Consider the following 144,179-nt stretch of genomic DNA (forward strand, 5'->3'; position numbering starts at 1 on the left):
GATTTGTAGTATAAGAGTATCTTTAAAGAGTATGGATTAGTCAATTTAGAATGTCAGAACAAAAATAGAACATCTGGGCAGTTTAAATAACTGAGGAAGGAAATTAGGACATGGAAAAGTTGCTGGGCAACTGGGCACTGACCTGCCAATCACAGAGACCTGCCAATCACAGAGACCTGCCAATCATGGCCAGGACACCGGAGCACAACACTTTCCCATCCGTGCATGGGATGAGGATGACCTAGATCTGAGAGCAGAATGTGGGTATAAAAATGGCGGCCATCGGCCTTGTCACCACTGTTTTTGGTATTATACTTCTTTCTACTCCCTATTTTTACTTTAATGAATGTAAAATCTCTACATTATTCAGATGTCCTGTCCACTTATTTGTTCAGTAAACAAAAACCTAGGAAGAAGCCCAGTCCATCCCAAGGTCCTGTCATGTAATGAGCACTTACTTATCAAATATCTGAAGGCTGAGAAGTCCAAGGTGCAGCCACCTACAGATCTAGAATCTGATGTGAGCCTCCTTTCCTACTTGTAGATAGTTATCTTTCTATATCCTCACACAAATGAGAACAGACAGTATTTTTCAATCTCTCCTTATGAAGACACAACTTGTTCATGGGGGTTCCGCCTTGATCACTAAGTAGCTCCTAAGGTGCAAGGGCCAAATGGAACAATCCTGGGAATCAGCCTTCACTATATGAAATTAAGGGCTACAAAAGTTAAGTCCTTAGCAAAGAATAAATGCTCTTTGCTTTTGATAAAATTAATCTTTTTATTTAGAGAAAGTCTGTGTGTGTGTGTGTGTGCACACGCGTGTGCGCGTGGGCTTTTGTGTGTTTTTATTACAGAATTTGCTTGTACTACATATGTTCAAAAATGAAAATATCACTGGGCCTGTTTTGGAAATGCTTTATTTCTCCCAGAGGATTACTTTGTGAAAAACAAAAATGAACAAAATCAGGAGTGATTATGAGTATTTTATTTAGAATTATTCAAATATCTCTACCAATTCCAAACTCTTCATTAGAGTTGCTGCCACTATATGACAATATATTATCTGATCACTACTCACATTTTGTTCACTACTTGCTCCAGTTGTATAAACAAAATATAATATCCCAAAGCAGTCATTCTCTCTCTGACTTAAAGATATTTGTCTCTGATTTTGGGGACATATTTTTCAAAAAAACAGAGTCCAAATTTGGCATACAGTCTGAAATATAACATTGGTCTCTTCAGTTGCCTTTCCATTTCCTCAGGTACTATGTCTTCTAACATTGCACCCCATAATCTAGCCCAGTGTTTGGCACATATTTAGATTCTTAGTAAGTATTTTTGGAATAAGTGAAGGTATGAAAGGTTTATATTTTAATAATTATTTCTTAGGACTAAGCTTCTCTAAATATTTTCTTATCTTAAATTTTATTAAAGATTTCATGTAAAGTAATTCTAAATAAAAACAAAAGAAAACACTTTGTTCAAGAATTTTAATAGGATAGCTTGGAATATATAAGATTGCATTATGAAATGTTACATTTGCCAAGATTATATGACTATGACTCTTATTTTCCCATTTCATGTTCAGGGACCCAGTGGGCACAGTTGAAGATTATTGACACAATACATATCAGAGAAAGATACACGCTTAATTCAGATGACTCTGCAGAATGACATAGTCTAATCACCATGTAAGCCAAGAATACTTCTTTGGCATTGTGAACTAGGCTTCACCTGCTGTGTTACCAGTCTCTTGTTCCCAGTTCAACAGAGAGAGAGGATGAGAGATACGAGGCCAGACTATAACTGCATTCTACAAGGTAGCCTGCCCAGCTAAACTGTGCAGCTTTGCCAATTATTTTCTTGTCTTGAGCAAGTCAATAAATATTATCAAGTCTCAGTTTAGTCATTTCCAACATGAGGATAATAATTGTTCCTATTACAGGATTTCTATGAGAATTAGAGCAGATAATTCCTGTAAGTTATGTAGGACATTTGTTCTGTTAATAATTGTCAGCTTCTACACTGCCACCACCTCTCAAATGAGAGCATTTATTTATTAAGGGTTAAAATACAAAGTACATGCCAAAGTCTAATTAGAAATTCTATAAATTCTAAAAAAAAAGGTAATTCTAAAAAGATTGTACATAATTACATAAGAGAAAATAAATCAAAAGTAAGGTGTAATCTAGTATTATGCTACTGATTTTGGAAAATTAGAGCTTAAAATCTTAAACTCTGAAATGTAGTAAGTCAATAAAATAGCTTAGAATTTCTAAGCAACTGTTTTTATATATAAATTAAATTAAAGGATTAAAGTGAAATAAAATCTATATAAACAAATGTTAAATATCAGCACCATATTATAAATGTATAAGTAATCTAAATATTGCATAGCTCTATATTATACATTTTAAAGTATTTGTAGTTGAATTCCAAAGAGAATAGAATAAATATGAATATATTCAATGATGTTAATAATCCACAGTTCATTTTAAATTTTTTGTTCCCTTTACAAATGAACAACTATGTATATATCATCCATTTAGAAACTTGAATTTAATTTCTTGGTAAAAATTGGTGTAAGAAGTGAACAAAAATCTTTTTATTCTTAGTAACCTAAACCTTTGAACTTAGAAGCTGCTCATTAAACACTCCTAGAAATTCTTCAAAGTTTTTTCTTGGAAGATACTTTCATAATTTATATTTTTTTCACTAAGTTAATCTAACTTTTTAAGAAATTTTCTTTCTGTTTTTAATCCAGTCTTTCCATTCTATTGTGTTTAATCTACCAATATATGTAATGCCAGCCAAGTCTCAGGGACAGAAATTAACTAATTTACTGGAAATTTTCTATTTCCAAGGATATTTCCTTGGTTTTTCATTATTTCATGATAGCAGAGTGTGCCAGTAAGGAAAAACTGATAATGAATCAACATAAAATTTCAGGTCTTAAGTTGTCCTCAAGGACTTCAAATTAAGATTCAAATTAAGAATATCCATATATAATATTATATAATATACATATATATATATATATATATATAGGCACATTGTTTTACCTTTTCTCCTCTGAAAATGCTAGAACAAGAGATAGCTAATGGATTAAGCAAATAAATGAGATAAAAAAATGCATGTATACTATCAAATGAAAAAAAGTGGGCAGGAATCCAATACTGAGAGGCCAAAGGACATGCACGGTTATAACTGATTTTGCAAACTTGAAACACATAACCTTGAACAGAAGTGGAGGAAGCTGTGAAACAAGTTGTTTAGGTCACAGAACTCTGAAAGCTGCACATTGGATATATCAAATATCCCCAGACAGAGGAATATAGGTGGGGCTGGAAAAAGGGTAAAGTTGTTGTTGCTTTCTCTGAGGAGAAATTAGATACCAAAATCTCTTTTCCTTTTTTCCACAGTGTAGAAAGTGTTTAGCTTTCAAACTCAACCTAGGTATCAATTACTTCCCTACCTATACTTCCAGGGTTCAATTTTCCTTTTTTATTTCTGCATTGATAAGTTCCCTATGCTAAAAATAACAGTACATTTTACTGTAACTATAAATTCAAATGACTTACTTTCCCTTTAGATTTTTAATTCCTTTTAGGAAGGCAAACACATCTTATGCAAATTTCTGTTGCAAATAGAAAAAGCAATTCCAAGAAGACATTACATGGATGCTTCTTAAGTGAATTAATAATGATAATAACACCATTAGCTGAACAAAGAGACTAGTAGCTTTTGCTTTCAGTCTGTCATGGAGACAAGGCTCTCAAAGGAATTAAATAAAATACACGAGAATTTAAAAATGCAGATCTTACCTCTCTTGAGCAAGGAAACACTTTAGGTGATAATAGTTGAGGAAGAGTAGAAGAGCCTGAACTAGTAAACTACATTAATTTTAGTCCTGTGATTCTTAGCCACTTTCTAAAAGGGATAGAATTAGCACAAGTTTCAGATATTAATGGAGACTGAACATAATACAATATTGTATAAACCCCATGAAATGTGATGAGTCATTCAGAGCAGAGAAAATAAGTATGTAAAATTTGGATTCCTTTAAAAATTAAAACAAGTCAATGAAGCTTCTAAATTCCATACTATTTGGCAGAAAGAACAGTGAAAACAATAAAGAAGCAAAAAAATATATTTTGAAATAGCATATTCCATGGAAATTCTAAAATTTAAAAAATCAACATTTTCAGAAAAAAAAATCCATTTTGGTTAATGTAAGAGTAGGACACTGGTCCAATTCTTTTGCTGAAGACATCTGAAATCCAGACAAAAAGAATGGAAGTCTCGAGGAGTAAACATGGTAGTGAGAAATTACAGGGTCAAAACAAAGGAGGAGAAGAAAAGAGCAAGCTGAATGTGACTCTCGGTTTCCTTTCACTTTGAAGATTTTGGCTTCGGGAAGGAAAGAATAAGAGCTGAGAAGGACATGCTGGCAGCCTCTGGAGACTAAATGACAAAGGTTGCAATCTAGAATTCACAGAGCCCACACTTAGGAACCCGTAGAGTCCACATTCCAGATGGATGACAGGGACATCATAGGCGGCAGGCAGAGCTTTTGGAAATCTGCATAGCCAGCACCTAGATGGAGGTGATCCTGGATAGCTAGTATTTCACAGAGCTGGCAAAATATGTCCATCAACAGATAAATGGGTAAGAAAAATGTGGTAATTATAAATAAAAGAGTACCATGCCTCCATAAAGATGGTAACATTTGAGTCACTTGTAGGAAAGCAAATGCACCTTGAGACCATAATGTTAAATGAAGTAAGTCAGATGCACATGTTTAAATACCGCACAACTTCTTTTACATGAGAAACCTGAAGTATAAATAGGTAATTTAAAAAACAAAATGAAAGATAGACAAAAGGAAACAGGGAGACAGATATTTTGTAAATGGGATGAGGATCTATAGATGGAGGGAAGAGGAAGGATAAGGGAAGGAGAATAAACAGAATTAGTATACATTAAGTTCATGTACCTGTCCCTAAGAGGAATGTGAATATTACATACTGCAAACATGTACTAATAAAAATAAACAAATAAGCTGATTTTTTAAAAAAAGGAATGTTAAACAAAAGCAGACATAAGGCACTGTACAGGTTTATAGTGAGCTCTAAATTTTAGAGTTATAAGAAAAAATCTTTAAGATAATAATGGTTTCCTAAGTTAAGGACAAGAAAACAGTTCTTTCATTTGTACAGAATAAGAAAATATTAAAAAACTATAAAACCACTGTGAAAAAATAGCTGGACTTACTCATTCTGCCTTGCATAAATACACGAAATATTTTATGCAATTTAATACATGTGTGATTTATCAATTAAAATAATATCAATTAAAATCATTTAAATTCCAAAAAATATATATAAAAGTGTAAGTTAATTAGATTAATAGCTAACAAGTAGACACTGTTGGAAAGTGTGTGAATTGGAATAGATTTGGATAATGCCTCAATAATAAAGCAGAGGAGTTAAAAAGACCAAAATAAACTAACAAAGAAAATAATGAGTGCTGGAAATACAAGATGACTCGAAGTGTTCTAACATAAGAATAATTAAGTACCTGAAAAAGAAGAGTCATTTAGGAAAAAATCAGACTTGATATTTGATATAAGGTAACAATTTAAGTCAATTCTTATGAAAAATTCTAAGAAATAATAATAAGGTAGCAATCTTGGTGAAAATATTAATACTATTTCTTCAATTTAAAAAATATCCTGAAATTCATATAAAAGCAGATGAGACCCAGAGTAGCAAAAGCAACAGGGCAAAGCAGGAAGAATCGCAATCCAAATTTCAAGTTATGTTACAAAACTGCAGTGATAAAAACAGCAAGGCACTGGCACAGAAACAGTCATGTGGATCAATGAAACACAAAAGAGGATAGAGAAACAACCCCAGACACATTCAGCCATCTGATTTTTGTAAAGGTGCCAAAAATATATGCTGTAAAAAACACAGGCTCTTCAATAAATGGTACTGAAAATTGGCTATACACATGCAGAAGATTGAATCTAGAAACATATTTCTCACCATACACTAAAATAAAATGGGACAAAGACCAAGCTTTTACAATTGAAACAGTCTGCTAGAAGAAAAAAATAAAATAAAAAACAGGTAAAACTCTTGACATAGGCATAAGCAAGGACTTTCTGAAAAAAATCTCATTTGCACAAGAAATAATATCTAAAATAAATGAGATTATATGAAATTATGAACTCTTCTATACAGCCGAAAAAAACACAACAAAAAACAAAAACAAACCAACAGAGTGAAGAGACAACCTACAGAATGGGAAATAATTTTTGTCATCTACTCTGCATACAGAGGACTAATGTCTACAATACATAAAGAAATTTAAAACAACTGTACCACCCCCAAATAAAAGACCCATTAAAAAATGGACTACCTAAATGAACAGACAATTCTTAGAAGTACGTATGACCAAAAAAATATATGAAAAAATGTTCAACATCTCCAGCAGCTAGAAAAATAAAATCAAAACCACACATCCCATCTTACTCTAGAAGAATGTCTACTATTGTGAAATCTAAAGAGAGGAAATGCTGGTGAGTACGTTCAAGCAGATGATAGGGAGTGTAGGCACTGGTGGCTTTTGAGTCACTCACAAAGGAGTGAACACTGACCTTAATTTATATTTTCCCTTGTTCTGTGTAGGAATACAGATGGAGGAATGTGAAGTCATGGTGATGTGTGTGTGCAGAGGGACTCGTGTCAAATGAGAAATTCTCACCATTTATACCCTAACTTTGGAGAGATTAGCGAGAGGGTGCCAGGGATAAATGTTAAACACCCCGTACTGTAAAAATTTTTGTAACTGAAGATTTGTATGTTGTCTGAGAATGAGCTTCTTGATGCTGGGAACATTTTAAATGATGTTGATGCTGACATAGAACACAGATTTAAAACACAAAACAGCCCTCGTGGAGATTGCGTCATTGATGATAGGGTAAAGAACTCTAAATATTGATAAAATATGAAAGTAATAGATAATCTACTAGTGAACAATCAACTCATATGAAAGTTTTACGCATGAGTTTACCATTTTTGTTTCTATTTGTGTTTTTTTCTTTTACAGAATAACACTGCAGAATTACAAATAGCTTATTTTGCTTTATGGGATAATGGTTTAAAAAATGTATTCTAATATTTCATATTGATTACTTCAATTGTGCATACACCTTACACAAAACAGGGATTGTGATTTACAACTCTTTATGGAAATTTAACTTTAGCCTTATGCTAAGTCATTCCTTTAATTATGACTGGGCTAACCACGTGTTCAACTCCATAAATGACACGCTAATTTAAGGACAAGCAACACTGCTTGCTCTAGAGTCCTATGAGAAATGAGCACTAGAGGCTGAAGAAAAAGACCTCTATTAATACTTAGCAAATGCCAATGAGTCCTGAAAGTAATTTGGTCCATTTTTGCTTGTGGGTATAAGTGTCATGAATATAATTTTAATCTTCCCATTAAGCTTTTGAAATTTAAATTTGCCTGTATCCGTTCTAATTCCAAAATGTTCTTTGCCTCTTGCGCTTCTTCCTCAATTGTATGCTCAATCACTCTAGTTAATTATAACTAATGATATGCAAACCCTCATTTAAGATCTTTGAAAAAAATATAACTTCTTAGGTATTATCTTACATAATAGCTAGTGTGCAATAGATAGTTAGATATAGGAAATTTACCAGTTCTGGGACCTATATCTTCTGGGACAAAATCCAAATCATTCTATGGCCACATTGTTCTAATCTTGATGGAAGTTATTCCTCCATTAGCAGGGATCTTGTATAATGTTAGCCATTATGATCATTACCAACAATAAATACAGATTAGATGTAATATGAATAATAAATTGAGATATCTATTAACTCATACATCTTTATGTTTGCATAATTATAACTTTGACACTATACCCTTTTAGCTGCAAAAATACCTAAAACTTCATTATATTTTAGATTTCAGGATACCAGGCAGGTTCTGGAGCACCCACAGTCAATCACACTAATACTTCTACAAGAAAATATGTTCTTTATATATCTAAAATTTTCTTTCATGATTTTATATTTTGTATTTTACTCAGTTGGACATTTCCCGTTTCTTTATCTTTTATGTGTCTGATGATGAAAAAGCACACACAGAAAGTTCTATAATGGAAAAGAAAAACATAATAGTTTCTTTTTTAACGTAGTATCCATGTAACCAGCAGCCAGGCATGACATGACACATCACCAACACCCCTGCAGTCTGCAATTTGCATCTCCCAAATCACAACCATTTCCCATCTCCAAAAAGTAATTAGAGTTCTGCTTGTCTGTCGCTCCTTCATTTTTCTTCATAGTTTATATGAATGAAGGTTTGCAGAGTGAGGGCATTAGACGAATTCCTTCTGCATGAATTCACAGTTAACTGATAGTGTTCTGGGGAGCCAGGGTGGATGATTATCAAGACAAAGGATCTGAATTAATAGAGTAGTGCTATTGATATTTGCAAAGTAATAATGGTGTATTTTATTTATTCAAATATTTTCTTACTAATTTGCTTATCTTTCTGTCTACTCATTTATGCTACTACCTAGTTCCATTAGAAAATAAATGGATGGCAAGTGATATTTTCCAAAGTTAGTGTGAAAGCAGCATCTCAGTTTGGACTGTTGTTTTGCCTGTTGCTACTTATGCAATGTTGAACAGTTGCTATGACTTATGTATTGGTTTCCTAGTCTGTGAAAAACAAGTTAAAATGTTATAAAATTCAGAGGGTTGTTCTGAAAATCAAATGAGATGATATGTGTTGATATCTTTCCAAACCACTTCCCCCCCATATCACTAAAAAGTAAGAAGTAGAATCTTGTTTTGCTAAATCCTTAAGCAACTTAAAATAAAATATATTTTTAAAATTAAAAGCGTAAACAAATAAGTGCAATGAATGTATTATGATTTTTTTTGATAAAACATTTCCCTCTGGGCATAGGGCTAAAGTTTACCTTAGTGAAAATTTTGTATAGAGTAAGAGGAAACACCTGCTGTTTTTGAGGCAAGGCTTTAAGACAGGATGTGAGCTGCACCTTTTCCATCTCTGTCACATGGTGAATAATGATGCTCCAGTATTCTAAAAGCTCTAACAGACTGAGACTCACGATAGATTAGCAAAAGTGGTGAATAAGCCCTGGTTTTTTTTTTTAAGCCAATAGGGTTTTGGGTTGTTTATTTCTGAAGTATAAGATAATATGACATGGCTGGTTGTGTGAGTGTTGAACTGTGTTTCGTATCAAAAAGTTACATTGAAATCCTAACTTCTATTCCCTAGGCATGCGTCCTTGTCCAGAAATACTGTCTTTGCAGATGTAGCTCAGTAGAGATGAGGTTGTACTGGCGCAGCCTCAGCCTGGATCCAATAACAGATGCTTGAATTAGGAGAAAAATTGGGACAAGGGGGACACAGCCGGAGCTTACCTGTGACCAGAAAAGCAGAGACTAGAATGATACAAGTCGGAACCAGGAAATATCCAAGACTTCTGTTAACTATCAGAAAGATGTAAGATTAGAAGTAATTGAAACACATTTAAATCCCTGCAAGGTATCTATTTGCTAAACAACAGTGAATTTATCTCTGAATTGGTTATAAGGTTATAATTTTACTGTAGGTTATTATTCTGAGGCTTAAATATTGTACAATTAAATTTCTTAATTCAGTGGCTGGCAGGCAAGTGTTCACTGTTCAAAACATGATAAATATTTTCCCCTCCTGTGCTGTCATTTTTGTCTCCTTTGCCTCCATATACTAGCTATAGTTGAATTCTACAACATCACCTAGTAACAAAGGTACTTGCTAGTCAATTTGATCATCACTGTGTGAAAAACAGCTTATCAACAAACTCCATGGTATGATTTTTCTTTTTGATTTTCTACAAATATATGCTAATCAATGGAACAAATCAGTCATATTTCCAAATCACTTTAGTATTCAATTTGATTTTGAACTCCATTGATTTAATAATATTCTCTTTTGCAAAGAGATTGCGTCTCTGTAAAGCTAGTATGGAGCTTCATTCTGTTCATGTCTTCTTGCCCTAGACTAATTATTTTTTCCTTTCCAAGTCCATTACATTGGGCCTATAAGACTCATTGTAAATGTGAGAACATCATGTTTAATTGATTGCTAAGTTTGGACATATAAATATTGAATGTAATATTTCCATAGAAATATTTTTAAATCATTCTTACAATTATTAATTTCTGGATATTTTTGGAGTTCCCTTTAAAGAAATTCAATTCAGTCATGATATTTCAATATTTTAAAATATGAGTTCACTGACTAATATTTTAGTAGAGGTTGCAGTTTCCACTTGCCTGCTCTGGGGCATGAAACTTGCCACGCCAATCTATCAAAATCCGCTTGTCATGGGCAAGGTTTGCTTAAATCCCCAAGGTGTGATTTTTAAAAACCTGTTCTCATTGTCCCTTTGCCCTTTAAAGGTTGTATCCCACATTGCTTGAGCCAGAGCTTTTACAATTGCCCACAATCCTTCTGCATCAGTAGAAGGATACATTTAGTGCACGCAGCTAAGATCCTATAAATTCTGTCTCAGAAGACAGTTCTGCAGGGTTCATTTTCAGAAAGATGGGTGTAACTTGCCGGCTGAAGCTGACAATTCTCTGCCTAATTGAGCATGCAGTTACACTTGAACACACTAGCATTTCCTTCGAATATCTTAAGGACAGTGTAAAGCCCCAGGGCTCTAAGCAGGATAGGAGCCATGCTGAAAAAAAAAAAATTGACAAAGATCCTTGAGTCTGCATTGAACTTCCCCTCCAGTTATTACCTCCATTCTGCAAGTGCTGCAGTTTTTATATCTGTATATTTTAAGTCAGAAGCAAGAAAATGATGAAAAATATGGCAAAATAATATCTTCTATTTGTATAACAAATATTGAGATTCACATCTGCCTGTGTATTTTCTTAATGCTTGAGTTTATAAAATGGAACTTTTCACCACATTTAAAATTTGATAAAATCTTCAGACTTTTGAAATTTAGGTAGCATTGACAAAATCATATCAAGTTGTAAAATAAGGAGAAGTTGCAATGCATTTTTATTTCAGGATAGTCAATAATAAACCTATATAAATCATTTAATATCTAGGGTCATTTTTTAGTATTAGCAGCAAAAACACAAAACATTTAATTATTCTGTGAAACCACTTTAGTACAATGTTTTAACACAGTGAAAGAAAGTTACAATGGCTAGCATAGTCTGTCCTATATTCAGGTATTTCACAATTAAAGAAAACTTCCCATAAAACTTGAAAATAATTGCAAAATGTTTACCTACTTTGTCATGAAATTTTACTAAAATGTGGTTTAAAAAAGAAAAAAATTATAAATTGTCATGAACAGAGAAAGAGGATAGTGATAGTAGATATGAGTTATCAATACATTCCCAGAAGATGAGAAGCAGTAGCTCATTCCTGGCTTCTCAGGGTGAAAAACCCTAGCACCATGGTGCTGACTGATGACAGAATCACAGAGAGATAGGCTGAGTCTTCTAGCTTAATCCCTGAAATCTCAACATCGAATGTTGCTAAGACTCTTAAAAGTGAGGGTGAAGTGTGATTTTGAGTGGATTCCTACATGGGAATCTGTAAAAGAAGATTCTGAAGCACTCTGTCATCAACACCTCTGCTACAAATTCATTGAGCTATGTTTGAGAACAAGCCGTCTCAACACTCTCAAATGGTCAGGGAATTATTTTTAATAATAAATGATCAAAATAATCTAAAGACTCAGTGAAACCAGGGGAAAAATGGAAGCTCCTGAGAAGAAATTTTATTATTTTATCCAAATTCTGTGTCTCTGTGTATTTCTTTCCAAGATTTCCATAACAATTATTACTTATTTACCAAGAGAGAAAACTCCCACATCAAGTTCTAGTGGATGAAATTTAAAATATAATAATAATAATGATGATAATAATAATAGCTTCTTTTGTTTTTCTTTTTTTGTCATATGGGTATTGATCCCAGGGTCTTTTCATTGAGATATATCCCCACCCTTTTTTTTCAGTTTTTCTTTTAAGACAGGATTTCACTAAGTCTCTGAGTTGCTCAGGCTGGACCCAAACTTGAGTTTCACTTGTTTCATCTTCTCAGTACCTTGGGAATACAGGCATCCACCACTACACTTATAGTGATAATTTGTAGAGTTGTATATATACAGGTCTATTAGTGATAAGAATAGAATTTTCTGAGATAAATATCACATTGAACTGGAGTTCAAAATCTATCTTCTATCATTAAAATTCATAGCAAGTTTATTTTGACACTAATCTTTAATGGGATTTTAAGTATTTCATTTTTCAAAATGGTATTTTATACGGGTAAGAACTGATAAGTAATTAGACCAATCTACCAGCATATGAACTTTTAAACTTTTGTTCTGAAATAATTATAGATTCCCCAGATACTGGAAAATTTACACTGGTTTCTTGTGAATCTTCTATCAATTTTCTTCCAATAGTAACATTTTGTTTAATTCGTACACTTTCAGAACCAGGAGACTATCCTTGGGATATTGTACAGATGAGCATGACACCAGTTGTACATTCACTCATTTCTGTTCATATGTCTGTGTTTTGTTCTATGCAAATTTACCATATGTGTAGATTTTTGTAAGCGTCATATAAACAAGTCACACATGACATAGTCACATCCATTTCCCTTCATCTCTTGCTGGTTATTAATTTATGATAATCCTTAAACTTCCCAACCTTTATAATATCAGCCCCTCAAGAATGCTGTATAAATCCAATCACACAGCAGGCAACTTTTCAATATTAGCTCTTTATATTAAGAATAAGTCCTTTGACATTCATGTTATATGCATCAATGGTATATTGCTTTTTATTGCCCAATGGCATTGTAGGTTAATGAATCACTTCTTGGATCTGAATCTTATTTTTCCTGGGGATCAAACTCAGAACCTTGTGCTTGTGAGGCAGATGTGGTGCTACTGAGCTAAATCCCCAGCCCCATGAGTCACTTCTTAAAAGATACTTGGTTTGAATATTGTTACACCAGTCTACGTGTGGACATAAGTATGCTGTCATAGAGAAAAATATATATGTCCTAAAAATTGTGTCTGCAGGTCTACAGTCTTCCAATCAAGTTTACTGGGACCTAGGTCACAGAAGAACCTTTGGAACTTACTGCCATATTTAATTCTGTAAAGGTAAACATTTACATTTATAAGCAGGTGACAGTGGGGCTTTGGATAAACTTAATGAGAGGTTGAGTTAGGGGACCCATTTTGTGTTCTCCCCAGAAACACAATCCAAAGGGAAAAAAGCACATATCTGACATATAACACAGTCTGATATATATCTTACTCCCTTTACCTGGCCAAGAATGTGTTCTAACTGGAGGAAAAGGCAAAAGATAATAAGTAATGAATCCTGACCCTATCTTATTCCAATATAAATCAATATGGATATTAAAATTTGTTATAAACTTTTCAGTTTGCTGAAATAAAGGCCCTAGAATTAAGGATACTAGGCTGTAGAGTAAGCGTATATTTAGATTTTGAAGAAACTACTCACTATGTTCCAAAGTAAACGAACCCTCTCAGAGCACCAGAGATAGCAATATCTGAGTTTCAGCTTTTCTGCATTCTCATCAGCATTTTATATTCCTTCTTAAAATATTTCTTCTAGACTATCTTTTTTTTTTTTTTTTGGTAGTGGGGATCGAACTCAGGACCTTGCACTTGCGAGGTTAAAGGTGGAAACACGGAGCTAAATCCCAGCCCTAAACTATCTTAATGTATGTAGTATAATGATATCTCAATGTGGTTTATATTTGCATTTTCATAATGGCTTAAAATGTTGAATTTATTTTCATGTGCTTAATACTAATAAATTATTTTTTGTAAAACTATGAGCTCTGATAAAAAATGGTATTTTGATTTTAAGAATTAATTCTTAATTATTATTACAATTAAAAACACAGTACCATTAATCCTATCCTCACTTCGAATACACTTTTCACTTTGTTCTTGACATTTTCTTCAGTATTTGTAGTCTGTAAGTATTAAATTTTTTAGTTCCTCATATTTTCTAAATAACAACTCCTTGCCAGAAGTATACATCACAGATATTTTCTCACATTCTTTATGTTGGCCCTGTTCCCTTTTGGGAATTTCCTTTGCTATTCAGATGCTTTTTAATTTAATATAATTCCATTTGTCTGTATTTACTTTTGTTTTCTGTGCTTTTAGAGTCTTGTCCAAAAAATTCTTGTGTATTTGCATGTTCTACCTAAAACATTTTCTTTCTTTCTTTTAATAGTTCCTGGATTTCTTTCTGTCTTTAATTCATTTTGAGTTAATCTTTATAACTGGTGAGAGATAAAATCCTAGCATCATTCTTCTGTATGTGGATATCCAATTTTCCTATCAACGTTTATTGAAAAAGTCTGTTTTATCTCCAATGACTGGTCTGGTATTTTGGGGAAAAATCACTTGGCAGGAGATGTGTGGATCTCTGTTTTTCTTTCCTGTACGTTTATACAGTAACATTGTGCGGTTTTCATAACTAAGCTTTGTAGAATGGTTTGAGGTCAAGCAGCACAATGGCATGTGTGTGGTTCTTTTGGTTGAAAATGAATTTTCCCATTTTGTTTGTGTGTGTGCCTGTGTGTTTGTGGTTCCATATATATTTTGGAATGTTTTATACTACTGTGAAAATGCCATCAGTACTTTAGTAGATAAGGCTAATCCATAAATCACTATGACCAATACAGACATTTAAACAATATTAATTCTTCCAATCCACGATGTCTTCCCATTGTTTTGGTTACATTTTCAATTTCTTACATAAGTATTTGATAATTTTAATTGTAGTGCTCATTCACTCCTTGTTAAATCTATCACTAGGTATTTTTTTTGTAGCTAATGAGATTGCTTTCTTGATTTCTATTTCAAATAATTTGCTATGGGCATATAGCAATACTATCAATTTTTATGTTGATTGTAAAAATTTGTCAAGTTAACCTATTCTAATAGTTATTTGGTAGAATTTATTATCTGGAAGTACAGACAATTTGACAAGAAGTTAATAAGCAGTTTTTTAAAAAAAAACTGTTTATGCCTTGAACTGAAATAAGTTAAGAATTATGATAACAAGGAATACTTTTTAAACTTTGTTTTGCTAGATCTTTTGAAAATTTCCTTGTATTACTGCTTTAAAAATTGGATAATGGCTACAAATGTCTAGTTTATTTTTTCCATATTTAGAAGAGATATTATTCTATAAGTAGACTTGCCATTTATAAAATGAAAGGTTTCAGAAAGAAAGAAAGGAAGAAAACACTGAGAATGTTGGAGAATGTCCACTGTGCTTTGTTCTTGACTTTCTTATTTTTTAAAATGATATACTATAGAGGGGAATAACTGAGAAAGGATATTTAACAAGCGGAAGTAGAATGTAATACAGTCTTTTAAAACACCATGCTAAGATAGTTTGCCTTTATTAAGAAAACATTTAAAATGCTTTTAAGCAAAGGTTTCAACTGTTTAGGATTATGACTGAAAGGTATATTAAAGATGAAAAGTAGGAAGAGAGAGAGAGACTGAAGGTGAAAATACTGAGTGTTAGGAGTTTATGGTTACATTTGTTAAACTGAATATACAGTACTCTAGAATAATTGTAGCTGATGACAATTTAAAGCAGATTTATAAATTAGTTTATTTTTGATTTTCAGTGGAGACTCTGCTCAATAACACATAGATAACTACAGTCAAAGTGACTATTCATAGGCACTGTTCTAAGGACACTGACATGTATCATCTCATTTTGAACTTCCCCAAAGCCCTTTGAGGTAGTCACGAGCATCATCTACAAATCAGACGTCCGGGAAACTTAGGAGTTAGGTAAGCTTAGATCCAGGACTCAAACTTGGGCTCCAAAGCTTGGCTTTTTTTAAACCACTGGCTCATGAGTAAAGCATAGAATCAAAAATTGAAATTAATGCAAGACCTGATATTACATGTGGCTGCCACTGTTTTTCTGCCAAAAACATAATTAGTCTCAAAGGAACATGCCCCTCCTCCCCAAGAAGGAGCAACATTTTTGACTTAACCTGTAGGTAGAAAATGTATTATACCTACTGAGCATCAAATAAATACTGGATACTTGAGCCAGTACTTGGCTATTTACTTAGTCACTGTTACTGGCTAAAGACTGGGACAAAGAGTTTTGTTTTTGTTTTTTATAACAGATATTAAAATATTGCAATATCAAGGTGCTGATAGTATTGTTATTCCTCTTCTAAAAATGATTAAACCCAGAGCCAGAGTTTAATCATACTATGAATAATAGACACAATTTATAAATATAAATATGCATTAAAACTCTCCTTTTTTGATAGGGGCGGTCAATTTCTAAAATGCTATTGTGAATTTTAAAGATGTACTGAGGCAATGGTCCGAGAGTTCGAGGCCAGCCTGGGCTACATAGTGAGTTCAAGGCCAGCCTGAACTACATAGTGAGACTGTATCTCAAAAAGAACAAAATAAACAGATATATAAATAAATAAATAAATAAATATAACTATGTACACTGAGAACAGAGATCCTGGATTAAAATAATTTTCACAGGATTAAAATAATTTTCATAGTAACAAAAATAGCTATAGGCATATTTATAGAAATAGTTAATTAAGCTTACTTAGATAGATTTTATTTCTAAAGCAAAAATTCATCTCTCCAAGAGACTTTTCCAAAGAATTCAATTTTCAAAGCCAGATAGCTAAAATTCCTTTTTTCTTTTCCATCATTTTTCTTTTGTTCTGCATAATTAGATGATAAAGATCTGAAGTAGAGCATGTTAGTGAAAATAAATGTTAAAATGAAGTTCATGCAAGCATTTTCTTCAGAGAATTTTAAAAGGTGGACATATTCTTAGGCTCTAAGAGAAAGGCTCTCTTTAGCATAAATGCAGCAAGTTGAGATTAGAGCACATTAGAGAAACATAGGTCAGTCCTCTCACAGAATCTTAGGGCATTTTTACTGATGTTATGTTACTTTGCAGGGTTGACAGAGCAATAGTAAGGACCTTCCCAATCAAGATTCAAAGGATGATTTGAATCAATTCATTTCTAGCTCCATCTCCAGGCCTTCTCCATCACATATCATTAACATAAAATGATTTCCATTTAAAATAAAAGTGGGGCATTATCCAGACTGATGAGAATTCCAGGATTTCCAAGTTAGTTTCCTTCACAATTTGACACCTGAGTTATTACATTTTCTGACACTAGAAGAGCAGCAATATTAGATAACTGGTGAAGCTTTGATCTACTTGTGAAGCATTTTTTGGAAACAAAGCATTAAACTATTTAGAAGAGAAAGATTACAATAAAAATGAGAAGGAATCACTTATGGATCAAATTTCTGGGTTGAAGAGATGAAGGGATGGGATGAAGATCATTGCTAGTATTTCCAGTTTTGGAAACGGAGCTTTTCTTTCTGTATTTTAGAAGAAGAAAGGACATGTGAAAAAATGGGAGCAAGTTATGAGAAAGAGGATAAGAATCTGAGAACTCAGTTTTAGTATTGATCACATATGTGGCTCTCAATGTATGTTAACTTAATTCAAAAGCCAGTGCTATGCATTGTAAGAAAAGAGTGAAGTTATTATTATTATTTTTTATTAAATTCTTTTATTGGTACATTGTAGGTATACAGCACAATTACATTTCTCATTGGGAATTGTACCTTTACATAATGCATCTTGGTTCTTATTTTTTTCCCCATTCCCAGCCCTCCCTTCACGCCTTCCACCCTTCCCTATTTACAAACACTTTATTTCCATTTTTTCCATTTCTCATCATTTTTCCTTTCCCTTCTTTCTTTTCCCCTGCCCCTCCCAATACCCCTACCCCTTTGGACCTTTTCTTCCTATTTTGCATTATCGATTATTCATTCTAACCATTGGTACATTTTAGGTATACAATATAATGACATTCATCATTTTAAATTTGCACCTTTATTTAATAATTACAGAATATAGATTTCAAATTGACCTATGCATATACGGCCGTTTGATCTCCCATGAAGGTATCTGGCTATACAGCGGTGAAAGGAGAGCCTTTGCAACAAATGGATTTAAGAAAACTGCATATTTGCTTGCAAAAGAATGAAATTGGACCCCTGTTTTACACCAAAAATCAACTTAAAATAGATTTAAATACTTAAATATGAAACTTGAAATTTTAAATTCCCTACAAAGAAATAGGAGCAAATTTTCTTGAAATTGCAACAATATCTGACATAAACACAGATTCTAACAGCAACAAATAGGCAACTGAAACTATTTAAATAACTTCACCTCAAAGGAAATAATCAAAAATGAAAGAACTAACTACAAAATCGGAAATGTATTTGCGAACCATTTGTATGGCAAAGTGTTAGTATCCAAAATATATAAGAAATTTCTATAATTTAATTGCCAAAATTAACAAAAAGAAGTATTAAAAATTAACAAAGAGTTTAAATATGCAGTTTTTCCAAACAAGACATTCAAATGACCAAGAAGATTATGAACAGATGATTAACCGTATCCTTAAAATGCACATGGATACCACAATGAGGTATCAACACACACTTGTTAGTATGACCATTATAAAAAAATAATTGCTAAGTATTGGTGAAAATATACAAAAATTAGAATCCTTATGATATGGTTGGTGGAAATGTGCAACCACTGTAGACCATAGAGCTTTGTCAAAAAATTGCAGTGAGAATTACCATATGTTCTAGCAATCTAGCATTAGGGTGTACATAATAAGTACTGAAGCTAGGATCTCAGATAAATGTATGCATTCTCATGTCCATTATACAATTATTTACCATAGCCAAGATGTGGAAACAACCTGTATATTGATATATGACTAAATAAAATGTGGTACACACAGGATTATTAGTCTTAAAAAACAAGAAAATCCTGCAATTTTTAAAAATATAGATAAACCTGAAGAACAGTATGCTGTATGAAATGAGCTTGTCAGAGAAGGGCACATGTGTGATACTCTTATAGGGCATATTGTAAATTACATCGTCAACTTTTTAGAAATAGACAGTAGAATGGAGTGGCCAGGACCAAGGGAAATGGGAAGTGGGGAGCTGTTGCCTAGTAGCTTTGAAGTGAAGTGAAAACAATACCAGAGATATACTGTCCAACATAAGGCCTATATTTAAAAATATGGCATTGCACACTTCAAAAAATAAAAGAGAAGACTATTGAACATGACTAGTACACGCACTGGCTTCCCTTAGGTGATCTAAAAGATACATGTACACATTCAGACTCATCAAATCGCACTGTTGATTTGATAGGGTTTCATATATCAATTATTTTTCATTAAAGTTGCTAAATAGATGAATATTATTTTAGTACTTTTGTTTGAGACAAATTAATTTGAACATGCATACATATTCTTTTGGGTATGTTTTAATAATTTAATTATTAAAGTATTTACAGTCCTTAGGCTTTGGTTGATGATACCAGGCCTGTTTGCCACTTAGCACTACATAAATTTTGCTTTGCAACTAAGACAAGAGGAACAGCACATATGTAGCTTGAAAAACTATTAGATGTTTAACATAGGAACTAGAGAACAAAAAACTGAAGGGATGTGAGAAGAAAATGAAATGAAACATAATGACTAAGTTCTTAATAAACAGAAAACTTTTCTGAATTTGTGAGTTATATTCTTTGGGAAGGAGTAAAATATACCTCTATATTATATAAAATTCTAAACCCCTAAATAACAATGAACATGTCAATCATGAAGATACATTCATAACTATCATGTAATACATAGTTTCATGATGTCACTAATTTTAACTGTTTCATGTGTAAAATTTTTTTTAAATCCTCTACATCCACAATAGTGGATTATTATTATCTATTACTATATTGTCTATATTATCTATTACTTCCTTTGAAAGCATATGTATTGGATTGCAATTGTTTTCCTATAATTATAAACTGCCATAGTCACACCACCCTTCTCTGCTTGTAAAGTATAGAACTGGATTCTCTAATATTAAAAATAAATTTTATTGACCTAATGTAGTGAATATTAATCACTTGTGAGCTGCTCTTGGAATCTTAAAATGAAGCTCCCGTGAAATGACTTACATTGTCTTGCCGATATTAAATAGCACATTTGCTCACTCATTATTCATCATGGCCCAAAGTTTTAATCCCCAACTATTTTTCCACAGCTGAATAGTTTTGCTAACTGGGGCATGAACAAAACTCCTTAAAATGTTTTACATTTGTTTCTAAAATAGGCCAGATTTGACTTCAGTAAATTTTTCCCAAGTGGTCCCAAATTAAAGGACACTGTCTGATTTATGCCTTGCTCTTATTCTGTGAGTAAAATTTAGAGCTGTTTTAAAGATAGAAGAAATATATTTTATGTGATTATATCTGTATGTGCTCCTTTTATTTTCTGTCTAGCAGATGAAAGTGTGAGGTGGATGATATTTAAGATATGTTTTTTTTTAATTCTTAATTTCTTTTATTGGTACATTTTAGGTATACAATACATTTACATTTATCATTGGGTGTTTGTACCTGTACATGGTGTACCTTGGTTCTTATTTTTTCCCTATTACCTGTGCACCCTTCATCCCCCCACCCTTCTCTATTTACATAGACATCATTTCCATTTTTTTATTTTCTCATATTTAAAGTGTTTTGACCCTCCAACGTTCTATGATTCCAGAAGTCTCAACGTATCTACTTACTATTGTTATACTAGTCTATCAATAATTAAATATTATTAATAACTAAATAAAAATATGAAGTGGATTGTTATTTAATATTATTATAGAAAGAACCACAAAACTCTTTACAATATGTCTACTCACAAAAATATATTTTGCCTAATTTGTGACCAAACAGCTAAACTGTTTTATTCATATCTTCTTTAATTCATATTCTTTGAAAGATGTGCTACTTAAAAATCAAATATCTTAGGATGAATAAAAACATCAACAGATATAAAGGTATCTATTAGTTAATAGTTATGTAACATTATGAACTGGCTTTTATCTTCTGAAGGGATTGTTGTTATTTCATAGAAAATTACGTTGGGATTTGCAACTGGACCTTAGGGATGAGTGCAATGCGGTAAATTAAATATATTTTTTCTCTTTCTGAGAAATGAAGAAAAGAGGATCTGAGAATGAATAGTTTATATTAATTATCTCAGGCTCTGTGAGATACAATGAAATATTCTGCTGCAATACACTTTGCAATTATAGCTTTCCTGTGACTAAGAGGTGACAACGATCCAAGCCATAGGCTACCATAGTACAACATACATATAGCTATTCCTTGTGTGTGAAGAGGTCTTAGAGATACAGTAAGTTATAATTTGACTCATTTAAGAACTGTCTTTTTAAGAATTAACCAATTTTCTTAATTTCAACCTTCTCATAAAACACTAACCTGTGTTTTATACAAAGGAAGGAAGGAAAGAATATTATGACATAAAGTGGGCTCCAAAACTTCTTTGGAACATATGCCTCTCATTTTCTTCCTTCAGCTGTTAGCATAGTTATACACAAAACACATTAGGACTGTTTAATGTTCTTGGCTTCACTAGAAATATTATTACTTAGTTTCCTTTAGTATACACCATCAACAGATTGGAGAACAAATACCAAAAAGAATTTTGACTTTTTATATAACCTTGGACAAGACTTCTCACACCTGACTGCATTTTTAGAATTACCTAAATAGAGTTAAGAAACAAAATACTCATGTATATTAATACTCAAACTATAATAGAAGCTCTGGGAGTGAGAGTTATGTATTCCAATAAGATGTTCACCTTTAGAAGGTTTAAACTAGAATGAAGATGCAAAATATTCTAATACAGTTTAAATAATTTTACAGTACGTTAAAATAGCTAACGAAATACATTTAGGTAGGCTGTAATATGACAAAGTCTTGGAACTACAGAATTACAACCTAAATACACACACAAACACACACACACACACACACACACACAAACCTAAAATGAATAGCACCGAAATATAGGTTTCACAGTAAAAGCTTAAAATGTCAACCCAAAAAGGCAGTATCTGTAATTAATTTATTAAATGTGTTTGAATCAACTGATTTTTTTATTGCTAAATTTGGGTTATGACTCACAAAATGGAAGCCTCTCAAAATAAATGAAGATGTAAATTATGATATTTTAATCAATTACTTCTTAAGAACCAATTGACTTTGTCTCTGTGAGCCCATTCTTTGCTTTTTCCTCATTTTTTGACATTGATCTGATGATGATATTTAGACTGTACCATTATTAAACTGACATGATATGACTAACGTCACATGATATAGCTAAACCATATTATTCTCTTGAGGACATTATATCTCTTATAGAGGACAAAAAATATCACACTGTTCACACATAACCATTGTGCAACCCATAAAATACTAAACATTCCTCTATTTCACTAAATGTGTAACTGCAATTTTACCCAATTACAGCATTATACTTCTAATTTGTTCTTACTGATTACTTGAGATACCCACTAAACGTTTGTCCAGCTTTCTGTCAACAGTGTAGAGGGAAGTTCTGCTTTCTTAGACATGTCCAAAAATTTTCAGGCCAAATCTCAAATCCTTAGCAATTCCCTTCAAATATAAGTAGAACATCTCTAATCCAAAAATCAACACTCAAAACTTTTTGAAAAACCATGAAGTGCCAAAATGGAAAATCTCACCAACTGATCTCATCAGACTGGTTACATTCAAAATATAGGCACATTAAAAATATTTTACAAAATTAACTTCCACTGAAGTGTTTACAGTTTATATGACACTTCAATAAACTTTGTATTTAGACATATATTTAAGGGCTGGGGATTTAGCTCAGTGGTGCCGCCACCTGCCTCACAAGGGCAAGGTTCAGAGTTCAATCCCCAGTACCAAAAAAAGAAAAATAGACTTAAATATTTAGGATAAGGGACCTGCTCTTGCTTACTAAGACTCCTTGGTTTCTCTTTTTTTTTTTCCCTTTTCTTGCAATAATTAACAAATCCACTTTGCTTAATTACAGGCCTGTCTCCAGTAGTCCTTTGATGAAGAATATTGAAAATTTTTGCCAGAAGTGGACTGATGACTCCATGCTAGCTCTAGAAGGTGGGACCACGTGTTAAATACATTTTTCATCTTGGAGGCTCAGAAACTACCAAGTTGCATTCACAACCAGTTTGTTATAATTTACATCTGATGGGAGGATGATTCGTGATACTAGCAAGATTTTCAAAAGCTCAGGCCCTCTACTTGTTTTACTTTTCAGCAAGCAAAGCTATGTGGAAAACGAAATTACCACATTTCATCCAGTATGTATTTTGAAAAAGCGTGAGTCATAGCCAATAGAGATGGTTAAATAATGAAAAAATTCACATGAGCAAGGATATGAAGTCATTTGGATGGAGAATACTTGCTTCAAAGTGAAGTGCCCCTCTTTTAGGCTGAAGGTACTTTACTGACACTTGCTTTCTTTCTTTTTTTTTCTGGTACCAGAGATGGAACACAGGACCTCGCGCTTGTGAGACAGGCATGCATGGTGTCACTGAGTTAAATCCCCAGTTCCCATTTCTGAATGTATATTCTTTCTTTAAGGAGTTAACCTATCAAATTAGGTTAATTCAAGTATCTCTTGCTTTGAGCTATTTTACTTTTAGAAGATCTACTTCTATCTTTTGACAGTTATTATGTACTGATTCACAGGCTGTCTCTCAAGGAACATTAGTTCTTTTCAGACATTTAACTTTTACCACCTACACCCTTATTCTCTATAGTCAGAAAGGATTTTATACATGTAGTAATGGAGTATAGCTTAGTTTATGATGGTCGGTCTTTTATTAGCTTAATATTTTACAAAGCTATTTATATAATTCAGTTCTTATAGTGTCTATGTTTCAAATATGTGCAAGCCTAAGGCACACAGTTGATTTTTTCAGTATTTTTTAATCAGGGTATACATGACTACATGATTTCACAAAACGTGCCGTATTTTTCATTTTCTTTTTGTGGTTACCTTTCTTTACATTCACATACAATAAACTTATAAACCTTCTAATATGAATACAACCTCTACTGATTTATTTTGTCTCTGAGTGCTGACATTCCCTAGTTATGAACCTAGTTCCCTAAGTTTTACTCCCTGTTGTTCTTTGAAGCTTCACTCTATTATCCATAGCAATTTTCTCATAGCCTTTCCTTGCAAATCTTATTATAAAATTGTTCTCAAGTGTAAACATAATCACCAGACTTCATTTCCTAGAGGAAGACTAAAACAAGGATTGTATGTATTATACACTTAGTGTATAATATTAATATACTTAGTGTATTATACACCAAGTGTATAATATACTTAGGAACTGAGATTGTACATTGCTAGAGTTAAGAAAATAAATGATAGATTTAAAAACTGTTAGTGTCCTTTAGTTATATAGTTATATCCACTATGACAATGACTATTTTTTTTTAGTCTATGTCTAATTTCAGGATAATTTACATCTTGGTTCTAAATATCACAATGCTTTATTCCTTTTATAACTATTGCCCCCTTTTCCTATGATTTCCAAATATAAATTATATTACCTTTGAGGTTGAATTATAAGCTGTCAAGATTATATATATATATATATATATATATATATATATAGAGAGAGAGAGAGAGAGAGAGAGAGAGAGAGAATATATGTAAATTCTAGTGGCATGCTCTCAGTGAAACAGGCTTTTACTCTCTAAAACATTTTAGTTGAATAATTTGTCTAAATTAATGGATAGAATTGATATACCATACTAAATAAGTACTGATTTAACTACGTCTAAAGTTTGTCCCCAAATAATTCCTCCAGAGGGATAAAAAATCTGTAATTTTAACTGAAAATTATCCTTTGTAATGGTACCACAAGTAAGCTTCCTACACTTACTATCAAATATTCAGAAATATTCAAGTCTAACCTACTAGATAATGAAAGAAATATATGCTATGAGGTTGACTTGCTTTTTAATAACTGAGATCTGTTGATTGCTATTCTTTAGAAATACTTTTGGAGAGGAGTTGAATTTCGGTGATGAAAACATTACATCAAATATTAGGTATGCAACCAGAAAGAGGCTTCTTCGATTTTTGAGGGGTTATATTCCATAGCTGTAGGCATTCTAGAACTTGTAGTATATAAAACTTAAAGACAAAGCAGAACAGATCTTGAACCATGAATGTGACAGACTTCTGACAGATGTGCAGTGGATATCCAAGAATTGCAAGGTCCAGCATTCCACTTGCTAGGTGTAATCTCTCTTAATACATCCATATAGCAATTGTAGGATGTGCCTTCTCAGAGTGGGACACTGTAAAGATAGTTGACTAGAATTCCACTAAAAAATTTAAATGATTCTTCAAAATATTTCTCATGTTGAATGATGGCAATATATAGGCAAGACGAGAAAAATCAGAGAATCTAGGTGAGAGAGACCCTCATGAAAGGGCATATAAAGTCGGCTGAAACCTCACATGGTTTGAGGGGTTCCATGTCACTGCAGTTCTTGTTTTCTTTCTCCTTGAGGACTGATCATACTTTCCACTGATCTCTTGGATTAAACTTAAAACCATATAATAATTACTTAAAATACCTTTTGAACACATTAGTTTGAATTAGATATCAACCAAGTACAAACTAGGAAAAACATATGGCTCCTTCCCGGTGCTGGGACCAGCTGAGCTTTCTGCCCTAGGAACCTGGGATGGAGGCAGGGAGCTTCCTTCCGGGTGCTGGGACCGGCTGAGCTTCTCTCACAAAAATATAACGCTCTGGGCCTGGAGCGGCGGGACTCAGCACCGTGGTGTGGTGGTCCGGTGTCCTCTGCGTCTTTGTAGTGTGGAACCAGGTGGCTGCCTGTCTGCAGCGGGCTGATTCAGCATGCTCCGCGCGACTCGCGACCTCGGTAGGGCGGGTGCAGACCTGCCTGTCTGCAGCCGGTTTATAGTCTTGATGATTTTCTGCATTCTATTTGCCAGCATCTTATTAAGGATTTTTGCATCTATGTTCACTAGTGAGATTGGCTTGTAGTTCTCTTTTTCAATTGGGCCTTTCTGTGCTTTGGGGATCAAGGTGATGCTTGCTTCCAGGAATGAATCTGGGAGTATTGCTTCCCTTTCAATTTCATTGAAGAGTTTAAACAGTAGTGGCAGTAGTTCCTCTCTAAATGTCTTGTAGAATTCAGCAGTGAAGCCATCAGGACCTGGCTTTTCTTACTTGAAAGAAGCGGCCTGGGGAGCTGTCAACTTTGGCTAAGAAGTACTTAAGTTTAGATTCCAAACACACTTTTCAGAGTGGTTCTGCAGTTTGAACTTCAGTTTTCATTCAAACATTCTCCTGGCACCTGGTCTCTCAAAAAGACAGTGAATGCAACAATGTAAAGAGCAGTTAATTCTTAGAAGAAGAATTAGAACTGTTGTGTTATGGCAGTCAATTGCACTGAAATAATGCTGTGAACAAAATGTTCATTTCAATGGCTTCCTCTCTGCTCGGTGGATTTGTGCAACACATCTCTAAGAGGCCTGTATTGTAAATGGCACTCTGGTCTAGAAAGTGCCATCCATGTCCGCTTCAAAAGGGAGGAATGGAGGGGTTGAAGGGAGGGCTGGGCAAGGGTGAAAAAATAAGAACCAAGATGCATTATGTAAAGGTACAGTTCCCAATGAGAAATGTAATTGTGTTGTATACCTACAATGTACCAATAAAAGAATTTAAAAAAAAAGTTTCCTGAAGAGTTGTCATATTTGTCATGAGAAGAACTTGAGGTGAGAAGTCAAACAATTTTCAAAATGGTTTTGCAGTTTGAACTGCAGATTTCATTCAAATATTGTCCTGGTTCCAGGTCTCCCATACAAGACAATTAAAAGGCTTCAACATAAAGTGCAGTTACTTATAGAAAGCAGCTAGAACACTTGTGTTTTTTCATTTAACTCCACTTCAGCAGTTCTGTGAAGCAATCGGCATTTCAATGTTTGCCTCTCCACATTGCAGGTATGTGCATCGCAAAACTATGAGGGCTGTACTGTTAATGACACTTTTGCCTACAAATTGCCATCTAATATTGCTTACAGAAAATTGTCCTGGAGAGCTGTTAACATTGTCATAAGAAGAACTTGAGATGAGAAATCTAGCATAATTTTCAGAATGGTTTTGCAGTTTGAACTGTATTTTTCATTCTAACATGCTCCTGTTGCCAGCTCTCCCAAACAAGACAATGGAAGGGTATAACATAAAGTGGAGTTACTTATCAGAGAAAGAAACTTGAATACTTGTGCCATGGCAATCAACTCAACTGAAGTATTCCTGTGAAATACTATGCATTTCAATGTCTACCTGTCTGCACGGAATATTTGTGCAGCACATCTCTGTGAGACCTCTATTGGTACTGGCAATTTGGTCTAGAAATTCTCATCCTGTTCTGCTGCAGAGAAAGGGCCTAGAGAGCTGTCAACACTTTCCTAAGATGAACTTGAGGTGAGAAACCAAACACACTTTCCAGAATGGTTCCGCAGTTTGAACTGTGGTTTTTTTTCAAACATACTCCCAGCTCCAGTTCTCCCATACCAGAAAATCAAGTGTATGATATAAAGTGAGGTTACTTCTCAGAGAAAGCAACTGGAATGCTTGTGTTATGGCACTGAATTCCACTGGAGGAAAGCTGTGATACAGTCTCTGCAGTGGAGATTTGTGCCACACATTTCTTTGAAGCCTGTATTGAGAAGAGCACTTTGGCTAGCATTGCCATCCAGTTCTGCGGCAAAGAAAGGGCCTGCAAAGATGTCAACTTTGTCCAATGGAGAACTTGAAGTATGAAGCAAAATGCAGTTTTCAGAATGCTTCTGAAATTTGAATTGCAGTTTTCATTCAAACATTCTCCTGCAGGCAGCTTTCCCATGCAAGACAATCAAGTGTATGATATAAAGTGCAGTTACTTCTCAGAGAAAGCAACTGGAATGCTTGTGTTAAGGCTCTGAATTCCACTGAAGGCGACCTGTGATACAGTCAGTATATCAATGTGTGTGTCTCTGCCTTGGAGATTTGTGCCCCAGATATCTGAGGCATGTACTCAGAAGGTCACTTTGGCCTAGAAATTCCAATCCAGTTGTGCAGCAAAGAGCCTGGAGAGCTGTCAAATTTGTCCTAAGAAGAACTTTACATAAGAAGCCAAACACAGTTTTCAGAATCCTTCTGGTGTTTCAGCAGCAGTTTTCATTCGAACATGGTCCTGATGCCTATTTTCCCATAAAAGACAATCAAGGGTATGATATAAAGGGCATTTACTTCTTAGAGAAAGCAATTAGAACTCTTATGTTACGGCAATCCACTCCACTGAAGTAGTGTTGTGAATAGTAGGCATTTCAATGTCTGACTCTCCGTACTGCAGATTTTTGCAGTATATTTCTATGAGGCATGTATTGTGAATAGCACATGGGCCTAGAAATTGTCATCCAGTTCTGCTGAAAAAAAAGGACCTGGAGAGCTGTCAACTTTCTCCTAAGAAGGACAGGAAGTGAGAAACCATACGCATTTTTCAAAGTTCTGCAGTTTGTATTGCCATTTTCATTCAAATATAAACTTGGCGTAGCCTCTCCCATATAAGACAATGAAGGGTATGATATACAGTTCAGTTACTTCGCAGAGAAAACAACTGGAATGTTTGTGGTATGGCAGTGAATTCCACTGAAGGAAAGCTGTGATGAAGTAGGAGGTCCACCGTGTGCCTTTCCACATTGGAGATTTGTGTCCCACATTTCTGTGAGGCCTGTATTCAGAATGGCACTTTGTTGTGGAAACTGCCATCCAATTCTGCTGCAGAGAAAGGGCCTGGAGAGCTGTCAACTGTACTAAGAAGAACATGAGGCAAGAAGCAAAACACAGCTTTCAGAATGCTTCTGAAGTTTGAGCTGCAGTTTTCATTCAAACATTCTCCTGCAGCCAGCTTTCCCATGAAAGACAATCAAGGGTATGATATAAAAGGCAATCACTGGTCATCAACAGCAAATATAAATCTTATTTTATGGCAATTAACTCCACTGAAGTAATGCTGTGAAACACTAGGCATTTCAGTGCTTGCCTCTCTGCACTGCACATTTGTGCAGCACATCTCTATGAGCCCTGTATTGTCAATGGCACATTGGCCTAAAAATTGCCATTATGTTTTTTAAAAAAATTCTTTTATTGGTACATTTTAGGTGTAAAATACGTTTACATTAAAAAAAATAAAAACGTATGGCAAATGATTTACAATAATTATTTTTTCACCATAAAACAATAATAGTCTCTGTTTTGCATATATAGAAACTAATATTTAGAGATATTAAGTACTTAATCACATGTCAACTATAAAATAGAAAATTTGAAATTTGTTATATTTCTAATTCTTTAACCTAAGAACTGGACCAAAATTACTTAAAGAAAACAAAGTAAACATCCCTGGATGCAGTATAAGAGGGAATAACTGAGAAGTCATAACAGCAGATGCAAACATATAAGCTATTTAAATGTAGCAGGTTTATATTAGTAGGCAGTATATTAAATACCTTAAATTCATATCCCAATTCTCAGAAGTTTCCTATTTTGTATTATATATAGGAGTATTGGGAACATAGTCTTACAGATTATGAAAACTTGCTCAGGATTGCATATATCTTGTGGAAGAATGTACATTTGAAGTCAGGATTTCAGATTTTGGAAATTATCTGATGTGTATAAGAAAAATGCTGGCACGGATCGCGCCAAATCAGCCTGCTGCAGACAGGCAGGTCTTCCCACACCCTACCGAGGACCCCAGTCCCGCGGGAACACACCAAATCAGCCTGCTGTAGACAGGCAGGTCTATGCAACCCCCCCCCCCCATTTTCATTATCCAGTCTCCAGTTGATGGGCAATTGGGCTGTTTCCATGTTTTAGCTATTACAAAGTGTGCTGCTATGAACATAAGTGCACATATACTGCTGTGATATGATTCTTTTAATTCTTTTGGGAAGATACCCAGCAGAGGAATAGCTGGGCCAAATGGGAGCACTGATCATAGTTTTTGAGGTATCTCCATACTGACTTCCACAGTGATTGCATCAGTCTAAACTCCCACCAACAGTGGAGAATGGTTCCTTTTCCCCCACAACCCCATCAGCATTTATTATTGCTTGATTTCTTGACAGCAGCCATTCTTTCTGGAGTGAGGTGGAATCTCACTCAGCATTGTTTTTGCTTACATCTCTTGAATGACCAATGATGTTGAACACTTCTTCATATGTTTATTTGCTATTTCTACTTTGTTGTCTGAGAAATATCTGTTTATTTCAGATGCCCATTGTTGGAATGGGTCTTTACATTTAGGAAATCTGATTTTTTAAAGTTCTTTATATATTCTAGATAGTAGACTTTTGTCTGAGGGACAGGTCATGAAAATTTTTTCCCACATTGTGGATTGTCTCTTCCTGGTGTTGGTGGTTTTTCTTGCTGTACACAAGCTTTTTAATAAGAAGAGATCCCATTTGTTGATTCTTTCTGTTCACATGTGACACAAAGAATATTCAAGAAATCTTTTCCTACACCAATGTCTTCAAGAGTTCTACCTAAACTGTCTTCCACCTTGTTTGGTGTTTGTGTTTTAATTTTTAGATCTTCAATCCATTTGTATTTTAGTTTAGTTCATGGTGAGAGATATAGGTTTAATTTTAATCTTTGGCAAGTTGAAACCCAATTTCTCCAGCACCATTTATTAAAGAGGCTATCTTTTGTCCATTGAGGGTGTTTGGCTCCTTTGTCAAAGATGAGGTGGCTGAGTGTGTCTGGATTTGTTTCTGCATTTTCTAATCTGTTCCACTGGTCTTCATGTCTGTTTCTTTGCCAGTACCATGCTGTCTTTATCACAGTAGCTTTGTAGTGCAGTTTAAAGTTGGGGATTGTGATACCCCTGCCATATCTCTGTTTCTTAGAATTGCTTTTGCTATTCTAGGTATCTTCTTGTTCCAAATGAATGTTTGGGTATTTTCTCAAGTTCTGTGAAGTATGCTGCTGGAATTTCAATTGGGATTATGTTGAATCTATAATAGCTATTTTGGATATATGACCATTTTCGCTATATTGGTTCTCCTTCCCAGAAGCAAATGATGTCTTTCCATTTTCTGATATCCTCTTCAATCTCTTTTTTCAGAGTGCTATATTTTTTAGAGTAGAGAAGTCTTTTATTTCTTTCATTAATTTGATTCCTAGGTATTTCATTTTCTTGGGATGCTATTGTGAAAGGAGTTGTTTCTCCAGTTCCTCTCTCAGTGAGTTTGTTGTTCGTGTACAAAACATCTATTTATTTTTGTGTGTTGACCTTGTGTCCAGCTACTCTACTGATTTTAGTATTAAGTCTAGAAGACTTTTGGTGGAGTTCTTGAGGTGTTCTATATAGAGTAATATGTCATCTGTAAATAATGACAATTTAACTTCTTCATTTCCTATTTTTATCCCTTTTGTCTCTTTCTCCTGTTTAATTGCTATGGCTAACCTTTCCAAAACTATATTGAAGAGGAGTGGTGATAATGGATATCTTTGTCTTGTTCCTGATTTTAGTGTGAAGGATTTGTTTTTGACCATTTAGTATGCTATTGGCTGTTGGTTTTTCATAGATTACTTTATCAGGTTGAGATAGACTGTCTATTCCAATTTTCTATAGGGTTTTTATCATGAATGTTGTTGAATTTTGTCAAATGCTTTTTCTGGATCTATTGAAAGGATCATATTTTTTTTGTCCTTGGCTCTATTAATTTGCATATGTTGAACCACTCTTGTATCCCTGGAATGAATCCCACTTGGTCAAGGTGTATGACCTTCTTGATGATCTACATTCTGTTTTACAGTATCTTATTTAGAATTTTTGTGTCTGTGTTCATTAGTGAGATTGACCTATAGTTTTCTTTTTCTGTTGGGTCTTTCTCTGCTTTTGGGATCAAGGTGATGCTTGCTTCCAGGAATGAGTTTGGGAGTATTGATTCCCTTTCAATTTCATTGAAGAGTTTAAACAGTAGTGACAGTAGTTCTTTTCTAAATGTCTTGTAGAATTTAGCAGTGAAGCCATCAGGACCTAGGCTTTTCTTCATTGATAAGTTTTTAATTATGGTTTCAATTTCATTGATTGATATGGGGTTGTATAGACTTTTTAGGTCTTCTTTGCTGAAGTTTGGTTATTCATATGTATCTAGAAATCTGTCCATTTTTCTGTGTTTTCCATCTTATTAGTATATGGGTTCTCAAAGTAGGTATTGATGATCCTCTGAATTTCTTATGGGTCAACTGTAATTTCACTCTTTCTTAATTTCATGGATTTGGGCCTTTTCTTTCCTTTTTTTGATAAGGTTGGCTAAGGGTTTGTCAATTTTGTTTATTCTTCTGAAGAACCAACTGTTTCATTGATGTTTTTGTATCATTAACTTAGTCTCTGTTGCATTGATTTCTGCTCTGATCTTTATAATTTCCTCCTCCTTGGATGAGCTTTGAATTTGTCCTGGTCTTGTATTTCTAGAAGCTTGAGTTTCAGAATTAGGTTGTCTATTTGAGCTTGCTCTGTTTTCCTAATATGAGTATCCACTGCTATGAATTTCCCTAAGACTGCTTCCATTGTGACCCATAGATTCAAATATGTTGTATTGATATTGTCATTTAATTGTAGAAACTGTCTGATTTCTTCTTAAATCAATTTGTGATGGGGGTATTGTGGTCCCCCACTACTACTGTATTAGTGCTTATTTGATTTTTCATGTCTGTTAATATTTGTTTTATATAGTTTTGTGTGTTAATATTTCTTTTTAAAATAAGTGTGTTTCTTGTATGCAGCATATTTTTGGATCTTGCTTCCTAACCCATTCTTCCAGTCTATTTGTTTTTATTGGTAAATTGAGACCATTAACATTGGTCATTATAATTGATATGTATTGACTTATCCTTGCCACAACCTTTTCTTTTTGTTGGATTCTCCCCCTTTAAATTTAACTTTTTGCCTTACCTGATGGATTCATTCTGCTGGGCTTCCTGGGGTTTTGATCCTCATTTTCTTTTCCTACTATATTGTTTAAATTTTTTGGGGTACTGGTTTTGTATTCATGAAATTCCTCAGGTGCTCTTTGTCATGAAAGTATCTTATTTCTCCATTAATTTTGAAAGATAGTTTTGCAGGGTACCTCAATCTGGGTTGGAGGCTGTTTTCCTTCAGGGCTTGAAATACATCACTCCAACCTCTTCTTGCCTTGATGGTTTGTGTTGAGAAGTCTGCTGTGATTCTGATGGGCTTTCCTTTGTATGTTATTTGTTTTTTTTTTCTAACTGCTTGTAGGATTTTGTTCTTATGTTGGGTTTCTGGAATTTTAACTACTATATACCTATGTGCAGGTTTTTTTGTTTGTTTGTTTGATCACAGCTAGTTGGACTCCTATATGCCTCACTTATCTGTATGTCAAATTGTTTTTCCCCTGCTTGTGAAGTTTTCTGCTATTACTTCTGTAGACAGTGTTTTTATGTCATTTGCACTATCTCCTATTTCTTCATTGACTCTGATCAGTCTTATGTTATTCTTTGCATGATCTAGCAGGTGCTGGATTGATTTCTCATGGCCCCTTACTATTTTTAAGAAATTTTTCTTTTCGGGCCGGGATTTAGCTCAGTGGTTTCTTTGCCTGCTGCACAAGTGCAAGGACCCGAGTTTGATCCCCAGTACCAAAAAACAAAACAAACAAACAAAAAAAGAAATATTTCTTTTCCTGGTCATTAATTGCCATCCTGTCTTCTATATCTGATATTCTCTTCTCACATTGGTTCATTCTGCTGCATAAACTTTGAATGGAGTTTTTAATCTCCTGGAAATCTGTTTTATGGATTCCATTTATTTCCTATTTTGGGATTCCATCATGTTCCTCAGCTCCTCTATTTTGTTTTTTAATCTGTGTTTGCTCTAGATTTATTAATCATGTCTTGCATGTATGGGCAAAATCTCTGTTGTCATCTGAGAAATTATTTTGGATTTCATTTTTTCCAGATCCTTTTTCATTGCCAGTTCAGGGAGTCCAAGTGGTTGAGTATCAGATTGTTCCATCTTGTTGCCCTTTAGGGTTACCTTAGGTGATCTGGAAGCCTGGTTTTGAGACTTGTCTATGTGTCTTCTCACTTCAAGAAATGCAGCCTGCTGTGCCTTTGTTGAGGTGACTTTTTGCTCACCCAATGGTCTTCAATTTTCAGCAAGCCACTCAGAGGCCTTTTCTCTGCTGCTCACCACTGTTCCAATTCCTGTGTTCAGAATGGTGGTCTTCTGGATCCCTGTGCTGGGCTGTTGTTCAAGCAGGGTTCTGACTGGGGCCTATACACAGTTGGGATGATAACTGGGCATGCCTCTGGCTGGGGCCTGCCCACCTGCATAACTGTTGTCTGGGAGGGCCTTTGGTTGGGAGCTGTGCCCCTGAATGGCTGGTATCTTAGTGGCCTTCTGGCTAGGGTCTATGTGCACTTACCAATGGTGTCTGGGTGGGCCTCTGGCTGTTTTCTGCACTCCTGCATAGCTGTTTTCTAGGTGGGCTCAAGCTGCTGTTGTCACCATCTTAATGTTGCCCAAAATTCAAATAGTAGACATTTACAGAAAATGAAAATTCATAATATAAATTTTAAAGAAAATGGAGTATTCTAACCAAATTATTACTCTCTAAATATTTTGAAAGAAATTTGGTAGTGTAGTTTATATTTCATCACAATTGAAAACAAATAGATTGCTGTAGGAAATAAACTGAACATAGAAATATTAAATGGTGGGATAATTTGTTTGCTACAATTTTATTTAGCACAAGTGTCTAATTATTAGATATGAGCAGTCACAGCATTCAGTATATTTCAGTATCATTTTTGAATGAGTTAGGATATTCATTAAAGATTATTAGGATAACAAGATGAATGTTTTCTCAGTGATTTAATGCTTCTATGTGATACTTATTTATAGGTATATTATTTGTCTACTTGAGGCCTATTCTTTCAAAGTAGCATATAAATGAAAAAAAAAAAGTAAATGTGCGAAAAAGTACACTTCAGTGTAAAGGGGGAAAAAAGCAAAAATGCTTCATCTAATTTATTCTAAAACACTTTATCCCTCTAAGTGGGGAAGCCTGTTACAATTGCAGTTGGCCAGGCAACAGACCATAGCTTTCAATGTCTAAATGCTTACATTTTGGCTTGATATTAGTTGTCTGCCATTCTTTGTAAAACAATCCTGGAGATAAAAGTAGAGTAATTTTAAAGAAATGCTGCATCATTAACACTACCGATGATATTGAAGAAAGGGAAACATCCATTACTTGAAATAAAAGCTGACACTGAAGATTTGTACTTTATATATGGAGAAGGCTTACAAATGCTTACATTTCTCTTTACTTACATGTGGGAAAGTACCATATATGTTATTGTAACACACAATAACATTTATTTTTTTGAGCTTTTAGTTTTATTAGTATATAATTGGAATAGATATTGATTACTGCATCTTGAGGGGTTGGTCCATATGCATAACTCATCTTAATTCTTTTTACTTTTGTGCCCTTCCTCATATCTTGACCCACTTCTCTTTAAAACAAATCTGAAAAGTTCTCTCAGTAAGTGTAAAATAAAAATTTAAGTGATAAGAAAACTGTGTTGTTTCTAAAAGACAATGTTTTAAAATTTATTTAGTGTTATATATTCTCATGGTGTGTATTATGACTGCTGTAGATGCAAAGCAATATTTTATTTAATGAAATAAATTTTATTCTCTTTCTTTCTTCCTCTTTCTCCATCTGAAAAACTATGATGCCCTATAAACATAAACTTTAGCATTTGAATTAAAACATCTAGAAAATTATATCAATGTTTATTTCTTGCTTTATTTCATTACATCTACTCCATCACAATATTTTAGTTTTATTAAAAAGCTATGACATGTACAAAAAACTTCGTTCAGTTTTAAAACATTTAAAAATGAATCAGATAAATATAAAAATCTTTGAAACATTTTAGTTTTCAGTGTTCACATTTGTGTTTAATTATAATTTCTATAATTTAAGAAAAATTAATTTCCGAGGTAACAATTAGACTCAATTTAAAATTTTGAAGATGACATTTTCTACGTTTCAGTAATTTGCTTTTTTCCCTTGCTATTTACTTTTATGTGACTAGATATTTACAATTTTTTTTAAAACAACTGGAAAGACAAAGGCAATAAAAGTACTGGTATTATGAACTATTGAATTATAAAAGGTAATGTACATTATGGTGTTATGCTTATGAAAAGAAACTCTCAGTGATGTCAAAAGCTATTGCTCAAAATTCATATTTGTTCAGTGTTATTGAATCTAAACTTTCTAACTGAGTGAAGTAATGGAACTTTGTGGCTTTTGTCATTTTCTTATCATATTTTGAAACTCTTCTAGGGTAAGGTCTTATTCTCATCCATCATTCATGTAAATGCCCCCCTCCACCACCAGGTACCTCCCATAGAGAAGCAAATAAATATGACAACTAGCAATCACTATATTGAACAAGCAAGAAAATTAAACCAAACCTTTAAAAAAAGATTATTTTCTCTCATGCATTTTGGAGTAACACTTTTACATCTTCATCAGCATGTAATAGAAATTCATTGTGCATTTTAAGTAATTACATGGATCAATATTTTTCCAATTGGGCTCTTAGAAAAACCCCATGATGATTACCTCCTGACTGACTTCTTAGGTATAGTAATTTCAGAGAGGGCTCAGCCTCTTCTGGCTGCTTCACATGATTTTACAAAGCACATTTGTTGAGGTGTGTGAATCTAATTACATCTTGTTTGTGTTTTAGGTAAACCAGACAATGTGAAACTTAATCCAATTTCCAATCTAAAACTAGGAACTGATTTAGAGGAAAACTGCTAGAAATTTTCAATATATCAAATAAAAAACTGATGGAAATCCTAAGTTCCTTCATATCTTGTCAAGTTAGACAATGGGAAAAATATGTAAACAGGCCAATATTGAAGTACTATACAGCTGTTACTTTATAGTTTAGTTACTTTATTTTGAGAACATAATAAGTAAGGCCTTAAGGTGAAGTAACTGGCTAAGGATTTGTGAATACTGGCATGACATCACTAAATGTAAATATGAAGTTAATGAAAGCACTAAGAGGACAAAAAAACATCAAGAAAGTTTCTTCTGTGAAATTATTCCCCAAAATAGGGCATTATTTTATAAACAATACTCTGTAACAGTTAAAACACATTTTCAAAATTCTGAGGAATGGTTAAGTAAATGTTGGCAGACATTTACTAAGATCCATAGAGGGTAGATATCTACTACTGTCTAGTTAGATACACTCATAACAAAAAATAATTTCTTGAAAATTAGCCCATTCCTTTTAACAAAGTTGAAACTATAAGTGACAAATTCTTTGATTTCATCATCTGTTCTTTTCCATGTACTATGATTCCAGATATTTAAATTTTAAACACTAAATTCCCTATATCCATGTTCTTTTAATCACAAATATTCAACAATTTTTACATAGTCATTTCAGTTCCTATGTAAGTCATTAGTGGAAGAGTGCATGTAGACTATTTATACCAAGAAAACTATTCTCTAATGAAAAAGCAAGAGAATGCTTCAAACAGCAGTTTTCAAAATTTTTACTCTTAAGAATATTACATTCTCTTAACACTTTATTGAGGATGACAAGAAGTTTTTAGCTATTTATGTGGATTGCATATATTTATAATTGCAATTTGGAAGAAAGGGGATTAGGCATTAAGTAACAAAATACAGTTAGATGAAGGAAGTAGCTTTAATCTTCAATAGCACAGTAGGGTAACAGTTTAAAATAATTTATTGTGTATTTCAAAGTAACTAAAGAAGAGTGAAAATTCCAAACACATAGAATGATACTATTTGAATAAATAGAAATTTTAACCACCCTAATTTGAACATTACACATTATACACATATATCTAATTAGACTACTGTACATTATAAATAAGAACAAATATTACATGCCATAAACTAAAAAACATAAAAAAAGTTTGAAAAGAAACCAAACCTGAAATAATGCCTTAATAAAATAGACTCACTACCTAGTGAGATTAATATCTTATAGCCTCTAGGAAATAAATATATTTTCCCAAATCAAAGAGAAAGGTGACATGCTTTGAAATGTTTGCATCTCTTTAGTGTCTGTTAGATGAATATTAAAGAAAAGATTGTTGGATTCTTATATTTGGCTCTGCATTAGATATGAAGTGATACTGCATTTCATGTAGCCTCTTTCAAGCTTCACTGTACTGTAGATAATGAGTGAAAGTGAGAAAAACAAATGAACTTTATTTATTATTAAAAGAATAGTTGTGGGTTCATGTAACTCTTAAGATGCACAAGAGTCAAGAAACTACACCTTGAGCAATGTTGCTTAAAACTTATATTGCAAACAAATTCTATCCTCTGAATAGGTTTATCTTAAGAAAAAAATTAGACACTCAGATATTCTCTCTATTTTCATTCAAACTGTAAAGAAATAATAAAACTTGAACCAACAGTGCTGGGAGCAAAAGCTGTAACAAGAAATGGTATAATAACAGGATGGGGTCGGAAAAATCATCTCTACATTGAGAAAGAAACAGAGAACAAAACAATTTCCAGTAACATGGGGATTGTGAAAGAAATTATTAGAAAAAAATTGACTGCAGATAACCAGGCCAGGGCCTAACATAAAAAGTAGGGAAATTATATGAAGAGGAAATAGAAGTCAGAGAAAAGTAGCATGATCAAAAGAATATGGATGAAAACATTCCTGTTCTAATTAAACACATCAATTATCTAACTAAGAAAGCACATAATCATATTAGCTCAGACCTGGAAAAATCCTAGGAGAATTTTGAAATTATTTATTTAACATGTTCAAAAAGTATTTATCAAAGAGAAATCTCGATCTAGCTCTAAGTGATACACTGAAAGCATGGTGACTCTCTAGTTTAAGATCTTCTACCACCTCCTAGAACCAGATAATAACCAAATGCTGGAAACAGTTCTTAACTAAACAACTACTTTCAAATAAATGCAGAATTACAAATATGAAAACTACTACAAGGAGAAAACCTAACTACCAAGGGAAAAATACCCATGATACTGACAATGTAACAAATATATGATTAAATGTCTGCCTACGTGAGTTAAAAATAACTTTGTAATACTCATATTCCATATAATTGACAATTCATAACAACATGTGATGTCAATAATTTTAACAATAGGACTTTAAAATAAAATGGTATGCAAAGACTTTCAACACATACATGTATTTATTATATACCTTCCAGAATAAACTTTAATTTCGCTAACATTCCAATATAGAGCATTAGAACTAGCTAATAAATCAATTAGTGAGAGAGAAATTAGGAAAGATATAGATAATATATATATATATATTTAAAAATCAAATAAAGAAACATTCTTATCCAAAAAGTTCTTTCCCATATGAATATTAACAGCATTTCCTCTATATTCCTCCTACTCATTTTATGGATTTGTGTCTTCATTTAAGTCTTTAATCTAGTCTAAGTTGATTTTTGTTGGTGGTGAGGAATGGATGTCTAATTTCGTTCTCCCACATGTGAATATCCAGTTTCTCCAGAATCATGTATTTAAGCCACTGTCCTTTATCCAGTGTGCTTTCTTCCTCCTTTATTAAATGTCAACTATGAGTAGTCATGGAGATTTATTTCCATGTTGTTTATTCCATTCCACTGATGCGTCTACTTTATGTCAATACCATACTGTTTTAGTTATTGTAGCTTTATAGTATATTTTGAAATTAGGTAGCATGATGCTTTGAAAATGGCCATACCTTGAGAGAATTACTGGAAGATCTCACATGTAAAAGTAGTAGTTTTTTCCTTACTGTTATCTTTTGTAAATTTTTAAAGACTGTGTCAAATGTAGCACTGTAAAAGCAATTGCAAAATATAATGAGATGGAATGTGTAAGGTCAATCATGAGCTTCTTAAAATTGAAATAAAAATTAAGTCTTACAATGACCATTGAGTGAGTGAAATGCTCAGGAAATAAAATTAATTTATCAGCTGAGACATTTTTCCTAAAAGGAAACAATAAATAAAACAAAATTCTTAACAATTATTTTCTTTTTAAAAATTATTCCTCAATGAAGATTGAGAGAAAACATGCCAATATTGCTGAGTATATCAGAGGATGAGGCTTCTATAACTTTTAAAAATAACTCTGTAAGAAGGTAATACCAATAATGAGAAACAGTCGATTTATAACGCCAATGAAATTTTCTTGAAGAAATTTTGATAACTTTGCTAAAGGTGACATTATATATCCATTAAAATTGAGATTTTTGAATACTACTACTAATGGTTATATTATGTACTAGTTAGTGTATTTAAATTAATCTCGGACAGGTAGCTATGATGTAATCTGAAGTGAAAAAGATGACTACAAAAGTTTAATACTAGAAGTCAAATTTTATTATTTTTTAATAAAATAAATTGATTAAACTAAAAACTTGCTAAAATACAAGATTCAATAGATTACAGCACATTGACAGAGTTGTACAACTATAATCATGATCAAAGTTATGTCATCTTTGTTATCTCAGATAAGAACACTTTACACACTATCATCCTCCTCCAAACTCTCCCCCGCAAACTTAGGCCACACTGAGACACTCTCCATCCCCATAGATTTTCCCACTCTGAAATTTTCTTTTCATTTCTATGAAATAGACCATGCTCATAACAACAAAAGATCCAACGAAATGTGAATCCTGAAAAGTGAGCTCTCATACCACATTAGAGTAAAACTAGAGACCAACAACAGAAACAGTCTTAGAAAATAATTACTCTTTTTTCTTTCTCTTTTCTTTCCTATTAATTTTTTGTAAAAGCAATCACACAATATACAGGCTCGTGTGTCTGATTTACCTCACTTGTCATTAAGGTCTCAAGGGGCATCTATTTTTCTAAAAATTCCTCAAGTTTATCCTTCTAATGGCACAGTAATACTCCTTTATGTATAGGTACTATATCTTTATCCATTCATTAATGGGCATATAGGCTGATTCCAAGATTATTTAAATATCAACAAAGTATAGATATATTCTCATAGAAGAAAATACCACAAAACTCTAAAACTATTTATTGATAATTCTGGTTGGTACCTACTCAAAAGTTTTTCTTCTATATTTAAAAATTCCCTATTCTTTGTACTATGGGATGCCATTATGTAAGTATAGCATTATTAAGTTCTATAAAGTTTCTAGTTATTTGTATTCATATTGGGAATTTAAAATATTGCAACCATTTGGAAAATTTCTTAACTGCCCCCCCATAGAAAACAAAGAAAAGAAAGACAGAAAAAGAGAAAAGAAAAAGTAAGAAAAAAGGAGAAATAAAACCCTCTACAAGAGATTAATTCATAACAGAACCAAACTAGAAATGACCCAGGAGTTCATCAAAAGCGAATGACTTATTGTTTTTTGTCAAGTAGACACAATCAGCCATCAATAAGAAGAAGTGAAACACACAAAAACATAGCTGTTCTTAATGGATATTCCTGACATCTAATGATTATTGTCATTCTACAAGGAGGGCAGAATCCAAATAGAGGTTACCACCATGTGGAGATGAAGGTGGGGACTAGACTGATGCATTTACAAGCCAAAGTTGGCCAAGGTGGCCAAGAGCCAGCAGAAGTTTAAAGAGGGAAGAAAGGACGTTTCCTTTGAGCCTTCAGAAGGGGCCGTATCTTTCTGACAGCTCACTTTGAAACCTCTAGTCTCCAGCTCTACAAAAGAATAAATTTCTCTTATTTTAAGCCCTTCAATATTTTAGCAGACCTAACTAACTAATACACCAAGTTAGAGCAAGTTAGTGTTATATAATAGTATACAACTTGGACAGATTGACAACTTTGACTCCATTACTCATGTATTTTATTTTATTTTTTTTCTTAAATTCTTTTATTGGTACATTTTAGGTATACATCACAATTACAATCCTCATTGGGAACTTGTAGCTTTACATGATGCATCTTGGTTCTTATTTTTTCCCCATTCCTAGCCCTCCATTCACCCCCTCCACCCTTCCCTATTTACAAAGACTTTATTTCCATTTCTCAGCATTTTTCCTTTCCCTTCCTTCCTTTCCCCTGTGCCTCCCACTATCCGTACCCCTTTGGACCTTTTCTTCCTATTTTTCCTTATCGATTATTCATTCTAATCATTGGTACATTTTAGGTATACAATATAATGACATTCAACATTGGAAATTTGCACCTTTACATAGTCTCTCTTGGTTCTTATTTTTCACCCTTGCCCAGCCCTCCCTTCAACCCCTCCATTCCTCCCTATTTACAAAGATTTTGTTCCTATTTTTCCATTTTCTCATATTAATTCCATTCCCTTCTATCCTTTCCCCTAGCCCTCTCACTTCCTTCCCCTTTGCCCCTTTTCTTCCTATTTCACATTACCTATTATATATTTTAATCCTTATGTACACTTTCAGTTTCTCACACCAGAGAAATTATTCGGTATTTATATATGTGTGTCCTATTTATTTCACTTAAGAGTATTGCCTCAATGTGCATCCACTTAGCTATAAATGTCTCTAATTTCTCATTTTTTATGGCTGAGTAGTACTCCATTTTATTAAAAAATCCCACATTTTCATTATCCAGTCTCCAGTTGATGGACATTTGGGCTGTTTCCAAGTTTTAGCTATCACAAACTGTGCTTCTATGAACATGGGAGCACATATATCACTGTGGTATAATACTTTTTATTCTTTGGGGAAGATCCCCAGCAGTGGAATAGCAGGGTCAAATGGGACCTCTACTCCTAGTTCTTTGAGGTATCTCCATACTGATTTCCACAGTGGTTGCACCAGTCTGAACTCCCACCAGCAGTGGAGCAGGGTTCCTCTTTCCCCACAGCCCCGACAACATTTGTTATTGGTTGATTTCATGATAGCAGCCATTCTTTCTGGTGTGAGGTGGAATCTCAGTGTTGTTTTCATTTGCATCTCTCAAATGACCAGTGATGTTGAACATTTTTTCATGTATTTATTTGCTACTTCTACTTCCTTGTCTGAGAAATGTCTGTTCATTTCAGATGCCCATTTTCCGATTGGGTCTTTAAATTTGGGAGGTCTGATCTTTTCAAGTTCTTTATAGATTCGAGATAGTAGACCTTTGTCTGAGGAAGAGCAGGTGAAGATTTTTTCCCACATTGTGGGTTGTCTCTTCACATTGCTGGTGGTTTCTCTCGTTGTCCAGAAGCTTTTTAATAAGAAGAGACCCCCCCCCCAAAAAAAGAAGAGATCTCACTTGTTGATTGTTTGTGCTAGTTCACGGGCAACTGAGGTTTTGTTCATAAAATCTTTTCCTACACCAGTCTTTAAGAGTTCTACCTAACTTCTGTTCCAACTGGTTCAGTGTTTCTATTTTAATATTTAGATCTTTAATCCATTTCAATTTTAGTTTAGTACATGGCGACAGATATAGGTCTAGTTTTAATCTTTGGCAAGTTGAAACCCAATTTTTCCAGCACCATTTATTACAGAAGCTATCTTTCCTCCAGTGAGGGTGTTTGGCTCCTTTATCAAAGATGAGATGGCTGAGTGTGTCTGGATTTGTTTCTGCATCTTCTATTCTGTTCCACTGGTCCTCAGGTCTGTTTCTTTGCCAGTACCATGCTGTTTTTTTTTTTTTTTTTTGTTTTTTTTTGGTACAGGGGATTGAACTCAGGTCCTTGCACTTGTTCAGCAGGCGACAAAACCACTGAGCTAAATCTCTGGCAGTACCATGCTGTTTTTATCACAGTAGCTTTGTAGTATAGCTGCAGGTTGGGGATTGTGATACCCCCTGCCATGACTCTGTTACCTGGAATTGCTTTTGCTATTCTGGGTCTCTTCTTGTTCCAAATGAATTTTTCGATTGTTTTCTCAAGGTCCGTGAAGTATGCTGATGGGATCTCAACTGGAATTGCATTGAACCTATATAGCAGTTTTGGAAGTATGGCCATTTTCACTATAGTAATCCTTCCTACCCAGGAGCAGGGGATGTTTGTCCATTTTCCGATATCATCTTCAATCTCTCTTTTCAGAGTGCTATAGTTTTCAGAGAAGAGGTCTTTGATTTCTTTTGTTAGGTTGATTCCTAGGTATTTGAGTTTTTTGGATGCTATTGTGAAAGGAATTATTTGCCCTATTTCTCTCTCAGTGAGTCTGTCATTCATGTAGAGGAAAACTATTGATTTTTGTGTGTTGACCTTGTAACCAGCTACTTGACTGAATTTGGTTATTAAGTCTAGAAGACTTTTGGTGGAGTTCTTGGGGTCTTCTATATAGAGTATCATGTCATCTGCAAGTAATGACAATTTGACTTCTTCATTTCCTATCTTTATTCCTTTTATTTCTTTCTCTTGTCTAATTGCTGTGGCTAATGTTTCCAAAACTATATTGAACAAGAGTGATGATAGTGGACATCCTTGTCTTGTTCTTGATTTTAGCGTGAAGGATTTCAGTTTTTGACCATTTAGTATGATACTGGCTGTTGGTTTTTCATAGATGGATTTTATCAGATTGAGGTAGAGACCATCTATTCCAATTCTTTGTAGGGTTTTTATCATAAATACATGTTGGATTTTGTCAAATGCTTTTTCTGCATCTATGGAGATAATCATATGGTTTTTGTCCTTGGCTCTATTGATATAGTGCATTACATTGATTGATTTGTGTATGTTGAACCATCCCTGCATCCCTGGGATGAATCTCACTTGATCAGGGTGTATGATCTTCTTGATGATCTTCTGCATTTTATTTGCCAGTATTTTATGAAGGATTTTTGCATCTATGTTCATTAGTGAGATTGGCCTATAGTTGTCCTTCTCAGTTGGGTCTTTCTCTGCTTTGGGGATCAAGGTGATGCTTGCTTCCAGGAATGAATTTGGGAGTATTGCTTCCCTTTCAATTTCATTGAAGAGTTTAAACAGTAGTGGCAGTAGTTCCTCTCTAAATGTCTTGTAGAATTCAGCAGTGAAGCCATCAGGGCCCAGGCTTTTCTTAGTTGATAAGATTTTAATTACATTTTCAATTTCATTGGTTGATATTGGGTTGTTTAGAATTTTAAGGTCTTCTTCATTCAACTTTGGTAATTCATATGTATCTAGGAATCTGTCCATTTCTTTTGTGTTTTCCATCTTATTGGCATATAGGTTCTGGAAGTAGGTATTGATCCTCTGGTTTTCTGCTGGGTCTGTTGTAATTTCACCCTTTTCATTCCTAATTGCATGGATTTGGGCCTTTTTTTTTCCTTTTTCTGATAAGGTTGGCTAAGGGTTTGTCAACTTTGTTGATTCTTTTAAAGAACCAACTCTTGGCTTCATGGATTTTTTTGTATCATTCTCTTAGTCTCCATTGCATTGATTTCTCCTCTGATCTTTATAATTTCCTCCCTTGTATGAGCTTTGGGTTTGTCCCGCTCTTCTTTTTTCTAGAAGCTTGGGGTTCAGCATGAGGTTGTTTAATTGGGCTCATTCTGTTTTCCTAATATGCATATTCACTGCTATGAACTTCCCTTGTAAGACTGCTTTCATTGTGTCCCATAGATTCTGATATGTTGTATTGTCATTTGTTGTCATCCACAAGCCCACTCGCAGACCTAGGTTAGGGAGCCTGGACTGAGAGGGTAAGGCGCAGAGTCACCAGCCGACTCCGGGGAGGTTTCCGGAATGCTTCTGCTTTATTGAGGAACTACACAAGCTTATATGGTGAAATAAAAGGGCAATTACATAGGCTGGGTTATAACAGCTTTAGTCATGGCATAATTTAATTGGATGGAAAGGGATATAATTTTACACAATGGAGAACATAGTTAAATTTATTTTAAACCGTATGGGGTGATCATCTGGGTGAGGCGAAAGAGTCATGACCCAAAGAGTGAGAAGGTATGGTCGACTTGATCTAGCTTCTACACACTGGAGTGAGCTTGCTCAACTCTGTTTTTTGTCTCTGAGCATGCTCAAGAGACTGGAGTGTGGCGTACTTGACCCAGCCAGACCTGAACTTCTTCTTCAGTCATTGTCATTTAATTGAAGGAACTGTCTGATTTCTTCTTTAATTTCCTCTATGACTCTTCGGTTATTCAGAAGTGTGTTGTTCAATTTCCTTGTGTTTATGGAATTTTTCCTGTTTCTTTTGCTATAGAGCTCCAATTTCATCTCACTATGGTCTGATAATATACAAGGGATAATGTCAATTCCTTTGCACTTACTTAAACATGTTCTGTGTGTGAGTATGTAGTCTATTTTTGAGAATGACCCATGTGCAGCTGAGAAGAATATGTATTCTGATTTTGTGGGGTGGAACACTCTGTAAACATCTGTTAAGTTCGTTTGTTCAAGAGTTCGATTGAGTTCTAGTATTTCATTACTTATTTTTTGTCTAGTTTATCTATTTGTGAAAGTGGTGTGTTGAGGTCCCCCACTACAATTGTATTAGTGCATTTATGTCTTTTCATGTCCATTAGTGTTTGTTTTATATAGTTGGGCGCACTAGTTTTGGTGCATAGATATTTATGATTGTCATCTCTTCCTCTTGGATTCTTCCCTTTACAAGGATGTAGTGTCCTTCTTCATCTCTCTTAATCAGTGTTGGTTTGAAATCTACTTGATCTGCAAAGAGGACAGCTACTCCTGCTTTTTTGGGGGTTCCTGTCACATGGAGTATTGTTTTCCACTCTTTAACTTTCAGTCTATGAGTTTCCTTTTGAATGAAGTGGGTTTCTTATATGCAGCATATTGTTGGATTTTGCTTCTTGACCCATTCTGCCAGTCTATTTCTTTTGATTCATGAATTGAGACCATTAACATTGATGTTTATAACTGAAACATATTGACTTGTCATTGCCATGACTTTTTCTTTTTGTTGGGTTCTCCCCCTTTACATGTAATTTCTTGTCATGCCAGATGGGTTCATTCTGCTTTGCTTCCTGGGGTTGTGATCCTCAATGTCTCTTCCTAGGATATTGTGTAAAATTCTTTGGAGTGCTGGTTTGGTGTTCACAAAGTTCCTAAGATACTCTTTGTCATGAAAGTATCTTATTTCTCCATCAATTTTGAAAGATAGTTTTGGAGGGTACATCAATCTGGGTTGGAGGCTATTTCCTTTTAGGGCTTGGAATACATCACTCCAAGCACTTCCTGCCTTGATGGTTTGTGTTGAGAAGTCTGCTGTGATTCTGATGGGCTCCTTTGTATGTGATTTGTTTCTTTTCTCTAACTGCTTGTAGAACTTTTTCCTTCTGTTGAGTTTCTGGAATCTTAACAATTATATGCCTATGTGTAGATTTATTTTGGTCAAGGCTATTTGGAGTTCTATATGCCTCACTTATCTCTATGTCAATATCTTTTCCCCTGCTTGGGAAATTTTCTGCCATTACTTCTGTGAAAAGCTTTTTTTTATGTCATCTCCACTCTCTCCTGTTTCTTCATTGATTCCAATCAGTCTTATGTTATTCTTCTTTGCATCATCTAGCAGCTGCTGGATTGATTTCTTGTGTTCCCTTATAATTTTGAAACAAGTTTTCTTTTCCTGGTCATTAATTGGAATCTTATCTTCTATATCTGAAATTCTGTCCTCACATTGGCTCATTCTGCTGTGTAGACTCTCAATGGAGTTTTCATCTCCTGGGAATCTATTTGGATCTGTTTTATGGATTCCATTTGTTTCCTATGTTGGGATTCCATCAGGTTCCTCAGCTCCTCTCTAGATTTATTAATCATGTCTTGCACTAGGAGCACAATTTCTCCTGTTATCTGAGAAATTATTTCTGATTTCATTTTTTCGAGATCCCCTTTTGTTGCCAGTTCAGTGGGTCCAGGTAGTTGAGTATCAGAGTTTTCCATGTCATTTCCCTTTGGAATTGCTGTAGATGATCTGGAAGTCTGGTTTTGAGACTTTTTTACTTGCTTTCTCATTTCGACTGGGGGGACAGGGGGGTGCTATTGACATCCATGCAGCTCACCTCCTCTGAGCTGGGAGAGGTGGGCCAAGGTCCAGGAGCGGTGGTAGCGATGGTGGCCCAAAAGCCCCTTCCTCTGGGCTTAGAGTGGCCGGACATTTGGCAGCCCAGAAGCCCCTTCCAGTGGACCAGGAGCAGTGGGACTGTGGCTCAGAAATCCCTACCTCTGGGCCAGGAGTGGCAGGATGGATGGCAGCCCAAAAGCCCTTTCCCCTGGGCTGGGAGGAGCAGGAGGGATGGTGGCCAGGCAGCCCCTTCCTCTGGACCTGGAGCAGTAGGACAGCAGCTCAGAAGCCCCTACCTCTGGGCAGGAATTCTTTAAATGCTGAGAACTTGATTAGCTCCAGTACAGTGATCTGGTGGTCCGGTGTCCTCTGTGTCTTTGTAGTGTGGAACCAGGTGGCTGTGCAGAGAAGAGGTCAAAGGAGTGGGGGGAGGGTCCAGGGGATTGCTGCCTGGGTGCTGGCTGATTCTGTGTTTTCAGCGTGACTGGCAGCCTCAGGACCCATTACTCATATATTTTAAATGAATACAAATCCATGTACTCATAAAACTGCCAAGGTAATGCTAACTTTCCTCATGAGAATCACATAAATTTGAAATTGCAAAATTTAAAGCACTTCACCACCATTCTCTATTATGTATGCAAAACACCAGATTTTTTGGACAAAATGTGAAATATTTGAAATGCAATTCAGTCACTACACTCCTCCCCATAGATTTTTTTCAGTTATCAATTTAGAGTGAAGAAACTGCTTTAGTTCTAAAAAATTATGGTAATTTATTCATATACATGAATATATTTTATAGTTTATGGAAGAAAAGGCAAGTTTTACCTGCCATAAATTAGCATGTAAAATTTACATAGCTAATGAACAGTAAATAGAAATTAAAATAATAATGATTAATGTATAAATTTTATGATTTACAAATTCAGTACTAATCTGTGCCATGAAGATACATTTTTTTATAGTCTGCATGAAAAGACTCTTTCAGAAAACCTTATTTTATTTTGCTTAGTAACTGAATTTACAGGATTTGAAAAATTACCTCTTGTCTAAATGTTGTCACCCAGATTTATGACCTATTCAAGGAAGAGCTACATGCTCTATAGATTTAGAAATTCTTAAGAAATATATTAATACTAATAAAGTATTGATGAAAAATAATCACATAAATGTTTGCAAATACTGCAGATTCATAATAAATCATAATATTAATAAAGCTTAAAATATAACAATTTTTACTTATAAATTATTGCTCAACAAAAAGCAAAAAGCTTTAGAGCACTCTTACTTGCTAACAACATTCTTAGAAGTGTAGATTTTCTTCTCCCACATACTTTTCTGAACTCAAAACATAAATTCTAAACATAGATTCTTATGCAAATTAAAAGAACACAAACAGTCCATGGTCAAAACCAATCATCAGCTCTAATAGAGAAGTACTCCAACTGTTATTTCTCATTAGATTCAATTTTTAGGATCATGAATTTGTTCTACTATTTAATCAAAGTCTTTAAAAAAGTTTCTTTCTTATTAAATTATTCATTGCTGTAGTTTTAGTCCTTTTTCTTCAGGAAGACAAAATAGATTTCCTGCAAGTTAATTGTAGCCTCTTGTCTTCTCAAAGTTTTATTAAAGAATGATGAAATTTAGCAAATTCATCACTTACCTGTAACAGAGAATGATTTTAAATTAAAATTAAAAAGTCAAAAGAGCCCCTCCTCATTGCACTCATATATTTCTAATTGAGGTATTCACCTCTAAAAATCAAAGTAAAAAAGGAGTTCCAGTGGGAAACACTTATGTTTCACCTATAACATGATTTTTAATTTAATTCCTATGTTTACCTATAGAAAAGGAAGCCAATGATTTCAATTTTTATAAAGTCATTGATTCCAAAGTATAACTCTATCATTCCATTGTACATGAATTAAGATGAAAAAACCTCTTGAGTTGAGAGGTTATGCAAAATGGGAATTAGGAGATCAAGGTAAGTGCTACATGTCTGAAATGCAAATCTTGTTTCCCTAGAATACAAGAGGCTGTGTGATCTTGTCAGCATTGCCTAAACTCATTGTTCAGCAGCTTGCCCTCTTGTAAATAAGGAACTGTGAATCATTAACACTCTCTCAGTGGATTGTGGCAAAAATCAAACAATTTGGTAGCTGTAAAACTTCCCAAGCAAAGTCTGATACTTAGATAGTTGGGGAGAAGTACTGCTAAAGAAATGTAAAGTGTTAAAGTTAAAATCACTTAGCATTACCTGATGAAGAAATGGAGGCTCAGAGTGATAAAGTGACCAGCCATTTGTGATAAAAATAAACACTTGAAATGTGATTTCAATCTCAGTCCCTTGATTTTTGAATGGGTCTGAATTACCCCAATCTTTTCTCTAGCACATTGAAAATCCTATCATTACAGTATAATATTGCTTCCATTTACTTTTCTTTTTTCATTTGTTTATTTTTATTACTATTGTTGTTGTTCTTAATATCATCGTAATGTTCATAATAATTATTCATGTGTCTTCTGCAAACCATGTGTTTTTCATTTAAAATAGTTTTATGCAGGTTTGCAAAAATGCATATTTATCTAACATTACTTTAATTTTCTGGTTTTCTAATGCATGCTTATCCAGCAAACCTATTTCTTTTTTTCATATTTAAGCCTGTTCTTCTTCAGAAGGTTTTCCTTTATTGGGAAGATAGCAACTATCGAAGTGCATTCTACAGTAGTTGAAAAGAGGGTGATAAAACTGTTTTTGAATAGATATTTATTTCAAAACTTCATATATTTTTAAAAATGAGCTTAAATTTTGGCCTAAAGCCATCTCATAGCACTTTAAATTTATTTTTCTACAATACTGTAGCATTCTATATGATCATTATTCTTTTCTGTCCATTATTACTGTGCTACAGTTTGTATATGGTTCGAGTGTGTTCCTTCAAGGATTGATGTGCTAAAATATAATCTTTATTGTGAGGTAGTAAGAGACTGGAAACTTAATCTGACTATGGTGTTAGAAGTGGGGCCTTTTGGAAGTTACTAGGAGTAGCTAAAATTTCCAGGGTGGTGCCCCCAGCTCTGAATGTTGGTGGCTTTATAAGAAGTTGAAGAGACTGGGAGATATAGATACACATGTGCTTCTTCTCAGTAGCTATGTGATACCTTGCTACACTGGGGAAGAAAGCCATCCTCATATGTAGACCTAAAATCTAGGACCAGAATCATGTATCAGAAAGTTACTCAGCTTCTGGTATTTCATTATTGTAACAAAACACAGGCTAATACATTGATATAAACTAATACTTTGAAAATTTTATCAAGCAATGACTTCAAAATGGCTGCCAATTATAATTTCTTTTAGTCTATGATTATTATTTTACACATATTTTAACATTTTGTATAAATATATTATGAGAGTTTTAATTTTGTGGCATTTAATCTAGATAATTCTTGAATAATTGCAAATAGTCAAAATGGTTCAAATATTGTTTAACGTATTTTATTCTTATTGGGTGAAGGATCAGTTCATGAAGAATTATAGAATCTAATTATAAACATGCTCATGTAGACTACAAAGAATATCATCATTAGTCTTTTGACCAAAGTTCTATTATTAAAAAAAATATATAAATATATGCAATGAAGTGGAATGATTCATTTTAGTCTTCAAAGATCATCAATTTAATTTGAAAAATGGCTTCTAGTGATCGTTTGACAAGCAGAAATATTCCTTTTAATGCTGAAATTCTCAGACACAGTAGAAAGTCTAAGAATATTGTTCAGGTAAAATCATGCAAAAAGTCAATCTAATTATAGATCTTACAGTAAAAGTCCAATTTGCATTTATTTGTCTTAATAGTTTCTTAATAAAATTAATTATATTTTACATGAAATCAAATTATTCTTGAAGATATTTCAAGACAAAATTATTAGGAATAAGAAGTGTATTTTAATAACATTTCAATCATATCTAAATTACTAGTTTTATATTGAAAACCAAATATACATATTGTCTATCTGGAAATTGTTAGTCTCTTTATGAATTCACATTGCTTTTTATTTCCTTGTGTTCCTCTTTTTATTTAGTCAAAAATATTATTAGTCTTCATCTTAATAGTAAAATAAAACAGGAATTAAAATATTGCAGACAATTATGCTATGGCAACTACAGAAACATTTTTATATTTTTGTAGTATTAGCAAAGGTTTATGATATTTAATGCTTCCAACAAAAATAACCAGGTACAACTTAATTACTATTGCTAACTTTTTTACAGTTAAGACTAATATTCAAAGTGCGGTCCAAGTAAAGTTTGTCCTTAAAAAACGATATAGCAGTCATCAGAAAATTGTATACTTGTCAAGAATAAATGGCGCCAGAAGGAGTTCTTCCTGAGTTTAATAAATTTTGTTAAGTTTGACATTCACAAATTCACGATGTACAAGAGTAAGCTGCAAATGAGTCTTGTAACTCGGTCCAAAATGCCATGATATTTTAAAGCTGTGGAAAATGATCTCTGACAGGAGATAGTTGACAAATGACAAGACGCACGTGGAGCTCATCACGGGTCCTCTCCAACTCCAGCTCTGGGTTCCAGGCTGCTCCTGCAGCCGGCAGTGCCACCTCTTGGCCGTTTGCTTAGCAGATTCAATACTTCTACACAGGCAGAGTAACTTTTTATCTTTCAGTACTTTTGATCATGACCTTCAAGTTCCCCACTGATTATGAGCCTACAATAGGAGATAAAAGCATTGCCTGATCTTCAATGTTTAAGAATAATCTTAGAATATCTAAAATCTTCTTACTAGTCATAGTAATTGAGTGACACAAATGGAAATGCTTAGCAAAAACAGAGATAGGATCCAAATAAGCTTTCCTAATCAATCTTTCTTTTTAGTTTTATTAATGTTCAGGTGTATACAACATCTAATATGATTTGAATTTTAGGTCGTAGTTTTGGACTGAATTGTGTGCTACTCCAAATTTATATGTTGAAACTCTAATCTTTCATGTGGGTTTATTTGGAGACATGGCGTTGCTGGAGGGAAATAGGTTAAATGAGATCATAAGAGTGGGTTCTAATCCCAAAATACCTGTCATTTTCCTCAGAAGAGGAAGAGATATCAGCACCCTCTCTCCTTAAGGGCACACAGAGGAAAATAAGAGAAGAGGTGATCATGTAGTTCTTCAAAATGTTTTCCAGCAATATATGCTAAGGATACTGGACAATGATCTAATAATCCATCTGCAATTAGTTCTGATTCATGGCCTTAAATTATAAGTTAATGTAAAAGAGAAATCGGGAAAAGGTCTGAGAGCCCTGCCGCGCTACTGTCCATCCAGGGTAATTACCTCCACCCATGTCTACTTGTCCCAGGAAGGACTCCAGAGGGGTCACAGCTCACTGAGCAGGCGCCACTAATGTAGCCAACTCATAAAACAAAAAATCAAGGGAGAATAACAACAGCAATAACAAATTCCTGGGGAGGAATCAGTATGTACAATTGCTGCTGCATACTAGTTAATGCATCCAGTTTTCCACAACAAATAATAAATTATGGGACTTGAAAAGACAGAATGAGTGTTCCATAAGGAAAAAAACCAAAAATCAGACAACAGAAACTCCCTGAGAACAGGATCAAATATCAGACTTAACAAAGACTTCAAAGTGGCCACCATGAATGTGTTCAAAACATTAAATAAAATCATGATGAGAAAAGAAAGTATGATGAGACTGTCACATATCTAGAGAATATAAAATAAGATTTAGAAAGTATAAGGAGAACAAAACGGAAATTCTAAAATATAAATGAAAGTATACGTGGAGGTCTCATTAGCTTTGTTACAATAGCAAAAGAATGCTTCAGGTACACTTACGGCTAATAGAGAGTGGATATCCTGAAGAAAAGAGGAAAAAGTGAAAAACTGATACTGTGTCTCGGAGAAATGTGGAACAACTTTAATTTATTTCACCAATATATAAGTGAGGGGGATACCAGAAAGACAGGAGATAGATTTGGAAGAAGTTTGATGATTAATAGTTGAAGAAAATTTTGAAAAACCTTGATTTACATATCAAAGGAGTTGAACTAATTTAAAGTCAAAGCAGTTCTAAAAAACAGATACGTCCTAGAAAAAACTGATACAAATCAAAGAAAAGAGAAAATCCTGAAGCCACAGGAAAAAGCCTTTTACTTTACAAGGGATTTTTCTGTAAGTTTAACAGCTGATGTCTCCTCAGAATCCTGGAAGATTACCAGGCAGCAGGAAGACATGCAAAGGAAAGAAAAGAATCACCAATTGAAAAGTCTCATGTACAGCATAGCTATTTTTGTTATATGAAGGAAAAATAAAGACATTTCAATATAAAGAAAAATGGAATAAAATTGTTGCTAAATAACTTATTTCACCACCAATATTTAGGAAGTTCTTTAGGCTATAAGTAAATCCATATAGAAATTCAAGTCAAACCAACAGCAACAACAAGAAACACCCATAAAGATAATTATATAATTAAAATAGAGGGTGCATATTCTTGTTTTTCTTTTCCCTTGACTGACTTAATAGACAATTACATAAAACAATTTGTATATATTAGTATCTTTGGGATTATAACATACAATTATATTATAAATTGAAGTTGAGAAGGTTAACATGACAAATTATATATATTATATTGGTTCTTTTACTACACATCTATTTAATATACATAAAACTTAACAATTATAACACTGAACTTTTTGGTTTGTAAATAAATTTTAACTTTTTCTGAATGATCTTTTTGACTAGTGGTCCCATACTCTGTCACTTATTATTTATAGAGATAAATGTAAAACAATGTAATGGATTAACACTGTTTCATACTATAAAAAATACTGCAGTATATGAAAAAGGAAAGATCAGAATTAGAAACAAAGGAAAACTTTATTAAATAAATGTATGTATAAATTTATCAATTGGAAAAAACAAAACAGTAATAATTTTGATGTAAACAAAGAATTAAAATGTATACTAAATGGAAATTTCCTTTCAATTATATCACCCTTTTCACCACTCTTGCTCATAATATGAGCAATATAATTAGCATGTTCCTATAGAAAGCTAAATATAAGCACATCAAGCATTTATGGATCAATGAAAAATGAGAAATACTGGCCAGCTTATATGACCATTTGTACAATTATAATTTTTCCCTGATGGCCATTTTACTGGAACAAAAGTTTTGGAATCAATTGTGTTGACATCTATAGTAATCTAATATATCACCTTATTTACAAGACTTTAAGTTGAGAAATATATGAATACTTTCATAAAATCTATTCTACAAGTACTCTAGGTAGGAAAAACTAAGGTGATGATATATCTATTATAGTTATAATACAGTATAAGTCAATATTGCAAGAGAATAAGAAATTATACTAATTTCCAGAAATAAAACTAATTGTATTTATTTTCATGATATACACTATACTAATTCCTATTCAATAAGTGATGAATGTTCAGGTTAAAATTCTGCATTTCTATGTTACCTCTACACACTCAACTTTTGGGTGAGAATAAAAAACCTGGCAATTATATAAAGCATACTTTAAGAACCATACCCATTACCCCCTGAATCCATAATTTTAATGAGTATTAATATATCTTTTGTTGTCTGAAGAAGAAAAAAGGGAAACTTTTCATATATCCTAGAAGTGGAGCAGGGAAATATTGGGTAAGGTGATTCATTTACTTTTAAAAAATTGATAGTATAGATAATTCTAAAATCAATTTCTTCTTTTCAGTACTGGGGATTGAATGCAAGGTCCCCTTGCATTAGTTTTTATCTTATGACAAGTCTCACTAAGTTGTCAAGTTGCTCAGGCTAGGCTTGAAATTGTAATCCTTGTGCCTCAGCCTCCCAGAAGTGCTGGGATCACAGTCACGCACCATCATACTGTGCTCCAAACTCATCTTCTTCAGATTCTAGGAGGCTCTCCTTCTATTTGAAATGTAGTTTTGCTTATTTCACTGTAACTTTGAACTGCTTTATAATATTAAACTTCACAACCAAAGAATTTAGAATTTAGCCTGCTAAATATTTTTCTATGTCAAATTATTGAATACAAGTAAATTACAAATAAAACTTGAGGATCGATCACATTTATTTTTACAATTTAGAATGTACATAGAAAAAGCAAAATGTACATCTGCATTCCCAAAGGGTTCAGATTTTAAGACCCCCCCCCATACACATAGGGCAAGGGTAATAATTTTTATAACCATTGCATACTTGAAATATGGGTTGAGCCCAGGATATTTTTAGATTTTTTTTAGTAGTATGTGTTTGGAGTAATGATAACATATTTATCACATCTTAATTCTCTTTACATCCTCTTCTCCTATCCCCCTTCTCCATATCCCAGTCCCCTTCTAAAACTTGCTGTTATTATTTTTTATATATATTTGTATCGATTATAGTGACTCTGATATTTGCCGAAATATCTTCATTCTAGTAAATTAAACTTTCCTTGAGTTGCTTTAATTACTCTTCATTACTTGTTTATACTAACAATTACGTGTCTATACTGATAAAAAACTGAGTATCAATAAGGAAAACTTAGACAATAACTATTTTGGTTACTTGTGAGTGTGAGGCTTCTCAGCTCTTGGCCGGGCTGGGCTGGCCTCGGCTGTCTGCCAATGTACCTGTCATCTTCACTTGGACAGTTTACCTGACCTGCCCCAGACCCCAGGTCTCCTGCAGGAGACAAGCTGGAGCGTATTCTCACTGTGGAGACGGTTCAAGAACAGTAATGCAAGCATGCGACGACTTGCGAGTAGTAGGCTTCAGGCCAGTGCACTCACTTCCGCCGTATTCTACTGATCAAGACAAGTTGTAAAATTATTCACAATTTGAAGGATAGGGAAATAGACTCCAACTGTTAATAACTGTTGTCTCAAGGTCACATTGCAAAGGCTATGCAAATTGAGAAAATGTGGAAATATGGGTCCTTTTCTCTTATCATTTTGTTACACATCAGGTATGATAACATAGATGCCTGGGATTTTGCCCCAGAAGAATTACAGATAATTTCACTTATCAATACTTATTTTTAAATTGTTAAATAAAAATTTATTTTGTCCAGTATTATTTTTACTGGACGTAAGATACATAATACAGACTATAAAACTTGATCGGTTCTCCATCTTTGGATTTAAAATGTTTCATAGAGAGGGATAAAGAGAGATAGTGGGAAGGGAACTAGGGTCTTGATGGTGGGAATAAAATACCACTAGGTGGAGGAAATGAATACGAACGTTGTATAGACAGAATGGTGATTATAGATCACAGCTATTTATTACCTATTTTATAAAGAAAAAGAAGAGTCCAAAGCCTCTCATCACAAAGAAATGATAAACGTTTATGAGGGAAATGTGAATTATCCTAATTTAACTGTTACATCCTGTATCTATGTATTAAATTATCACAAAGTAGCCCATTAATATGTATGAATATCATGTTTCAAATTAAAAAATCACAGCATAACAATGTGCTAGAAAGAAGAGAAAGAGGTGAAACACAAAATTCACTCTCATTAGTCTGCTAGTCTTGTTTTGAGTGCTGATGGTGACAACATAAAGACATTTTCATCTACAAAGACAAGAAAAAGGGAGTAACGGTTAATGGGGGAACCTAAAGCTACTTTTAAAAGGAGCACGTTTAGAAAAACGCTTATAATAGGAAAAAAACGCACACCAAAGAAATGTATTTGAAGTGGAATATATAAGTAATGATGTGTGATCAGAGAAAAAAGTCAAACAAAGTTCTGCAGCCCTGAATTTGCATTCCAAACGTTTTTATGCCTGAGTCTTTCTTCAAGTCAATCACAATTTGATTTTTGAGTATGATCACAACCATCAATTTGTCCGGCTGTTTTAACATAGATCAAGCAACACAGGAATAAATCTTCAAGAAATACTTTGTATAAAATAAATGAAATCAGTATAATGTGATTTTTCAGTCTTATAAATTTCCCCAATGTGAAAAGAAATATATCAATTTCAATTTTGCCTTGTGTTTATCCAAAGTTTTCTCTGAGCACAGGAAGTTATTACCCTAGAACACAAACTAAATAACTGGTGATCTTTCTTTTTAATTTTTCACTGTCATGTCAGAAGTTCATAATTTAAATACTATTTTCCTGGAGGTAAGCAAACTCTATACAAATAAATAGTACCAGGATCCAAGATATAATGCAATTTCTAAAGGAAATATTCTGCCTCTATAAATCAGGAATTGATTTAATATTTTCTTAACTCATTTTGGAAGTATTTTTTTTTGAGGAAGGCAATAATAAATGTATCATTACTTTGGGTTACTGTCTCATAATACCTTTTATTAACATAATTTCCCTCACCTAAAACTGCTGGAGTGTCACAAAAATTTAACTTTATGTATGAGCAGAATTAATCTTTGTAAGTTATTACATGCAAAATAAAGAAAAATCTGTTTTGCTTATCCACTCACTAGTTAAAGAATTTTTGGATCATTTCCAACTTTAGCAATTATGAATAAAGCTACTATAAACATTCACCTGCATATTTTTGTGTAAATATGCATTTTCTTTGTCCTGGAATAACTGCTTAGTAACTGGAAGTAAGTACATGATACATTAAATAAAAATGATAGATGTTTTCCAAAATGGCAGAATGATTTTGCAACCTAAAAATTATAGATAGGGATTGCAGATGCTCTTTCCCCTCCTCACCACAGCATTCATTATTTTTAAGCATTAAAATAGTTTGTAATGACTTAGTAGTCATTAAAAATAAATTCAAGGAATGTAAAATCATATTTTGACCTAACTCCTAAAACAATCACAATGAGTTAATGTGGACATAGGCTGTTTTTTGGACACTGCACAGCTTCTGAAATCATAGACTCAGATTAGACACTGGCCCTCTCTATGTTTCACATGGTAGATTTAGACCTGGCCCGATCCTCGTTTGCATTATGTCTTAAGCATTTTGCTTTCTGCAGTTTGCCCTGCACAATGCTTAAGACCAGGTACCTGTAGCTGGTTTGTTTCATACCTGACTGGCTTCTTTCTCTGCTTCTGCTGGGTGTGTCATTACTGAAAACAGGAATGGTTCCACCATTGCAGTCTACCACTTTTTTTCCTAAATTCTTTACCTAAAAAAACTACAATGCATTGCCTGGGGAGTATAAGATGGAAAATTAAAACATTAACATTTAATTGACAAACCCATTGAAGATCGTCAATTCCTTTGTAGCAAGCAACAAGAAAACAACCTCTTTCCATTAGTAAGGAGCCCAGAGAAATTCTACATAAATACTTCATGCCCAGTATCATGTAGTTGCAGAAATAATTTAATATTTAACACTTATTTTCAAAACTTTACTCAAGACAATCAGTATTCTGGGTATATTAATATACACATATCAATGTGTATTCTATGATAAATATCAGCTGTTGTGTATTGCTATATCATGAACACTTTAATCACAAGTTGTGAAATTGATACATGCAATTTTAAACTACTTTACCACCATATAAAATTGTTTTAAATTGATTAATATTAGAAAATTAAAATGGAAACCTTTATTTTTGTTCTTTTGAACAAAAGTTATTTCAGGTCTGTGAAATACCATCCTGGAAAAGTTCCATATACTGTTCATGATCTCTACAATGACTTCATAATGATCAAATATGGACTACATTTAAATGCTTAAAGAATATCTAGTACATGGCAACTATTAACTACTTCATATATTAATATTAATAACATTTTCAATGTTTAGTTATCTACAATACAAACACCAAACATTATTAGAAGTAATATTTTTTCATGATCTGATATCAACTTTTTCAAACTTCTTTCTGAAGTATACTCTAAGCTAAATTATTTCTAGTGGTTTTCAAAACTTCTTTATTTGCCTTACCCTTTCTTTTGAATCTTTGAAAATTTAAATATCGAAGCCATGGGTCAAATGTCATTTCCTAAAAATGTGTATCTTAATATTTTATTTACTTTGCAATTAGTCTATCAATCTTGTAAACCAAGCATTTTTCTGTATCTTTTGTGCAGTCATACAAAAGTGAGCACCTTTTATAACTTAGTGTTATTTTGTGCTTTGAAATCTATATGATAGATTTAAAAACATGTCTCTTTTGAGTACAGATGTATTTACTAAAATAGAACAGCAAATATCATTTTTAGTATGTTTATCAACTGGCATGTGAATGTAAGTTAAGGAGCAGCTAGCCAACTGCATACACATATTCATTCATAACTTTCTGCACCTGGCCAGGAGAGAACTCGGGTGACTTCTATCTATACTCCACTGCCTTCAATCTGACAATGTGTAAGCTATTATCTTCCAACTTTCCATTAACATATGCGTAAATAAGAATAGAAGCACCTAGAAGTAAAATACAAAAAAATCAAGAAGGTAAATAATATTAAAATAAAAAGTTTCTCAAGTAAATCATGTTTTGTGGCAGAAATTAATTTAAAAAAAAGGAAAGGTGAATGGAAGAGGACATTATTGGAACTCAAACAGAGCATTAGTCTTTAAATCAGAAAGAGCCCAGAAAACTATGAGAGGTGAAGAGGATGATGGGGTCCCCCACATCAAACACATTTAATGGCTTGTGTCGATGGTCACAGCACCAGGCAGTCAGACCAGCCTTAGAAGATCTCTGAGGCAGCTGCCGCTTATCCTTATTATGTAACTTCCATGCAGAACCTTCTAGCCATAAAGTTTCCCTTTTCATATATATTCTAAAACAAAGAATTCTTGGTAGTATTCTGTAACTGATAAATTGAAGGGAAGCTCCACAGTTTATTGAGTCATTTTATATGAAACCATCAACATATATAGGCAAATATTGCAAAGCAGCAATTTCACCTATGTGTGCCAGTATGTATAAATATCAAGGACCAAGATTAGGTGAATTCTAGCTCCAGTGAGCACAGCCATATACTCTTAGGTTTCTACTTTTGAGTAAAAAAAAATCACACATATAGTAATTTAAGATAATGCAACTTTATTATCTTAAAATGCATTTGCTCACAAGTCTGACACAAGTTTAACTGGGCTAAATTAAGTGATGTGGAGAGCAGTATTTCTTAATGGAAGCTTGGTGAAAAGTGTTTCCTTGCTGATTTCAATTATTGGTAGAAATTAACTCCTTTGTTTGGTACTTTTTAAATAGATTTATAATTATACATATTTATGGGATACAGTGCAAGAATTCAACGTATGTATGAAATGTGTAATAATTATGTCTAAGATTTAACTAGCATTCTTATCTCTTTAAGCACTTAACATTTTGTGTTGGAAACTTTTGGACAATTTTCTAGTTCATATGAAACGTACTGTACATTGTTGTCTACCACAGTCACTTTCCTATGCTGCAGAACTTTAGAACTTAGTCTTTTTATGAGACTGTATTTTTGCAGCCATTATTCGTGCTTTACCCCTGTCACTCCTATCCTTTTCAAACTCTAGTGACCACCATCTTCTCTACTTCTAAGAAATCAATGTTTTTAATTTACACACATGAGTAAAAAGATACTACCTTTGTCTTTCTGTATCTGCTTAGTTCAATTTCTGTAGTGTCTTTCAATTTCATCATGTTCCAGTGAATAATATAACTTCATTAGGTTTATACTGGGATAATATTTCATTGTGTAGGTTCCACATATTTTCACTTTTCTCCAAGCATCTATGTGTGTCAAGCCTTTTGCTAGGTGTTTTCACATACCCTATTTTAATATATACTTCACTCTGTATTATCTGTGTTCCATCGCCTTCACACATTGCATGTTAAAAACAAGGCAGCATGCTTTAGTGAGTTCAGTCCATTGACTGTTACAGAAAATAAAGCACCTGCATTTGTGGCACCAAGATCTTGGAAAAAAGAGTGTATTTCTATTCGTTGCTTAAGTGACTAGTTCATGTTTAATGGGAACACTAGAAAAGCTAGAAATGTTATAACTGAAAGAGATAAAAAAATAATAAAAACTTGAATAACGAGAAACCAGAAAGTTAATAAGACTTGGTTTATTGCTTATATTTTATAAAAGGTAGTCAATATATACTATAAATTTAATATATCAAGAAAGAGATGTATATGTAACTACTAAGAGCTAAAGCAATAACTGCTTCTTATAAATTATGACTCCACAAGTGTATTTTAAAAAATACAATATAATAAAAATATATAATATAACAGTCTTTTAAAATACCAATATTTTAATTCTGGCCTTAAATCAAGATACCTATGTCATAAGACAGTGCTTCTTGTCTTTTCCTTCAACTTATTTCTCATTCCACATCACTCCCTCTGATTTTAGAACATTAGCCTTACATAACTATGGATTTACCATGTAGCTGTTAAGAGAACTGTGAGAACTTGAACTTCCACTCTGAATTTTCAATAGGGTTACAGTCAGGAAGTATGTTACTATCTAGCTGATCGGTTCATATAGGTGATAGTGCTTCAGTTTTTTCTTGGTAAGGAGGGGTTGATGGTGATGATCCAGTTTGGAAATACCTACCACCCTGTGTTGTTTCTGCCCTACAAGTGCAAAACCTAAACTGGCAATTGTATAAAAAGTGATCCTATAGACATTTCCGTACACATTGATCCTATCCTCTAATTCCCACAGCCTTAAAACCTGTCTAAAGTCTTCAGGTGGATTTAAATTTCTTTTCCTTTATATTTATTCTCATTGGGGAGATTAGTCTGACGAAGCTCAGTCTGGCATGTCAGAAAAATACTGTGAGTCGTAGTTATTAAAGTACTGTTTGCAAAATTCATCTAACATTCTGAATTTCCACTTCTGACATGAACTCCCCTCAAAGGTGTTTCCTTTAATCACATCTGACCTGTCCTTGGTATGGTCATCACTTTGTGTACTTCCTCTAAAAAATTAAACAGCGATCCTGTGATCTCTGACCATCCCATAATATCTTCCTCAACAGAAACCCGCAATCCAATAAAACTACTGATTGGTCTCTCCCCATGCCCTGCTCCAATGTCCTCCTTTCATTCTTCACTAATTCAGTTCCTAAGATCTAGCCCTCTAATAGCTCCTATGTACACATTTCACTCCCTCAGAACCCCCTTTCTATAATTTTTTTTCTGGGATGTGTGTAGAGCAGGCTTCTGCTACTTTCATTTCTCTGCATAGCCTGTAACAACTACATATGAGCAAGACCATGTGGCTGGGAAGAGACACAAACTCTGATAATCCTAATTACTCTGCAAAGTCCCTCTATGACTGATCACTTTCAAAACTTCATCCACAGCCGGGTGTGGTGTTACACACCTGTAATCCCAGCACTCTGGGAGGGAAAGGAAGAAAGATTGAAAGTCAACTCAGTAAGACTATGTCTGGAAACAAACAAAACAAAGCACAATAACAAAAAAATAAGAATGAATATGGAGATCAGTGGAAAGGCTCCGGGTTTAATTCCAGTATTACAAAAGCAAAACACAATAACAACAACAAAATCCCAGCAAATTGAAAAAGCTTTCTACTCCTTTCTCAAGATTCAAACTTATAAAAAACAACAAACAACCCTTCTACTCCTACTCCCTACTAACACATAGTTAATTGAGTTCTTATTTTCCTGAGAAAATAAAACAATCAAAGGAAATATTTATATATATATATCTGTCACAAATCTACGAAAACATTCAGATAATTGATTGTATCTGTAGTTGGGCGGAACAGTCCTTCTTGCTAGTAAATCCAAATTCATCTGTGTGACATATTTCATCATTTTCCCCAGTCAAATAGTCAACTGCTGGAATCATTTCTTTTTTTTTATTCATTAAGTTTACTGGTACATTTTGGGTATACAATAGGATGACATTCATCATTGGAAATTTGTATCTTTACATAATCCATCTTGGCTCTTATTTTTTCTCCGTTCTCCTGCCCTCCCTTTAACCCCTCCACCCCTCCCTATTTACAAAGACTTTGTTTCCATATTTTCCTTTTCTCGTATTAATTCCGTTCTCTTCTTTCCTGTCCCCTACCTCTCCCACTTCACCTTCCCCTTTGGACCTTTTCTTCCTATTTCACATGATCTGTTATACATTTTGATCCTTATTTATGCTTTCAGTTTCCTACACCAGAGAAACTACTCAGTATTTAAACATGTGTGTCCTATTTATTTCACTTAAGAGTATCACCTCAATGTACATCCATTTAGCTATAAATGTCTCTAGTTTCTCATTCTTTATGGCTGAGTAGTACTGCATTTCATTAAAAAAAAATACTACGTCTTCTTTATTCCATCTCCAGTTGATGGGCATTTGGGCTGTTTCCAAGTTTTAACTATTAGAAACTGTGTCGCTATAAACATGGGTGCACATATATCGCTGTGGTATGATTTTTAAAATTCTTTTGGAAAGATACCCAGCAGGGGAATAGCTGGATCAAATGGGACTTCCAGTCCTAATTCTTTGAGGTATCTCCATACTGATTTCCACAGTGGTTGGACCAGTCTACACTCCCATCAGCAGTGGAGCAGTGTTCTTTTTTCTCCACAGCCTGGCTAGCCTTTGTTATCGATTGATTTCTTGATAGCAGCCATTCTTTCTGGTGGTGAGGTGAAAGAAATCTCAGCATTGTTTTCATTTGCATTTCTTGAATGATCAGTGATATTAATCATTTTTTCATATGTTTATTTGGTATTTCTACTTCTTTGTGTGAGGAATGTCTGTTCATTTCAGATACTCATTGTTGGAACGTGCCTTTAAATTTGGGAGGTCTGAGGAACAGCTGGTAAAATTTTTTTCCTATCTCTTCATGCTGTTGGTGGTTTCTCTTGCTGTGCAGAACCTTCTTAATGAGATCCCAGTTGTTGATTCTATGTGCTAGTTCACTTGTGACTGAGGTTTTGTTCATGAAACTCTTCAAGAGTTCTACCTAACCCTTCTTCCAGACAGTACAGTGTTTCTGTTTTAATATTTAGATGTTTAATGCACTGTGCTTTCTTTTGCCCTGTTCCTCACTCACTGAATCCTTGCTATGCTAAAACATACATTCTGGTGTCTTTATATGACAAATGCAATCATTAACTTTATATCCCACTGTAAATCAATAATTGCAATTTTTTGAAAATAGTAGTATAAAGGTAATACCTAGTTCTTTAGATATTTTTAGATGCATTCCAAATAAACATTCCTGCTTCCCTCTTCACACAAATTCAGTTTTTTAGAGTCACAAGCCACCCATGACCTATGTTGCTCCCTCTTTCCTTTCCAAAATACTTTCTGCCCTTGGTTTTCTACAGATTTACTTCTTCCTATTATGCCAATAGTATCTATTATCTTTTTCTGGATGCTGCTCTTGTTCCTAATTATTAAAGTTGGAATGCTTAGAGCTCAATTTGCCACATCCCATTTGTCCCCTTTTATGCTCACTCCTCTGTGATCTCTAGATACTCAACATGGCCAAAGCCTTCAAAGTTAATATCTTCAAAATGACTGCTGCCCAAATCTCCAGGTTCCCAGTGAGTGGTTTATGTGATATATACAATTTTGCTTCTAACATATGTACTAATTTTAAAAAACTAAAACAGATTTTAATACTTTTCACCCCAAATCTATTCATTTCAAGTTTTCCCCTCCTTAGAAAGGAGTAACACAATTTAGCTCCATTGGACATAAGGTCCAAACTGAGTCTTGATTTACTTTCATACCTCAAATTTAGTACAAATAAATACCCAGTTTTAACCTGAAATTATTTCCTAAACTCAATTACTTTCTGTAGTCTGTATAGCAGTTACTTAATACCTGATACCACCTTCTGGCTGAACTTATACCAGCTATCTTCAAAGTTGACTTCCTCACTGTACTTTTGCCTTCTTTTAGTCTATCTATTAACTCTTCTCCATATCAGTGTGGATGATACTCTACAATAAAGTAGATAGTATCCCATTACACTATGGATAATGTCCAGCCCAATAACTCAGCATCAAAAATCATCATTCTCTGACTATTTTGAATTCTTCATTATAATGCTCTTATAACAACAAGGTTGATATTTTTTCTTTTCTTTTTTAAAAATATACCCACCATTTTCCCTCTTAATCTCTTTCCTTGGGGTGTTAGTTTAGACTAGTCTGAATTTCACAATATCAACTGTGTTTAATTCACATTTTATTCCTCTCATACTTAAATGCCATTACCTTGAAAAGCTTTTCATAATCTCTATATATTCTTTGCCAACTTTCTTCTATCTATCTATCTAAAATTTTAATTGGCATTGAACAGCGATTCCATTCTAACCCAAGAAAGAGAGCAGAGGCAGGATGCACTGTGTAAAATAGGATTCAATGCTTAGGATATGATAAACCTCTTTGCTACCCTCATAGGATTTGGTTTTTGGAGCAAGACGATAAAATGCACACCATGAAGGCAGCAGGTTCAGTGGTATCGTGTGAAATGTTCTGAGGAGAGCAAGATGATTCTCCGAAGATGAATTTAAATAAAAGAAAGAAAATAGGAAACAGGGAGATAAATCTTTTGCAAAAGAGAAGAAGATCCAGAGATGGAGAAAGTTGGGGTTGGGAGGCTGGGGAGGAGGAGATGAGAAAGAGTTAAGATATGTGTACATGCCCTAACTGCACAAGGAATGTAATCATTATGCACTGAAAACGTGTACTAATAAAAAATAAAATTTAAAAACATAACTTCAAAAGAGTAAGCAAATAAGACATGCGTATGTGTGTGTGTGTGTGTGTGTGTGTGTGTGTGTGTGTGTGTGACCAGAGGCAGTGTAAGGATGAATGCTGAAGGGGGAAATGTGCAGTTGAGGTTTCCTACAAATAGGCTGGTGCTTGTATCATCTAATCCCCCACTAGTGCCAAATGTTGCACGTTTAAATTTTTTTATATTAGCTTTTCCAGATGTGAGAAATAAAAACAGTGAATCACCTAAAACTGTGGACACTTATTGAAATAAAAAAGGAAGTGACTAAAACAAAATCAGTATACCTCCTCTCATGGTTTCTATCGTTTCTGTTGGGGGACAGGGAACCAAATACTTCTGATTATTTCAGAGGAGTTTTTATACCATGTTTTTAGAAGGATAGTGTGTTGCAATTCCACTAGAAAAGGAAAGATAAGCTGACTGGGAAAAATAATTTGTGAAATTGGCAAGGAAAGTAGAAGTATCCATGGGCTTTTTTGAAGAGAATTTACAGTTTATACAAATGAAATAAGGTGGCAATTCTAAATTGCAAGACACGTCTTTGAAAGAAAACTTGTTAGTAGTCTAAACTTCTTGAAGCCTGGCCCCCTGAAATGATAATATTTAATTCAAAATTTTCATAGGTCCTAAAATCTGTTAGCCGAGACTGTCAGCAACCAGACAGAGGCATTTAATTATACAGGAGGCAAATCTCTTACAGTATTGCTAACATGTTTTATTATATTAAATGTTGAATAATTGAGGGACTAAAAAATGAGTCTACAGAGATCTCTTATTTTTCTATCAGCCAAAATGTAATGGTAAGATGTCCTTGAATGGTAAAATGATTGGAGAAAAGAACATTAAATCATGTCCCAAATATAATGAGCTGTATGGATTTCCCATGAAAAGATAATGCTTTAATAAAGCAACTTTATCTCTGCCTGGAGGAAAAATAAATGAACCATATTTAGATTTAAATGTAAATAGTAGGCTATCTCATGGGCAATGGAGATGCTCATGTCACCCTGAATTGGTGTGAAAATGTGCAAGTATATGTTTATTTCATTTCTCTTCTTCTATGACAATGTTTTTATTATCTAATTTTCAAAAAAGATCTATGTAGTGATTCATAGTCGCATTTGGGGACAGACATTTAACCCGCTGTGGAAATGGCTTGAACGTGGTTAGAGGTGTTTTATTACAAATTCTATTTAAATAATATTCTCAAAAACTGGTCCAAAATAAGCCTGACATAATGGTACATGCCTGTAATCTCAATACCTAGGAGGCTGAGGCAGGAAGAGTGTGAATTTTATGCCAGTTTTGGCAACATAGCAAGTTTGAGTTTAGCCTGGACTACATAGTAAGAGCCTATATCAAAATACAAATAGTCTATCATATGTATGTATAATTTCACTGCCTTTAATGTAAACTTGAAGTGTTTACATCATTAAAGATAAAATACTATGGATAAAGTAAAATGTTCAAGTCTACCATTACCTATTTGCACGTGCCAGTATTAATAGTTAATACAAGAAATATAGTTTGTGGGTCTGTTTTTATGAGTTCAGGGACAGATAATTAAAAGACTACGCAATTGATCTCCATTATTTAATTTAACCATAACTCATATAACCAATTATTGCAGTTTTAATTGCAATTAGAAATCTAGATGGACTTGGTATTGTTGAAAAATAATGTATTCCTTGAACCCATGGAAGAATATTATTTTTTTCTAGTTTGTAAATCTCCTTTGTTTTAATAGGGTCTGGGCAGGTAGAGAAGAGGTAAGTTACGTATCATGTTCCTTTTCAAGATTGTTTTTATCTATTTAGTCTTCCTTGCATTTTCATATTATTTTAAGGTAAGCTATTCAATTACTACAAAAACACAACTTGGATTTTGGTAAGGATCATGTACACTTCTAGATCAGGTTGACATTATTACTGTCTTAATAAAGTTACACTGATCGATCCATGTAGATGTCCTCTTTATTCAATTTTTTGGTAAATTCTTTCAAAGTTATTTTGCAATATTCAGAATAAAATTTTATCATACTTTTATAAATATTTACTCCTATCACTTTATTATTTATTGTGATATTATTTTGCCTCATAAATTCTATTCTTTGGGTGAATTTTCCATGGCTTTTTCCATATATCCCCATGCCATTCAGCATTTTCCTGAATGTCTTTATTGGCCTTATTTGTTAGACAGCCACATTAAATTGAAAATTAAATGAAAACAGTTTCTGTATTATTTTCTCACAATTGTTATCAACAGAAAACACCACCAGGGCTGGTAGCTAATGAGTATTTAATAAGTTGAAGAAAGTAATTAACATTCCATCTTTAGCTCAGTTTATTCGTCCAAGAGGTATAGAACAATATTCTAAATATGACATACAGTATCTGTGTACTCAATTAGGATTTTTGTCTATCTAACCTTATGAATAAATTTTCATTGACAAATAACCTATAATTCTGGGTAACATCTAATTAACGAATGACTTCTATTTAATATAATTTTGTATTCTAAGGAGAAAAAGACCACATAATCCTGACTACAGTCAGGATTTCAGAGAACTATATAAATAGGAAGATATAAAAAGGGCAAAACACTGTAATCGAATAGCTGTTCATTATACACTTAGCCTCCTTTTATAGCTATTCAGTCTTATTTTTCTGTCCTTGAGATATGTGGACCTCTCAAGTCAGAAGATCTCTACTACACTAGTGTAAAGCATATTATACTGTCTGCCCTGTGCATTTGCCTAAAGCTAGATTTGATCCAGGATACTGGATTAATTTCATTTTATCCCTTAAGTTCCTTTTAATATATATGATGAATATAAATTATATCTGTGTAAGATGGTATTTGGAGGTATATAAACCTTTGAAATGATGAAAAGTAGCAAAGTAATGCAATTGTATGAACATTATCTCACTTAGCATTTTTGTGGTGAAAACACTTTACATCATTGTCCTAGCACTTTTAATATGTGTATACAAATAAAGAAGAAAATAGAACAGATTTAAATAGGAAGTAGGAATAAGTTCAAATACTTCCCCAAATTACCTATTCTGTTGTTTCAGAAATATTTTAACACATGTACAAAATTTTTTTCATTTATATTATTAGTTTATCAGTTCATTGAAAAGAAAGTTGTGTGTTATTATCTTTCTTTTTTGTAAGAATCTTTTTGGTTTATGTCTTATACTCTGAGTACTTTGAAGATAATGATACACAGTGTATTAACTATTGTTATTGTATTGTTTTGTTTTATTTTTTCATGAAATAAAGGATACATTGTTAACTACAGTCACAATGTTGTATAGAAATCTCTTGAAATTTTCCTCCTAGCCAACTGTAATTTTATATCATTTGGCCTACATTGTTCTGTTTCTCCAACACCTCAGACCCTGGTAAGCACCATTCTATTTTCTGCATCTATGAGATCATCTTTTTTAGATTCCATGAATGAGAATATAATTTTGATTTTTAGGAAGAAATAAAAAATCTGCATTATTGAGAATTGAGTAACTTGCAGAAATATTTATGGATGAACTAGTGATTAAATAAAATACAGGAAAATAGAGCTGTAGTTGCAAAAAAGACTAGCAACTTATATTAATTGACTGAATATATAAAATTATTATAAGATCAGATATGTGAAGTAATTAATAGCATTCTATAAAACGTATCAGATTTGTTTTATGCGATTTTAGCTTAACTACAAATTACTAGAAGCTAGGAAAGGTAAAGTATGAATGGTAGGTGGAAGTTGTATAATAGTTACCAAAAAAATTATATATGAATGAGTTTCAATGTTCCACTGGACAGCGCATATGATGCCTTTGTTGCTCACAATAACCTAACACATATATAATAAAAATATATTATATATATTGTACAATCATTAGAAAAAAGGACCTCAAAGACCTCAAAAACCAATTAAAAAAAGGTAAAAAGATAAAAATTTTAGTTACTCTGATTTAATCAGTGCATATTTTATAGATGCATCAAATAGTCGTACTGTAGCTCATTAGACGTGCAATTATTTTGCATTAGTCAAAATTTTAAAAAATGGTTTAGATAGAAATACTAACTATCCTGATATGATCATTACACTTCATACACATGTATTAAGTCATTACACTGTACTCCATGCATTAGTACATTTAAAATAAGAATTAATTTTGAAACTCTGAAAAAAATAAAATAAATTGTTTCTACATTTGATGCAACAAAACATTGATGTGGGCAATGGTCTCTGTTAACTGACAGTCTCTTGTATTTCAGATATTGCACTAGAATTTTCTAGGCAGAATATGTCAATCATTGTTCAAATAATTTGACAAGTATTTATTGCTATTATTGTTTTAAAGTGAAACAAAAGGCTGGCTCAGAATACTGAAAGTTATTTTGGCAAAACACTGAGAGCAATAGGTTCCACAAAAATTCTTTGGGAGTAGTTGCTATGGTTTAGGAGATATTTGAGTTTGTCCCCCAAGGGTTCACATGCCAGAAGCCCCATGCACAGTGGCAGGGTTAGATGAGGGCTCTTTCTGAGTTAGAACTTGGTGGGAGATCATCTGGTCATGGAGGCACCACACTCACAGGGATGAGGTGGTGTGGAAGGGACTGGGTGAGTTTCCTCCAGAAAGACTTGTTACAGGGAGCTGGGGCCCTCCCTGCTTCCCTCATCTGCACCTGCTGCTGGCCACTCTGGCAGGACTCCCAGCACTGCGATGCCAGCTCCACGAGGCCCACAACACAGCCCAGCAAATGCTGTTGCCATGCTCTTGTACTTACAGAACTGGGAGCTAAATAAACCTCTTTTCTCCTCAGGTACTTTGTTAGAGTAGCAGAAAATGTCAGGCACAGTGGCACATAGCTGTAACCCCAGCACTCGGGAAACTAAGGCAGAAAGATCATTGCAAGTTGGAGGGCAGCCTGGGGTATTACTGTGAGTCAAAGGCAGGCCTGAACTACATAGCGTGATTCTGTATTAAAAAAAAAGAAAAGGAAAGAAAAGAAAAACAACCCAAAATGTACTAAGACAATAATCAAGTTATTCAATGTAATTTTATTGAGATTAGAAAACAAAACAAAGAAGTTACTTCAATTAATTTACTATAAATTATACAAGTGCCTCTCCTTGGATATATAACATGGTAAAATAAGTTTTAGAGTGGTATAAACAAAAACAATGTTGTCATACACTAGAGTTAATTTTACTTAACTCTCCCAGGCAATATTTTATATCTCTTGTCTCTAATCTTATGAACAACTTGAGCAACAAGATCATATGGGAATACTATTCTGTATTAATAATAACTTCTAATTCAAAATGCTGAATGTAGTTACTGCTATTAAAGAAGTTTAGAGCTCTTTGCTTTAATTAAACACTAGCGTTTTTGTTTAATAAAACAACAGTTGTTTTATAGTACTGGGGGAAATGGTTTATCTAAATTATGTGGTTCCACTTAAGGTTTAAAGACACTCTAAACATTCATCTACTGCAGGAAGATGAAGCGAGACAAATGTAAAATAGATCAAAGTAAAAAATGTACACAGTGGTGTAAAGTATACATAGCAAAATGCAATGCAGCAAAGTTTACAAGGAAACCAGATTATTTCCTTCATTAGTATAAAGATAAACACGCATGCAGTAGTTAGCTGTACTAGAAAGTGGTTTCTGTGACTTGCGATGGTGGAGTACATCTCCCTGAAGTTCTGTGTGCTGGAGGATGGGGCTGAACGTGGCACCACCTTCAGAAGAGATGAACTCGGTGCTCCTGGAACCTGAGTTATTCCTTGGGAGAGTGGAGGGTTATAAGGCCAGGCTACCCCATGGACTTTCGCCCTTACAACCATTTCCATTTTCAGACTTCCACCATGATATGATGCGACAAACAGGCCAAACGCATGAAGGTATTCGCTCTCAGACATCACCCTGCAAAACTGCCAGCTAAATGAAGCTCTTTTATTTGTGAAGCACCAATCCTCCATTACAAGGTATTTTGTTATTGCAACAAAAACTGGATTAAGACATAATTGTTATGTACTGGATGGATACATTTCTCAAGTAATCTTTAGAGCTAGGCCTTATTCTCATTTTTCAAGTGAAGACATTGAGAGAATATGTCATTTTGTCTTGAAAATATTCATAAACAAGTATAAATGTGGGCACCCAGCTTTCCACAAGCAGTTTATCTCAGAGTAGGGTCTTAACTGCTTCAGACCTCCTTTATCATACATCATTTTAAATGCTCCTCTTTATGAACAAGATAAACTTTTCATACATCTTCTACTCAACTCATCAATATGTAAGTATAACCTATTCTTCAAGGATTTATTTTAATGATACAAATATATTTTATTGTTTCCTTTGTATAAATTAAGTGTGAAATTTTAAATAATGTCAGTTGTCTCTACAAGAATTATAAATGCTTAGAAGTTAGTTTCAATCAGACTTTCAAAAGTAGTCAAAACTGGTCAGTTGACTCCTGCACTACTCTTTTTAACAATGAAATCTCCTAAAGGTAAATATATCAAAATAATTGAGAAAAATGATTTGCAATGTATTTCACAGTTAGAAAGAAATCATAATCATAGGGAAAACAAAAAAATTCTAATCAATAGAAATTGCAAAAATGACAAAGGAACAGACAGATACAGCACTGTGTTTAGCTTTCTAAAACTTTTACCAAAATAAAACCCTTTGTAATCTTTTTTTTTTTTGATACTGGGGATTGAACTCGGGACCTTGTGCTTGTGAGGCAGGCACTGGAATCACTGAGCTAAATCTCCAGCCCTGTAATCTTAATAAGTAAAATTTGTGATGTTCCTTTCACATATAGTGTAATAGAAGTGAGCATTAACTCATTACTTTGAAAATTAATCTCTCAAACTATTATTGTATTGAGAAATCTTACATAATTAATGAGCTTTTTTCTAATGTTATACTGAATTAGTGAAATATGTAATTGTTATTTTATCCCACACTCATTTACTTCTGGGAATTTCAAAAGTATTAAATAGAACACTGAAACATTGGAAATAATTACTATTCTGTATTATTTATATTTTAAATATGTTTTACATTATTTTAATGTTTTATGAAATATTAGTGAAAAGAAACCCCTGAAGCAGCTTCCAATCTCCTGCTCGGTGTTATGACACATGGCAAGAAGAAAGACTTAGAGACAGCGTTAAAAAGACAAGAGATTCAGGGAGCCAGGATGATCAATGCTCATGCAAGCAAGACTGAAGAAGCAAAGGCCTTGAACACCCAGAGCTGCTGATATTTATTGGTGACATCAAAGTTAGACTGAGGTAAAGGGCTTCGTGAGAGGAGGTGCAGTTGCTGTGGACATATTACTGATACAAGCAAGGCTTGTAAAGGAAAAGACAAAGCATTCTTGAATTAGGAACAGAACAGATAAAATACAGGTTGTGTTTAATATTTAACCTTGTCTTTTTAGTAAAGAAGGTTTTAACTCTGGGAACAGAATTTATGTGCAAGTCACTCTGACCTTGGCACATAGGCTTTGGCCAGACTTGTTTCTATAAACAAGCCAGTTGCTGAGTTAACTCTTTATAGCCTGAACTGCTCACAGCCTGCTTTGGGGATAATCAATAGGGCAGTCCCCCAGACATAACAAAAAAATCTAAATTCTATTTTATATACATTAAAATACTTTTACACTCAGGAAAATTCCCCTTACATTATATTTTCAATGTACCAAATTATTTGCCAATGAATACTTAGCATGCTTTAATGCTACTCATTTAAGTTTATTGTAATTTTGCAAATGCAGATTAGCATTCTAGAAACCCAAAGCCATAGCAAGGAGTATGGAAGATAATATACCACTTTTCATCAGTTTAAACCAAGTTCAATGAATAAGAAACATAATGCAATTTATATTGTAAAATTTCCATCTCAGATTTGTACCTCCAAAGGCTACTTTGCAATGACTTTTATCAGTGTATTAATTTCTGGTCAAGACAAAAGGCCACAGCTGCATTAGTTGAAATATCATTCTGGCCTTAATAATTACGTAGTGTCAATTTGCAAAACTGTGATTTTCATTAACCTTTATGAGTGTGACATTTTTCTAAGTGACATAAAGCTAAAAGCTGAGCAAAACTGTCACACCTACGTAAGGTGGTGTACTTATAACCCAAATTATAGTAACATATCAAAAGAATATCTTTTGTAAAAATCTTGGGTCAGAATAGTGCACCCTTCTGATTTATTTTTGTGTAATTGATCTGCTTTCCTTAGGAGGAGCTTAAATTTAAAAACAGAAATTAAAACTTTTAAATTTAAATTTTTTACCAATTTTATGTCTACTTATAATTCATAAACAAGAGTGGAAAGCTAACATAAGTTAAAGAAAAGATGACACTTCAATGCAGTTAAAAGATTAAAAATATAAATAGTACTCCTATTCACATAGGTGATAAGGTATATGTGTGTTTGGGGGGATTACATTATAAGCATTTTCATGCCACCTGGGGGAAACAATTCCTGGGTAAAAATGGTATATTGGTATGAAAACAAGAGAGACAGATAAAATTATCAAGAAGATAGTAATATGAAGTTCACTGTTAGAGAACAGCAATCTCAGAAACAAATGTACTTTTAACAGACCTAGAAATGTGTCAGTGTCCAAAAATCTAAAAAGCTCTAAAGTAGTAAAAGTCAGACAGTAGTACAGAGACTGCATTAAAAAATGCATCATAATTTTTTCTTTAGCAACTCAGATGTAGTTCAAGTAACTCACGCCTCATCATATTCACTAAAATCCTCTGGTGAAATGACAGTTGAAACCATAAGTGCCTTTACTGATATATGCACCTTTCCTATTCATTGTATTTTTCTTCTCTGCACAGTCTGCTGAACTTCCTGATCTTTACTGTTTGTACTCTGTCAATGATTATCACATGACTGGAGCAAACTGATGTTGAAAAATACTTAAGAAAATTTTATAGATAAATGTTATATCCTACCACCCAATAAAATTAACCAATTATCTCAAAAATAATTGTTGATTACTTTTTATTTGCCTGGTAATTGAGAGTGTAGGAATACACACTCAAATAAGAAAGCTACCTCTTCTGGAGTACAGTGGTGGCACCCAGCTACATATGTCACATTTATAAATCTACAGTTTATTTCAGATAATGTGCTATTGCATAACAGAATCCCTTTTGGGATGAGTTTCCTGGAATCTTCACAAGGCAAATTACTGGTTGGCAACTGGTAATTGTGTGCTAGGTACAGATGCTCAAAAGAATGTGCTGAGGTCAAAAAGGGTGCAGAGGGTTAAAGTATAGTTTACCTTGGTTCTTACTTCTGTACTTTTACCACTAAAGTGTACTTCAGAGATTCTTGAAGCAATTTTCATTAGTCTGTGTGATTTTCATTTCTACTTGCAAAAAATTTTAATACCAGTGTTCACATATAAGCATGTCCCTAGCTAATTATTTGTAATAGCTCAGATTGGAAAACAATATCACAAGCAACAAGAAAAAAATGAAAAATAAATATTTCACAGACATAAAATAAATGCCAGATAAGAAGGAAAAGAAGTATAAATATAAACAGGGAAAATGCATTTAAAAATATATGCAGCAAATGAGCCAATTACGACCACATACTTCTGCCAAGATATCCCTGGCTTGGAGGCACCTTACATGGACTGAAACCTCTGAAACCATGAGCCTAAGTAAACTCTCTTCTTCAAACTGTGCATGTCAAGTACTTTGGCACAGGAATGGAAATGTAACATGCAGAAAACTGGTACCAAGAGTGGGAACCTCATTAAGACTATACCAGATCATATGGTGTAGAAGCCTCTGGAACTCATTTATAGGAGGAGCATGGAAAGGTGAAAGTTGCAGAGAAAGTATTAAATGCTGCTAGCAGAGCTGGATTATAATTGCAGATGTGGCCTAGAAGACCAGAAAGTTGATAGCAATGCACATGGTACAGATTGCTCACCACATGGGAATGAGGACTCTGTTATGAACTGGACTGGAGGCCATTCTGTCCAGGAACTTGAATACACTTACTCCATTCCCTAAGTCTTTGCTGGAGACTGGATTTAAAACTGATGAAAAAATTTGATGGATGAAATTTCAAGGCAGCCAAACATTCAGATGATGATATAGAGATTTTTTGCAGCCAGATTTACAGTAAAAATCAGAGGCAAAATATGGAAAGAAAATTCTTTTAATCTTGCAGTTTGGCCAAAAAAGAAGAGCATTTAATTTGCGGCCAAGAAGATTATGGTTGCTGATGACATTAGTGTGATTGCAGAGTAGCCATATGCTTTGCAATGGGACAAGAAGAAAAATATCTTGAGGGCCTTTCAGAGAGGCAGGAGTGTAAACCTGTCATCCGAATTGACCCTTGGAACCCTGCTTGGGGAGGGCTGCCTAGGGTGTTTGTTCCTGTCATTCACTTCACCATGCTCAGCCCCCCGTGTGCTTGGAGGCCACCACAGCCACAGTCCCAGGGGCCCCCAGCTACTGCTTAGCAGGTGTCAGACCTAGGCTTTCTCAATATGATGCTAGTTTGTCAGGAATGCAAAAGTTTGGGGGTCAGTGAAGACTTTTACCCAGATTTAGGTCTGGAGGTCAAGTAATGTGGGACAGTGTCAGAACCCCCAACTGGAGCATCTGAGAGGATGATGTGTGGAGCTGTAGGGGTGAGTCTAGAGCTTCATTAGAGACCCCAGGGAGCTGGAACTAACAGAATCCTGGACCCTTTGCCAAGGAAAGCTGCAGGTAAAATGCAAATCCAGATGAAGAGCAGGACTATAAGCACATGGCTGCCTAAGCCCATTAGAGCTTACATCTCACCACTAAATCCCCAGAAAATGGACACAAAGCTACAGGATTTAATGTTTCCCCAGCTAGGATTTTGTCTTTCTTTGATCCTATTTATATTTCCTTATTCTTCCCCTTTGGAATGAGAATGTTTCTCTTTTGGGATTGTATCTTCTCCCATTTTTTTCACCCATTCAGAGAAATGTATTCTCATACCTCTTCCTTGTGCTTCTTTATCACCAAATTTCCAATTGTATTCTCAGAATTTAGCCACATCATTGATAGCACCCCTGTAAGTATGTAATCACACCTCTGGACAAGTTGGAAAGTCAACTAGGGTTTCCATGTTATAATGTTGACATAGAATTCCTACTCCAGGAAACATCTGCATTATTTAAACTGAACACATGAGGCACAATCACTTTATGAGGTATAATCACCTTTACTAAAATCAACTGATTGTAGGTATCAACAAACGTAAAAGGGTGTCTTTATATCAATATCTATAGTAGTGTTTGATAAACAACTAGGTAACCAGTCTCACGAAGTTGTCACATATAATTTAACCACCATGGCCCTAAGCAAAGCACCATGCTTCAGCCATCTCAAATTCTTGGTAGGATACTTTCAGAATCTATCCAATATCTTAGTCTTGTTCTTTGGCTTTCATTGTCTATTCAGGTTATACTTTTTCTTACCTTGTACTTTTTTTGTTGTTGAAAGCGAAACATTATATCGGGTGATAGCAATTACGTATGAGTGTTTATGCATATGAGACCAGGAACCTTGCTGTGTTTACAGTGTGTAGGTGCAAGTGTATGAGACTCCAGTTCCCTCTAGCTTCCTTCTTTTTTGTGTCCCCTGATATCTTTAGGTTTCCTGAGAAACTCCTGAGGTTCTAACTTTGCAATTTTATCAGTTGTAATTTCCTGCTGACATACAGGAGCCCTAGTGATATGCAGGTGAGGTGTAGGTTGATGGGAAGTTTTGGGAAATCCTATGATGAAATATTAAATATTAGTCACTAGTAGGTCTGTGTCATGGTAGTGGGGCTGTGACCTTCTCCTATGCTTTGCAAACCACCCACCTACCTCCTCGGTCAGCACACAAAGCCTACAAGGGGATGGAGAACAGTATTTTCCTACCTTTAATGGGATCAATTTTACCAAAATGATTTTCTTTATGAGAAGAGAAAGAAAAAATTCCTCTGATCATATTTCCAATGATTTCTTTCCCATGAGCTAATTCCACAATTGTAGGTTCCCTGCTTCTTGTTTGAAGAATGGGGGGATTTTCTCAGAGCATCACTCTTGAAATTGGAAGAGTCCCTGGGAGTAAAATTCAGTAGAGTGACCAGAAGTCTGAATTCTCAGGACATTTTGACTCTCAAGTTACTACACAAAATGCAATGGACAGTTTGTCAACACGATTCCTCTTGTTTCTACTCTAGCATCTTTGATTCCTAGTAAGCTTGATTCTCTGTTGCAACCTCTTCAGTGTCAGAATATCATTTGTCACAGAAGCTCAATTCTCCCATATTTCTAGAAGTCTTATTTTCAGTATCTTTGACTTTTTATCTTGATGTAAGAATAGAAGCAATGCTTTGTAAACTCCTTACATATCCCAGGAGAGGCAGGACATCCTAAATGTGTATTTAAAAACAGGCTTCAGAATCAACAAATGGTTTGAACACTGTAATATATTTCTAAGAATCAATATCTAACCTAAATTTGCAACTGGAAGTAATTTTGATAGTTTATACCACTTCTTACATTACTATATTAAGAAAACATTTTACAGTATGAGTACAGCACTAATATAATAGCTTTTATAATAAAAATTAAGTTCAAAGCTATGAGACAATAATTTTTAATTTTCTTCAGCCTAAACTCCATTTTCACCACAGCAGGTATCATATAGAAGATGATTTTTTTCCTGCAGCTCTGTTTTGGATGTGATGAGGTATAAAAATCCAGTTAATGTGAATCTGGCTCCCATTAGCAAAACTAGAACCAGTGTCTTACTTCTTGCATTCAGGCAGCAGTATTTGAAAGCCTTGAACCTGAAAATATATGATGGTGTGTATTATACAGTAATGTACATTGTACAATATGTAGAATGAACTTAAAACTACTGAAAGCAAAAGAAAATGTGTATCATATGAATTCATAAGAACATATCAATGTATAATATTCATGTTATACTAGAAAAACTAAGATAAATGTATAAATTACATGATGGCATAGAGCTGTGAAAGAGGAAAAAACATAAGCCAGTCACTATAATTCATGGAGTTTCAGTTAAGGGGAAGCATATATATGATATGGCAAATTTGGAGGAGATAGCATTGAAGAATGTAAGAGATAGAACGACAATAGAAACACCTAAATACACTTTGCTTTGGATCCTGTGTCCCAGAAATGTAGTAGATAACTCTCCTTATGCTGCTAAAATTGTCATCTTTCATCTCCCCAAATGTCAATAATTCTATTAATTTGAGTTTTACTTTAGCTTATAATCTAATACCTTATATATAAACTTAAGTGTGCTCATCAGATAATGAAACCTCAAGGTGAAGAAATAATATTTGATTAAAGTAATTTATTTTGAGAAAATTGGATTTTTAGTTTAGAGGATGGTAATTTTCCAAATGAGATATCTTCATCTATTCTGCATTGAACAATTATTTTATTATGTTATATTTTCTAATGAAACATTAGCACTTGAAGAAATCCAATAAAATTCACAAAGTTTAATCAGTATCATAAATAGTAAATGTCTCCATGTTACTACTTACATTTACCCAGTGGGTCACAATATTAAGAAAGTGAAGTAAATTTAAGGTTCTTCATAAAAATGAATGCTATGTCGCTACTTATCACACAGTTAAGAAACTATGGTAGAATGAAAATGAATGAAAGTTACATTATTACCTAGTAATGCATATTGATTATTTCATTACAACGTAAATGCTATCAATGGAGAATGCCAGCAATTTGGCAAGCAGGGAGCCCTAGAATTCCCTTCTATGTAGAACCAATGACAGAGCAAAACCATGTTGTTATAAAATCCTTTCAAAGAACTCCAGAAAAAAGTTGTGAAATAACAGTAACCCAAGAAAGTTCAAAGTCTCATTTAGAGTGGTAAGAAAAAGCATTGCCTTTCATTCCTCCTCTCAACCAACCATCTTGCCAACAGAAGAAAAGGCAAAATTTGTGGCTATTCCCTTAGGAGGGAAAGAGAAGAGGGACACAAGCACACAATATGTTAGCATCTCACGAGCTGGTGCCTCAGAGTCAGCTCTTGTGCTCACCTGGCTCAGAGCAGTGACGGAAGTACACTGTATATGGATAACTGGCTAAGCTGAGAACACAGGGAGCTCAAAGGGCTGACAGACTAGAGAACCCAAGCACTGCAATCATCCACCACAGGGAGAAAGAGGCTGCAAGATGCCAGAGCAAACCTGTAATCCTAATTCAGAAATTACAATCCATGGGGGGGAGAAAAAGAATTTCCATGAAAGATTTGAGAGACTTGCAGTTTTTCTAGCCAGCTGATTTGTGGAGGTTTTCCCCTGTAGCAACCTAGTCCAAAAAGCCTTGGAGAGGCGGATTTTTTTAAATGCAAAAATTACAACGATGACAAAAAAGGTACATGAAGAAATAGAGAAACATGAGACAACCAAAAAAAAAAAAACCTCTAAAGAAAGTCTAAAAGACTTATGGGAGAGTGTGAAGTAGACCAATTCCGGCATTAAGAGTATTTTCAAAGGAAAAGAGAAAGAATGGGGAATAGGGAATATTTGAAGAAATAATTAAAAACTTTTCAAAATCTGAGAAGGAAACATATACCTAAATTCAAGAAGCTCAGAAAGCTGTAACTAATGTGAATGTAAGATGGCTCTCTCTGAGACAAAGTATAATTACAGGATCAAATTTCAGAGACAAAAAAATTTAAATGCAGAAATAATTAAGTGTCTCCTCATATATAATGGATTTTCTATAAGACTGTCAGCAGAATTTTCAGAAGAAACATTCAGGTCAGGTGGGGATTAAGTGGTAATATTGAAAGTGCTAAAAGGAAAATACAAAGTAGGCAAACAAATAGTCAAAAGCTGTTTAAAAAACACATTACAAATATGTTGTTTTACAACCCACTTCTTCAAAAATCGCTACTATTGTATCATAAGAAAGCCCAAAAGGTGCCCTCAACCAGGAGTAACTTACATTTCTTGTTTTATGATATGTAAGTACCAATGACACAAATTTAAAACAATTAATAATACACATTAAATATTCTCCAATTCTTTAATGTAGAGTACAATAACAGTACATTCATCCATGTCATTTTATTAAACTATAACTTTAGGCAAGATTTCTAGAAGAGGAAATGAGTGAATAGTAAGAAGAGTTTTCACTTTCTAAAATTGAAATACCAGACTCATTTCCGAAAGGGTTAGAATGTTTTCTTGTCCTTCACTGTTATGCCTGCATAATGAATCTTAGTGTCCATAACACAGAACTTTACTATTCTATCATTATGATATAACTAAATATTTGATAAAATTACTCATGTTGTTAACCATGTACTGTTCAACTGTCCTTGTTTTATTTAGTTATGCATGCTCATGCTCTCATTTATATCATCTCACTAAATTATAGCTATTTTAATATTAGTACATTTTAATCCTAAAATTATTTTATAATTTAACACATGCTAAGGATTTGCTTTACCTCAAAGAGGAATAGAACAGAATTATGCATCTGAGTAAAATTTCCCAGGTTTCTTCAACCACACCACATCCTTTTATATTTTATATTAGCTCCTAATATTTTGAAGTAGATACTAAAGTCAGTTATGCACTTTATGTAAGGCTTCTTGTACTTGGCATTTTTTATTGTGCTGCCTTCTTATTGAACACGTTACTTCCAATAATTCTTTTATTTTTAATATTTACTTTAAGTTCATAAAAGCATGTTGGCTGTCAGTTGGAAGAGACAGAACAGCTCTGATGAGTTCCTCATAGAACTCTCAATAAAGGAGAGGGATGATGCTACTGGAAAAACATGGTTCCTCTTAATTCTCAGTTTTCTCAGCAGTTGAGAAGGGAAAATCAATTACCTCAACTGGAGAACTGTTAGAAAGATTAAATTAGATAACTTGTATAACATGTTTTGCACATTGTCTGAGAAAAAGGAGTCCTTACATTTATGTTAGATCCTTTTCCATTCCTGTCCTAAAGGTAACTGAAAATCAAAGTAACAATAGTAAATTTATTGTTACAAAGAAATTTCTGGCAGAAGTGAAAAAGATAAGGAAAGTTGTCAAAGATAGGTGTCATGAAGATGATTTAGGACATTGTTAGTAGTGATGTTAACATAGCTACAATTGCCTGTGTGCCAAGTATGTCACTGAACAATTTACAAATAGTACAGAAAACTGTTCAAACAGCTGTGCAAGAAAGGCACTATCTATTACCAACTGAATCATGACAGCCAAAGTATAGCCATACTTAATAGCGAATCTATGATAACATCAGAGATTAAAATTAAATCAGTCTAATTCTACAGTGTTTCTGTAATATAATGAAAAAGACTGTGATAATAACATGGTACTAATATTGCTAATTTTGTTGAATACCTCCTATGTATGTAAGCTATTTTCACACACTATTTTAAAGATGGCATAAATGCTTTAATGTAGGGGTATTGCTACTTTTTACATGGGTAAATACAAAGAGTGAGAAAATAAATAAATTGCTTCAGCAATGTATTGGTTCAAACCTAGACAATTTCATGCAACAGTCCTCACTTCCTTTTTTTTCCCTTTTGAAACACAATATGCTGTTTTCTCCTCTATTATATATAGAGTTTTAATATTAAGCTGTTTTTTTCTTACTAAGCTATTCCTATTTCTAGATAAATTCATAGGTGTATAGGTGACATATCCATAGATATCTTTTCTAAAGTCCTTGTTGTTATCTTTATTATTATATCATTGCTATTTTCCAACTCACAGTCTCAGTAACCTTCTTGATTACGTTTGATAAACCATATTTTTAATGAAACTAATCACATTAAAGAATGGTGACTGAATCATGCTCACTGTTTACTACGTATAAATAACTGATAGGTAGTTATCCACACAGATAAATACTATTAAAGTAATATTCAGATTTTTTTCATTAATCTGAGAACTGCATCAAAATAGGCAAAGTGTGATAATTAGGATAAAAATCACATATTTTTTATTTATTCTAGTTGCTAAAATTGAACATTAATAGCTTAGGTAGTTTTAGAAAATATGTGTTTATTACATAAAGGAATTTTCATTTAATGTGTTAGGTTGATAAATATTATTTTTATTATAAAATTCTTAATGAAAAAGCAATTTTCATTCTTATTTAAAAGAAACTAAGAAATTAGGCATTTGATTTCTGACTTGAACTAAGTAAGTTTTAAAAATATTCCAAGAAGATAGTAGAGAATGAGTATTAGCCAATAAACATGGCACTTACAGATCTTGCATTCTTGACTTCTAGTAACAAGGGTATATGTTTATAAAGAAAACCAATACTATCTTAACATCAAGCAGTAAATTATTAGCTAAAGGAATTATAGGGTATATACAAAATCTATTGTGTTTTAAGTAGATCAAAATATTAACAGAGATGAAAATTGCTCTCATAGTGCATAAAGATTATAAAACAATATTTTCTACTCCCATTATTATGAAAAATTAACTCACATAAGCAGAATTCCATCAAAGTTTTAAAATAAATAAAAACAATTGATATTAATATCATTTATCTGGTTGATGGAAGTTCTTTCAGTTCAAATGTTATTTTTTTTACCTTCTATTCTATGCTCTTGATTTTTTTCTATTTTCTGAAATGTACAGTTATTTCTTTTTTTCCATCTGAAACATCATTTATTTATTTATTTATTTATCCATTAAAGCTATTATTCCATAATTGCATTTCTACTGTTAAAGTGGGCATCTAATTCTTGTATAGAGATAGAGAGATAGATACTTTTTCTTTGTATAAAGAAAGGGATAATATTCAGAAACTGACAGTGTTTGGTTGAAAACAAAAATCAATCATACAATGAGAAGACAGGAGAAAAACCTCCTTGTAGTCTTGTTTTGTTTGTTTGTTTTTTCTTTTGTTTTCAGCATATTAGGCTAACCTTTCTAATTCATGCAAAAATCCTACAATTCTTCGAGGGACCTTCCTTTTAGTGTTTCATTACCTTTTAGGATTTCAAATCCATTCTGTATGCTAATAAGTAGCTGTGCAGCTGTAAGCAGCTCCCTTGAGACCAGGAACATAGCACAGAAAGTTGGCAGGATGGCCCCCTGCTGAAATCTTTCTTACTGATAATTGACTTAAGAATTTTATTTCCTGATAACCATGAAAGCATTTATAAGCCAGGATTCCTTGTTAATATAAAACTAACACTAAAACGTGGAGAAATAACAAGGAGCTACCTGGGGAAAAGAGATTAGTGTTACAAGGAAATAATAAGCATACCATGTTAGACTTTGAACAGCAATGGATGAGCTCTCTTTCCAAGACATCCATGCCAATGTTTACTATTTGAATTTTTAAAAAAATATCAGCTGGAACAATAGCACACATCTGTGATCCCAGCACTTAGGGAGGCTGAGGTAGGAATATTACAAGTTCACATCTCACCTGGTCAACTTTGCAGGACCCTATCTCAAAATACGATATAAAAAGGACTGAGGATATAGCTCAGCAGTAGAGTGCCACTGGATTCACTCCCCACTACTACAGAATATACTATACATAAAATATAAATTATTTATAGAATGATCAACCTAGGATTGTACTATATGGATAACAGAGTTGAGTAACAATCGATAGTTCTCTACTATGAGAATGTAAGTACTATTAACACTGAGTATGCATTTCTTTTTTTGTTTAAGACATAAATACAATTTTTTGTAGTCTTTCACATTTTTAGCAGCATATGTAAAAATCTGAGGTCATTTTTATTTTGGACATTCCATTTCCCTCTACATCATGGCTGATTCTGTTCAAATGTAAATATTTATTTGAAAAGCCAATGATGAACAATGTAATCATTCAATATGTGAGAAGAAAAGTAAAATATATGTATGATTTGAAATAATAATTATATTTTCTGCCCTGTAAAAATTTTGGTATTTATAACTTTTGATATTTTAAAGAGTATTTTTTCAAGTATATACCAGAAATGAAATAAAAAATTAGATTATTTTTCTTCTTGTAAAAAATGTGTTGAATATATAAAACAGTTAGAACCAGAGTTCCAGTATTTTGCAGATACTCTCTATGCAAATTATATGATTATTTTACAAATGTCATATTTATGAAGAATTTTACTTTCAGGGATGGCATAATAGTCTGCATATTCCTTTATGCCTTATCTTAGAATTCTTAAATTATCAAATAAATCATTAGTGGTTGACAATGTTTGAAAATTTTCATTTATTTAAATGAAAATGTAAACCTTAATAACTACCTATTTAGGTCATATTATGTCACAATGCTTCATCTTTTCAAAATAATGTTATTCTCTGTATTTATAGGAACTGTTTAAAGCAAGTATTGTGATTATGATCTTTACAATATGTTATACACCAAGTTGTAAAAACATACCTTTATTTACATCTGTTTTAATTTAAATATATGAAGAAAGTCACAGAAATGTTTAAAAATGTGCAAAAAATTAAACGTTCATATCAAATTCTTAAAATGATGTAACATTTTGTATAAATAATTATGAATCTGATACATTATTTCATTAATTTAGATAACTATTCTAGATGACAGGAAAAGAGATCCAGATAGATTTCATACTTTGCTAAGAGCAGGGAAAATAATAAAGAAAGAGAAAGAGAAAAAAAGAGAAACACAGCTGACATTTTGAACTTGCTTCATTGGCTTGTCAAATATATTTGTGGTGAAGATCTTGGCCTAAACAGCTTCACTGTGCTGCTGATATTATTACTTAGGCGATGTCTGTTGCTTTCAAAACATACTACAGAAAAATGATCATGCTTACTAAGACTTCATTTTTAAGGTCAAATTTTCAATAAACTTTATATGAAATAAAATACAAACTACTATATAGAAAATTATAAATATCTTTACCTACGTGCAAATAGAAGTATATAAATTAGGCAAATATAATTTAAATTATTATTGTACCAACTAAGAAGAGTCCAGGGTCTGATGGATTTACTGAAACACTAGATGAGATCTTTAGGCAAGAGCTAAAGATGATAATCTTCAAACCCTTGCATGAAATTGAAAGGGAAGGAACACAGCTAAACTCAGTCTTTGCACCTAGCATTATCCTTATACCAATATTGGACAAAGGCTCAACAAAAAAGAAAACTCCAAGCCAATTTCATTAAAGAACATATGGTAGAAGAAAAAACCCTTAAAAAAATATTGCAGACAGAATTTACCAATCAGTAAAAAGAACATACATCATGATTAATCACCTTCATCCAAGGGGTGCAAGAATTGTTCACTATACATAAATCAGTATATGCAATTCCCACATAAACAGAAATAACAATACATTCACGTGATCCTCCCAATAAATGCAAAAAAAGCCTGTGAGAAAATCTAACAGATACTCATGGTTTAAACCCCGATGAAAATACATATAGAAGGGTCTTACCTCACAGTAATAAAAGGTATGTATGAGAAACTTCACTGCTGACATCATACAAAGTGGAGAAAAACTGAAAGAATTCTTTTTAAAGTCAGGAACAAGACTAGGGTGCTCTTCCTTTTCACCCTGTTCAATAGAACATTTCAAATGTTAGCCAGAGCAGTCAGGATAGAGAAAGAAATAAGAGAGGTATTGATAGGAAAAAAAAGTCAAAATATCCTTATTCTCAGATGACTTGATCTTTTACATCAACAGCCCAAACAGAAGAAGTTTAGAATAAATAAATTTACCAAAGTGGCAGATTAAAATAACAACAGACAAAATCTATAGTGCTCCTGCACATCAAGGATAAATCCATCAACAAAGCAATCAAGAAAATAATTGCATTCACAGTAGTTTCAAAAAAATTACTTTGGAATTAATCTAATCAAGGAAGTTAAAGAGACATATAATAAAAATACAGTACTCTGAAAATAAAGAGATTGAAGGGGACACTAGAAGATGTTAAAGCATTTCCTGTTTCTTCATAGTAAAAATTAATGTAATTAAAATAGGCATATTCCTAAAAATTATGTATATTTAATCCTTGATAAAGGGGCCAAAAACATATGCTAGAGAAAAAAATGACCACTTGAATAAATGGTACTGGGAAAATTGACTATCCATATGCCGAAGGATGAATGAGACCATATCATTTACTTTGTATTAAAATCAAATCAGAATGGATCAAAGACAGACATAAAAACAGAAATACTGAACATGCATAAAGATAAAATAGGTAAAACTCTTAAAATAAAAACAGAGGCAAAGACTTCCTGCTGTGAATCAACTAATGGTTTGGGATTAAATCAAACTGAACATTTTCTGCACAGCAATGAAACAACAGAGTAAAGAGACAACCTACAGAAAGGGTAAAAATTTTGTCAGGAACAACTTGAACAATAAACTAAGATCAAATAAACAAAGAGTTCAGAACACCCAAAATGAAAGTTTTAATCAAACAGTGGGTAGCTGATGCAATTAGACACTTCTCAAAAGAAGTACAAATAGTTCATAAGTACATGAAAAATGCTGAACATCTTTGCTCATTAGAGAATGAAAATATAAGCAACAATGAGATTTCAACTTAGTGTAGTAAATAGCTATCATCAAGAACTCAAAAAACAGCAAATGCTGCTGAAGTTGTGGGGGAATAGGAATGTTTCTACCTTGGTGGTGGGAATAGTACAAATCCTATGGAAATGAGTATGGAGATGTCTTAAAAAAACCTAAAAAATAGAAATTCCACTTTACTCAGCTATAACCATTTTAGGTATCTTCTCAAAAGATTTAAAATCATCCCACTATACTGATACATGGATAAGTATGTTTATAATAGCACAATTCATAATCACTAAATTCTAGAAGTGGCCTAATTGCCCATCAACAGGTGAATGGGTAAAGAAATTCTGATGACTATATACACAATAAAGTACTACTCAATCAAAAGAGAAATAAATTTGAGTTATTGTAGGAAAATAGATTAATCTTGAGCCCATACGGCTAAGTGACATAAAGTAAACACACATGGATAAATATTTCATAATTTCTCATATATGAAAATCCAAAATATAAAAAATATGAATAGTAAAATAACAGAAAGATGGCAGGAATCAGGGAGGTAGAATTTGTGGAGATGGGAAGGAGATTTGGGGAAAAGGAATGGAGCAGCACCACAGGAGGTGGGGAGAAGAAGTAAAAATAATTAAAATGTGATATGTAGGTACATTAATTGCCCTACAAGAATACAAATATTGGAGGAGTTTTCTGGGCAACTGTACTAGTGCCCCCAGTGCCGAGGAAGTGAGCCACACAGGAACCAGCAGCAGCCTCCACCCCCCTGCCTTGAAATGAGAAGACACATAAACAAATCTCAAAATCAGACTTACAGATCACCTAGAGCAACCCCAAAGGGAAAGGAGATGGAAAAATCTGAATTCAACCACCTGGGCTGACTGAACTGGCAACAAAAGAGGATCTGGAAAAAATGAAATCAGAAATAATTTCTCAGATAACAGCAGAAATTGTGCCCATAGATGCAAGACATGATTAATAAACCTAGAGAAAAAATAAATTAAAAAATAGAGGAGCTGAGGAACATGAAGGAATCCCAGGATAGGAAACAAATGGAATCCATACAACAGATGCAAACAGATTTCCAGGAGATTAAAAACTCCATCAAAAGTTTATGCAGCAGAATGAGCCAATGTGAGGACAGAATTTCAGATATAGAATATAAGATTATAATTAGTGACCAGGAAAATAAAAATTTCTTTAAAATTGTAAGAGACCATGAGAAATCAGTCCAGCAACTGCTAGATGATGCAAAGAAGAATAACATAAGACGGATCTCAGTCAATGAAGAAACAGGGGAGAGTGCAGATGACATAAAAAAAACTTTTCACATAGTGATGGCAGAAAACTTCCCAAGGAGGGCAAAAGAACTTGACACACAGATAAGTGAAGCATATAGGACTCCAGCTAGCCTTGCGCAAAAAAAAAAATCTACACATAGGCATATAATAGTTATGATTCCAGAAGCCCAACAGAAGAACAAAATTCTACAAGCAGTTAGAGAAAAGGAAGAAATCATTTACAAAGGAAAGCCCATCAGAATCACAGCAGACTTCTCAATGCAAATCCTCAAGGCAGGAAGAGCTTGAAGTATCCTGCAAAACAATCTTTAAAAATTGATGGAGAAATGAGATACTTTCATGACAAAGAGTACCTTAGGAACTTCATAAATACCAAAGCAGCACTCCAAAAAATTTTAGACAATATCCTAGGAAAAGACAATGAGGATCACAACCCCAGGAAGCCTAACAGAATGAATCCATCAGGCACACCAAGAAATTAAACACAAAGGTGGAGAATCAAACAAAAACAAAAAGTCGTGACAATGGTAAGTCAATATGTATCAGTTAAAACAATCGATGTTAATGGTCTCAATTCACCAATCAAAAGAAATAGACTGGCAGGATGGATCAAGAAGCAAGATCCAACAATATGCTGCATACAAGAAACACACTTAATTGAAAAGGAAACTCATAGACTGAAAGTTAAAGGGTGGAAAACAATGCTCCATGCAAGAGGAACTCCCCAAAAAGCAGAAGTAGCTATCCTCTTTGCACATCAAGTGGATTTCAAACCAACACTAATTAGGAGAGACAAAAAATGCCATTGCATTCTTGGAAAGGAACCAATCCAAGAGGAAGAGATGATAATCATAAATATATATGCATCAAATATTAGTACACCCAACTATATAAAACAAATACTAATAGACATGATAAATCAAATAACCACTAAAACAATAGTTGTGGGGGACTTCAATACTCCACTGTCACAAAGAGATAGATCAACTAGACAAAAAATAAACAACAAAATATTAGAACTCAATCAAACTCTTGAACAAATGGACTTAACAGATGTTTGCAGTGTTCCACCCTACAAAATCAGAATACATTCTTTTCAGCTGGACACAGGTTGTTCTCCAAAAGAGAACACATACTTGCTCATAGAGCATGTTTAAGTAAGTGCAAAGGAATTGGTTATTCCCTGTGTATTATCAGACCATAGTGTGATGAAATTGGAGATCAATAGCAAAAGAAACCACATGAATTTCATAACCACATGGAAATTGAACAACACACTTCTGAATAACCAATGGGTCACAGAGGAAATTAAAGAAGAAATCAGACAGTTCCTACAATTAAGTGACAAAGACAATACAACATATCAGAATCTATGGGACACAATGAAAGCAGTCTTACAAGGGAAATTCATAGCAGAGAATATTCATATTAGGAAAACAGACCAAGCCTAATTAAACAATCTGATGCTGAACCTCAAGTTTCTAGAAAAAGAAGAGCAGGACAAACCCAGAGCTCAAACAAGGGAGGAAATTATAAAGATCAGAGGAGAAATCAATGCAATGGAGCCTAAGACAATGATACAAAAAAAATCAATGAAGCCAAGAGTTGGTTTTTTGAAATAATAAACAAAATTGACAAACCCTTAGCCAATCTTATCAGAAAAAGAAAGAAAAGGCCCAAATCCATGGAAGTAGGAATTAAGAGGATGAAATTTCAACAGACCCACCAGAAATCCAGAGGATCACCAAAACCTACTTTGAAAATCTATGCACCAATAAGATGGAAAATACATAAGAAAAGGACAGATTCCTAGATATATATGAATTTCCAATGTTGAATGAAGAAGACCTAAAATTTCTAAACAATCCAAAATCAATCAATGAAATTGAAAATGTAATTGAAAACTTATCAACTAAGAAAAGCCTGGGTCCTGATGGTTTCAATGACAAATTCTATAAGACATTTAGAGAGATATTACTGCCACTACAGTTTAAAGTCTTCAATGAAATTGAAAGGGAAGCAGTACTCCTGAATTCATTCATGGGAGCAAGCATCATCTTGATCTCCAAAGCAGAGAAAACCCAACCAAAAAAGAAAACTATAGGCCAATCTCACTAATGAACATAGATGCAAAAATTCTTAATAAGGTACTGGCAAAAAGAATGCAGAAGATCATCAAGAAGTTCATACACCCTGACCAAGTGGGATTCATTCCAGGGATGTAGGGATGTTTCAACACACACAAATCAATAAATGTAACATACTATATCAATAGAGCCAAGGGCAAAAGCCATATGATCATCTCAAGAGATGCAGAAAAAGCCTTTGAAAAAAATCCAACAAGCATTTATGATTAAAAACCTACAAATAATTGGAATAGACAGTCTCTACCTCAATCTGATAAAAGCCATCTATGAAAAACCAACAGCCAATATCATAGTAAATGGTCAAAAGCTGAAATCCTTCACACTAAAATCAGAAACAAGACAAGGGCGTCCACTATCACCACTCCTGTTCAATTTAGTTGGAAACATTAGCCATGGGAATTAGATATGAGAAATAAAAAAGGAAAAAAGATAGGAAATCAAGAAGTCAAATTGTCATTATTTGCAGATGACATGATACTCTATACAGAAGACCCCAAGAACTCCGCCAAAAGTCTTCTAGTCTTCATAACCAAATTCACTAAAGTTTCTGGATACAAGGTCAACCAACAAAAATCAATAGCTTTCTTCTACACAAACAACAGACTCACTGAATGAGAAATAGGGCAAACAATTCCTTTCACAATAACATCTAAAAACCTGAAATACCTAGGAATCAACCTAACAAAGAAATCAAAGACCTCTTCTCTGAAAACTATAGCACTCTGAAAAGAGAGATTGAAATTGATATCAGAAAATGGAAAAACATCCCTTGGTCCTGGGTAGGAAGAATCAACATAGTGAAAATGGCCATACCTCCAAAACTGCTATATAGATTCAATGCAATCCCAATTGAAATTCCAACAGCATACAGACCTTGAGAAAACAATCCAAAATTTCTATTAGAATAAGAAAAGACCTAGAATAGCAAAAGAAACTCTAGGTAACAGAGACATGTCAGTGAGTATCACAAGCCCCAACTTGAAACTATACTACAAAGCTACTGTGATAAAAACTGCATGGTATTGGAGGACCAGTGGAACAGATTAAAAGATGCAGAAACAACGCCAGACACACTCAGCCATCTTATCTTTGATAAAGGAGCCAAACATCCTCACTGGAGGAAAGATAACCTCTTTAACAAATGGTGCTAGAAAAATTGGGTTTCAACTTGCCAAAGATTAAAACTAGACCTATATCTCTTGCCACGCACTATACTAAAATCAAAATGGATTAAAGATCAAAATATTCAAACAGAAACACTGCACCAGCTGGAACAGAGTTTAGGTAGAGCTCTTGAAGACATTTGTGTAGGAAAAGATTTTATGAACAAAACTTTAGTTGCTTGTGAACTAGCACAAACAATCAACAAATGGGACCTCTTCTTATTAAAAAGCTTCTGCACAGCAAGAGAAACCACCAATGGTGTGAAGAGACAATCTACAATGTGAGAAAAAATTTTCAACTGTTGTACCTCAGACAAAGGTCTGCTGTCTTGAATCTATAAAGAATTTAAAAAAATAAGACCTCCCAAATTTAAAGACCCAATCCAAAAATGGACATCTGAAATGAACAGATATTTCTCAGACAATGAAGTAGAAATAGCAAAATAAACATACGAAAAAATGTTGAGCATCACTTGTCATTTGAGAGCTGCAATTGAAAACAATGCTGAGATTCCACCTCACCCCAGAAAGAATGGCTGCTATCAAGAAATTAACCACTGCTCCACTGCTGGTGGGAGTGTAGACTGGTGCAACCACTGTGGAAATCTGTATGGCGATACCTCAAAGAACTAGGACTGGAAGTCCCATTTGACCCAGCTATTCCCCTGCTGGGTATCTTCCTCAAAGAATTAAAAGAATCATACCACAGTGTTATATGTGCATCAATGTTCATAGCAGCACAATTAGTGATAGTTAAAACTTGGAAGCAGCTCAATTGCCCATTAACTGGAGACTGGATAAAGAAAATGTTGTGTTTTTTTTTAATAAAATGGAGTACTGCTCAGATAAAAAAAATGAGAAACTAGAGACATTTATAGCTAATACATGTGCATTGAGGCTATACTCTTAAGTGAAATAAATATGACACACATGTGTAAATACCAAATAGTTTCTCTAGGGTGAGAAACTGAAAGTGTAAATAAGGACTAAAAGTTATAATAGATAATGTGAAATAGGAAGAAAAGGGGCAAAGGGGACAGGGAAGTGGGATGGGTAGTGGAAAGGAAAGAATTGAATGGAATTAATATGAGAAAATGAAAATATGGAAACCAAGCCTTTGAAAATAGGGAGGGATGGAGGGGTTTAAGGGAGGGCAGGCCAAGGGGGAAAGTAAGAACCAAGAGAGATTATGTAAAGGTGCAAATTTCCAATGATGAATGTCATAATATTGTACACCTAAAATGTACAAATAAAATTCATTTAAAAAAAATTAAAAAAAAGAACCTTTAATAGGTCTGACCTAACGAAAGCTGTTTAGATTCAGCTGGCTGTTTAAACTGAGAATGCCTAAATTCAGCAGCCAGGAGAATGCCATCTTCCACCATATGAGCAAAGAAGTGAAAGAAAAAAAGAGAATGTAACTATTGTAGGGAAGGATGGAACCTCTAGGTAGTGTTAGAATGAGCACACATGCCGTTTTAGAGAGTAGGAGAAATGCAGTCTCTGTGACTATGAAAATAGATAGTTTAGTGGTTTTACTTTTGAAGAGTTAACCTGGGAATGGCTCACGATACTGGTCCACTTGCCCCTCGTGATTTGAACACCCTAAACTGTTCCTGAACTATATGTTGCAACTACTCTTAGGCACTGTATGATCCTGTGCCCCCAGCAAGGAGTCCATTAACCAATTAAGTGCAGACCCTCTGGGTGGGTGGAGATATCTCTGTATCTCATAAATAGGACTGCTGCCCCATATTCAGCAGTTATCAAGCTCTGGGGCCCCAGTCTGGTGAGGGGCTTCATATTGCTTCCTTCTGCAATAAAGTTACTTTTGCTTTAGCAATAAATTTCTTTCACTTTGCAGCATGTCTTCTGACTCCTCTCCCTCTTTCTAGGTTGAGAAAGAAAAGCTTGTGAAAGTTTGAGGGCAGACTGGTGACCCCCGTCCCAGGAGACTCAACATATTATGTATCACAAACACATACCAACAATATAAAAAATATTATGTGACAAGCTACAAATTGAACAACGATGCTGTCCTCAAAGAAAGCCATTTGGAATTTGAAATTGAAACCACATTTGAACTTAGTGGTGGATAATCTACTTTGAGAACAGTGAAAATAATTTATAAGGGGCAGGTATTATGTAGTGATAATTTAAAGTAAACAGAAACACATAATACTATTAATATAATAAACATAGGCAATAAAAGAGAATACTGTTAAATATAGCATTGTGATCCTATGACAAATAGCTTATGAATTTTTAATGTATATTTTCTTTTATAATTACTATGGTGTTATTGCTGTGTTCTATTTTACCTTTAGTTGACAATTCATTCCCCAGTAAGAAAATGGATTATCTAGGTATTAAGATAATAAGAAAACTGAAGAAATGGATATTAATACTAAATATTATGTTTCATATTGTTGGTCACATTCTCTAAATGCACAAAATTTAAAATCTTATAAGGTAAATATGCTAAGTTATTTTATGTATGGAAGGACAAAGCTTAGTTTAAAGAGAATTTTAAGAAAATATTTTGAATCCAAATCCAGATTTTATGACCACTGGACACTCACAAATGTCTACATCCACCACTGTTTGACATCATTGATTTATGCAAAACAAGTGGATGTGTCACTATCAGCAGCAGAAATGTTGTAAAGAAATAGATGAGAAGACATAGATCAAAGTTACTGAGAGATAAAGATGAAAACCTCTGCAGGAGGTTGTTTGGCATCACTGGTGGAGAAAGACCTGAACGTATTACTCTTGCACAGAACTCTACAGGCATTTGGAGTTCCACAGTGAAAGTCTGTACTCTAACTCTTCTGTGCTACTCAGCTGGGACATGTGCTGCTGACACGGTAACAATGCTCCTTTTCCACATGAGGTGACTTTAATAATTCCATTAGTGGATTCCTCTAAAAACATGAAGAATGGCTGTGTAAGTCAAAAAATTGCAGTGACATGAATAATATATGCGGTGTAAATAGGAAAACAATTTCAGCATCATAGTATTTAGTATTTTCACCTCAATAATGCAGAAGTTAGCTGGAGACTTTTTACTTTTAATAAAATGTTGTTTGCTGTGAGTGGAAACTACTCCAGAGTCATGGGAATTGCAATGTCTGAGCAGGTTCCAGCTGCAGATTGGAAGATGCTTCAGAGTCCCTGCTGTATAAATGAATTCTGATGGGTGAGATAATTTGCATTACAATTCAAGAGATTTTTACATAAGCATAGATTTTTACAAAGCAAAGGTTTTGTAGAAACATTCTATAAGCCTGAATGAGACATTTTAATTGAATGTGATTGCTGTCAATCATCCCAGGAAATGGCTATGTCATTTCCCCCTGGTAAATCCTGAACTTTGCTCCCTCCTAAGACAGAGTAGTCTTCACTTTTCAGAATTCTCAAAAAGAAAATTCAACCATAAAGGTCAGAAAAGTCAGCAAAGTCTACTTTTCATTTGAAAAAATTTTCAATAAATTTAAAAGTATACTATTTAAAACTCCTGTTTGGTGTCTATGCTTTGGAATTCCAAAACTTTTAGAATTGGAACATAAAATAAATGAACTTAGCACACAGGAATGAGGAAGGAATTCCTCTGATAACTAGCTAAAAATTTCTAAAAGATATATATATATATATGTTAAAACATATATAAAACATATATGTCTAAAACATATATATTAAAACATATATGTATAAAACATACATATATATGTTAAAATGGTAAGTCAAATTTGTGAATGACTGGAGATTTATTTATACAACCTGTTTAAAAGACTATCACCAAATAGAGTCTTAGGAATTGGCTCATTGATTAGTGTTTATTAAAAACTTGATTAATCCAATTACGACACTTGAGGTAAGTTAATAATTTAAGCAGGAAATTTTTTAAATAAAAATTAACAGGTTATAATTAGTCTCTATGAAAGCAGGAGATTCCAAGTGTAAGAATATTCTTTTAAAATTCTACATAGTAAACACAAAAGTCATACTGTCAAAATCCACATATTTTCTAAAAATTATTCATCAAACAAATATAAGTACAGAAATAAAAGTATATGAGCAGGCAACTTTCAAAACTACAAATAAAGTAATAGGTAACCATCTGATCATTAACTCATCTGCCAGTCCCAACGTCAAGCCATCTACACAGCAGACATCTCCAGTATGCTTCTTGTAACAAGCACAGACATATTTATCAACATTTGTACTGAATAAAGTAAAATTTTTCTAAATAAAACAATGCAGCATAATTTAGTATATTATTGTAACAAAGTGAAAATTACCTAAAACCCTAATAAGCTGCAACATGAAAGCAGGTTTCATAAAATGAGGAAATACTTTCTACAAATTAAACTGGACAATTGTACCAACTAGTACAGCTTTTCTTCAGAAAAACAAAAAAATAAAATAAAACTGAAAATATCACATTTTATGCCACTGTACAGAAGTAGATATACAGCTTAATTTATAGAATGTGTAATAAATTTCCACAGTCCAAATATACTCCTATATATTTTCACCTTATTTTAATGGTTTTGTGTTTTGTTTTAATACATTGAATGAAGGTACTTGGGTAATGAGCAATAGAATTATTGGATAGAAATTATTGTAAATCACTCTTGGCTATCCATCAGATCTGTTGTAATGTGTTGCTTCCCAAAATCCCAACTAAATTAGTCTGACATATCAGACAATCAACAGGTAATTTCTGTGTCAGTTAAATAATGCTCCTCTTGGTAGACTATTTTCTTGGGTGTCTAATAAAAAAAAATAAGTCTACTTAATAATGTGTAGCTACCTCCTTGACACAAAGACAGGAATCAACCTATTAAATTAGAGAATAGGTTGAAACATTATCCTTTTTACAGCTTTAGCCAAAACCTGAATATATTTACATCTAAATAAGTTCCCATGAAAAATTCTCACAATGTCTATAGTTATGTTTCTGTTTATATTTCTATTGTCAAGACAAATTATTATGTTTGGGATATGAGCTTGTGTTTAACTAATACCCATTTAAAAAATTATGTGCATTTGCTTATGAGAGTGTTGGTTGAGATTTTTCTCAATATGAAATATATTATTTTTGGTGTTTTCAAATACAAACAGTTTTATTTCAATTCAGGGTCATTAATTTTCTGTAGCACAATCTATACTTATTTAAAGCTGATGAAAGTAAATTATGAAGTGAAATATGTCTTATTCCAGATTTCTTTTTTCCAAGGAATATATTAGAGGCACTTTATGTATTTTAACCTCCACAAAGAAAGAAATGAGAAACAGGGACATGATCTTGACTCGATAATTAAGCCTTTCAGGTGCTTTTATCTTGTGACCTGATGTTGAAATTTCAGTCCCTATTATCTTTCTCAGAAATCTGAATGTTTCCCTTAATAAAAGATTACCACGGGACATTTAAATAATCATGGTTTAAAACAGTACTCAGAAAACCCCTCAAATCCTTGGCTCCTGATTTCAAATAACCAAGGAATGAACTACCATCTGTGGTTTCAGCCCACGTCCACTACTGCTGTCACAGCCAGAGCCAGAGTGTGGCAGACCTGCTGCTACAAACACGGTGATTTCTGCCTAATCGTGTGGCTGGATAGCTTTCAGAGCCAAGTGACTCTTCACGTAGATCATCCATTCCAAACTGTGTTCTTCAATAACTATTGTATAATCATACTCAGTAAAAACTGAAACTATGTCTAATAAATGTTAACATAGCTTTATCTAAGACTTGGATTTTGTTCTATCTGACCACTTCCTTTGAATGATTGATTGAAATTACTTCATGTTGAAAAGATAGGATGCTAAAGATTCATTTACTTGTTTTCAATATGAGGGATTTTTTATCAAATTTGATTTTCCTTTCATTGTATTACCTATGCTATGAAGCATGGCATTAATTACAAATAAGAGGAGAGTCGAAGACTAAGAGGAGGCTAGAAGAATACAGAGAACAAGATTCATAAGCTAATTTGACACTCCTGATTCAATGGATTAATCTTGGGGAATTTATATGACTTAGGTTGTCAATTTCAATCCTGAATTGAGTATGAATAATATTAATTTAAAGTAATTCACTATGATAAATGTGATCATTAGGTATATCATAAGCTTTCCAGTAAAATTAATAAAAAATGCTCAGGAAATATCTGTGGCTGGTTTTAACCAAGGGCTTTTAATTTAACCAGGGAAACAGGTGACTAAGTGAATAATCAAGAATATTTGGAGATTTCCTTCCCCTTTCCATGTAAATTTGGGCCTCACAGAATTTGTTGAGAACAGAGTTTAGTACTCTTCTGGATGGACAGGTTTTTAGTTTGTTTTCATTTATTTTCTTACATATGTATTTTCATCATTCTAATGTTTTTTCTTTATGTCACTGTTAAAAAGAGGGAAGTTATTTGTAACATAATAAATACCACAAAATAAAGGTTGAAAATATGTAACTTCTTAAACTTTATTTTGAAAACACAAGTATTTTAGATACTTCTTAATCCACTCCATATTAAGATAGTCAATTGCTGACAGAAAGAACCATCTTTTTGGGGTCAATGTTGACACATTTGTAAATATACTGGGTAAATTAGGAAGTGACTGATGATCCTACATAATTTCTATATGATTTCTTTATTCTTACAATGAGTAAATATATTTAGTGTTTATCTTTCTCTTTTAAGATTACATAACACCCACTTCTTTCTATGCCGTATGAATGGATGATCTATTCATGATCACAGATGAAGCAGTGTTATGGAGTCCATGTCCATTTTCTCTACTTTCTAAGGTTACAGTTGAAATCTGGTATTTTACCTCAATAATCCATATGCCTCATATTCACATTGTTTTCAAATAAAATCAATTGTCTTATATCAGTGTCCCATAAAATGTTGTAGAATGTTGAATAATATCAGCTGTCCTTAATACCTGTTTGATATACTTAAGATATTCATATAGACAAGTCTATGTCAAAAAAAAATCTCTGTATTAGGCCAGTTTCCTCTCACTGGAACACAATACCAAACACAACTTTAAGGAGGAGAGGTTTAATTTGGCTCATGGTTTCAAAGGCTTCAGTCCAGGGTCACCTTTCTCCAAGGAAAGATATATCATGGCAGAACTGCATGACTAAGTAAAGCTATTTAGTTCATGATGGCCTGGAGGCAGAGCAAGGGGAATAGTACCAGAGAAGATTGGGATCATATACAACTGTCAGGTTACACCTCCATGACCCACCTATACACACCAAGCAGTGTACTTTAGTAATTCCTCAGACTGCTCCTAAACCAATCAAGTTAACACAGATAGGTCTAACCATTACAGTCTCTTAACAGGTCAGAACAATCTAACAATTTACTTCTTTTGGCCCATTCTGTCTTCATCCTTTTATGTCTCTCTCTCCTTTTCCTCCATTTGTTGATTGATTAATTGATGGAGTAATGATCTCTATAGTGTAGACTGGCCTTGAACCCAAATTGTAGTCTGGCCTGGCCTCAAACTCACAATGATAGATCCTCATGCCTTAGCTTCCTACGTGCGGAATTATAGGCAAGCACCACTACACTGGGCCAATTTTTCCTCTGTTTATCACTCTCTGTGTTTGAAACAAAGTGAAATTGTTTTCTGATTTTAATTTCAAGGCCATTATTTTGACCCTAAGAATGATATGTCAATCTGCTTTTAGATTATCTGTCCATACAATCAAATGTACATAAAAGTTCATTAATTAAAATTGTTATATAAATGACATGTGTTCTTAAAGTCTGTATATGAGCAAAAAATGAGATTTTGGGAGAAAAGGTGAAGAATGCAATGATTAACAGAGATAATTCTCATTTCAGTTTGATAGGCAAATTTACTGTCATTATTATAAGTAATTAAATTTCTTTTTTTTGTAATTTTGAGATAAAATGAATATGCATAGTCTAAATAATATAGGAATTAGTTTTAATTGTTTATAAGTGTAAAGAATGGTAAGATTTATTATTCTAGTTGACTGATATTACAGGTTTTATTCTGTCTCATAAATACTACAGTATTTACTACAGTTTGATAATGTGAAGAAAATAAGACCAGTTGGATCAAATAGGAAAAATTAATAGAATATCAAAGTTGCATAACTACTTAACAAAAGCTAAAAAAGGAGAAAGTAAATTCCTTAGATCACAAGGTTTTAGAACATGATGAGATTTGCAAAGAAAAATGACATATTTTAAACAGATTAAAATTTCAAAATATTAGTATTTTTATAAGAAAATTCAATAAGATTATTATATATAATCAATGAACTCTAAGTAATATACCCACTAGTCATTTCATGAATTTATATATAAAGTGAAATATTGAGAATTTCATGAGAAAAATTTAAATGGCTTTGAATGGTATATTGTATCAAATATAATAAATTCATAGATACAAGAGTAGAGAGACAAGAAGATAAATGTTAAATATAATGCTACTTTTATTTAACATGTTTATATTTTTTTCTTTCTCTTCTCTTTCTAATTTTCTAAATTATAGTATTGATGGTATTGATTGAGTGGACAAATGAAAAGTTAGTAGCAAAAATATCTTTTATAAAATATCTATGATGACTTCATTCCTTTGTATTTCTACAGGTGATCGACATGAAGAGATATATGCTATAATATTTTAGAAAGTCTAAATCCATGGCATGCTTAGCAGTATGTACTCCATTTGAGAACCAGAATTACAAAATTTGAAAGGAAAAGCAAATTTATATTTAAAATAGAGCACATTATAAATTTTATTTAAAATAAGCACTGTCTCCTTTAATGGGAAGACATAATTTAAGCAAATAAGAGATACTTTCTGATGTACAGTTGTGAGAATAAAATATAAGGCTACTTTATATCAGAGATCACTGAGTGAATGAGATTGAAATTGAAGATTTTGCTTGTTTAACTCTCAACTTGGTTAAATGTATGTAAGATTTAGAAGAAAACATTAGAATTAAATGGCAACTAATATAAATTACTTTGGAATAGGTTAGAAGATAAAATTACAGACAATTCAGTCGAAATTAAGGCAGAATTGAAATTATCTAAATACTACAGAGGTATTAGTTCTAAAGTAAGCTCCATAGTCACTTAGGCGATACTGAGTGAGGAAGCTAATGCAAGGTGAAGATATGATGAAATATGAATTTACTTTACAGTGAGGAAAATAGTAAATCAGTAGTCATATGAGGAAAGTTATTTAAATGAATATTTTCTTTAACCAGGCATGGTGGTACAACTTTCATACCAGGCTGGGTAATTTAGCAAGACCTTGTCTCAAAATAAAAAAAAATGAAAAAAAAAGCGAAAAAAAAAAACCCCCAAAGCAATAAGGGTTTAACGCAGTTGGAAGACCCTGGGTCCAATCCCCAGTAACACCTCCCCTAAAGAAAAGTTCTTTACAGCAAAGAAAGAGATACACTGGATGTTTATCAGGGAACTTGGATGCCTAAGCAGCACACACTTGACAGAGATGGGGTAGTTATTGCCATGACAATAGGCACCAGATTTGAAATACAAACAGAATGATTACAAAGCAGTGAAGTTTTTTGATGTTACTGGCTAATTGATTTTGGTCACCCTAGAACCAAAAAGATGGGTAATTTTCAGAACTATTACTTGATCTGTCTCCATGGAAAATCTCTAGTTATTTTTAAAGGATTATTATACACAAAAAATACATTCACCAGTGTTTTACTTTTTTTGGTGCTGATGATTGAACTCACCCATGACACGTGCTGAGCCACATACTCAATCAAGCTTCTTCCCCAACGACTTCTTGAGTTAATGAAAGAGAAGAAGCTAATTTGATGAAGACTCCTGTTATGATGCTGATATTTAAATTGTAAGTTTTCTTCCTGGTCTTTTCCCAAGGATCTGCAACCATTTGTAAGTATAACCGTTCCTGGGAAACGAGAAACAGAATTTTATGGGGCTGCAGACATTGACTTATGATGAGCATTGATTTCTGAAAACCTAAAAGTCATTGTGGTTCATTATTTAGCAAAGACAGAAGATTAATGTACTCTTGGCTTTGATCTTTTTCTCAGTGGATTAATTGATCTCTTTATCATCTCTACATCTATTTCTCTAGTTATGGAGTGCACAGTTAGAAGGAGACACCCACATCTTGCCTGCAAGGCGTTTTCCAAAGTGTGATATTGATATTAGTAAGAGGCAAATAGATTAAAGAAACAAAATAAAGTACAAGTAGATCTACATATATATTTTGATTTTGACAGTATTTTCTGACAAAGAGCAAAGCTTTAATAAAGGATAAAATTTTCAACAAATTATTTTGGAAAATTAAGTACCTATATGCAAAAAGGTAAACAATGACCCATTCTTCACACTACATACAAAAATTAACCAGCCAAATAATGCAATAGAAAGGTTGCAATCACATATTATAAAAATTTATATGAATGTATTATCTCTGTTAAAATATCTTAATATATTCTACTCACTCTTCTCATGATGACAGAAGAGATACAATACCTGTCTGATGAAATGGGATATCAATGCTATAGGCACTGTGATGCAGCATTAGGAGAGTACATAGGGTCACGTGAACACAAGCACTGTGATACCATATTGATCTGGAAACCAAGGGATACCAAGTGCCAAATGGGCACATGGAGATACAATGTGAACTCACTGTTCAAAGGGATCATTCTGGACAAGATTGAACAGGATGGAGGGAGATAGTGTCATGATATTAGAATGGTATGTAATTTAAAAATTTGAATTTTTTATTTCTGGAATTTTCCAATTAATATTTTTGAAGTACAGTTGCTGACTGAAACCACTGAAAACAAAACTGTGTATAAGGAGATTATTGTAATGTGAGCAATCCATCCTTTTATAAGCTCTTGGCTGTTGAGTGGCATCACTGATCTCTATATTTGCACAAAATTTTCAGTGCAGAATGGTTTCAACCCTCCATGAGCAATCATAAGACATTAGCTCAGGTACTGCTTAGAGAGAATTTTTAAATTGATTCCTATTATTGTAGGGCCCAATAGGTCACTTCATCATGTTGTTAGAAGCTTATGTATAAATAACCTCAATATTGGTTCTTACCTTACACAGGTGAAATAAACATTAAGATATACTGCAACTCTGTCTATTACGTTGACAACATAAAAAAGAAACAAGAGCATATGGGATATAGGTAGCATATTAAAATTTCTACACTGCCAATGTGATGGTAAATGATCGCTTTCCGGGTGCCAAAGTATTCATATGATACAGCAAACTATAAAATGAGAAACTCACGAAGAAAATGCTCAAAAGCACCCACCAATGAATCAAGGGAAATAGAGTAACCCACAAGGTTTTAATGTTCCCTTAACTTTGAAATTATAAATAAAAATTGATAAAGTCAAAGGGCCACTTTTTAAGTTTATATTCCAAATGAACTTTATAATAGAATTTGATATCATATGATTTAAAACTGCGGCCCAACCTTCTACCTGCCCAAGCTACACACACACACACACACACACACACACACACACACACAAGCACACTTGCATGCACTCAAATACACACATACATGTACACAGACAAGGGCTCATCATTTTTTGAAGGGTTAGTACTTAACATACCCAAGTATAATGAATCTCTTAGCTCTATATTTTCTACATTAGATTTCGTGATAAAAACAATTAAAGGTTAATCAGAGAAATAAACATACACTTGGGCCCAATGAAAACACCATCTCCAAAATGGCAAAGAATTTTCATTCTTTCCACTACGATTTTACATCATAGACATCTAGTATAGGAAAATATTTTTATTAATTTAGGGTCTGGTTAAAAGATAAAATTGCCATTAGTTAAGAGTATTGTGTTGTAAGTTTCTGAAAACAGACTCTGCTATAGAGATTTGCGTGCCGGAATCTCATTGCTTCCAGGAACTGAATCTGGGCGACAGTGAAAATGCAGCCCCAGGGAGAGCATAGAATCACAGGCACTGCAGTGAACACCTCCATAAACCTCCCTGCAGCTGAAGGGCCCTTCAGTGCTGTTCTGAGAGGAAGCGATGCGACTCTGGGCATCGCGGTTCCCCTGCCCCACCACGCTCTCAGCCCAGGGCAGCCAGTCATTCCTTGTGCACTCAACTCCCCAGACAGAGCCTCAGGAGGCGGCTCTCTAAAGCTGAGGGTAATTTCTTCACAGAGACTTAGCTAAGAGTGGATGCTCCCAGCAGCTAGAGGAATGAGTACTTCGGTCCTGAGAGTGATTTAAGGTTTTTGAAGCACTTGAGGTTTCTCTGATATTTTAAGTTTGATATGATGGAGATGGAAATATTTGGACTCATTCCAAGTTCAGTGTAAAAGCACTCAAAGCTTCATCAGGCTTATAACACTCCCTGGACCTCCGCTAATCCTTACTGGGGGAAGAAGAGGAGATAAAAACAATTTTACAGCAGAGCCTGCTTTGAAATGCCTTCAGAGTCATGAGAACAATGTACGAAGTTTCCCAAAATAAAGCCTTTTGCCAATTGAGTACTCATCTTGAGACTGCTGCGAAAGGATGGGTGATGGACAGTGCGTGCCAACGCATTCCTTACCACAAGGACGCATCGCGTTATGAGCAGTGTACTTGTATGGGTATTAGCTGCAGATCCATGCTCCTAACACAGAGATCCAAAGTATCATGTTTTAAGGGAGAGGACAGTAAGTGGGGGAAATCTGCTAAAAGAAAAGAGAAACGGCTTTTTCCCTTCTCCGTAAAATTGGTCTTGTATTTCTCTTTTGCAATGGAAACAATGTCAGGCACTCATCAACAATGAAACAGTACTAATTTTACTCTAAAGGCTGTTTGCTTTAGAAAAAAAATGATAAGCAAGGACTTTGTTTTTCTCCTTATTAGATTGTAGTTTATGATCAATAGAGATACACGATTCAGGGAAATAGTGTTACATGTCTATCACATGAAGTTAATGCTTTAATTTATATCAAATCCTTTGACAAGAAGATTTTAACTGTTGATGTTTAGATTGATTCACATAACTCAGCTTTGCAAAATATGAAATGCATTATGTGATTTTGCACTACTCAGTATAGAAAAACTACAAGATTTTGTTTTTCATTTTCGTTGCATTGCAATATCTTGTTCTGAGAAATATTCAGCCACCTCTACTTGACAGTTATGTAAAATTCATGTGTCAGAAATTGGAACATTACAAGTTCCTATAATATTGTCTGATCTTAGTTATCCCTATATGGAACCAAATGAATTGTATGCTGTCATGGCCTTCAAATGTTTTGTTAGATATGTGATCATCAAGTGTAGCAGATGTGCTTCGTGTCTGTCCAAAACAGTTTAGCAAAGTGAAACAATTGTCTCAAGGTGTTTGTGCAAAATAAATGAATGTGAATGTGTTTCATAAGGTGGTGCAAATCTTGTTCATTCTGAACATTATAGAGTTTTAAAATCTTTAAAGTAAGAAGACCATTTCACCTTTGAAGTAGAGAGGGAAAGAAAAAAAGGGATTATTAGAAAAACACACATATATGTTTCTTTGAAAAATCTTGTTTTAGGTTCTGCATTACACTTTTAACATTTAAAATATTTTATATACATTTCAAATGTCAAAGTGAATGAAAGAGGGAGAAGACTTGTAAAGATGAATTTTAAATTGTATCACCCTTTAGAATTTAGTTTCTTTTTCTATAAAGAGAAAGCATCACTACATATGAAAAGTTATAATATATAAGAATAAATACTTTGGAAATAATCTTTGCAGGTCATATCACATGTGAAGCATTTGTTTCATAAATTTATTTAAGAATACTTCACTAAACGTTCATTGACTCTCTTTTGTATGCTGTTAGCATTTGAAAGAAGAAAACTGCAATCTCCACTGCCACTGTGTACATCCCTAGATGAACACTTGAGCCTATTTACGTCTACAAGCATATATATGTATAAACAAACATATTTGCATACACACATTTTTAAAAAGTTAAGTAGGGTTCAAGTAAGCTTCCTGCATGAAATGAAATATTGGTAATCGAATGGGTTAGGCTTTGGCAATTTAAAGTACTGCTCCAACCATATGCAACAGTGTCTTTTGTCACCTAATGCATTGTTATTATCTGTTTTCTGATGTTCCATTAGAGCTGCCTGGCTTGGAATCCTCTGAACACTGCCTATTTAGGACTTCAGTGCTGAGACTTTTTACCACATCATAAAACCACATGCATTATTTGGTATCACTATTCCAATCTTCACTTACAAAACTGCTGCTTTTTTTCTTTACTATTGTTACCTAACATCCTTTCATTCCCTATGGCAGGAAGTCATAGAGAATGATGTGACCATGCTTGCCCTTTCCAGGCTGCGGGATTAGACGTATGACCCAAACCTGTGCCTGTAAATAACAATCATTTGCCTTTCCAAGATCATAAGAGTAAGATCTTGTAGATCAGGTAGATAATTTATCCTCTTAGCCAAAGAACAGGGCCTAGCGTTGGGTATACAAATGAAGCATGTCTGACAGGAACTTTCAATATGCTCAATGTGTAGTCTTGAAAAAGATAAAGTGTTTTAAGCTATTGAATTATTAAGCTATTAGAATATGTTTTGGGGTTAAAAACAGTTGTCATTCTTCCCAGGTTTTGAGAACCTTTTAAAGAATGTAATCAATAAGCAGAGGCAAATAGTTGTATTTTTTTTAAAAGATAGAGATGAAGCCCTAATAATTTTTTTGAATCAAGGATCTAAAGATGAACTTAGTTATGTTAATATACTCTAATATAAAAATACCCCTTTTAATTCTCAATATAAATTACGTTTTAATCACAGTGCTAAGGCATTCCTAATGAATAATTACTTCACATAAAGAAAACATTACAAAGGTAGAATATAGACTGAGACTGTAACAAGTTGGAGAAAATAAATCAGGCATTGACAGTTTTTGGGAAATTTACAAGACACCATACTCAGGCTGTGCTTGTATGATCACAGCATCCAGTGAGGGAAAAATTGATAGCAGAGTGATCATGAACTTTAGTAGAGATAGATAATCCTCCACTCTATAAAGATGACTAGGATCTTGTAAGATGTGTATCAAATGATGGTATTTCTCTGTTTTAAATCCCCTTTTGTAAAGTATAGCTAAAGGTTTTCTTGACTTTCATCCATCCTTCTTATCTGCTTTATTGCCTGGCCCTTGTAATTTGTACCTTCTGTCTCTCTCTGTCTCCTCCAGTCACAATGGCCATCTTTCTCTTCCTGTAATGCAGCAGGAAAACCCATGTCTGGGGCCTTCATGTTTGCTCCTTTCATATCCATCCTCAGAATGCTCTCTCTGCAGTTATCTCCACAGCTGATGCTGTACAAATTTGAGTTTTCATCCAATGTCAAATTTTAAAAAATCATTTTTGATGGTCAAATTAAATATCAGATATTTACAAATTATTGCCTTTCTTAGTTTTCTCCTTTAGTTCTTATCACTAATGATTTCCTTTAAATTATTTGTGGACTGTTCATTATTTTTCTTCCCATAGAAATATATTCTGTAACAGTAGCCATCTGTAATTTTTTGCTTTGATTTAGAAACAAATGATTCTTGTGTCTTCAGTGACTAATGAGTGGGTTAGCAAAATAGGTGTTCAGTAAATATTTTTTGAAATGATAAACAAAAATGAGATTTGAAATCAAGCATTGCACAATTAAGCACCTGTTCTACCATTTGTTGGATGATACTGGAAAACAGGTTTTACCCTTATGAACTTAAAACTTGTTATTCCTATAAAGGTAATCTTAGTTTTACTGAAATATAATAGACATGATGTCATCTGCACAAATTTCAAAAGTGTACTTTGAAAAATCTCTAACGCATTTCTCCCCTTGTCTATATGCTAGTCCCAAGAAAACCATTGATTTTCTTTGGGTCATTATATATAAATTTCCATTTTCTATTATGTAACTTAAATGAAAAAATATGTTAGGCTCTTGTTTTTTCCTCTCTTCTTTTAATTTTTTAAAGAAACTACTAGGAACTTTCCCCTGAATAGTTGTACCATTTAATCAATGTTTGTTGTTCTTTCTGGCAACTGAAAACCTCACAACATTTGTGGAAAAGACTGTCCTTCCTCTACAGACTTGCCTCTGTGCATTTGTCAAAAATCAGTCTCCAAGGATCACAAGTCAGCTGTCAGCATGGGAAAGCAGAGACGCTGAGCTGCAGCCATCGAGTCTGCACTCAGAAGCCGACACAGCCTGGCTACCATGCCTACTCTGCTGCTTAGGAGATGTGTCACCCGTGCGAGTCACTGTACCTCTCTGTGGCTGGATTATCGTTCCAGACAATATAGGAATGGTTGTAGGTTTCTATCTGGATAGTAATGCACCTGCTTTGACTACTGCTTCTTCACACTGAATCTTGACATCAGATAGTCTTATTCTAATATTCTTCTTAAAAATATTTTGGTTATTGCAGGCTCCCTGTAACTCTATGCAAATTTCTGAAAAAATTTTAGAATCTTTGTAATTTTTTTGTACAGTTGCCTATATCAAATCTACCTAAGATTAAATTGAGTATTCAGAAGATTAGTTCATATAATTTAATGATTTATCCACCAGTGTTGCATGCTGATTAGATGCACGCTAGGAAACAGGCACTATATGTTAAAGTCTCTGAGTTAAACAGGTAAAATACTTCTCTTTATGCTATAGGACAGTAGGAATAGGCTTTAAAAAAGGCAAATTTACAGGAAGTAGGCATGAGAATGAGAGAATCTATAGATTTCAAAAGACTTTTAAACATGATAGTAAATTTAAATTTTAGAATGTAACATTGGAACTGCAATGTTAATTATAGTAATAATGCTATCATCATTTCTAGGAAAAAATTAAAAAGTTGAGATTGTCACACATTTTTATATTCTTAATAAACATTTTTAGAACTATCACTGGTTGAATCACCCATGCAGTGATGTATCATTAAGACTGATGCATTTTAATGAAATGACCCACTCATAGTTTGAAGCTATTAAAGGAATATATTTATATTGTGAACTCAGTTCTAATAATATATAATACAATCATTGTATTTTTTCTACTTTATAGTTTATGTTAACAATGCTGTAATTTTCCCTGTTTTCTGTTAAAGTATGCATTACTCATATCAAACTCATTGACTTTTATTCCATGAATGTTCTTGTCATTTAAAACTCATCCTGTAAATTTTAGAGGTCATGTCAGAAAGCTTCCTATCATTATGACAAAAATACCTGAAATAATCAACCTGAAAATGGAAATGGTTTCTTTTGCCTCACAGTTTCAGAGGCTTCAGTGCATGGTCTTTTGGATCTATTGTTTAGGATCTGCTGTGAAGCACAACACAAAGGCAGGGAGACAGTGGCAGAACAAAGCTACTCATTTCATCAGTGTGAAGCAAAGGGAAGGAAAGGGCCAGAATGCTATTGAGCCCTTCAAGGCCATGCTCCCAATGAGCTCATTTTCACCCACTAGGTCCCACCTCCCAGTAGAGATGCAGGCTGCTGGTCAGGCTTTTAACTCGAGGTGCTTTGGGTGAACTTCCAAACCATAGCAAGAGATTAGCTGAACAAGAATTAGGACACATAGAAATTAATGGAAGTTAATTATTTTGATTTACAACAAAATTAAAATGACTATCACTTTTTTAGCTAAAAATTAAATATATATGTTGATTATCAATACTAGAAATGTATTAAGATCAAAGACCTATAATTTTCTTTGTGAAAACAATGATGGTACTTATAATAATATATAGTACTTAAGATTGTTCTGGAAGAAATGTTTTTAAAATGTGGAAAAATTATCAAGAACACTTTTGCACATAGTGGTCTTGGTTTATTTTTGTTTTCTTTCAATCTTACACAGGCTCACTTACATATGTAAACACTATATACATGTATATAATTTTTATCAAATTTCTAGGAATGTCTGTTCCATAACACATGATTTTTTTCACTTTATTCTTCATCAATTCATAGGACTTTTCTTAATTATTCTGGAGTTTAGGAGGTTGATCTTTATCTGTCATATTGCTAGGAGCCATTACCCTGTAGATTTTGGTTTAATTAACAGACCTCTACAAGCAAAAGATGGAACAGAAGAAGAATGATATTAAGATATATCTTCACTCTGAGTCTTAGTAATGGAATTGATGTATTCCCTATTTAGTGTTTTCACCCTTCTTTGGATCCAAAGACACCAATTTCCTCTATGATTTCTTCAGACCTTCAAGGGATATGGCTTCTGGCTATAAATCATCTTTGGATGATTCAATATCTATTTGTTGTTCCCCTAACCCACCTCTCTAAATAGTATTTTCATTAAATGATTTTCATAATTTGAAATGAGCATGTCTTGTTTATTCTATTGGGACTCTGACATGCAGTTTATATCAACTACTTAGCTCTTCATTATGTATTAAATGTGGGAGCCAGTTTAATCAATTCTGCAAATATAAACTATATGTCTAAGATACTCCACTCCCTTAATGATAACTAGATAACTAAAACATGGTCACCATACTTTGGTGAGACCAGATGTTTTGAGCTGTTTTCCTCTAGATTAATATTTATCAAGAGAAGTAAAGTCAGTAATAGGAAAATAGTATTTTATCATTTCAGTGAAGGAGTGTAAATTTATCCAAGAATGGCAGTAAGTTAATTCACCATAAGCTTCTTAGAAGAGCTGAAATAATTTCAATTTATTATGTTAGAGGCATATTTGGATTTGGCTCATTTTTCTGCTCTTTTAAAGTAAAGTAGGTTTCTTAGTTTAATTCTGGTCCTTGTAGAAAGAAGATCCATTACTGAGAGTGGTAAGTACACTGTAATAATAGGAGAATGTAAATAAGGTTTGTGGGGAAAGCTTTTTCCTCTATTGTCATGTACACTAGATGTGGAAATGATTGCTAAATGTCACAATAGTTCAGGTATTATAAGGCATTAAACTGATGGTCTCAAATGATATTTAATGATATAGAGAAATAATCAAGATTTGAATTAATTTTAAAACCAGGTCTGAAGCACCCTTATTGTATATATTTCATACATGTAAGAGATGAATCAATAAGAAGTTCAATAGGTCAGAAGGAATTCTGTCTTCTACACCTTCTCTCAGCCCAATCCAAAGAATGCCACAGAAGATGAAAGTATGTGGAATTTTTAAACAAATATATAAAGAAATCTGTAAAATACAAAGGGAATGTTATCAAACACAGAGAGCATTTCATCCCAGAATAAAAATGTGTTTGACAGTTGGAGGATAGTCAATATGAAAGGAGTTTTTCCTCCCCTCTTCCATAGTCCCCGAGTAGAAGGATGCCAGACCTTTAAGGCTGCAGGGCTGGGATGGGAAGGGAGGTAGACCAGCAGGTGGAAACCGACATTCCACAGTGAGTGCATCTTGCTGAATCCTCTGTCCTTACACTGATGGTTGAAAATTTATCATTTAAGGACAATATATAAAAGTCAATATAGCTGGTGAGAAACTATCAAATAGATACAAGAGAAAAAGGAGAAGGTGGTTCTATTCTTTTTATGATCCAATTCTTTCTGTTCTTGGAATTTCTCTATTTTATTCAACAGGAAACTAACCAGAAAATGCCATAAGGAATGGAGAACTTTGTCTCGAATCTTGAAATTCCATCACCTCAATTGAGGTTATTACAGGAAATGAGTTCATATATATAAGTAGGCACAGGTTGCTTAACAACCAAAACTCTATGTGAGCCCCCAAATCTACAAAAATAAGTAGCTTCTATTTTTGACTTGCTATGAAAATGAGTGAGATGTGTTACCAAACAAGTAAATAATATATTACAGTCTATTTTAGATTTCTAAATCTTTCTATAAAGAAATAGTCCTCATTTACATATTTATTTTTTGCATAAATTAAATATTAATTCAAATATTAGCTCAACATGTAAAAAACATATTATCTTATTACTCATGTATACAAATAAGCTTAAAAGTATCAAAATGTGCGCTTTTTATTCGCTTATATTATTTTTATGTGACTATGCAAAAATAAACAAAATAAAAGTACTTTTTATTTGACCTGCATAAAATAGTCCTTCAAACTTTCTCAACTGTGCTAACATGATTACCTTTAATCCCATATTTTTGAGTGGTAAATAAACTTGGAGTATGATTAATCCTTCATTATTGAGTTTTCTGGCAGTCCCTGCCCCTGCTCCCTATGAAGTGATTGTTTTGCATTCCTTTTTGCCTGAGCTTAGCAGCAGCGCTTGAGAACTGACAGGTTTGCTCAGGGTCATAAGAGCTTGAGGCCTCAGTAGCACGCTGTGTACTCCAGGGTTTCCAAAAACGAAGGCAAGGCCCCACACCTATAAAATCAGAAGAACAGCAAGAGACTGACAAACAGAAAGTGCTGCAGTGAGGGCAAGAAAGAAAAAAAAAAAGCAAGTAAACTAAGCATAATCTATCTTTATTTACCTTTGTAAATGATTCGAGTTTGGCTGTTTCACATTACAACTAGCTCTGCTATTAATTTATAATTTTGCTTTAAATTCGGGATGATAAGCAGTTTGGAGAAATCCTGTGTATTAGTGAGGTCTAATTGTGTAAAAAACAAAACAAATGAAAACTTCTCTAAAACTGTTACTGAAGCAGATTTCTGACTGCCTGGAAATGTGCCCTACCAATATGTTTTGGAATAGTTAAATTAGGATGGTGGAAATTAATGAAGGATTAAATGGAGCAACCATTATCTGCCCCAGCAGCTTATAGATGTTAATAATCACCTTTTTTCTCTTCCTTTCTTTTTTCTTTTCTTTCTTTTTCCCTCTCCTCTCCTCTCCCTCTCTCTCTCTCTCTCTATATCTCCCCCCCCCCTTCAGATGTTTCCTATCTATGGAATTTTCTGGAGACCCAGAAAAGAAGGAATTTTTTTCTTCTTTTTCTTCACTATGATGATGTTCAATCCAGGTTTATCAGGCATCCTCCACTGCGTTTCCAGTTGGAGTTTCACAAGAGGATTAACCAGGCTGTCATGCCCTCTTTCCTTTAACCTCAGATATAAGAACCACAGTCTGTCAAAAGAATCCTTCTAAATATTTCTGGGCATCTTTTATGTGCTCATGAGCATGGCTTCTTCTGCCACTTATTGCTATACCCAAAGGCATTAGCTAAGGGTAATCATATTCAACAAGCATCTCATCTTCTGGGGAAGCGGTAGCTTCAGTTTCCAGGATACCAGAGCTCTTTTTCTTTCTCCTCCCGCCCTCCCCTTCCCTTCCCTCTCCTTTTTTCTCTTCACCTCCTTTTCTTTCTTTCTTTCTTTCTTTCTTTCTTTCTTTCTTTCTTTCTTTCTTTCTTTCTTTCTTTCTTTCTTTCTAAAACTGAGATAATTGTTTCCCCTTGCTTATGAAAACAGGGTGATATTTTAGGCTATGATTATTTATAAAATAAGTCCTTACATTTTCAATTATTTCTGTTTTTCTTCTATTCATATATTCCAAACAGGTTCAGGAATTTATATATGCCTGAAAATGTTTAAAGGGTATTTTCAAACTAAAACTTCAGAGATATTAACAAAAAATATTAAGCCTTAATTAGATGTTTGAAACCTTTTAAGTAGCTATTTTTTAAAATGTTATATGGATGCATTCTGATTTAAAATATTTCATTTCCCTTGATTCCATGACTGATATCTATTTAGTCATAAATCAAACTCAGTGTCTTGCTTAGATGTATGTTGTTTCATACATGATGATCTACTTATTTCCACTTCTTCCTTCCACAAATACACATCCCGAGGGCTTGGTACGCAGCATGAGCCCAGCAGAGTGGAACCGGTTATAGTTTAGATAACAAATACCATGCTGAACCCAGTATCTTCTCTCCCCCTCTAACAAACCCAGTCTTTTCCACTGGGCCACACAGTTTACCTGAATCTCATTAAACACTTTGGCCCTGATGTAAATCAGATTCAGCAGCCTCTTCTTTCAGTTTGACAGGAATCTCAAAACCAGTCTGATTTTCCCATATTTAAACTGCAAATCTGCTATAATACCTTCCTCTATTTTAAATTGTAAAAAGTAACCAGGTTAGTATATCGCTAGAAAGTCTAAGTCTGACAGGCAGCTTTACACTGATTATACTCTTTTGTTTCAACTAATTTCATGAAAATATGCAACTCAAAATAGAAGAAATGTGGAAGGAACTTATTTCCTGGTTCTGTTAAGCTGAGTCCATTATTCCATTGTAGCCTTACCATAGAAATATGTGTCAGATCTTTTAATCAATAAGTATAGTAATGACCTTTGAAGACCAGATGTGACTTTCAGACTGAATAAGCATTGGAAGAAATTTTTGAATTAGACCCCATTCCCTACATGTACCAGAAACATTATTAATAGAGCCTATCCACTGACAACGAAAAGCAAGTCATATTCAATGAGGAAAACAATTACAAAATAGCAGTATGAGAAATATAGGGGTATGTGGGAAAATTCTTGTTTCAGAACATACAACTTTGGATTAATAATTGCTTTGGTTCCTTTTATTTATTGATTTTTTTCTTTCATTCATTTTATTGGTACATTTTAGGTATACAATATGCGGCCATTCATTATTGGGAATTTGTACCTTTACATAATATATCTTGGTTGTAATTTTTTTGTACTGTCAGCCGGAGTCAAGACTCTGTGTTAGATCCCTCCTCCCTTATTGTATCTCTTTTCTTTCTTTTTTCTTTTCTTTTTTTTTTTGGTACCGCGGATAGAACTCGGGACCTTGCGCTTGCACAGCAGGTGGCGAAACCACTGAGCTAAATCCCCAGCCCTATTTTCTATGCCAGGTTAGCTCAACGTAAATGATCACTACCTATGTATGTTTGCATAAAGCACGGTAGTATTACAGAATGTAATTTTCTAAACCCTCCCTCATTTTAAGGAAATAAGTAAACCATGCCCAGAATTCTGACACTTGGTTCCTTAAGAGCTTCCATAATTTGAAGGAATTTTCTCACAATGCCTAGTGACACTGACGTATGAGTTTTCATAGGGATAAGTGGCTTGCTTGAAGCAGCATCGTGAGTGAGTCATTTTGAAAATATGACTGAAAGAACAAAAGTTACAGCCTTATGGCAATGACCCATAGAACATTGCACAGACATAAATCGGCTGAAGCTAGAGATTTACATTCATTTCTTCAGTGGTTTAATGAGCATTGTGACAGAACTCTGTGTTGAATTATTTTATTATGGTGAAGATAGATAATAACCTAGCCAGATATCTTAAATTCCTGCATCATTATTCATTATATTGTGAATGTGGAATTTCCTTCAAGGCATCAAGTATATTACCAATGCTGTCTGAGAAAGATTAGTGAGTGATCAAGCATTATTGGACAGGTTCTGGGAATTCTGCACTAAAAAATCCAATTTATCTATCTATGGGATAATTTAATGAACACTCAGAAACTATAGCAATGGATATTTATTTGTGTTTCAGATTAAATACTCAAAAATACTTAATTATAATGATATAAAATTGTATGTGTGCATTATATTTTAAAATATGCATTTCTCCTGGTTAGAAAGTAGATCTTATGTATTTAACTATTCATTAGACCCAGAGTACTGAATTGTGCCTAAACTCAGAGTACTGAATGTGTTTCTTGAAAATATGTTGTTATTTTACTTATTTTCCTTAAATATCAAGGGCCTTAACTAACTGGGATTTCAGGCCATTTCACAAAACAATTCCCAGGTACTGAAATGTGGAAATTATATTATTAACCTTGAAATGAAGGTTTAGGGTTTTGTGTGTTAAAGAGCCACCAAAATAATTCTGATAGTCTAGAGCTTAGTATCACTGCTAAAGTTTTACACTTCCATTTAGGGATCCTCTATACACACCCAAAATTCCATAGATTAAAACATGTTTAAAAAATGTGTAATTTATATCCAAACAGATGTATTTTACAATGAGTTGTAGTTCCTCTTATAACTACAAAAATTGTGAGAAACATACATTATTATGTTAAATTATGGTAACTATAACTAGAAACTTTGTTCCTTTTCTCTATCGGCCTGATTGAATTTATGTCTGCACAGCATAGAATAAAAAGAATGAATTTTTTAGAACCAGTAGAGCCAAAGCATATTTTCTTTCTCCTAATTAGTGATAACAATAAGTTACCAGTTAATTTTCTGTAAAATCAATCTGTAAATTTTCTCTTCCTTCTCCTTATGTCCTAAAAGCCATTTTAAAAACTGTCCATGATTTTCTGCATACAGAGCTGCTTGTCATCCTGTGACAGGCCTGTGAATGCCTGAGCTGATATAAATCTTCGTTTTCCCATTTCTTCTTCTATTTTTTTTCCCTCAATAGCTAATGGTAGTTAAAATAGTAATATGTGGGGCCAAAATCATTGTATAAACAAAGTTTTCCATATATCTTTTTGTTTAAATATTATCATTTTGCTGGATGTTTGTTTTTTTATGGAGATTCTGAATTCACTTTTTCAATAAAACCCATGCTTGAGTAAATGTGCCACAACTGTTCATGGTCTTCAACCTTTCCAAAGGAAAGTTGCATGTGTCACATAAAGGTTATGTCTTAATCCCAGTATGTACCATAGTTTAGGTCCCAGGCCTATTTGTTGAGTATGTTTGTCCCAGATTGTCACACATACCAGGCATAATGTTGCTATTTCCATTATTTATGTGGGATTACTCTACTTCCTAGCTTGTGAGACAGTACGATTTTCCTTTCCTTACATAGATCTTCTCTCTCAATTTTTACTCCTCTCTCTAAACACCTAGCATTGGAGAAGTTATGAAATAATAGTCATACTAGACATTCCTCTTCATTCTTCAGTCTTTAGAAAGAAATTCATAATCCTACAGATTAACCAGATCATTTGAGGCAGGAATTCCCAGGCAGCTTTTGGTGTTGTTCAGCAAAGTGACCCCATATTTTTATACTACAGCCTCTGGATTTGCAGATTTAACTTCCCATTGTGTCTGTCCCTTGATGAGTCATTTAGGGAACAACAACTGAAAGGACAGTATCAGAGGGTTCCATAGTGGTATGATTTAGATCTTGAAAGTCCTTCAAAAGCCTTCTGTATTGAGTGGTGGGGCTTTTAGAAGGTGAATAAATAATGGGGGCTCTGTGGTCATCAGCGGATTTATCAGCTGGTGAATCCATTGTCAAATGCACTCTTAGGAGTTGGGGCTTGGTCAGAAGTCCTTCACTGGGGCTTGACCTGAAAGGCTGTGTCTTCCTCCTCTACCCTCCTTTCTTTCTCTGCCACCATGAGTGAGCATCTTCTCCACCATATAAGCTTGCTATCCTATTTCAGTTTTGGAGCCATCTGACCATATCCTGAAACAGAGAACCCAAAGAAACCTCTCCTCCTTTAAGTTGTAGGTGTTGAGTATCACGCCCAACATTAGGAAAGTCACTAAGACATACTTTGTTCTCCTAAGATTACTGCATGGCTTTTGGTTTAATATGGGAGTCCATTTTTATCTCCAGCACCAGAAAATGGCTGATTGTTTAATGGTTCTGTGTTATCCTCCTCCTCCGAGTGGCTCCAGTTTCTTGGGGGAAGCAATTTTTAAGAAGGAATAAAAGGATTTCCATCAGTCAATCATGTCCTCATTCTGATTTCTCTTGACCTTCCACTTCAATAATTTCTAGGGTAGAATTATGTTTTATGTATTCCACTGCTAAGATGTCACTGGTTACTTGTTACTGAGGTTTGGTCAGTAAACCATGTTTAAACACAAAACAAAACAAAAATGCAGATGTCACGATATCCTCACAACTTTCCAACCTGTCCCTTGTTATTTATTCAACACCCAAGATCTTATATGATAACACAGGTCTAATTGCATGCCTGCATTGTTTATCATTCAATACCGACACGTTACATTTATTTATTTTCATCAGTGACACACAAAATCTCCAGCCTCAATGTCTTAATAATTTTTTAAATCTTGTAATCACATAAGCCAAGTGACCACTAGTAATATTTCACTTTCTCAAGGGAGATTCTGCACTAGCCCCACCCTAACACACTAATTGGAGCTCCAGTTTTCAAGGAACAATAATATGAGATCAATCACCCGAGTGTGTGCCAGTGCAGGTCTGTGTCAACCAGGGCACAATGTAAACCCCAACTTCTTCAACTCCTATCATTAAGATTTTTCTCAGTAACGAACACTAGTTAAAATAGTACTATGTGGCATGAAGGTGATTATAGTACCAAAATCAGATGATGGGTTTGCTTGGAAATAGTTATAAGGTGATCATTTAGATGGCAGATTGTGTATATGTTTTTCAGAGATTTTCATCAAAATTTAATAAATATTAGAACAAATCTATGATCTTAAATTCAAAATAAGCCAGGATCTTGGGACACTAGTATAAGGAACACTATTCAATAAAAAGCTACTTTATATTTATCTCTCTCTATAACTAAATAAAAGGAATATATACTGTGGAGAATAATTAGCAATCATCACTCACATCCCACTGTATTAGATGTTATCTATCTCTCACAGTCTCAGACTTAAGTTCATCCAAAAAGTAGAGGTCAATCAGTTCTCATTTCTACTCGGATTGCTCTTATTATCACCTTTCGTTTTTATCCTATATACATATAGACCCATAAGTGTATATATCAGTGGAATATCAGTGGAAAGATGGCTCTTGGAATTTTACATTTATGATTACAGTGTGAAGGGAATAAAATTAAACTACTTGATTAGACTTTTACCAATAACAACTACTAAAACTATCAGCTGATATTTATCACTGTGAAATTTAAAAAGACTCTGTTCAAGGTGGTTAAAAATGTTATGACATAAGTTAATAAAACCAATGTGCTTAACTTTTAAAAAGTCCTCTTTAAATAATTATGAAATGTTTTTTGTCAAAATAATAAATTATTAAAATCGCATACTGATGCCTTAGCTCTGTTTGTTTGTAGGCACTCCCATACACAGTCTTTGTCATTTGAAAACTCTTAGAGTTTTCAGGTCATGGGTCAGGGATAAAACTGTGAAGAAAATGGTGAACATGCAATTTGTCAGCGGATGTGAATAGTCAGGATTAAGCAGTTATTGTAAAATATCATTACTGGAGCCCCAAACTACGAGCAAAACCTGACCTCATTTTCAGATTTATGTCTGTTTTTTATTTTTCTATTCCCTGGATGATATTTTCTTCAATGTTAAGTTATACTATCTTTCTTTCCCTAGCTCTTTCATGTTGCATTGCAGAACTTTGTATTACAAAAAAGTTGGTATTTTTTTGGGGAAAAATAATCTTCTAGGTACTGTAGTTTGTCTTAACAAGAACAATGAGAATAACAGATACCCAGAGGTAACATTGTCTTCTGCTTTAAATACCCATAAATATATCCCACCTGCTCTCACATTATAATTATGCAATTAGTTACTTCACATTGAATTTTATTTAAATTTTAGAGCCAATACAGGATTTTCAGGAGATACTGTCATTCCATCAGTTTCATTTACTATAAATACTGATGTACTTCTAAGTGCTATTAATGCAAAAATTCGTGTTTCTACTGGACACAAGGAAGTGAGGATAAGAACTGTTGACTTGAGTTCACGTGTCATTTTATTTTATCTTATTTTTGGTACTGGGGATCAAACTCGGGTCCTTGTGCTTTCGAGACAGGCAGTGGAACCACTGAGCTAAACCTCAGGCTCTTCACTGTCATTTTAACAGTGTATTTATTTGTATCCTATGTGCTGTCTCTTATACTGTTGTGTATCTAGGTTTCCCCTAAAATCAGTTTAGTTGAAGCCGTGAAATATGACGATATAATAAAATGAAGCATTAGCAAAAAGAAAAACAAAAAAACTGAAGCAAACTAAACAAAAATTATCACTTGTTCTTATTGAAAAGAGGAAAAGCTCAATGTAGCACAAATTTTGTTTTAGCCAATTGACTTTATTTAAGAATATGGCATGATTCAATTTTTGCCTGGATAATAATAATTTCCAACTTCCATTGCAATTTACCATGCTCATTATGAAAGACCCAATATTTTAATAATTAAAATATTTAATAGAGGTATTCTTAGAGTCTAAAATCAAATATAAACAGAATTTTGAAAGAAATATGAGTCTCAAATTACATATGTGTATAAGTGCATATGTATGTCTATGTATATATACATACATGTAATTATAACTGTTTAATTATATAGTGACATATAAAAGCCACACACATATATAATAAAATTATAATTACATATATGTGTATGTGTATTCCAAAACAATAATTTTTTTTGCGGAATGTACCTCTTTGACCCCGTGATACCTTGCATTAAGAATGTCTATAAAATTCTTCAGTTTTATTCTAATTTTATGTTTCTGTCAAGCAGCATCTGCTTATAAAACCCTTTCCAACTAATCACAGTGGCTGATTAACTACACTTCTATTTGAGCTATTGTAACTCCTTCCTTTTTATGTCTTGATTTTGAGAAATTTTGACACAGCTTTAAATATTGTTTGTTTTTCTCCTTGTGTGAAACAATCCACTGCAACATTTTTGAAGGCAAGGATGGAGCCCTATGTTTTCCACTAGTTCAGAGCAAAGTGCTGAAAACAGGGCAGTCATTTGATACTGTTGCCTGCTTAGATCTATAAATGAATCCTAGGTGTCTTAGAAAGGCCTCTCGGATTAATTTTTTTTTCATTTTCAGCTCAAAGCTATTTTAAAAAATATATTTGCTCTTAAATAACATGAGTAAATACTAAATAATTGTCTTGTTTCTCTGTATTGAAAAGTATTTCATTTTATAAAAATATTGCAAGCATTCCTGAAATTTTAAAGCTTTTTGATTCATTCCAAGCATGATCATTTTTTTGCCACAATCATAGGTTCTATTTGTCATTAATGGTTTGTTTCCAATGTCCAGGAACTCATTTTAGTCATCATATATATTTTCTTTGTTATTTCAATATTCTATCAGCTGTTCTCCTTAATCTTTAGACTTGCTTCATAGTTAATCTATTATTTGTAATTAAGCTATATCCTCTTTTTTGTGCAGGTATAAATCAACACAAAGTGACTGCATAATTATACAACTAAAAATATAACTGTAACTACATGTACAATCCCATGTTCAAAATCTGAATCATTAATATTACTTATCAAATAAATAACTATTAATTTGAGATTGTGATGAACTGTAAAGTTATTACCTGTGGACAACACTCATAGAAAACTCATGATGATCAAATATATTATGCAACTTCTACATAATCCTACACATTTGCAACAGTGGTGACTTTACATAATGTCTATGAACCTCAGTGGTGGCACTGAAATCAGTGAATAGTAAACCCACCCTAAAACACATAATATCTCTATTCTATGTTATGTTACAGAAATTGTAACCAATATAAATAGTGTCTATAATGAAGAAATAAGATGGCTTAATTTCTTTTATGACGACATAGGCTAGAGCCACTATCAATTTAATGAATACCAACACAGGCAAGAGGAAGCAAATGTTATACACAAATATACAGGATTTTAGCACCTAAATGGAGATAATAGATCAGGGTGGATGCTGAAGTAAGGATAGCTAATAAAGATGGACAATAGTTGCTTTACTTCGATAATATATGAGCTAACTAGTGTAAAACAGAAACAGGAGAGCTGGTAAAATATAAACAGTAACATATCAAATTCAATAGATTCTCTACATTATTTCCAGCTGGAGTTTTGACTCATTGGATTAGTTTTGGAAAAATTCAAGAATAAATGAGAAGATAAAACACAAAGAATTGAAAGATAGTTCCAGCAATATAAGAGATAAGGGAAAGGAAATTCAAACACTTTTAAAGAAATATTAGAAAAATAGTTTGTTTTTTTGGGGGGTACTGGGGATTGAACTCGGGACCTTACACTTGAGAGGCAGGTGGCAGAACCACTGAGCTAAATCCCTGTACCCAGAAAAATAGTTTTTGAAATAAAATTAATCAATGCTCTGCCGGAATGCAGGAGAGGGCAGTATTGATTATGCCCAAAGCAGGCTGTGAGCAATGCAGGCTGTAAAGAGTTAACCCCACAATTAGCTTGTTTAGAGAAGCGAATCTGGTCAAAGGCTTCTACTCCCACAACTAAAACCTTCTTACCAGAAGGAAGGACAATGTTCTAATTACAACCATATATTTTGTCTATTCTTTTCCTAATTCAAGAATGCTTTGTCTTGTCTTTTATAAGCCTTATTTATATTAATTTCCATAGAAACCACGTGACTGTTCATCTTCTCACATAGTCCTGCCCTTGCATGTAGATTGCCTTTACCCCAATTGATTACCAATAAAAATCAGTGGCTTGAACTGGCCAGCCATTCTTGGTTGCATTGGCATTGGTCATCCTGGCTCTCTTAGTTCTTCTAGATTTTTTTTTTGCAGGCCTGTGTTGTCCACTGAGCAGGAGACAGGAACCTACTGCAGAGGTTTCCGGTAACGTTTCAGGGGTCCCCAGTACCAAAATAAATGATTGGGCAAAGTAAAAGAAAGTTGTTTTATGCAGGTGTCTAAAGGAAAGTAAACTTAAAATAAGAATTTTATTTTTCTCCAAATAATTGTCAATACTCTAGAACACACTTTTTACCTGAAAAATATTAGTTAATAGTGTTCAGAAATTCAAAGTTTTTTAAACTTAAAAAGGTAATATGGAGTACCATAAGCTTCCATCTTTGGAAAGTAGAAGAAATGTTATTGAAATTCAAATTAAAATAGATGAAATTCCAAAGCCTGAGAAGCAACAGTACCTGCTTCAACTCCAGGGCATCCTCCCCATCCACATGTATATTGTGATTTAAACTTCAAAAGATCTTACAATGTCCTGCTAGAGTACAGATAATGTTGGTATAATAGGAGTGGGGCAGGGAGGGAAGGCCATCATTGAAGATAGTCCTTAAAAGAGAATTTTTCCCCCTATAATTTGGTTAGTAGCCCTGGAGATTATGGAGATTAAATGGTGACCTTGACCAACTCACTGAAGGGTAAGAAATGTGGGTCAGGAATCAACCTCAAATTACTCTGCCTCAGAAACCCTTGTTCCATATTTCCCAAGGAAAGCATAGGCAAAATACCCCTATGGCTGTGTTGTTGCAATCCAGTTATCGCACTGTCCCTAATAATCAAGAAGCAGCAGTAAGGAAAAATATGGCGCTACATATGATCAGGATAAATTGGCCATCTACAAAATGGTCTGTTTTAATAAGATCGTATCTCACATGAAGATTTTCTCTTGGCCTTTGAAATTGTGCATAAAAGACATCTTGCTCCAAAACTTGATCATGCCTCATCAAATTCCATTATGTATTTAATTAAGATATTAATGAGACAACTTAAAAATGAATGTGAATTTAGTAGTTTACTACTAACAGCCAAAAATCTTGGTCCCCTTCTCCACTTTCTTGTATCATACAGCACTTGGTAAATAAATTTTCACTCACTGTTTTAAGCACTTTTTAAAATTATTTGTTAGAACTCTCCACATATCTTTTAAGAACCATTTAGAAATGGCTCATTTAACCTTTTCAAAACATAACAGTATAATTTCAAGCTTAATATTTTGCTCTTCTGAAATTGAGCTCATTTAATACCTTTCATATATAAGTTTCATGGTCCCTTCTTCATTTAAATAGTTGTTGCAATGATAAAAGATTGGTAAACATCTTTGATACCGGTCACAAATTGTTTGCCTACCTGCAGAATTTAATTTAAATTCAAATGTTAATAACATTACAGTTAAATCCAGTTTTATAAGATAACGAATGATGCTGTCTAATGAACTGTATCTTGCATCAGTAGCAATTGTTGCTACAGAGATAAACTTAATTACATGGAGTGTAGCTGGGCATAGCGGTGCATACCTGCGATCCCAGAACTCGGAGGCTGAGGGGGCTGAGGCAGGAAGATCGCTGGGAGTTTGAGTTTGAGGAAGAATATATTCTGAAAAAATAGACTATAAATTGAAAATACTTTGAATACAATTCAGGAACATCTAGAAATGACTTAATGTTTTCAAAAATTTGAATATATTTTGTTATTGATATGTATTTCATAATTTATATTACTGAAAGTGATTTATTAATTTTATTTCCAGCCTTCATGTAAAGATGTAGAAATACAGTTGATTTGTGTGTATTGATCTTTTTTCTGCAATGTTTTTCAACCCATTTATTATAATAGGTTTTTGGGGGATTCTATGAGGCTTTTCTACAACTATTATATATGCAAATAAAATAGACTTTCTTATTTTCCAACTTAGATTTATATTGATGTGCTGGTATATATTCTATACTATTTAATGAATTATATTGATTAAATGTCAAACATAAAACCAACTTTGAGTTACTGTGATAAACTTTAATGTATGAGAGTTTTAACATATTTTGGATATGACTTACTAAAAATTTGATTTTACAAAATAATCTATGTTTGTGAGGATTATTGATCTGAAATTGTCTTGTTTTTCAATTGTTTGGTTGTGTATCAGTGTAATAATCTACAATTTGTCAGGGAACATTATTTTTATTCATGGTTGAATTTGGTATTTTAAAGTTTTACTAAGGAATTTTTTTTTCTGAATTCATGAGAAATATTAGTCTTTAGTTTTATGTATTATACTTTGTGATAATTTTGATCTCAATATAATAGTGAATTTATAAAATTAATTGATAGCTTCTATTTTCTGAAATAGATTTTCTTAAAATGATACGAATTCTTAAATGTTTGGTAGAAATCTTTAGTAATGATTTATGAGACTAGAAGTTTAATACAAGTTGAATTATGTATTAGAAGATAAAATTACCTGTTTATTCTTGACTGAAGCTTGATAGTATTAAAGTTTTGAAAAATTGATCCATTTTTTCTAAGTGCCAGAATGTATAAGGATAACATTTTTATATTTTTTTTCTATTATTCTCTTCAGAATATTAGACTTTGTTGTTGTATCCTCTATTTTATTCCTGATATCAGGATAATATCTTCACTTTTTCTTTATATGTTTATTAGGCTTGAGAATGTGTCAGTTTTATTGATTCTTTCAGGAAGAATTTTTTATTTCATTAATGGTCTATTGTTCTTCATTATCATTGATTTTTATCTCAATTATTTTATTCCACCTGTTAATTTGTATTTTTTAATTATTGGTTTAGTTTTAGTTTTTGAGGTGAGAATTAAAATTATTAAGATTTCTCCTCTGTTGAGGTAACACTTTTACATTTATTTTTGGTACCGGGTATCGAACTTGGGACCTTGCTCTTGCAAAGAAGGCGGCAGAACCACTGAGCTAAATCCCCAGCCCTAATGCTTTTACTTTTAAAATATCCATGCTTCTATAAATTGGATTTATTGTAAACTCTAGATGTTTGAAGTCATTTCAAATACTCTATCATTTTCTGATTTTAATTCAGCGATTTTGATGATATAAAATTATTTTTATTATTAATATGAAATGGCCAGAAGTTTCTCATCTTACAACATGTTTCTCACATTTTGTTTTGTTTTTAGAATTTCTGAAAGATTTAAATAGGAAATTTTCATAAATTTATTTTACTTTGTATGATCACTTATGACGCCGTGCTTCCTGCTTTGATAGTATTGTGGCCGGTGTGTCCCTTTAAGAACTTAAATATATAGGGATTTTGTTGTTTGTTTTGAACATTTTTTTACTTTCTGACACTACAATGGTGAGCCAGGATTGTCGTGTATATTTCTGCTTTAATGCTAGACTTAGCCATTTCTTTAAGACGCCCTGGTTTGTTTCATGGAGAATGGCATTAGAAACTAACCTATGGGTGCTGGAGACCTCTTCATTACGGAGAGGTCTTTGTTTCTAGACTCTATCAAGCCACACATCAAAGAATTACGTATGGTGACTCTAACCTGTGACTATCCACACACTTGTACATAACTTTCTGTAACTTTCTGCAACTCTAATTCAATAGTTCATGTATAAACCTTTTTATCTATAAATTTCCACTCCAAAACTGAGAAGGCTGATGCTCATCATCTGCCACCCTTTCAACTTAATTATTTATTTGAAATGTGTATATGATAATTAATAATAAACTAACACTGCCATAGGGGAAAAATCTTTGTGAATTATATTACAGTGCTTATGTACGATTTCTTTTATCTTCAGTTTTATATACACCTTTCATTTCCATAGTTACTTAGGTCAGTCCTTTTTTTCCCTCCGTATCCTTTCAGTAAGGCTTTTTTTCTCATATATTTTTAATATATTTGAGTTTTCTTGTCACATTCTGCATTTCTTCCTGGGAATTCTGACATCCAAAGTTCTTTGTGCAGAATTTATATATTAAGATTCCCTTTTTGTGCTGTAACCTTATATGAGTTTTGAAAAAATACATACTGTTATGCACCACTCATTGCAATATTAGAATAGTTTCAGTGCCTTAGAGATTCTCTGTTTTTCATTCATTGAAACCTGAAACTCTCACTTACAAATTGACAACCTGTAATAATTTTATTTTTTATCATTTTGTCTTTTCTAGAATATCAACCACTGGTAATTGACATGTATTTAAATTATCATATAAATATTTTTCTAAGCATGCAGTATTAGTTTTTCTATGAGTATGCAGGAATATTGTTCTTTTCTTTACCTTGATATATAATATCTAAAAAAATTCAATCAGCTAAAAGCAAAATTGTTCTCTGTTGTGATTTTGAAATTTCTTTAAAATATTATTTTTATGTTTGCATGGCTTTTTTGGTAATTTTTTTTCAGTGATGGCAAATATTGGTCTAGATTTACAGGTTACTTAGCCTGAACTTCTTTACAGTCTGGGATTTTGATTTGGAATGAAAATACTTCACCAATAATATCATAGGTCAAATAGATAATGTAATAATTAGGTCATGAACCTGACTTCCCCAAAAGAATATGCAATTGACTCTCCAAGAATATCTAAAAAAATTGTACGTCTGTTGAGCAGATTCACAGGCTAAGTAGAGCCATTTCCAAGCATATTTTCATAAACTCCTATTCATCAATGACTTCAGTAGATCAAAATTGATCATAGTAAAAGTATTTCCTCATAGAAACATGTAAAAACTAAAAACAGATCCTAATTATTTTCTGAATAACTTCTGGTTTTCTTACGTACCAGTAGTTCTATAAATATTTTCAATTTTATAATTGAAAAGTAAATTTATAGTACTCAAATCAATCACATAAAAATATGTTCCTGCTACTGTATTTAGTAAATAAAAGAAAATAATAATTTGATACTACCACCAGCAACGGTAATATTGCATTCATTTCTGTTGGTTGTAAGTGCAGTGTATTTTTGAAACGTAAGTACATGTAGAGCACAGTTATGCCGTGAGGGAAAGCACAATGTAACAAAAAATTTGAGGTAATGAGATAATCAAAATTTTTTGTTATAAAATCAATAATTACAATGAATAAAAAGCATAATAATTATAGAATATAATTATGACTGTATAAAAGAAAAATTAATACTCTAAGTAATTATAGAAAAATGTTTATTGACTGGATATCATACATAAAAATAATGACTATGATTATTGGAATGTAGATTTAGAAAGTTCAATTCGAGAATTTTATTACATGTCCTTACCTTTTTGCTTTTTTGAGTCAGGTTTGGGTCAGGTTGTGACTATACAGCTGAGGCTAGACTTAAACTCCCAGAGATCCTCTTGGCTCAGCCTTCCAGATGCTGGAATTACAGGTGTATACTACCACACCTGACTATGCTTTTACTTTTAAATATTCTATGTGTAATATAATTTTAAATCTTTAATTTATACTAACAGACTATGATATCAAAGAACATTATAGTTTTCCAAATTATTTTGAAGGGAAAAGTGACTTGAACAATGTTGGAGTTTTTTTTTATTTTACAATAATGATATTAATTATACACATTATTGAACCCTTCTTAAGTGGAAGAAAGTGCCATAATAACGTACAGTAAATAAAAGTAAGGACATAATTTCTGAGGTTTGGAGAGTGAGGATAAAATTTTATAATTTTCAACATAATTTGAATGTTTTTATCCTTGTGTATGTATCAAACATTTATAGAGAATTAATTTATATTTTTGTTTCTTAATTTACTCAAGTTTAAGGTCTTTTGCCCCAGTGCTTTTTCTCCATTACCAGTCATAAATGGAGTTATTTATACAACAGGTTTATTTTTTTCCTGGCCTTTTTCTTTTTAAAAGCCTCTTTTACTTTTGCGGAAAATTCTAGGCATGATGGAAGGAAAAGAAATTTCATCTGAAGTTGGAGACAGAGAAAGGATTCTCCCAGATGGATTTCAGTGGAGCACAGAAGTTCTCTCCCCGTTCAAGACCGGAGCTCAGTTCTTTTCCATGAATGCAGTGGAAGCTGCAGAACCTCAACTGGGGATGTAAGGGGTGTGTGCTTTGGAAGGTATAGGCAAGCTGTGGAGTACTGGCTTCTGTACTATTCCTCATCTCCCACACAGGGGTAAATTCAGAAGCACTAACAGGTTTCTCCCATGAACATAGGCAGTGGGATCAGATTATAGCTCTATTCATAATAGTCACCAGCTGGAAAGTACACAAATGCCTTTTACTGGATGAATGGTTAAATAGATTTGGGTACATGAATACTGTAACATGATTTTAGATTGAAAATGTCTCCCAACGTCTGATGTTCAGAGATGATGATTTTGGAAAGTGAATGGATGATGGGCACTATACTCAACAGACTAATCCACTGCTGACCTCATAGCTGAATGTATGGATAGGAAGTAGGGTATGGTTGGGAGTCCTGAGTCACTGAGGGCAGGGCCTGAAAGTTTGTATGTTCTCATCGTGGGCTCCTCCTTTCTTTCTCTGGTGTCTGGTTACCTCAGGGTGAGCAGCTTTCTTCCACAGTACTCTGCCACCATGCCATTTCCACTTGGAGTCAGCCAACCATGAACTGAACCTTTTAAAACAGGAGCCAAAAGAAACCTCTTCCTTTGAGTTGCAGGTGGCTTGTATTTTGTTCCAGTATGGAAAACGTGATTAATGCATAAAACATGGAATACTTCTCAGCAATATAAAGAAATGAGCTGATACTGCAGTAAGAACTAGTATAAACCGCAGGAGAATTATGCAGGGTGAAGCAGTTGCCAATGAATACATCATTTGATTACAAAAAAGCTATAGAGATAGAGAACAGATTCATGGTTGTCAGATTACAAGAATGGAGGTGAGTGGAGCTGTTAACACAGACAGTGAGGGAGACCTTTGATCATGGCCCAGGTCAATATAGTTACTGTGGTTCCATGTGTACCAAGCTGCATGAGTGAAAAAGTTACATATAGTCACATACACATACAAACTTCAAATAAGTGGACGAAAAATGGAGTCTTCAATGTAAATAATATGAATCCTAATTGTGTTTTGGTTATGTTCTGTTACATACCCATGATGTTAATATTGGTTGGAGGTATCTAGAGGAAGTGTTCATAGATGCCACAGTGTATTTCTTTGTACCTTCTGGAAAACTTATTTCAAAATACAGATTGTTTTGTAAATTCTATGGAAAGTTTTGATAATTTTTGCATTGTGTGCTTTTTTCATGTCTAATAAACCATCAATTGACTCACCTTTCTGTTTTAATGGAAAATGGTGTGTATATATTTATTGTACAATTTCAGAATAATTTTACAGGTATCTAAATAACTTTTATAGAACACATTTATACTACAATATTTCACCTAAAGTAGAACAAATGTAATATGACCTGTTGCCTAGAGTTGACTTTATAGGAAATTTCTAGCACAATTTGTTTTATTACATTGTATGCTTCATTAATCTATGATTTAGAGTTCTACCATACAAAGCTGCTTTAAGAATCCATCAAATATATCCTGTGAGAAACAACATTTAGGGTAGGATGGATATTATGATGATAGAATTCATAATTTCTGACTATTCAGAACTATTGTTTTTAATGGAAGACTGGTTTTATTTGGAATGTAAAGGAGACAAATCAGTACACCAAAGGCCAAGGGTCACTGACTACAGTTAATGTGAATTTTTCAGAGTTTAAGAATATTTTATTTACTTCTAGGTTAGCTATTATTAAATGAAGCATGGGAATGCTTTTATAAAGTTAAGAGGAAAGATGATAGTCTACTAGGGCAATCTGAGTAAGAAAATATCATGCTGTAGTTATTTACAATATGAAGCTACAGCAATAATAAAACCTTTAAACTAGGATCATAGCTGTGCATAGTAAATCTCAGGATAAGTTAAAGCTCACAATCCTTTTTTACTATGTTACAAATAAAGTGCATTGTTATTTCCTATAAAGGGCATCAGTACATTTATTTTGGTATTATGATAAAAAACTAAAATATAACCTTAAGACATATCATACATCATTTTAAAATTCGCTATAGATACTTTAATGAAAGTGTATGTAGCTGAAGTCCAATCAGGTACTTTCAGGTAGCAGCAGTTTAAACTGAGAAGAAGAAAATTTGAATGGAAAACAGAAACATACTTTTAAAGCCAGGTTCCAGGTATTGAAGCCCCTCTATTTGTCCTTATTTAATCTTTGCACTAATCTTTTATTAGAGTTACTACAATGTTCATTTTAGAGAAGAAAATTTTATATTAAAAAGAATAAGTAAGCTGTACAAGTTTAAATTGTTTTTCAGTAGAATATTTCAGAGGATAATTCTAGTTTATTTCCTACTAAAGAAGACTTCTATAGTATAGGAACCTGGAAAAACAACAAAAAATATAGGACTTCATGAATTTTCCACATAAAAAAATTCAAAGCCCTGTATAACACTTTCTCAAATTTATCATATTTTTAAAATAAAATCTACTTTTCAACACATGCATCACATAAATCATTTAGCTATCAATTATGAGTTATTGCTTTTGAAAGAAAAATATTAATAGGAAGAATCTCTAAATAATCAAGGATTAAAATTGTAAGAAGTTCTTTAAAATATCCTGAAATGTAAATCTGATGAAGAGTAATATAAATTATCTGGCTAAAACATACAAACGAAAACAGAATCACAGTTAAAATTCCCAGAGACTTCATGGATACTGATGAATCATTCATAAAAGACAAAAGACAAATACAACCCATCAATGTTGATGAAGGAGAAAAGAGTCAGAGAACTGACACTATCTAACTTGAAGATTTACTATAAAGTTCCAGTAATCAACATGGTCTGCTGTTGGTAAAAGAATAGACATATGGTACATGCATGAAGCAGAAAAGAGTGTTCACAAAGCGATCTATGCAAAGAGTCATTTACTTTGACAAAGGGACAAAGTTAATTCAATAGAAGAGAGGTGGTTTTCAACGAATGGTGGTAGAAAAAATTGGCAGTCATGGAAAATAATAATGATAATTTTCCTTAATGTGGATACTGACCCTACAACATTAACAAAACTCAAAATATGTCATATTTTAAAATATAAAATATTAAGCTATAAAACTTCCAGAGAAGTAGAAAAACAAGGTGAACCAACAGAACGTTGAAGAAGATACCGAGATGGTAAATAAGCCTATGAGATATATTCAATGTGCTATATTATATTGTAAATAAAAGCAATCATGGGATACTAATACATGACAATTAGAGCGGCCAAAACGTAGAAAGTTTGCAATACCAAATACTGGTGAAGAAGCAAAATGAGAGGCATCGTCCTTCATTTTCTGTGAGAGTACAAAATAGTTCAGCATCTTTGGAAGACAGATCGCAAGTTTCTAACAAAGCGAAATAGTCTTGCCATAGGATCCAGCAAACAATTCCCTGGGATTATACTAAAATAAGTTTGAAAACTTTTGTCTGTACAAAAATCTGCTCATATGTGATTTTAGTAAACTTATTCATAATTGCTAGAAATCAAAATCAAGTAAATGTCTATCAATAGGTTAGTGGCTAAAATATGGTACCGTGTATCTCTTTAATGAGATATTGTTCTGAGATGGAAAGAAATAATCTATGAAACTAGTATACATGTTGAGGTATCTTAATTGTGTATTTCTAAGGCAAATATGAAAATCTAGAAAGTCTATTTAACGTATGATTCTAATACATGTCTTTCTAGAAAAGACAAAACTGCACAGAGAAAGTAAAAATAGTGTCATAGGCACATGGAGAGGTTAAATGGATGGATCACGGGGTACACGTGTGGCACTGAAACTGCTCTCCATGTGTGATGCTATCATGGTGAATAAATGGCATTAAGCATTTGTCATAACCCATAGAACTGCAACAAGACAAAGAGGAATTTCTAATTCAGACTATGGGTTGTGCTTAATAGTAATGAACCAATATTGACTCTTCAGTTGCAACACATGAAGTACAATAATGCAAGTTGCTAATAAATATAGAAAATTATGAGGATTGTTAGAATATGGGAACTTTATAACTTCTGCTCAGTTTTTCTATAAACCCCAAAGTGCTCTTAAAAATAAAATCTCTTAATAATAGACTTTAATATAAGCAGAAGGATTCAATCTTGACCATATGAATTATATTCTTAGGAGGAGAAATGAAAAGAGTGTTAACACGAGTTCCTATGTGACTTAACCAAGGGATATGACATTTCATAGATTCCACCCTTTTTGTTACTCTTTCAGATTTAGAGAGTTCTACAGAGGTTTTGCCCCTGTATGTTTTTAGTACGTGTGTATTACATACTGCACACAAACAAGTATGCTTCAGAAAATTTATCATTTGTACAAAATGAGCTTTGAAGTTTTGTTTTGTTTGTAAGTGACAATTGGTTTATTTTGATTAATCCATGTTTTTCCCAAATTGATCTGAAATTCTATATTAGACATCTGGCTGTGGTTAGGAATGACCTGGAGGGTAGTAAGTCCGGAAAGTACCTGCTGATCCCTTCACACGTATTCCACCAGGGATCATGCCCTCTTCTGAGAATTGTGCTTAAAAATAAAGAAGTCCCAAGAGAAAGGGATGACCTTAACTACTCCACACATTCAGGCTAATCCCCCATTCATTCTCATCCACACCTGCAAAAGCTTTGCCAAAAGACGCTTATTTATTAATAGCTTAAAGGACAAAATGGACTTGAAGTACCATTTACAGAAAATCAGAAATTTCACTGTGCTTTTCTGTAACATTTGTATAGTTAAATGTTAAACATACAACTTTCTCTATCTTTTATCTTGGAGTCTTTCCCGTTACGTGCTTTATTTTCTCTTACTGGATAAATTTGGAAGGGGTGCTTTATGAACATATCTATACAATATTGTGACTAAAAAGAGAAGAAAATGAACTTTGATATCAATTTGAAAAATTTCAGGGAAACTCTATGATTCTCAGTCACTTGGATTAATCATTGTGTCTAGAAATGTGAGGTTCTGTGATCAGCCCAGCTTGATCAATGAATGCTGATCTATCCAGTAAGTGGGGTATTATTGCTGTGTGTAATCACAAACCTGATAAGCCCTGGAGGCTTCAGCAGCAAGGCAGTGTCTGCAATTGGAGTTTTCGTCAGTGTTTCTTCTCCTTTTTTCCATTCTTTTAAGAGGTATATTTAGAATTTTCTCTGTGTATGTACACACTCCTGTTTTTAGGACAACTGAGTATGTGTGTATCCTTGTCTAAATTCTGTACTTAAAAACTGTATTGTGGATTTTGTCACTTTCTAGTAAGTCTTTATTTGTCCATGTTAAATTATAATGTGATTATTCCATTCTCTTTCCTTTTCTTTATTATTTCTGCTCTAATTTTGGCCTCTACAAATAGCATCACCAAATTTCCCTGTCCTCTGTCTTCTAGTGTTGTTTTGCAGAGGCAGAATCAGATAGGAGGAGAGAGAATTCTTCCCAGATCTGTAAATATTTTTGTATTAAACTCATCAATTAACTCTTAAATATTCCCTTCTGGGTCGTCTGAGTAACATATATTTTGAAAGGAATTACAATATTTAATCTGCTAGATTAGGTTCTCTTTGGCTACAAGAAGATGGGACAGTTTTAAAATATCCAATATGACTCATTCTACAAAAATAGTACATTGCAGAAATTGTGAAGTTTATTTAAATAATTTAGATCTTCTGTTATTTATTTTCCTCTTGTTTCAAATCATCAAATTTATTTCCAGCTCCTCCTGTGTTTCTTGTCTCCAGGAACAATGTTTATTTAGGCATAGTATACATGTAGCAAAATTAATGCTTTTAAAGGAAGACACTTTTGTAGTTTTGACAAATTTCCATAGTTTCACAACCAAGATAAAAATCATGGTGATGATTTTAACGAGGGGGATGAAAATATTCCACCACCTGGGATTATCTAGGCCTTGGAAACCAGTGATTTATTTCTGCCTCATATAAGATTTAGCGCTGCTTTAGTGAGATATAATTCCCATATCATGGTATTTACGCACCTGAACAGTACTGTTAAATAAATGGCTAATACATTCACAGATATTTGCAACCAAATTCACAGTCAATTTTGAACATTTTCATAACTTCCAAATATACCCCATACTTTGTAACAAGCCTTTAAATGGGTACGAACTCCCCCTGGGATTACAGCTTTTACCCGGTCCAATCTGAAGTTTTTTCCAACATTTGGCTTTTAAGAACTTCTTGAAATGTAGGCTGATTTTTGTGTTTTTACTTGCAGAGCAAACACATATGGGTAAAGGGAATGGACTCGCCTTATAGTGCAGTATATACGGTTGTCTATGTTCTCTGCTCTATGGTGGGTTCAAGATAATTATGAGTTTGTAGCTTATCGAGATCCTTGTCTTATTAACATTCTTAGTAACATTTTCTTACTCTATTTCAACTTTCGTCATCTCAAAGTGGATCAATGCTTCAATTTTTTTCTAAATTGGAATCAGTACAATTACATCTGTCTCACAAAAAAACATTGCTCTTAGCATCAAGGCTAATGTAAAACACTAGTAATTTACTCTGAACTGGCATGCTCTGTCCTGAAATTTGCCCGGGTTCTTCTCTATTTTGAGTAATGCAAATTGGGAGAAAAAAAGTAAGGAACCCTAAATAGACTCATGAGTGCATCACCTCACAGATGTGTTCAGTTTTCAGAACAAATAATCCTTTTTCAATTTTATATACTCATGAGAAAAATTTGGTCTGTTCTGTGTTTGGTCAGTTTTCAGACTCTATTATTAATGTTTTCGTAATTATTATTTCCATTTTATGATAATTGATTACTCTTCTGTTCTCAAAGTAGATTTGAGAATAAGTGAAACAGTGCAGTCATGACCAGGAAACTTTTAGTGAACCAGAAAAAAAATTGTTTAATTAATTCTGGCTAACATTTCAGATTAAAGTGGAACTAGAGTGTGACTGTCATCAGCACAATGGTTCCCACCTCTCTTAAAAATTAGATTAAAGAAGGTAATGTCATGTTGTCTCATCCACATCCTGCATGGAGCATGGAAAGCCACAGTGAGATCAGCTGAAGAAACTTGGTAAGGCCATGGGCGGAGGCTGAGACAGGAACACTGATACACAGCTTGCCTGGAATCAGAGGAGAGAGCTCTGGTGATTAGGAGTTAGGATTTTCGGCCATTTTGGACTTTCCCAAATAATCCCCGTCATGTTTAATTTTTCTCATTCTGCAAAAGTAGAGCCCTTTCTGACAACGTGTTTCCCGTTCAGAGATTTTGGTATTTCAGATCAAGTGTTGATAAAGTGGGAAAAGTACCTTCAGTGAGAGACACTTTAAGATTGAAACCAGTACTGATTAAGATGTAAAACTGAATAGAGAGTTCCTGATTTGAATGTTTAAAAGATTTATTCTGAAATTGGATGGATATGGTAATTATAGAACAGAACTAAAGTAGAATTGAACTGAATCAACTATTTGAATAATACTAATGGTAACATCAGCCTGAGACATGGACTTTGACACTTTACTACATCTTTTATTCCTCACTAAAGCATAAGAAAATAATTTCTTCGATGAAAAATTAATATTAGTATTCACAGAACTAGAATTTTCCTATTTTCTTTCCTTCATACAGAATTTAAGAAAAACAAAAAATAGAGATGAATTTGTTGTTAGATCACTACTTATATCTTCACTGTGACTGAAAATAAAGCATCAGAATTCACCATCATTTTAGGATATATATAACTACAATGTAAATTTATTCCTAAATTAACATGCATAAGCATTTCAGCTTAAAATAATTTAATTTCATTCAAATGTACTCATAATGTCAAATCTTATATGCTCTAGAAATATATGTAACAAAATACATGGTTTCATTTGATTCCTTATCAATAAACAGAATGACTATTTCTTTATGTGAGAAAACATTTTCAAAACTTTTTGGTTCTGTAACTTATTCTAAAGTTTAAATAACACTTCAAGTATAAATGAAAAGATCTGTGGAAATACTGAGTGGGTTAAGTTCACTAAACACTTATATATATTTGATTTCCACAAGGTAAAGTGCTGTTCAAGGATGTGGAAAAATCTATTATTATTTTTAGTTTTAGAAAAGGTTTTCTGATACAAAAGTTACATTTGATAAATGTTACATCTTAACACATTATTTACAAAAGATGCTCTATTCAGTGTAATAGTTTTAAAAATTTGAAGTAGATTTATGGAGATAATGTAATTACAGTTCCTACTCTTTTATTTGCTTTATGATGTTTAAATCATGTACATCCATTTATTCCATTCTGGAAAGTAAACTGTTTCTTGGAGTGAGGAGGCCCACTTTTTGGAGATGTGCACTGGGATTCCGAAATCACTGTGTGGTGGTGACTGTGATACAGTTTTAGGTTTGTCAGCTCCCCGTGTCGTTAGAGTTGTCGATATGATAATGTGGTTTGTTCTAAAATGTCTCCAGAAACTCTGCAGTATTCAGAAGTGAGCTTTGGGGTAAATGATTGAATCATAAGGCCACCAATTTCATGAAGTAGATTAACATAATTATGAGATTTTAATTTGATGGCAATTGGGGAAATGGTGGAAACTTAAGAATCAGAGTCTAGTTAAAGGAGTAGATCATGAGAACTTGATCTTGGAGACTACTTCTGGTCAGGGACCTTTTCTCCTGGGTCTTCTGTGCTCTGCTTCCTCCCTACCATGGGGTGAGAAGCTCTCCTCTACCATGCCCTTCTGCCATGTTTTTGTCTCATTACAGGAACTAAAGCAATGGAACTGGCCAACCATAGACTTACACCTCTGGAGCCATGAATTGAAATAAATCTTTTCCATTTTAAGTTGTTTTTCTCAGGTATTATCCCACAATGACACAGCTATTTATTTAGATCTTCCAATAGCAAGGAATTAGCAACTGTCACATATTTCATTGAGATGAAATAGAAGGCAGGAAGGTGGAAAGCATCTTAGTGGAAAAAGACTCTAAGTCTGCTTTGCTTGGAGGTTGCTGAGATGAAAAATTAGAAGCAGGCCAAATAGAAGTGGAGCAGTCCATAAAAATTGGTCATGGAACATATTAGGTTTACTCTGCTTGGTCTAAGAGTCAAAGGGAAAAAACAGGGAAGCTGGAAATTATTGAACAACTCCTGGCTCTTTTTTAGATTATTTTTATAGACATAAAAATATCTAGATGGTAAAAATATATAAATGGTATATCTAAATAAAATCTAAATGATTTGACAAATAAGGCATTTGCTGCAGAGATTTTGAGCCAAAGCTTTACTTTTACATACAATTTGCTCATTGTGCACTTGTAAGTTTCTTCATTTTTTAGTCATTTTCTCAATTGCAGGAGGTTTAATGACTCGGGGGGTCCCACAGATTCAGATCTTCAATATTCAGGGCTCATGCGGTCATCTCTATAGTAAAATACACGGGAGAAATAACTGAATATTTGTGCTAGTTGAATTAAAAATTTTATAGATTCAAAGAATAAGTCCCTGTATAAGAAAAGGACAGTGATAAAGTGGTTATTTTGAAATGTGGGAAAGAATGTGATTTTGGAGTTTTGTTTGATGGTAGTATTTAGTAGGAATAAAAAATAAAACAAAGCTTTTAAATTAATGTATTTGAGCAGTAAGAAAGTTAGAATATTTGAGCACTGTCTCGAGGGTAGAAATGAGTTTAAAATATGTCATTTGAACCAGGCCTGGCAGTACATGCTGTGTTCTCACCACTGGAAGCTGAGAAAGGAGGATCTCAAAGTCAAGTCGAGGCTCAGCAACGTATCCTTTAGCAAGACCCTGTCTGAAAAGCAATAAAATTTAAAAATAAATACATACATAAATAAATAAATGGCTTGTCATATAGTTCAGTGCAATGGCTCTGGGTTCAACCTCAAGTACCAAGAGAAAAAAGAGAAAGAAGAAAAAGACATCATTTCTTCTGAATATCCCAGGTGTCAATTCAACTTGATGATTGTACAAGGTAAGAATGATAATTTGGGCTTGACAGTAGATCGATTAAGCTTAATAGAATTTCTTACTATTCATGTTGTTAATAATTTCATTTTACTCATTTTAGACACTGTCTAATATTTTTGTTATACTTATTTGTGTAGAGTTGTACAGCACATTTTATAAATGTATAAACTTGCTTGCTATTAAAAAGAACATTAAATACAGTAAAAATTTTGTTTATTGTGCATATTTAATAGCTCTACTGAGAAAAATCCCCTTCTGTATTAAATTAGTTTACTTTCTTTTGTTTAATATTACTTTTTTTTTTTTTGGTACCTGGGATTGAACTTGGATCCTGGCACTTGCATGGCAGTTTACTTTCTTTTGTATCAAAATTTCTGAAATAATTTTGAAGAAGGAAAACAGTTTAAATGTGCATTAATTAATATCACAATTCCCCTGAATACATTTTTTTAGCTCTGTTGAAATGCCATTATAAGAAATGTATTTAATATAACTCATATAAATATTATCGTAACACTTTTAATATGTTTTTCACATTATTGCTTTTCATTAATTGTGTGATTTAGGGCACTCTAAGTGATTTAAGAACTTTTAAATATTACACTGCATTGCATCGGGGAAAATTCCTCAGTTTAAAATCAAACTAATTGTTTAGATAATTAAAATACCATTTTAAAGTTTACTTATGTTGTCGACCAGAAATCTATTTTATTAATTAGAAATGACTCCTACTTTCAGTGAACTTTGTGGCTAAGGTTTTACATACAAAAACATGGAAAATATATAATTTTATATGAAAATGTGTTACTTCTGCTTGATATGAAATATGGCTGATCCTAGATTCTAGAGGGCATTGTCAAGTACACACTGAAGAGCACTGAGATACCCTTCACTCAAGAAAAGTTTTTGCTTGTGTATCACTATTGCTGAAGAGTGTGTATTTTATTCCACTTTTTTGGATTAAATTTTTACTTTTAATATTGTCAAGTCATGGTTTAATAGATAATACGATTATGTGACTGAATTCATTAAAAATAATAAAATCAAGACTCTTGACAGATGCCTTTTAAAATTTTAAGTATGCTTATATCCTGAATGGAATAAAAAAGGAAAGAAAAGCCCACCATTTGCTGCTTTCTGCATGCCCTGCCTTGTACTGTTTCATTTCTGACAAGACCCTCTGCCATACCACCCTGTGTTGGAGCCAGCTGATTATGAACTGACACCTCTACAACCTGGGTGAGGTCAAATAAACCTTTCCTTCTTTAACTGGTGGGTGACAGGTATTTTGTGCCAGCAAAGAGATAGTAGCTAAGACATATAACAACAATGTGTTATAAAATCTCTCAAAATAGAAAAGAGAATTTTCAATATATTCAAATTTAAATTGAGAGTAGATTTTTACAAGTTTATACCATAAAAACATTAGTGATGTAAGCTAATGCTTGTTCATTAACTCAATTTAACCATTTCAAAGTGTATGTGTATTTAAAATTATCATCTTCTACATGGTAAATATGCACCATTTTTGTGTCAACTAAAATAAATAAAATATAATATCACAAGAGGACATCTTTTACTCAATAACCCTGACTTTCTCAATTTATACTGATTAAATTATTTTAAATATAGTGGAACTTCAGTTCACAAACTTGATAACTTCTATGATTTTGGTGGAAAAGTAAGTTGGAAAGAAATCAAATATAATATATAATATATGTAATATATATAAATATTATATATATTTTATATATATATATATATATCCTTGAACATAATTCTATAGTTCTATGCCTAAACATTAGTCCATGTGTTAATTTTATGGAGCAACCATGACAAAGTTACACTAAGTGGATGGACATAATTTAAAGAAGAGAAATACCGTTCTGAACCTTAGAAATCTGAAATGAAGGTATCAGCTGGGATGAAGCTTTCTGAGGGATCTCTTAAGGAGAGTGTATTTCATGTCTCCCTCATAGTTTTTGTTAACCTTAGGTGTTCCTTGGCCTGTACATAATGTTTTGCTTCAACTTACCTCTACCCTGGTATGTTGACCACATTTTCCATTGGATGATACCAGTAATATTTGATTATGTCAAATAATTAATCTTTATTAGGTCATCTGTAATAAATCCATTTGAAAGAAGGAGCACTTTCATAAATTACATGCTGCTAGGGTACATTTTATAGAGGTACAATTTAATTCATAATACTCTACATGAATATTAGCACTTCAGGAATTATACAAATAATGAATGTAGGAAAATTTTGTTATATTTAAATCTTTAAAAATATTTGACCTTAATTTACATATGTAAATTATGTACTTAATTTATGTACTTCAATTTGAATGATTCAAAGATGAATTTAATATCAAGATGCAGTTATATTTAAGCAAAAATAACTAGTTATATTTAGTAATGTACATATGTTTATTGTTTCATTTACTAAAACATTTAAATTAAGGTTTTAAATTATTGTGTAACATTAGTTAAGATAAACACATATAACAAGGTAACAAGTGTGTCCTAGTCAATTACTACAACTTTTTATCCTATTCATTATATTTCCTGACACAGCTGGTAGCTCAGAAAATAATACCTGATGTCTACTTCAAGTTATATAGTTCATGTTAGCTGAGTTGGAAGTAGTACAAAATAAAATAAAGTCAGTTAGGTTGAAGGTTGTAATAAGACTCAGAAGTTTGTGATATTTCTGAAAGCAAAGACTGGGAAGGGAGAGCGAAACTAAGAATCCTGTGGTCCATAAATAAAATATCCTATATACTCAGATACCTAAGTTTCTTTAGAGCAATTTTTTTGTAGTTTTGACAAAGAATCAAAATCCTAAATAATTCAATTTTGTCAGTTTTCTGATCCCAAATACATGTAAAATGACAGAACAAGAATGCAAACTCAGAAGGAAGTCAGACTTTTGGGGAAGCCTGGAGTTATCATTGACACTCAGTAAAATACTTCTATCCTTTTGGAAGACATCAGAAAATACATTTAATGTAAAAAGTAGATTTCACATATGAGAGAAATAATGAAGTAGCAGTGGCAAAGCCAAATTTTGACCTAAAGATGTGAACTTCATGTAAAGATTAATAAAAATTAAAGAATTTTTATGTGAACACAGATAGAAATGTAAAATATTTTCTAAACAGTGGTTATTTATGGGTGTTACTATTGTTCATTTAGAGAAATTCATGCAGAATGTATTGCACAGGTATGATTTTCAATATGATTTTTAATATTAACATGTTTTTATGTGTATTGATGCTTGAAGCAAATGGAAGGTGAAAACATTGGATATATAGATATCGCCACAAAGCCTGAGGCACTCAGGTGGGGTTTTGGGGAGGTGGCTGGATCATGGATGTGTGATACTGGTTTTTGAGGGTGTGATACTGGATTAGTCCACTAATTGGTTTAGTGGTTCTTCATGTGAATGATGGACATACTGAAAAGGGAAGATTCACCCTGGATGCGGGCAGCACCAACTTCTAGGTTCATGTAGTAAACAACACAGGATTTGTGTGACAAAAAGAAAGATAGTAAAATTTCACTTTTAGGTATCACGTTTTTTGTATGTTTGTTTCTTTGTGTGGTACTGGGGATTGCCTTTCACAGTAAGCTACATTCCTAATTGTTTTTTATTTTTCAATTTTTATTAGTAGATGTTTTTGGTGCATAATGTTTACATGCCTTGTATGGACCGGTATATGTACATAACACATCTTAATCCCTTTTTACAAACTCTTTATTTCCCCTCCCTATTTCCCCCCTCCCTCTCTTGATTTCAGCCCTTTTGCAAAAACATTTTTTATTTGAGTCAGGGTCTTATGAAATTGTTAAGTTGTCTAGGCTGTACTAAAATTTGTAATCCTTCTGCATCAACCTCCCCTTATGCATCAGTTCCTATTGTGCATTATACCTCCACAGAAATAATGAAGTTAGAAAAATGGGTAAAGTTTAGCAATAATTTCATTTTATATTTGAAAAAGAACTAGCACTCCCTTAATTAAAAATAATATTTATACTTCTCATGAGCCCTTGTTCCACATTATGGCTACATGTGACGCAGATGGTGAATGGTGTATACTGTCAGGTGTGATGGCTTATGGCTCTATTCCCATCACTTGGGTGGCTGAGGCAGCAGAACTCAGTGAGTTTGAGGCCAGCCTGGGCTATGTAGTGAGTTCAAGGTCAGCCTGAAATATATAGCAAGGCTCTCTTTCTCTCCCCACAATGAAGACTTTAATGACTGGATCTAATATTCTTTAATTTTCATAATTGTAATCAATATAAGACCACTATTTCACATTTTCTTTATTACATTTTCAGGAGCACAAAACATGGATTTAAGAATCTTGATTATATCATGTGGAGAAAAGTTATCTAACATGGGAATTGTATACATAAATGTCAAAAAGTAAAGATTT

Source organism: Heterocephalus glaber, unplaced genomic scaffold (assembly GCF_053883595.1).
Source record: "Heterocephalus glaber isolate CG9 unplaced genomic scaffold, H.glaber_assembly_v1.0 deba00001555, whole genome shotgun sequence".
NCBI classification, from domain to species: Eukaryota; Metazoa; Chordata; class Mammalia; order Rodentia; family Bathyergidae; genus Heterocephalus; species Heterocephalus glaber.